The sequence below is a fragment of the Cyclopterus lumpus genome, chromosome 17, assembly GCF_009769545.1.
Source record: "Cyclopterus lumpus isolate fCycLum1 chromosome 17, fCycLum1.pri, whole genome shotgun sequence".
NCBI classification, from domain to species: Eukaryota; Metazoa; Chordata; class Actinopteri; order Perciformes; family Cyclopteridae; genus Cyclopterus; species Cyclopterus lumpus.
Window position 1 is genome coordinate 17,304,316 of NC_046982.1, and position 142,536 is coordinate 17,446,851.

The 142,536-nt window shown below is 42.9% G+C and overlaps 6 protein-coding genes and 1 pseudogene across 16 annotated transcripts; 4 read left to right on the top strand and 3 right to left on the bottom strand.

Annotated features, from left to right (window-relative positions):
• The first annotated feature begins 3,105 nt into the window (after positions 1 to 3,105).
• pold3 (polymerase (DNA-directed), delta 3, accessory subunit) lies at positions 3,106 to 8,032 on the top strand. 3 transcript variants are annotated; one of them, XM_034556504.1, is made up of 12 exons: positions 3,106 to 3,369; positions 3,791 to 3,846; positions 4,481 to 4,580; positions 4,695 to 4,734; positions 4,965 to 5,097; positions 5,403 to 5,658; positions 5,765 to 5,837; positions 5,941 to 6,076; positions 6,326 to 6,429; positions 6,852 to 6,937; positions 7,045 to 7,126; positions 7,587 to 8,032. In XM_034556504.1, exons 1-12 carry the CDS (start codon positions 3,313 to 3,315, stop codon positions 7,790 to 7,792), a joined length of 1,329 nt encoding a protein of 442 aa, XP_034412395.1. In that variant the 5' UTR covers positions 3,106 to 3,312; the 3' UTR covers positions 7,793 to 8,032. The 3 variants fall into 3 exon arrangements, with proteins under 3 accessions (XP_034412395.1, XP_034412396.1, XP_034412397.1); XM_034556505.1 differs by having other exon boundaries at positions 3,230 to 3,369; positions 7,048 to 7,126; XM_034556506.1 differs by lacking the exon at positions 4,695 to 4,734 and having other exon boundaries at positions 3,259 to 3,369.
• A 995-nt stretch (positions 8,033 to 9,027) lies between these two features.
• Positions 9,028 to 13,815, bottom strand: LOC117746376 (sodium- and chloride-dependent betaine transporter-like). Its single transcript, XM_034555457.1, has 12 exons — positions 13,800 to 13,815; positions 12,917 to 13,087; positions 12,681 to 12,815; positions 12,399 to 12,536; positions 12,152 to 12,233; positions 11,345 to 11,409; positions 11,150 to 11,262; positions 10,916 to 11,053; positions 10,732 to 10,834; positions 10,342 to 10,442; positions 10,023 to 10,193; positions 9,028 to 9,135 (listed from the first exon to the last, which is right to left on the bottom strand). The coding sequence occupies exons 1-12, from the start codon at positions 13,813 to 13,815 to the stop codon at positions 9,028 to 9,030; spliced, it is 1,341 nt and encodes a 446-aa protein (XP_034411348.1).
• A 1,406-nt stretch (positions 13,816 to 15,221) lies between these two features.
• LOC117746259 (sodium- and chloride-dependent betaine transporter-like) lies at positions 15,222 to 27,372 on the bottom strand. Its single transcript, XM_034555292.1, has 14 exons — positions 27,279 to 27,372; positions 27,043 to 27,177; positions 26,768 to 26,905; positions 24,667 to 24,754; positions 19,846 to 19,978; positions 19,567 to 19,701; positions 17,843 to 17,946; positions 17,563 to 17,687; positions 17,368 to 17,480; positions 17,134 to 17,271; positions 16,950 to 17,052; positions 16,550 to 16,650; positions 16,231 to 16,401; positions 15,222 to 15,329 (listed from the first exon to the last, which is right to left on the bottom strand). Exons 1-14 carry the CDS (start codon positions 27,355 to 27,357, stop codon positions 15,222 to 15,224), a joined length of 1,671 nt encoding a protein of 556 aa, XP_034411183.1. The 5' UTR covers positions 27,358 to 27,372.
• A 4,557-nt stretch (positions 27,373 to 31,929) lies between these two features.
• Positions 31,930 to 41,062, bottom strand: LOC117746393 (sodium- and chloride-dependent GABA transporter 2-like). The gene is made up of 14 exons (XM_034555482.1): positions 40,969 to 41,062; positions 40,733 to 40,867; positions 40,448 to 40,585; positions 39,965 to 40,052; positions 37,992 to 38,124; positions 37,709 to 37,843; positions 36,075 to 36,178; positions 34,473 to 34,597; positions 34,012 to 34,124; positions 33,779 to 33,916; positions 33,581 to 33,683; positions 33,222 to 33,322; positions 32,903 to 33,073; positions 31,930 to 32,037 (listed from the first exon to the last, which is right to left on the bottom strand). Exons 1-14 carry the CDS (start codon positions 41,045 to 41,047, stop codon positions 31,930 to 31,932), a joined length of 1,671 nt encoding a protein of 556 aa, XP_034411373.1. The 5' UTR covers positions 41,048 to 41,062.
• Positions 41,063 to 43,857: 2,795 nt separating this feature from the next.
• LOC117746086 (kinesin-1 heavy chain) lies at positions 43,858 to 62,464 on the top strand. Its single transcript, XM_034554904.1, has 26 exons — positions 43,858 to 44,235; positions 48,493 to 48,580; positions 48,726 to 48,799; positions 48,910 to 49,014; positions 49,300 to 49,348; positions 49,889 to 49,944; positions 50,036 to 50,123; positions 50,241 to 50,365; positions 50,531 to 50,635; positions 51,820 to 51,965; positions 52,168 to 52,316; positions 52,650 to 52,837; positions 53,213 to 53,281; positions 55,022 to 55,228; positions 55,461 to 55,604; positions 55,814 to 56,002; positions 56,107 to 56,224; positions 56,644 to 56,699; positions 56,818 to 56,927; positions 57,141 to 57,242; positions 57,406 to 57,466; positions 57,802 to 57,873; positions 58,062 to 58,166; positions 58,319 to 58,535; positions 58,686 to 58,860; positions 59,594 to 62,464. The coding sequence occupies exons 1-26, from the start codon at positions 44,110 to 44,112 to the stop codon at positions 59,595 to 59,597; spliced, it is 2,928 nt and encodes a 975-aa protein (XP_034410795.1). The 5' UTR covers positions 43,858 to 44,109; the 3' UTR covers positions 59,598 to 62,464.
• Positions 62,465 to 63,611: 1,147 nt separating this feature from the next.
• Positions 63,612 to 110,153, top strand: LOC117746403 (rho GTPase-activating protein 12-like). Of its 9 annotated transcripts, none has more exons than XM_034555493.1 (20): positions 63,612 to 63,704; positions 69,364 to 70,124; positions 99,029 to 99,298; positions 100,568 to 100,774; positions 101,175 to 101,255; positions 102,056 to 102,184; positions 102,395 to 102,457; positions 102,980 to 103,054; positions 103,762 to 103,823; positions 103,989 to 104,070; positions 104,292 to 104,414; positions 104,836 to 104,937; positions 105,308 to 105,406; positions 105,710 to 105,812; positions 106,145 to 106,264; positions 106,848 to 106,946; positions 107,149 to 107,226; positions 107,340 to 107,474; positions 107,963 to 108,068; positions 108,754 to 110,153. In XM_034555493.1, exons 2-20 carry the CDS (start codon positions 69,438 to 69,440, stop codon positions 108,926 to 108,928), a joined length of 2,796 nt encoding a protein of 931 aa, XP_034411384.1. In that variant the 5' UTR covers positions 63,612 to 63,704; positions 69,364 to 69,437; the 3' UTR covers positions 108,929 to 110,153. The 9 variants fall into 9 exon arrangements, with proteins under 9 accessions (XP_034411384.1, XP_034411390.1, XP_034411383.1 ...); XM_034555492.1 differs by having other exon boundaries at positions 63,614 to 63,854; XM_034555495.1 differs by lacking the exon at positions 104,292 to 104,414 and having other exon boundaries at positions 63,614 to 63,854.
• A 21,804-nt stretch (positions 110,154 to 131,957) lies between these two features.
• LOC117746380 overlaps positions 131,958 to 142,536 on the top strand; it is a 144,657-nt pseudogene continuing 134,078 nt past the window's right edge.

The window sequence follows — 142,536 nt, forward strand, 5'->3', positions numbered from 1 at the left end:
ACACTCTGGTGTGACATCAGTAGAATGTTGGGCTTTTCTTCTTAGAGTAAATCAGATCTCCTGATCGAGTTCCATGAAAACAGGTGAGCTTTTGTTACCAAAAAAAACAGGCAGATTTCTTGTATGCTATGCATCTAAATATTTTTACACCGATTATGAACTGACCCGAGCTGAGACAGAGGTTACAAAGTCAGTTCTGGCTCCTGTTCCAGAAAAGACAAGAAGAAAGACAAAGGAGATCACATCGGGGTGGTTCCTTCTTCTCTGATCCATCTGAGGGTTTTAGTTTGTCTCTTCTTGGTAACGCAATGATACTCCATTCATATTTGTCTCTTCTCTGCTGCACGTCGCTGCCCTTCTGTTGGACATTTCTATTAGAAGTTGGCGGGCCGATCGGCTTCTCAGCAGCTTCTCAGTGAAGTGAAGAATCAGAAGCTTCTCTCTAGATATTATATAAGATCATCTGAGAGCAAAAAGCCCACAACAATGACACACCTGAATGAATCTTCACATAAGCAGTGTGTGCGTATGGACTGTGGAGATAAGTAGCCACAGTGTATATTAATAACATTGAGCCTCTGTGGAGGACTGGCAGCAACAAACTGCTTAACAGGTTTCATCACAGACTTTTACCTTCTATTGTTTGTGCCTTTCGTTTTGTTTGCTTGCATATCTAATTGATATTGTACACTCTTAGAAATGAAGGCGCTAACTAGAATCGTAAATGGTTCTTCGGCTTGTCCTTAATGGAAAACTCTTTTTGGCTCTTGCTAGAACCTTTTTTAAATGGTTCCACCTGCAACCCCTTCACAGGGTTGGACCTTGAACCCCACATAAAGGGTTTTTACTTCAAACCATCTGTGAAAGGTTACACCTATGAGAGGTTCCAATAAACACAAGTTCTACAGAGAACCCTGCTCTGGTGTAATGGTACCAACCAGAACCCTCTCTGAAGGTTCTACCCATAAGCTGTGTACCTTCTTACAGTGCTAACAAGGACTCACCCAGAGGTTTCTATCAATAACCCTTTTATATTCTAAAGATTTAATCAAGAACCCACCCAGGGGGATGTACCTAGAACCCTTTTATATCCAAGAGTTTTATCTAGAACCCTAAAGTGCTGGGTTGATGTGGTGCAGTGCAACCCAAACACAACGATCGTTCACAATCACAGTTGTTGGGGAATGTGTGGACTCGGTTGTGGACGTTCCCTTGCTTTCAATAATCCTTGAAGAATCTTTTGATGAAAAGGGTTCTTGGAACCCTCAATCTTTGAAAAAACATATTTTCCAAAAAGAAAGGGGTTCTACAAAAGCAAATGGTTCTTTAGAACATCAGCCATTCAGGGAGAACCTGTTATTCTGGTGAATCTATTGTATTGTCACTCTGGCCAGGAATGGCATGCAGACCCCCCACATGGAAGGTGTGGGCTTCACCACTGAGCGATCAATGATATGTTGCAATTGAAAGGCCAGTTGTTATTATTCTCGCCTGATATGATTGAGGTTGAAAAGGTTAGTGCGTTTTCCAGGAATTAAACCGTGGTCTCTTGCATGAAAGGTTCTCCTGAAACGCCGCTGCTATTGTTATGACAATAAAAGGTAGCGTTAATGGGGGCCCCTGGAGACCTGCAACCATTATTATTTTCCACTTCTGAGTTGGTACATCGCAATGCCCATAATGAATCCGATTCTGACCTTCACGGCATCATTTGTTTGTCTTTGAGGTGCCAGACATTCTGCGGAAATTTACGTACACCATCAATATTTATGCCTCCGCTCATCATCGTATTCATGTCTCTAAACTCTGAAAAATATTCATCCTAATAAGTGATGTACGAGACGTTTTCGCCAGTCTCATTTCCCCCGATGCAGACAAATAAAGACAAGCAGTGGAGCTGGGAGGAAGTTGCCCTCACGCTGACCGGCGATTTGTTTGAAACACTTACAATTGATGATGAGATCGCCGAAGGTTTCATATATCAATGTTGTCCTTTCTGAATATTCCTGTCAAAGCAGCTCATTGAAATTCAAATCTTTTGAGTGTGTTGTGATGCACTAATAACTGTTATTGTTTCCCTGCAGCATGCAGAGCTGGAGCCACTTTTTCATAACAGCCTTCTGCTGCTGCGGCACCAATTATTCCTATTTCCTGCTCGGTTGTTTCCTCTATTTAAAACCAATTAAAAGCAGTGGTTGTTACACATAAATCATTTCATGATTTTTCATCCAGCATCATCAGGATTTAGTTTTTTTTATTAAGGTAGAGTATAAGGCTAGAACTATTTCCACCTTTAATACTCTATCATGGAGTAGTTAGTTATTGGTGTTGTACCCCAACTGAAAGACGTGGGACATGATTTAGGTATGTTTTGGGGAAACGTTAATTAAGAGAGCCAACAAACTGACAGGGAATTAGGGGAGAGAGGGAAAGACATGATAATTAAAACTGTGAACTCTGTGATTGATGGCCACGCCGAAACTCTTTTGAACTTGAGAGGAAAGATATCGTATAGTTATAAAGCTACATGAAATATATACAGATGTACAAGTCTTTGAATGAGCAGGCCAGTTGTATGAGCTCGACACTTGATTTTGTTCACAGTTTTTTATTGAAAATGTTCATGTTCAATCACTGCTTCTTTCATCTTCTGTTCCAAACCATCGGCTGCCATCTTGTGAATGATAAGCAGCAGATATTTTAAGAAAATATTTGGGGGCAAATGTGACATGTGGAGCGGTGGGTTAAAAAAAATGTAAGGTTGAGAAGACAACTAAAGGGTGTTCGTGGGTGAGAGAGCTGATCTACTACGCCGCTTGCACCTGGGAGGAAACGTTCGGTGTTCGGTATGTGTTTTCATAAAATCAAGAATAGAGCCGTCAGTTAAATAACAAAATAAACCTTTTTTTTCATCCACAGAAAATACAGTTTCTTGCTTTTCTACAATACTAATCTGCAAAGGAGTAAAACATGCAATATTTCTACAAGAAAAAGTAGAAAATCCGCCAAAATGAACTGGAATATTGTCAATTAAAATATAGGGTCTGCAGGTGGGCAATGCATTTTTTAAATGTTGTATTAAACATTACTCAAACAGAAGTAATTAGTGCAATTGCTTTGGCAATAAGAAAGAACTTCTCCATCACCAGTCCATTATCAGCTGGAGCTGGAGCCCGTGTTTGACCTGTAGAGGGCGGCCTGCAGCCTCTCTTCCCACCGGAAGGAAGGCGCACGTGACCGTTTAACAGGAAGTAAATAAACTGCATTCCCGCGCACTTAAATCGGTGCGACAAGACGTCCGCGTTCAACAAAATGGACGAGCTTTATTTGGATAACATCGACGAATATGTCAACGACCAAGATAAGATAGTGAGTGCCCTTTCGCCTTGTGATATGTAACGTTACTCTTCTCGTGACGTCATGCCGGGCGAGGTACCCACGCTAGCATCGCGTGAACCCCGGGGTCCCTTCAATAAACGGCCTGTTTACGGGGCTTCTTCCTTTTCGGCTAATGTATTTATTCGTCACGTTATGGCTTACAACTGTCTAGGATTTGGTTTGGGCGTGTGGTTAATTCGGCGTGTGAATTATATACAAAATATAGTTTATTTAACGTTATTGTTATACCGAGTTTTCGTTCGTGCTAATTGCAGAGTTAACGGCCAACGGTTGTGTTTCTGGAAGAACATGTGTCGGATATATTTTTGTATATAACTAACTTTATATGAAGAGGTGTAGTTTACAAATGTTTTGGAGTTATTGTTACCGATAATGTTTTGTGTCGGAACAGGTGACCTACAAATGGCTGAGTCTCACTCTGGGGGTCCATGTCAACACAGCCAAACAGTGAGTGGTGCTTCCTCCTCTGCAGGCTGGTCACATGCACCGTTTGCAAGTCAAGTTGAATTAAGTCCGATTCTGATAGATAAACATCCAGTTTATTTTTGCTAATATACATTAATATGTTCATTCATTAGCCAAGTCTGTCTAGGGCTTCATGTTTGATTGACAGTGGTGTCCCTAGATGCCCCACATTGAGGACCTTTGTTTAACAAATTGGGTCTTCAGAGTTTCAGGTAAACTATAGGAACAGGGGGATTTCCTGCACCGATGCAAAGGGCCCTAAAAGGAATTTAATCAAATTGAATTGCTGTCCAATATTTTTGAAAAAATATATAGTTTTAAAATTATCCAAATTATAATCAAAATCGAGAGGGAAAAAGAATAAGTGAAGAAGGCTAGGATCAGGTATTCAGTGATACATTAGATACTTTACATTTACCGATAGAGATGCATTATGGTATTTTATTTATATATTTTTTTAGAACAATACCCAGCTCCTACACCTCCATCAATATAAAATATTTTGGAATACAGTATGATGTTGCTTACGATTTACAGATGATTAAAGTCAGAGTTTATACAATGACCTCGTGCTTTGACTGGATGAAACAATCAACGTGTGTGTGTCTCGTCTCAGAATGCTCTTCCATTATTTGGATCACAAGAGGAAGGAAAGTTCAGCTCAGCTCAACGCCACCTATCTGGTGTCGGGGAAGTTCGTGGACAATGGCCAGACGGTGAGGAATGCAATAAATGAACAAGACTTGTTTTGGCAATGATTTGCACATTTGGTTATTACAAAGGCATGATTTTTTTTTTTTGTGTGTTGCTGATGTTGTGCTTGCTTTCAGTGTCACAAGGTGTCGGTTGTCAAAGAGGATAAATTGGAAGGTGTGTAACCATGTTTCCCAAATCAACGGCGATAACTCTGTATTTGTGCAACATTTATGGGCTGTTTTATAACTGTTGCTCTTCGCCTCCAAGCTGCAAACTAACGCTATTTTTGGAAATTGCTTCAGTTTGATTTTGAATTTTGAATTTATTTTTGGAAAATATGTGGGTTATTGAAGGTAATATCTGTTAGCGCAGTTATCTGACCTCAGGTGTTTTGTCTCTTGCAGATTTCAAATCCAAGATGAGCTTGATAGTCAGTGTCCATGTTTACAGCGTCCAGAAGGCGTTACTGAAAGACAGCGGCCCCCTCTACAGCGTCGACTACGATGCCGTGAAAGACAATATGAAGAACTGCAGCAGGTATGTTGTTCAAGGGAATATTAATAAGGGTCTTTAACCCGGTGTGGGAAAGCTTTCTGATTTCAAATCACCGGTGTGATGACATGCGTAGAGCAATGATTTGAATAGACGGTCCCAATAACAACAGTTTAAAAACAAAAACAGGAATAACTGCTTCTTCTATCCAGTTTCTACTACTTCTTTTTTAAGGGTACATGTGAATACAGTGGCCCAGCAGAGTAAAACAAAAAGAGAGAGAAAAATCTGTTGAATTGTAGAACTGTCGATCTTCAGGAAAGTGAGTTATTTGCAGACTGTGTTTGCAGATACAGCGCGATCCGCTGTGCCAGTGCCGTGCCCGTGTGTTCTCCGGAGCTGCAGCAGACGAGAGAAATCCAGCAATCTCCAACACCAGAGCCCGAAAACAAAAAACCTGGCATGAACGGAGAGGCCAATCTGGCTTCAAAACCGTCCACCAAGCCGCAGAGAGGCATCATGGGAATGTTTGCCAATAAGTCCGCTCCGAAGAACCAGGATGGTGGCAAAGACGTTAAGCCAGAGCAGAAGGAGGATGCACCTGTGGTATGGCGTTGTAGTCTTTTGTGTGATTACCGGCTGTTTACAAAGTAATAAACTAAAGTATCACAGTAAATTCTCTAGCTTTTTTGACTATTGTTTGTTATTTTAGGTCGATCTCCACAAAGGAAAACCTGATGTAAAAGCCAATCCTATGACAAACTTCTTTGGGAGTCAAGCAGCAAGTGAGTAGTGTGTGTGTGTGTGGGTGTGTGTGTGTCTCTCAAAATGTACGGTAGAAACTCATTTTAATAATGCGCTGACTCTGTTTAATCACTTTTTCTTTAGAGAAAGTAGTAAAAACAGTGGAGGAAGCAGCTCAGTCGTCGTTCTCAGCGGAGCGGCAACGTCAGACTTCACCGCCCGAAGAAAAACCAGCTGCTGCGGTGGAGCTGCCTAAAGACACCAAGAAAGACTCCAGGAGGTGTGTGTGTGTGTGTGTTTGACTACCACACTTAAGGGGACCATAAAAGGCCTTTTTATTCAATTTATTTTGTGTAGCCCAAAGTTTATTCAAACTAAATTAATGATTTGAACTCAAGCATTGAAACAGATGAGCACACGATTCTTTGTTTCTTCCCGAATGTGATGACTGACCGTAGAAACTGGAAGGACTTGCTTGGTCAAAGTCGGCTCTGAATATATTTAAACAAAAGTCTTCCTCCCGTTGAAGCAAAACCAAGCGACTCGTGGATTCTGACAGCGAAGAGGAGAAAATGGACAAGAAAAAGAGGCGAAGGATTAAGAAGCCTGAACCAGACAGCAGCGATGAAGATGGTGAGCTGTTTGCTTTTAACTCTGTTTTTGTTCTTTTTCTATTTTGAACACTTGAAAGAGAAGAACTTTCTTTAAGCAATGATAATTTTACACTTTATGAAGGACAGTACAACTACCGTTAAACAAAAAAAAAAATAAATAAAAAAATAAAATAAAATATATATATATATATATATATATATATATATATATATATATATATATATTTTTTTTTTTTTAATTTATTTTTAAATAAATGTATTCTTTTGTTTTGTTTACATTAAATGTAGTTTTACTGTCTTTCATAAAGTTATATACTCTTATAAGAAAAGTATTAAGAATTACAACCTAATTTACTTTTATTCTATAGCGAGATTATGACAAAGGGTCAATCTCAAAAAGTCCTTTTTAAGAGTAAGACTAATACTTGTTCACGTCTTCAGTCATTCCAGATTCTCCACAGCGGATGGAAACGAGGGAACCGTCATGGAGTCCGAAGAAGAAGGTCGAGTCTGTATCTCATTCACATGTAAGTGATTAAACCTGGTGATCAGATATTAAAATGTGTTTTAATTGCTTTATTTAACACTGAATAGCTCATTGAAAATTCACGTTTTTATATTTTTATTTCTTCAGCAGGGGAACTCTGAAATGAAGACGAGAAAGAGACGACGAGTCCTGAAATCTCGGACGTTTTTAGATGATGAAGGATGCATCGGTATGAAGAGGAATTTTCAATCATCAGTCTGCTTAATTAATTAATATATACATATAAATGCAATTACATTTCCAAAAAACAACTTTATGCAGTTATTCTATCTTTACAACTCACACCAATGTAACAAAGTGTCGTAATAATGACCTCCGAAAAATTTAAATGTAGGGCTGCAATTCTCAATAAACTTATCAATTAATAATTATCATTTAGTCTGCCAAATGTTTTCTTGAGTAATCTGCTATAAAACAGTCAATTTGAGTTTAAAAATAAATAAATATCTGTTTGTGTCTGCTCTGATTTAGTTTATTTTCCATCTGATCTAGTTCGTACTTGTATATAAATGACAAAATACTTAAAATATAATGGAGTTTAATGCACCACCACATACTGTGGTCACATCGACACACACGAGTCCAGACCATAATCCTCTGGTTCATCTTCTTTTCTTTTTTTTCCACAGTGACCGAGAAAGGCTACGAGAGCGAGTCGTACTCTGAAGCCGAGGACGACGTTCAGGCCGCTAAACGAGCTCCAAGAAATCCCGTCGCTGCAAAACTCTCGTCCAGCACCAAGCCGGACGAGAAGAGGAGTCACAAGAAAACGTCTGCCAACGCAAATAAAGGAACTAAACAAGCGTCCATTATGGGATTTTTCCAAAAGAAATGACGGCGGACAGCGCTGGACCACTTTTCTTTTTATTGGCGCAGAGGAACCACAAGCTGCAGACTTGATGCAACGATCTTTTGGAAAAACCCCAAAGCTGAAACGCATCACATGGACCATTGAGGGCCGCAAAGCCTCAAAAGGACTTTGCCTACATGGACACGTACATATCAGGATGACAACCATTTTACCTTTTCACCATTAACCAGATGTCTTACTCAATAAACATTGATTACTTTGAAACCAAACGTGTTTTCTTTTACATTTACTTTAAAGAAATCTTGTGTGTGTATATATATATATGTATATATATATATATATATATATATATATATATATATATATATTTTTTTTTTAGCGATACATGTGGTGTGAGAACAAATACGTGAAGTATGAGAAGGACATTGATACAAGAGAACGTACATTGTTATATTTGATGCTACTGCTAAGATGTTAAGAATTACGCAATATCTGACCAATGGATCATACCCAAATGATTGATTGAACTGTCGATGTGAATGTGGCATTGCAGGTGACACTAAGTTGTCGCTGCAGATGTCTTCAGTTCAACGGTCGTTCGCTCGTCTCTCCGGTCCAGATCTTCAGCAGGACGACAAAGGACAGACAACCGCTGGAGCACAGGAACAAACACTGAATACAGTGGCCCAGCAGAGTAAAACAAAAAGAGAGAGAAAAATCTAAGTACCACTGCATGGGCTTAAAAGTAGAACGGTTGTGTTGAGTTCTTGCAGAACACCCGTTGATGGGTGTCGAGAATCATTAATCATATAAAAAAAAAAAAAAAGATTAAGCTCTTTGTGAGGCACACGTCTTTGTTGAACTCTGACCTGCCTGTTGTTCTGACAACTGAGTCAGAACAACCTTTCTAATATGTTTACATCGATGTTTATTAGCAGAGTCATATGGGAAGGTAATGAAAGCATGACTTGACTACAAGTGCATGACGAGATCATCATTCATCACACAGAGAAATAAATGAAATGGTTGGAGAGCAAATACGTGATAAATTACTGAAGAAACATTAAATATGAGAATAAAATCCATACAAGAGAAATGACATAGTGATACTTAACTTTAACTGTCAGTTTAAGAATGCTAATGCGAAGAGGTTAGAATTACACTATTTCTGACAAGAAAAGCCAAATTCCCCAAACAACAATTTTTCACTTCAATTGATAAATGCTTAAATGAAGACCAACAATGTCTAGTTATGGTGACTAAGTTGTGGCTGCAGACGTCCTGAGTTCAACAGTCGTCCCCTCGTCTTCTAAGTCTCTCTCCTGCCGGTCCAGATCTTCAGTGGGACGACAAAGGACGAACAAACGCTGGAACACAAGAACGGACCAAATTAGTAAGTAGCACAATCTTTACATGAGACTTTGGGCCATTTTTTACATTCTTTGAACCTGGTGATCGATCAATACGATTCAATATTCTATATTGTTCCCACGGGGAACGTTTTCTTGGACTCAAAAGCTGCACACATGGTATAATTTTGATTGGACTCAAGGCTAATTGTCCTGTGATATAGCTGCCTCCATAGTAGCAATAACAAAGAAACTGACAATACATAAACAGAGACACATTCTGAAGCACATCCAACCACACAACCGCACGTATTGCACAAATTACACAACCAATGAGAAGAACAGTGATTAAAATCCAAGAAAATAAAAATAGGACATCCGGGTGTACGTTGCTAATGAATACAGTCTGATATTCTGGTTGATTTCGACCAGGGGAACGAACACCCTGCAAAATATAATGTTTCTGAACTCCCTCGCAACATAAACATGTCTCATGGACTGGCACACTGTTGTATGCAGTCTCTCTTAAGGTGTAGCTGAACTTTCATTATCTTGAACACGAGAATAATCTGCGACAGCAAACGGTTTTAAGCTGCAACCGCCTACTACTCATTATTCATTATTTCTGTCATGTTCATTGAATGTGTTGTAACGCTGTTCATTTGTACACATGACATCTATTACTTCTGTGGGAGAGGGATCCTCCTCTGTTGCTCTCCTGAAGCTTTCTTTTTTTCCATGTGAAAGGGTTTTTTTCTGTTTTATTTGGGAGTTTTTCCTGATCCGATGTGAGGTCCTGGGACAGGGATGTCGTATGTGTACAGATTTTAAAGCCCTCTGAGGCAAATTTGTGATTCTGGGCTACACAAAATAAACTGAATTGAATTGAATAGATGGGCACTGACCTGTCTGAAGGTTCCTGCTGTCACACACATCTGTCCAGCTGCCCACAGTGGCACCATGAGAACAGAGGACAATGTCATGGCCCATCCCAGTGCATACGCCCAGTCAGGGTAAGTGTACCAGTCATTGATGCTGAGGTGTTTGTAATCAACCAGGTACATGATTAAGGAAATCTGTGAAGATGCAGAGAGTTGTATTGGGATAAAACAGAGCAAAGTATTTAGCCCTAAATAAATGATGGCAATTAATTTAAGCAAGGGAGAGAAGGGACTCAAATATTGTTAGAAATGTCCTTTAACTTTTGTGACATTTCTGACTCACCAGTGACAGCAGAGGAATGATGTATTTCCAGCAGAGTTTGAAGAAAACAGATGGTCTCTGTCCTGTCATGTCCTCAATGATGTTAATTAAACGATCAGCACCTGATACAAACAGACATGTAAGACCGGGTTCATATAAATCATATAATGTTGCATTGCTGTTGCCAAAATAAGACTGGGACCAAATAGGAAGGATAAAGAATCTCTTAATTTGGGTATTGCTACAAGTGTGACCAAAGCTGTCTAATTGTGTCATGCAAACCACTTAAATTAGCAGCATTTTCATTATTATTGCCTTTAGATTAAGAAGAGTAAAACATATATAAAAATGTAACTAATCACTGAAGCATACATATATATGAATAGTCAGATCAGATCATTTTTTGCGTACCAAAGATCCAGGCCAGAGCCAGACACTCGGATAAAGCCATGAAATAGTGACACGCTCTGGTGATGCCATAATAATCAATCAGCTGGAAAAGGTAAATCCCTCCCTGCAGCAGGATGAAACAAGATGAGGAATAGTTTTAAAAACATTTGTTTGAAAGTACCCTCACGGAAATATGTGTATTCACCTCGGTGACCAACAGCAGATGTACGAGGAAAAAAGATGAGCAGACGAAAAGGACGAGCAACTCGTGTCTTCCTGGTTTATGAAACAGCTTCGGAAACAAGTCGCTTATTGTGGTGATAAAACACTCCACTGTCACAAACTGGGGATAAAATATTGAGCGAATGAGTCATTTTTTGTGCCTGCAATAACTTGGTACATTAATTAATCAATAGGAAATACAACACAAACATCTTACATGTGTGTCAACAGATAGTAGAATGAGCATCAGGAAGAAACAGACGTTCCAGAGCTGTGGAAAAGGCATCATAGCTGTGGCCTGAGGGTACGCTATGAAGGCCAAACCTGGACCTGTGAACAGGAATTAACAACAAAGACGATGTTATTGGTCTCTGGATTAATATGCAACTTCCTCACCATGTCAAGTCTTTACCTGACTCGACAGCTAAGTCAGCTGTTACAGACTCTTGAGCAGTGACTGAAATTGAGTCTTTAGGTCTTTATCATAGTAAACGCGTCGGGCATTAATTCATTTCATAATGATTTACATGCATTTGTTTCGATAACTGTTGACAAGGTGTTTAACTGAGTGTCTGCAGGTCTTTAAAATTCGTAAACCTCATTGACTCAAAAAATACTTTGGAAAGTATTATAAATTCATACATTTAATTCACAAAAGTCTCTTGTCGCTTGACAGCTGTAGGCAGTAACATTAGCTATGAAAGAAAAAGAAAAATTGCAGACTGTTAGGAAACAACATACATGTATGAACTAGAAGTTGTATTGTCGTGACAGTTTCAGGCCTGTAGAAAGCACTGTGTCACTCCTAAGAAGCTACAGTATAGTGAGCTCATCAACTTATGATTTTACCAAAGGCTTCAATGCACTTGAATGAAACAATTAATTACATTATTTAGGTTTAGGTTAGAAGAGAGAGGCAAATGTGTCCTGAACTAGGCATCAGATCACAAAACGTGTCGATGTCGAGGGCACGAACAAACCGAAATTTCACGTTTCATTTGTAGGATTTGTTGCACAGAAGACGTGATGCAATTTTTTTTTATTTTACAGACTAAGTAGTACTCATGAAGTATTTCAGTTTTTAAATCGGTGTTCCCTTCCCATTATATGACAGTGTATATCCAAGTTTGTTATAAAATATGATATTTCAAGTGGGTCATTATTATGTAATTATCTTTAATGCATCAAATGAATGTAAATAACGGGAATTTAGACTCACTCCCAAAACTCAGAAGCAGCAGAGGTGGTGTTTTTCTGCAGATTTACTGTCAGATTTGATGAGGAAGAATCCACACAGTTCGCTGTTGTAGAGAAAGCACATGATAATGGTAAGTTACTCTTATACAAACTAACAGAGCATGTTACACTGTGAATCTCCCAAAAATAGCCTTCACCTTGACAAAGATTAAGGGACAATTCCTTTCTGAAGCTGGAACAGTGTTCCAGCTTCAGAAAGGAAGTCTTACCTGTATTCCAGGTGTTCTCACAGCTGGCCCAGGGAAGCTGGGCTCTGAACGAGAACACCAGGTAGAAGAGAGCCCAGACTTGTATTAATATGTAGCTAAAGTCGTACATTCTTGTCACCAATTGTGCACATCCAATTCCTAAAATGAAAACAAAAGCTAGTTGAGTGTTGGACAAAGATATATCTTTTCTGCAGTAAAAGTTCTAGTATTGTGTACAAAGTATGATGTTTTTCGTTTTTCTTCAGCCGACTGCATCTTTTATCTCAGTACAAATGAACTCACCTTGTGCCAGAGGACACAACTTCCTCCAGCAGGTGACGAATCCTTCCTGGGTGTACTGACCAACTGAGCTCTCCAGCAGGAACATAGGTACCCCCAACACCACAGATAGCAGACCATATGGCACCAGAAAGGCCCCTAGGTGCATGTATATGAATAGAGATATATGCATGTACGCCCATAGAAATGACAAGTTAATTCAGTGTAATCAGCTATAAGTTCAGAATCTGTATATTCACCTCCACCATTCTTGTAGCAGAGGTAAGGAAACCGCCACACGTTGCCCAGGCCGACCACATTTCCTGCAACAGCCAGCATATATTCTGTTTTACTGGCCCACTGTCCTCTGTCTGCAGCTCTCTTCTGGATCTCATTTTTTCTTCGTTGTCCGTTCATCTCAAGATCAGGAACTTCATCAAATGTGTGTTTCAGTTGTAATTCACAAGTACTGCAGACCGATCTTTGCTCCTTTTATTATGTCTCCTAAAACCACTTTCAGTGTGGATGGGGCAACTTTAATGAAAATCAACTGTAAGGGCCTGAGGAGAAGGGTGGTGGCTGGAGTCTACATTCCAGTCAGAAGGCTCCACCCACTCGTTCACAAGAACATGGGGATCAGGTGTGAGAAGAGATGCACCTGATGGTGATCTCCTCGTCAGGAGGCAAACAAAGGGCAAGGAGGGAAACAGAGCAGGAGGAATAAACACAAGAGTGACTTCTCCTCTGCCTGAAGAAGGTTAAGCCGGCAAGAAGGCTAGCGGCCCGGCTGAGATAGCTTTTGTAAGAAATTGATAGAGCTCGAGACTGAGCTACGCTTTCAGTTCTTTTTGATTGTTATTTGATTAAAAACCCTTAAACCCTGCAGACCTGACTGCCTGTGATTGCTGCACTGCCCTAACTGCTGTGTCCTCCGTAACGTCCTGTTACACTGGTGGAGGATGCGGGCAGGAGGACCCTAGTGGTGGCGTAGCAGTCAAACCATGGAGGACCTAGTAAGGGAGTTTGTGTGTGTTTCTGCTGAACAGCAGACCCTGCACTAGACAATGATTCAAGAGCAACAACAGCAGAACGCCCTTCTCCATGCAGAGATCCAAAAGTGTCTGGCTGAAGCCCCTCCAGCACCAAGGGAAGGGACCATGCAGCCAAATCCTAGTCGTTTATTCCCAAAATGAAAGAGAGCGACGATGTCGAGGCCTACTTGACAGCCTTTGAGCGTACAACTAAGAGGGAAGGCTGGCCCGACGATGCCTGGGCAGACCTGGTCAGGCACTTCCTACTTGGGCCGGCACAGCAGGCCTACCTCGATCTCCCTGCAGCCCGGTCGAAGGATTATGCGGTCTTGAAGAAGGAAATCCTGGCCAGGTATGGCTACAGTTTAGCAGCAAAAGCCCAGAGGTTCCATGACTGGAGGTTTAAACCAGAGTTGCCAGCACAGGCGCAAATGTATGACCTTGTCCGGGTACCCAAAGCTTGGCTGACATCTGACCCAGAGAAACTAGGGGTCTTGGAGAGGATCATGATGGACAAATGCATCCGGTCTTTACCATATGAGACAAAGAAAATGACCAGTCAGCAGAATCCCGCCAATCTCAATGACCTGGTTAGCCTGGTGGATAGCCAGAGGGTTACAGTCGAACTGTCCTGGGAAGGATGAACCGATGGCCTGAGGGGAAGGGGGGTGGCTGGAGTCTACATTCCAGCCAGAAGGCTCCACCCACTCGTTCACAAGAGCATGGGGATCCGTTGTGAAAAGAGACGCACCTGATCGTGATCTCCTCGTCAGGGAGGCAAACAAAGGGCAAGGAGGGAAATGGAGCATAGGGGACAAAACACGACGGGAGGAGAAGAGTGACTTCTCCTCCGCCTGAAGAAGGTTAAGTCGGCTAACGGCCCAGCTGAGAGTCTGATTTCCCATCAGAAATATTAGCTTTGCACAGATATTTCATGATGAGCTGAAGACTTCAGTGTGCTCTTTGGATGTTTTGAGTTATCACCTTCTTCAACGTGTTGCTAATTCTTCACAAATGAGGAAGACACATGAGGACTTTTTTGTTATTAAAGTATTGTGCATCCTGAGTGATCATTGGTTAGAAACACATGAAATGTATGTTGCTCTAAAGAAACATAACATGAAGAAAAAACGTACACAACTGAGTCAGAACAACCTTTCTAATATGTTTACATCGATGTTTATTAGCAGAGTCATATGGGAAGGTAATGAAAGCATGACTTGACTACAAGTGCATGACGAGATCATCATTCATCACACAGAGAAATAAATGAAATGGTTGGAGAAATAAATGAAATGGTTGGAGAGCAAATACGTGATAAATTACTCAAGAAACATTAAATATGAGAATAAAATCCATACAAGAGAAATGACATAGTGATACTTAACTTTAACTGTCAGTTTAAGAATGCTAATGCGAAGAGGTTAGAATTACACTATTTCTGACAAGAAAAGCCAAATTCCCCAAACAACAATTTTTCACTTCAATTGATAAATGCTTAAATGAAGACCAACAATGTCTAGTTATGGTGACTCTAACTTGTGGCTGCAGACGTCCTGAGTTCAACAGTCGTCCCCTCGTCTTCTAAGTCTCTCTCCTGCCGGTCCAGATCTTCAGTGGGACGACAAAGGACGAACAAACGCTGGAACACAAGAACGGACCAAATTAGTAAGTAGCACAATCTTTACATGAGACTTTGGGCCATTTTTTACATTCTTTGAACCTGGTGATCGATCAATACGATTCAATATTCTATATTGTTCCCACGGGGAACGTTTTCTTGGACTCAAAAGCTGCACACATGGTATAATTTTGATTGGACTCAAGGCTAATTGTCCTGTGATATAGCTGCCTCCATAGTAGCAATAACAAAGAAACTGACAATACATAAACAGAGACACATTCTGAAGCACATCCAACCACACAACCGCACGTATTGCACAAATTACACAACCAATGAGAAGAACAGTGATTCAAATCCAAGAAAATAAAAATAGGACATAAGGGTGTACGTTGCTAATGAATACAGTCTGATATTCTGGTTGATTTCGACCAGGGGAACAAACACCCTGCAAAATACAATGTTTCTGAACTCCCTCGCAACATAAACATGTCTCATGGACTGGCACACTGTTGCATGCAGTCTCTCTTAAGGTGTAGCTGAACTTTCATTATCTTGAACACGAGAATAATCTGCGACAGCAAACGGTTTTAAGCTGCAACCGCCTACTACTCATTATTCATTATTTCTGTCATGTTCATTGAATGTGTTGTAACGCTGTTCATCTGTACACATGACATCTATTACTTCTGTCCATCCGGGGAGAGGGATCCTCCTCTGTTGCTCTCCTGAAGCTTTCTTTTTTTCCATGTGAAAGGGTTTTTTTCTGTTTTATTTGGGAGTTTTTCCTGATCCGATGTGAGGTCCTGGGACAGGGATGTCGTATGTGTACAGATTTTAAAGCCCTCTGAGGCAAATTTGTAATTTGTGATTCTGGGCTACACAAAATAAACTGAATTGAATTGAATAGATGGGCACTGACCTGTCTGAAGGTTCCTGCTGTCACACACATCTGTCCAGCTGCCCACAGTGGCACCATGAGAACAGAGGACAGTGTCATGGCCCATCCCAGTGCATACGCCCAGTCAGGGTAAGTGTACCAGTCATTGATGCTGAGGTGTTTGTAATCAACCAGGTACACGATTAAGGAAATCTGTGAAGATGCAGAGAGTTGTATTGGGATAAAACAGAGCAAAGTATTTAGCCCTAAATAAATGTTGGCAATTAATTTAAGCAAGGGAGGGAAGGGACTCAAATATTGTTAGAAATGTCCTTTAACTTTTGTGACATTTCTGACTCACCAGTGACAGCAGAGGAATGATGTATTTCCAGCAGAGTTTGAAGAAAACAGATGGTCTCTGTCCTGTCATGTCCTCAATGATGTTAATTAAACGATCAGCACCTGATACAAACAGACATGTAAGACCGGGTTCATATAAATCATATAATGTTGCATTGCTGTTGCCAAAATAAGACTGGGACCAAATAGGAAGGATAAAGAATCTCTTAATTTGGGTATTGCTACAAGTGTGACCAAAGCTGTCTAATTGTGTCATGCAAACCACTTAAATTAGCAGCATTTTCATTATTATTGCCTTTAGATTAAGAAGAGTAAAACATATATAATAATTTAACTAATCACTGAAGCATAGATATATATATATATATATAAATAGTCAGATCAGATCATTTTTTGCGTACCAAAGATCCAGGCCAGAGCCAGACACTCGGATAAAGCCAAGAAATAGTGACACGCTCTGGTGATGCCATAATAATCAACCAGCTGGAAAATGTAAATCCCTCCCTGCAGCAGGATGAAACAAGATGAGGAATAGTTTTAAAAACATTTGTTTGAAAGTACCCTCACGGAAATATGTGTATTCACCTCAGTGACCAACAGCAGATGTACGAGGAAAAAAGATGAGCAGACGAAAAGGACGAGCAACTCGTGTCTTCCTGGTTTACGAAACAGCTTCGGAAACAAGTCGCTTATTGTGGTGATAAAACACTCCACTGTCACAAACTGGGGATAAAATATTGAGCGAATGAGTCATTTTTTGTGCCTGCAATAACTTGGTACATTAATTAATCAATAAAAAATACAACACAAACATCTTACATGTGTGTCAACAGATAGTAGAATGAGCATCAGGAAGAAACAGACGGTCCAGAACTGTGGAAAAGGCATCATAGCTGTGGCCTGAGGGTACGCTATGAAGGCCAAACCTGGACCTGTGAACAGGAATTAACAACAAAGACGATGTTATTGGTCTCTGGATTAATATGCAACTTCCTCACCATGTCAAGTCTTTACCTGACTCGACCACGGATTCGACAGGAACACCCTGTTTCTGAGCCATGAAGCCAAGTACAGAGAAGACGACAAATCCAGCAACAAAACTGGTCCCACTGTTGAGTAGACAGAGCCAAAAGCAGTCCCTAGAGGTCACAGGGAGACATGTTGCACATTGTATATGGTAATGTAAAAAAAGAAGAAGAAAAAGATGGTTATTCTGTGTGCTTGCTGGTCAAAAAGTTGATCAAATCCCAAATACTGAAAGGTAAATATTCTAACTTGCGCGTTTTACACTTACTTATAACAGTTGTTGTTGTACTTATTATAGCTGCCCAGGACATTAAGAATCCCAACAGTCAGACTGTAGGAGAAGCAAATTTGAGATCCTGCCTCTAGCCAGACCTGTAATATCACAAGAAAATACTATATTAATATAAGCAGTATTACTTAATACATTAGTATTTTTAACAATGGTCTTGACTTTGTCTTCAAAATGTAATATCAACACTGTTTATGTTGTTTTAACTGAAAGAAATCATTCATAACGTGACTTCTAGAGCCAGTAAAGTGTTCCAGTTTTGTTTTTCCTACTGTCTATTTTTTTCTCTCCAAGGATTTATGCTGCGTTCAAGATAACTTGAAATTTAAGCATTCTGAACCTCCTACGAACAAAAGTAGGACGGAAAGCCACTCAAAGTTGTAGTTCCTGCCTATAAAAACCTTCACATCTCCCTCAACTTCATGAGGAAACAACAATGGAAGTGCATACTGTAAAGACAGCATAAAGTATATTTCTCTGTATTTATTTGGAATAACACATACTATCATTCAGTGGAACGTAGGTGCAGCTGCATCCTGACCGTTTACGTGGCTTTCCATCCGTTTCCATCTGTGAGATGTATCTGAGTCCTCCCTGACTCAATCAGTGACAAATGAGTCAGCGTTGCCTGATCTGGTGCTGTTACACGTGTCAAGCGGTGCACAACATATCATATTATATTACTGGGCTGCATGGGGACTATTACGGTTCATCATTGATGTCCCACTCTTCTGCAGTGGCAGTGCCCTGTGAAGGGAGTGCAACATCACTTTCCCCCTGTTTTAAATATATAAAGGGCTGACATTTTGTTAATTGTGACACAGTTGTTGAATCCATGCCTTATTACGTGTGGCATTTACAGTTTGTGAGCTGGGGAATGTTGCCGACTTGTGGACCTTCTTATCAAGGTGAGACATATAGACTACATCCCCCAGCTTTTTGAGGGAAAAACCTGTACAATATATACTGTAGATCCTATATGAGATCTACGAGTTTAGACTTAGACATCTAAGTTGTGGGCCCTTCTGGTTCTACCAACGCCAGCTGAAGAAATGCTGTTTTAAATTGGGAAACATAACTATCGTCCTGCAGCTGTTTTATACTGCAAGTGTGAAAATAAGGAAACAAGGGTGCATCTTTACAATTGTGCATGCTTGTGGGGATAAACCTCACAACAGCTCATAAAGGGCTAACCCTGTACTCATGGACTCTGAAGTTACAATAGATAACTTATATTTGACACGGTCAAACAACGTTTTTATTTACTTAAGTTGGAAATTTAACTGGAAAATGCTGTTTTTTCTATCACTTATTTGTACTTGAATTGAGTCTTTCAGCATACTTTCACCAAGAGTGGTCTGAGCAGTCACTGAAGATTTCTCTTCAGACATGAGTATCTAGGAAGATCAGATGTTTGATTGGCTTTTTGTTGTTTCCTTGAAAGAAGATGTTGGGCCACTCCCGTGTCCTTGGGGGGAATTGTATCGTCTTTCGTCAGGCCCCTCACCTGAGAACAATCTCACTTGGTTGGAGCTTCTGGGAGCTAAAACTTCTCAGGGTCTTTGAGACACGAGCCTCTCGCACCAGAGTAACAGCACAATGAAGCCTCGCTCGTACATACAGTACAGCTGGATTCAGGCCTTTCTCTAGCCTCATCTAGGATGACTGTCAATACACCAGACATGCTAACAAGGAGAAGATACCTCAAGGTTAGCCAGGCGGTTCAGGTCTGGATACAGGTAGTAGTAGATCCCTTCCCAAGCTCCAGGTAGAGTAGCACCCCTGACGAGCAGTATCAGAAGCATCACATAGGGGAACGTAGCAGTGAAGTACACTACCTAAAAGAAATACACAAAGTATAACACAAAATATTTGTAATGCCTATGTAATGAAAATACGTTGTAGAATACTTACATAAAATGCATGATGATGGTTTTTGTATACTAAAATTATAACGTTTTAATTAAAATGTTTCCTCTGACCTTTCCAGAAGATCTGACACCTTTCCAGATACTGAAGTAGCAGAACACCCAGCAGGCCAGAAGACACAAAGCCAGCTCCCATCTCACACTGCCCAGCTCATCAATGCCTCCAGAGATGCCCAGCGCTCGCCGCCTGAAGAGAGGGGACATTCAAGAGGTACACATTGTAGAGTTGTAATGTTTTTTATCTTTACTTGCACATGTATATAAAATAATGTCTATGTTTTAAATTAATTAATACATAGGAAATATATCCATCCATCCATTATCACCCGCTTATCCGGGGTCGGGTCGCGGTGGCAGCAGGTTCAGCAGGCCGACCCAGGCTTCCCTCTCACCCGCAACACTTTCCAGCTCATTCTGGGGGATCCCGAGGCGTTCCAAGGCCAGCCGGGAGATATAATCCCTCCAGCGTGTCCTCGGTCTTCCCCGGGGCCTCCTACCAGTTGGACGTGCCCGGAAAACCTCTAATGGGAGGCGTCCAGGAGGCATCCTGACTAGATGCCCGAACCACCTCAGCTGACTCCTTTCGACACGAAGGAGCAGCGACTCGACTCCAAGCTCCCCCCTGATGTCCGAGCTCCTTACCCTATCTCTAAGGCTGAGCCCGGCCACCCTACGGAGGAAGCTCATTTCGGCCGCTTGCATCCGAGATCTCGTTCATTCGGTCACGACCCAGAGTTCGTGACCATAGGTGAGGGTTGGAACGTAGACCGACCAGTAAATGGAGAGCTTTGCCTTCCGGCTCAGCTCCCTCTTCCCCAGCCTGTTTTACTGCTGCAGCAGCACCGATTTGCCTGTCGATCTCCCGCTCCACCTTACCCTCACTCGTGAACAAGACCCCGAGATACTTGAACTCCTTCGCTTGGGGTTTGCCCCCACCTGGAGGGAGCAATCCGCCAGTTTCCGGCAGAGCACCATGGCCTCAGATTTGGAGGTGCTAACTCTCATCCCTGCCGCTTCGCACTCGGCTGCAAAACGCCCCAGTGAATGCTGGAGGTCACGGTCCGAGGAGGCAAACAGGACCAGATCATCCGCAAACAGCAGAGAGGCAATCCCGAGACTCCCGAACCGGATCCTCTCCGCCCCCTGGCTGCGCCTAGATATCCTGTCCGTGAAGGTCACGAACAGGACCGGTGATAAAGGGCAGCCCTGGCGGAGGCCAACACCCACCGGGAACGTGTCTGACTTACTACCGAGGAGACAAACACAGCTCCTACTGCAGGCGTACAGTGACCGGATGGCCCGTGCCAACGGGTCCGGCACCCCATACTCCCGCAGCACCCCCCACAAAAACCCCAGAGGGACCCGGTTGAAAGCCTTCTCCAGGTCTACAAAGCACATGTAAACTGGTTGGGCAAACTCCCAGGACCCCTCCAGTAATCTTGCGAGGGTAAAGAGCTGGTCCACTGTTCCACGACCGGGACAGAATCCGCACTGTTCGTCTTGAATCCGAGGTTCGACAAGCGGTCGGAGCCTCCTCTCCAGCACCCTGGCATAAGCTTTTCCCGGGAGGCTGAGCAGTGTGATACCACGATAGTTCGAGCATACTCTCCGGTCCCCCTTCTTGAAGATGGGAACCACCACCCCGGTCTGCCAGTCCATGGGCACTGTTCCCGACCCCCATGCGACACTGAAAAGGCGTGTCAACCAAGACAGACCAACAATGTCCAGCGCTTTCAGCATCTCAGGGCGGATCTCATCCACCCCTGGCGCCTTGCCACCAAGGAGCTTTATGACTACCTTAGCGACCTCTGCCAGGGATATGGGTGAAACCACCCCAAAGTCTTCCGGCGCTGCCCCCTCTCCGGGGGACATGTTGGCCGGGTTTAGGAGTTCCTCAAAGTGCTCTTTCCACCGCCCGACGATGTCCCCAGTCCGGGTCAGCAGTTTCCCTCCCCCTGCTGAGAACAGCCTGGGGTAGACCCTGCTTTCCCTTCCTGAGCCGTCGGATGGTTTGCCAGAACTTCCTTGAGGCCAACCGAAAGTCCTTCTCCATGGCCTCCCCGAACTCCTCCCATGCCCGAGTTTTAGCCTCCGCGACCATCGCCGCTGCAGCCCTTCTGGCCCGCCGGTACCTGTCAGCTGCTTCAGGAGACCCCTGGGCCAGCCAGGCCCGAAAGGCCTCCTTCTTCAGTTTGACGGCTTCCCTCACCCCCGGTGTCCACCACCGGGTTCTCGGGTTGCCGCCACGACAGGCACCGATGACCTTCCGGCCACAGCGCCGAGCAGCAGCGTCCGCATTAGAGGCTTTGAACAAGGTCCACTCGGATTCCATGTCCCCAGCCTCCCTCGGGATTTGTGAGAAGTTCTTCCGGAGGTGGGAGTTGAAGACCTCCCGGATAGGATCCTCTGCCAGACGTTCCCAGTTCACCCTCACTACACGTTTGGGCTTGCCAGGTCTTTCTAGTCGAGTCCCCCGCCATCTGATCCAACTCACCACCAGGTGGTGATCAGTTGACAGCTCTGCTCCTCTCTTCACCCGAGTGTCCAAGACATACGGCCGCAGATCAGATGATACGATTACAAAGTCGATCATTGATCTCCGGCCTAAGGTGTTCTGGTACCAGGTACACTTATGAGCCACCTTATGTTCGAACATGGTGTTCGTTATGGACAAATTGTGGCTAGCACAGAAGTCCAACAACAAAACACCATTCGGGTTCAGATCGGGCAAGCCGTTCCTCCCAATCACGCCCCGCCAGGTTTCTCTGTCATTGCCCACGTGAGCGTTGAAGTCTCGCAGGAGAACTATGGAGTCGGCAGGCGGCGCCCTTTCCAGGACCCCTCCCACCGACTCCAAGAAGGCCGGATACTCCGAAATGCTGTTCGGTGCATAAGCACAAACAACAGTCAGAGCCTTACTCCCCGCAACCCGTAGGCGCAGGGAGGCGACCCTCTCGTTCCCCGGGGAAAACTCCAACACAGCGGCGATCAGCCGGGGGCTCGTGAGTATCCCCACTCCCGCCCGGCGCCTCTCACCCTGGGCAACTCCAGAAAAGGACAAAGTCCAACCCTTCTCCAGGAGCTTGGTTCCAGAGCCCATGCTGTGGGTGGAGGTGAGCCCAACTATATCTAGCTGGTACCGCTCCACCTCCTGCACCAGCTCCGGCTCTTTCCACGCTAGTGAGGTGACGTTCCACGTCCCTAGAGCTAGTCTATGCCGCCAGCGATCGGCCCGCCCAGGTCTCCCGCCTGGCCTGCCGCCCGGTCTACGTAGCACCCGACCCCGATAATTCTCCCTGCGGGTGGTGGGTCCACAGGGTGACTGCTGCTCCATGATGTTTTTTCGGGCTGAGCCCGACCGGGCCCCATGGCCGAAATCCCGGCCACCAGACGCTCGCCGACGAGCTCCCCTCCTGGGTCTGGCTCCGGGAGGGTGCCCCGGTTTCCCTTGTCCGGGCAAGGTAGCTTCAGTCCGTGGGCTGCTTATCAATTTATTACTATTATTAATAAGGGATATTATGAAGAATATTATGAAGAATGTATTAGACTTAGAAGAAAGTCACTGTAACTATATGCTTATGTTTATTATATCTGTAAGATTATCCAGGTATGAATGAAAAGTATTTATTATGGGAGGCGCAGTTAAATGTAGATTTCCCTTGGAGATAAAAAAATTAACAGCTGTTTCCATCCCAAAACCATTTTTATTGTGAAAATGGGAAAATGGAAAACGCTTGGGGAAGTAGCGAAGTTGTTTACCTTATTTAAGACCCGCCACCTTGAGCAGATAGCCAGCAGCATGCTGTGTTGTTGAAGGGCAGGGCATGTTGCCTAAACTAACCAATAAGAGCCCTTAAGCCCAGCGGGTAGGATGGTATTTAACCCAACGCGAAGCAACTTTAGGGGTGGAATTGTTCTTTTCTCGTTTATGGAGTGGACAGAAACTGTTAGCTAAGAGCTAAGAGCCTGTTGCCCTCTAGACACGAGACATGCTCGGCCAAGAACATGTATGCTGATCATCATTTTTATTTTTAAATACTTTTTATTATACATCTCTATATTTTTTACTTTTCTTCAGAGAATCTTAAGAGAATCAAAGATATACAAGCAGCTCAAGATTCTCTGAACTTAACAACATGAAATAACAAGACTGCACAAGCAAGTGGCAACAAGTCATGTTCGGTAGTGTAAGCTTCAGAGTGTAAAGTTGTATATTTTACTGATTCGTTATTCTACCCATTTTGCCAGAAATCCTTGAGTCAGCTGTTACAGACTCTTGAGCAGTGACTGAAATTGAGTCTTTAGGTCTTTATCATAGTAAACGCGTCGGGCATTAATTCATTTCATAATGATTTACATGCATTTGTTTCGATAACTGTTGACAAGATGTTTAACTGAGTGTCTGCAGGTCTTTCAAATTCGTAAACCTCATTGACTCAAAAAATACTTTGGAAAGTATTATAAATTCATGCAGTCGTAAACCTCATTGACTGGTTGACTTGGAAGGTATTATAAATTCATGCATTTAATTTACAAAAGTCTCTTGTCTCTTGACAGCTGTAGGCAGTAACATTAGCTATGAAAGAAAAAGTATATCTAATAGGCGTCAGATCACAAAACGCTTCTACGTGTCGATGTCGAGGGCACGAACAAACAGGAATTTCACGTTTCATTTGTAGGATTTGTTGCACAGAAGACGTGATCAATAGTAGCAGTACTCATAAAGTATTTCAGTTTTTAAATCAATGGTGTGCCCCTCCCCTTATATGACAGTATATATCCAAGTTTGTTATAAAATATATTTCAAGTGGGCCATTATTATGTAATTATCTTTAATGCATCAAATGAATGTAAATAACGGGAATTTAGACTCACTCCCAAAACTCAGTAGCAGCAGGGGTCGCGTTTTTCAGCACGGTCAGATTTACTGTCAGATTTGATGAGGAAGATTCAACACAGTTTGCTGTTGTAGAGAAAGCACATGATAATGGTAAGTTACTCTTATACAAACTCAAGGGCGTAGGTTTGGTCTCAGAATTGTTAGGGACACTGCCAGCTCCCCCCCCCTCCCCTCCCCCCCAATATATAAAAAACGTCATTAAAATATAATAATAATAATAATAATAATAATAATACATTGGTTTTATAAGGCGCCGTTCAAGGCACTCAAGGTCGCCGTACAACATATTTAAAAATCGGACACAATTTAAAAAGCAGCACAGTTAAAAGCAGAACAGTCTGCAGCAGAGCAACCCAGAGGGGAACACGTCAGGCATAGGCCTGCCTGAAAAGGTATATTAACTTGGAACTAATTTAAACATAATTACAGTAATAAAACCTTAGTTTAAATACAAAACAGTATTCTGCCCCAATAAATAATAATAATAATACATAAATGAGTAAGAACAGTTCTGCTAAAATGCCAATATAGTGTAACAGTATATTCTATATCCAACATACATACATATAAATATATAGACAACTTTTACCAGTTGTGTAGTGAAAAAAGACAAAGGAAATTAGAACATTTAAAATAAATCTATCATACTTTTTATTCGACAGTGCCTTGCCTCCTGCTGTGTTTTAGCCATTGCACTTAGTAGTTGGATGTAAACTGGCGTTTTCTCTAATGCATTTGTTGTTACAGCATCATGGTGTGCTTTACTCGCTTGATGGCGATTAAAGCTTTCAATGGCACTTTTTCAATTACTAAAACCGTTTAATCAGAAGGCTGGGACATTCTTTTTTCCAAAAGTGGTCTTTTTGATGGTGTATGCTTTGACACACTCAAAACAAGTACCTTTTTCAATGTAGGGCTATAATGCAGATACTGACTACCACTTTGCTTGGAATCGTAACTTTGTGTGCTGAAGTTGCTGAATTTAAGGTCAGGCTGTATGGTTCACTCCTCATGTCGAGGACTCTACTACACTCACTTCATGACGGTCACTGTCACTCAAACTAACTGTTCCCTGAAGAGCAAAGAGAACTTATCCTAGTCTGCACATGCATGTTTTAACATAATAATAATTCACTTAATAATAATTCACTAAGTCAGCCATGATAATACATCTCAGCACAGAATCAATGTAAGACCTCACGTGAAGCCCTGGTGGTCCAGCTGCTGCTTCCTCAACCTAATTTCTGAGTTTCCTGAATGCATCTCAAAGGGATGCAGGTTTGCACTGTGTTAGCCCGCTACTAGCTAACTAACTTCGGATATCGCTTTTCTTTTTTTTGTGTCATTTTCCTAAATACAAAGCACAACAGAGTCACCGTATCAATGCTGAGACCAAACGAAATACTCATATGAGGCTTTATCATTTCCTGGCGTATTTAGTAGCTTACCGTGACTCCGGCCAGCTCTCTTTCTGCAAGTTACGAGTGTTTCTCACTCTGACAATTAAATGACAGGCTCAAGGGCGCATTGGAAAACGTTTACATTTATTGTTCACTCTGCTGGGCGACAAACATAATATAGATAATAATACGAATGAGTTTGCAAATATATTGTGCACAATTATTTTTTCAAATTAACAAAATATTGGTGGGGACAATTGTGTCTTTCCCAAAACTTTGGTTGTGACTAGTCCCTATGAACCATATGCAAACCTTCGCCCTTGTACAAACTAACAGAGCATGTTACACTGTGAACCTCCCAAAAACAGCCTTCACCTTGACAAAGATTAAGGGACAATTGCCAGAGCATACATTTCTGAATTTAAATCAAATAGCGAAGAAATTACATTAATTGAAAATTGGCGAAACAAATTATTTGTAGTAAAAGTAAATCAATTCTGTGAATAATAATTCTATTTTAGTTTGTACAAACATATATATCTTTGTTCTATATTATTATGTATCTCCCTATTGGAGATAAAGATATAGTAAGAACAGGAAAATATGTGCTCCAAAACACTACAGTCCTCTATTGTGTTGCCTTGACAGTGTTACAGCTTCAGAAAGGAAGTCTTACCTGTATTCCAGGTGTTCTCACAGGTGGCCCAGGGCAGCTGGGCTCTAAACGAGAACACCAGGTAGAAGAGAGCCCAGACTTGCATTAATATGTAGCTAAAGTCGTACATTTTTGTCACCAATTGTGCACATCCAATTCCTAAAATGAAAACAAAAGCTAGTTGAGTGTTAGACAAAGATATATCTTTTCTGCAGTAAAAGTTCTAGTATTGTGTACAAAGTATGATGTTTTTCGTTTTTTTTCAGCATCTTTTATCTCAATACAAATGAACTCACCTTGTGCCAGAGGACACAACTTCCTCCAGCAGGTGACGAATCCTTCCTGGGTGTACTGACCGACTGAGCTCTCCAGCAGGAACATAGGTACCCCCAACACCACAGATAGCAGACCATATGGCACCAGAAAGGCCCCTAGGTGCATGTATATGAATAGAGATATATGCATGTACGCCCATAGAAATGACAAGTTAATTCGGTGTAATCAGCTCTGAGTTCAGAATCTGTATGTTCACCTCCACCATTCCTGTAGCAGAGGTAAGGAAACCGCCACACGTTGCCCAGGCCGACCACATTTCCTGCAACAGCCAGCATATATTCTGTTTTACTGGCCCACTGTCCTCTGTCTGCAGCTCTCTTCTGGTTCTCATTTTTTCTTCGTTGTCCGTTCATCTCAAGATCAGGAACTTCATCCGATGTGTGTTTCAGTTGTAATTCACAAGTACTGCCAACCGATCTTTGCTCCTTCTATTATGTCTCCTAAAACCACTTTCAGTGTGGATGGGGCAACTGTAATGAAAATTAACTGTAAGGGCCTGAGGGGAAGGGTGGTGGCTGGAGTCTACATTCCAGTCAGAAGGCTCCACCCACTCGTTCACAAGACCATGGGGATCAGGTGTGAGAAGAGATGCACCTGATCGTGATCTCCTCGTCAGTGATGCAAACAAAGGGCAAGGAGGGAAACGGAGAAGAGGGATGGCACGCCTTCTCCACCGTGCTGTACCTGGCCTCCCTCTCCGACAGCTTGCGGCTGATGTATAGCACAGGGCGGTCATCCCCCTGTACCTGCTGGGACAAAACGGCCCTCTGTTTGACGCATCAGTCTGCAGGGTAAAGGGAAGAGAGAAGTTAGGTGTATGGAGGAGTGGCTCCCCACATAGAGCTTTTTATACCTTCTCAAACACCAACTGGCACTGCTCCATCCACTGGACCGGATCTGAGGCACCTTTACGGTCGAGGGGCTGGTCAAATCTGCAACATTTGGGATGAACCGCCTGTAATAAACAGCCAGCCCCAAAAACTGCCTCACCTCTTTTTTTTGTTTTGGGGTGCGGGCAGGCTGCGATAGCGGCGGTCTTGTCCACCTGTGTGTGCACCTGCCGCCCAAGTGGTACCCCATATACCGTACCTCCCTCCGTCCAACTACACACTTCCCCAGGTTGGCGGTCAGCTGCGGTGGGAGCATCCTCCACAGGGCGGGCATCGGCCGGGGTGGAGCTGGCAGACGACCGCTGTCCCCCTGACTGCCGGGATGCACCGCCAGGTGGTCCTCCGCTAGGGTGACGGTGGTTTCCAGCGACGTGGGGCGGTGGCAGGGAACCACGCTGACGTTCATTCCTGGATGCCAAGTTTAAAGGGCTAGTTTGGAACGGCCCAGTTGGAGGACCCTCATCTGCTGCCTGCACGCAGTAATGTCATGGAAATCGAGGGGAAACTAGCTCCGGGGCTGGGTAAGCTAACCTATCCTTGTTTCACAATCAAAAATAACCTGTTGTACTATACTAAAGAGACAGAAGGCCACAGGAGAGACTTGTTGGTGGTCCAAAACCGTATGTGTCCACAGTGTTGCACCTAGCCCACAGCCTTGTCCTGGGGTTGAGAAGACAAGGCAGCGGATTGCAAGCCGGTTCCACTGGTCATGAGTGGTAAGAGTAGTAGAAGACTATTCTCGTACCTGCGTTGAATGCCAAAAGTTGAGCCCTAAGCCTCATTTTAAAAGTCCCGTCATACCTCTCCCTATAATTAATAATAATAATGCATTGAATTTGTATAGTGCTTTTCATGATACTCAAAGACAATTCACATAATTATAACATCCTAAAAGCTAAAAATAAATAAATAAGAATAACTAAAATACAGGTAAAATAAATAGGGACTTTCTGAGTCGCTCGGACCCTAGTAAAAAAAATAAACAAACAATCACACATTAAAAGCAGTTCTGAACAGGTGGGTTTTGATTTGCGATTTGAATAAGGAAAGATCAGTGCAGTCTCGGATGAGTTTGGGGAGAGAGTTCCAGAGGGAGGGGCAGATATAGAGAAGGCTCTGTCACCCCACGTCCGGTGCTTGGTCCTATGTGGGATGGACAGGAGATTGGCATCAGAGGAGCGAAGCCAACGGGATGGAGTGTGGTGGTGGAGCAGGTCGGTGAGGTAGGAGGGGGCCTGATTATGGAGGGCTTTGTGAGTGAGGAGAAGGATTTTGTATTGGATCCGTTGTGGGACGTTGATGTGCCGTTTTCCCGCATTGCTATGGACTTAGTGAGGCCCCTGGCGATGTTTGCTAGGGAGCATCAGTATATTCTGGTGATACTGGATTATGCAACAAGGTACCCTGAGGCCATTCCCCTGCAGAACATGACTACAAAAACGATTGCGCGGGAGCTAATCCACTTGTTCAGCAGAATTGGAATCCCCAAGGAGATGCTGACGGACCCCCTTCATGTAATAAAAGACCTCTGCCGGATCTTCAAGTTAAAACAGCGTTGCACCTCTGTCTATCACCCACAAACTGATGGGTTAGTTGAATGTGTTAACAAGACGTTGAAGACTATGTTAGGTGGTTGATGGTCCGTTCATCTCAAGATCAGTAACATGGTCATAACTGGGACCAGCTCTTGCCATATGTCTTGTTCTCAATCAGGGAGGTTCCTCAAGCGTACACTGGCTTCCCCCCCTTTGAGCTGCTATATGGGAGACAGCCCAGAGGGCTCCTCGACGTAGCAAAGGAAGCCTGGGAGGAGCAACCAAGTTCTCACCGGAGCCTGGTGGAACATGTGGAGAAGATGAAGGCTCACATGAAGGACTTGTGGCCAATGTATACAATAGGGGGGGCCCAACCTCGGGAGTTCCAACAAGGAGACAAAGTGCTGGTCCTAATCCCTACCACTAACCACAAGTTATTGGCCTCCTGGCAAGGATCCTACGAGGTGGCAGAGAAGATAGGCCCAATCAACTACAAGGTACGTCAGCCGGGGCGATGCAAAAGCTCCCAAATCTACCATGTTAATCTGCTGAAAAGGTGGTACTGCTGAGATACCCTCCTGTGTTGTGTTTCCCCTGATGTGTTTCCTTCTCCAGACAGTGAAGTTATGGTAGCATATGGCCCTGGCTTATCAAAAGCACAGCTACAGCAAACCAGGGAGCTGGTGCAGCATAATTTGGATGTTTTCTCTGCACAACCTGGGCACACATCCTTGATAGAACATCACATTGACACAGAACCAGGAAAGAAGGTAAATTGCGTCCCTACAGGATACCCAAAGCCAGAAGGGCAGCCATTGAGCAAGAGGTCCAGGAAATGTTGGCTCTAGGGGTGATAGAGGAATCCTACAGTGAGTAGACCAGCCCGGTTGTCCTGGTCCCTAAACCAGACAACACCAACCGGTTCTGTAATGACTTTAGGAAATTAAATGAAATTTCAAAGTTTATCTTATGCCCAGGGTAGATGAGCTGATCGACCGCCTCGGAGAAGCCTGTTTCATCAGCACCCCTATATTGGCAGGTACCCCTGGCAGAGACCTCAGGAGAAAAGACGGCCTTCGCCACTCCATCAGGACTGTATCACTACACTGTACTACCCAGCCACGTTCCAGAGACTGATGGACACAGTCTTGAAGCCGCATCGTGAGAATGCAGCTGAATATCGAGATGATGTGGTAATTCACAGTCACTCCTGGGACAGCCATCTGGTACGGCTGTCAGCAGTCCTGGTAGCTTTCCGCAAGGCTGGCTTGATGGCAAACCCCAAGAAGTGCAAGCTTGGTCTGGAAGAAGCTGAATATCCGGGCTACACAAATGGGAGGGGCAACATGAGGCCACAAGATCGCAAGGTCCAGGCGGTCAAGGGCTGGCCACGTCCGTCCACAAAGGCCCAGGTAAATACCTTTTTAGGTCTGACTTCATACTATAGTCACTTACTCCCAAACTTCTCTGCTATAGCGTCTCCCCTCACAGACTTGACCAAGGCCTCCCAGCCACTCAAAATTAAATGCACAGAAGAATGTGACAGGCCTTTCAGGGCATAAAGGAGGCCCTCAGTTCACAGCCAGTATTGTTGACCCCATACTTTAGCCGGGAGATGATTGTTAAGACGGATGCATCAAAGGTGGGCATAGGGGCAGTACTCTCACAGGAAGTTCAAGGTGAGGAGCATCCCATCATATACATCAGTCGAAAGCTCAACCCAAGGGAACAAGGGTATGCCACAATCGAAAAGGAAGCTCTCGCCATTAAATAGGCACTGGAGCGCCTTCGGTATTACCTCTGGGGACGCCACTTCACTCTGGTGACCGACCATGCCTGGTGTGGATGTCCAATAAAAAAGACACAAATTGCTATCAGTAAGAGCCATTTAAGTGCTGCTAAAGTGCTACTACGGCGCTACCTTTCCTATTCAAGGTATAATCGAAAAATATGTTTTTCGTTTGCGACGGAAGGTGTAGAGACTTTCTGCTGTCCTGATGTCAATGGGGAGCTCATTCCACCATTGAGGAGCCAGGACAGCAAACAGTCGTGACTTTGAGTGTTTAGCTCGCAGTGACGGAGCTACAAGCCGATTGGCAGAAGCCGAGCGAAGTGAACGAGCTGGGGTGTAGGGTTTCGATCATCATTATTTTCTCATTTTCAAGGCACAGATGAATAAATGAAATGGTTTGAGAGCAAATACGTGATAAATTACTCAAGAAACATTAAATATGAGAATGAAATCCATACAAGAGAAATTACACAGTGATACTTAACTTTCACTGACAGTTTCGGAATGCTAAGAGGTTAGAATTACACTATTTCTGACAAAAAGAACAGCAAAATCGCCCAAACAACAATTTGTTCACTTCAATTGATAACATGCTCAAATGATAAACAAAAATGTCTAATTATGGTGACTCTAACTTGTCGCTGCAGACGTCCTGAGTTCAACAGTCGTCCCCTCGTCTTCTAAGTCTCTCTCCTGCTGGTCCAGATCTTCAGCGGGACGACAAAGGACAGACAAACGCTGGAACACAAGGAACAAATTAGTAAGTAGCACAATATTTACATGAGACTTTGGGCCATTTTTTACACTCTGTGAACCTGGTGATCGATCAATACGATTCAATAGTCTTTATTGTACCCAAGGGGAACGTTTTCTTGGACTCAAAAGCTGCACACATGGTATAATTTTGATTGGACTCAAGGCTTATTGTCCTGTGATATAGCTACCTCCATAGTAGCAATAATAACGAAACTGACAATACATAAACAGAGACACATTCTGAAGCACATCACAACCACACAGCGCACATATTGCACATATTACACAACCAATGAGAAGAACAGTGATTAAAATCCAAGAAAATAAAAATAGGACATCCGGGTGTACGTTGCTAATGAATACAGTCTGATATTAAAATATAATGTTCCTGAACTCCCTCGCAACATAAAAATGTCTCATGGACTGGCACACTGTTGCATGCAGTCTCTCTTAAGGTGTAGCTGAACTTTCATTATCTTGAACACGAGAATAATCTGCGACAGCAAACGGTTTTAAGCTGCAACCGCCTACTACTCATTATTCATTATTTCTGTCATGTTTATTGAATGCGTTGTAACTCTGTAACGCTGTTCATCTGTACACATGACATCTATTACTTCTGTCCATCCGGGGAGAGGGATCCTCCTCTGTTGCTCTCCTGAAGCTTTCTTTTTTTCCATGTGAAAGGGTTTTTTTCTGTTTTATTTGGGAGTTTTTCCTGATCCGATGTGAGGTCCTGGGACAGGGATGTCGTATGTGTGCAGATGTTAAAGCTCTCTGAGGCAAATTTGTAATTTGTGATTCTGGGCTACACAAAATAAACTGAATTGAATAGATGGGCACTGACCTGTCTGAAGATTCCTGCTGTCACACACATCTGTCCAGCTGCCCACAGTGGCACCATGAGAACAGAGGACAGTGTCATGGCCCATCCCAGTGCATACGCCCAGTCAGGGTAAGTGTACCAGTCATTGATGCTGAGGTGTTTGTAATCAACCAGGTACACGATTAAGGAAATCTGTGAAGATGCAGAGAGTTGTATTGGGATAAAACAGAGCAAAGTATTTAGCTCCAAAGAAATTCTGACAATTAATTTAAGCAAGGGAGGGAAGGGACTCAAATAATGTTGGAAATGTCCTTTAACTTTTGTGACATTTCTGACTCACCAGTGACAGCAGAGGAATTATGTATTTCCAGCAGAGTTTGAAGAAAACAGATGGTCTCTGTCCTGTCATGTCCTCAATGATGTTAATTAAACGATCAGCACCTGATACAAACAGACATGTAAGACTGGGTTCATATAAATCATATAATGTTGCATTGTTGTTGCCAAAATATGACTGGGACCAAATAGGAAGGATAAAGAATCTCTTAATTTGGTTATTGCTACCAGTGTGACCTAAGCTGTCTAATTGTATCATGCAAACCACTTAAATTAGCAGCATTTACATTAATATTTCCTTTAGATTAAAACATATCTAATATGTCAACTAATGAAGCATAGATCAGATCATTTTTTGCGTACCAAAAATCCAGGCCAAAGTCAGACACTCGGATAAAGCCATGAAATAGTAACACGCTCTGGTGATGCCATAATAATCAATCAGCAGGAAAATATAAACCCCTCCCTGCAGCAGGATGAAACAATATTAGAAATAGTTTAAAAAACATTTGGTTTACAATAGATGTTTGAAAGTACCCTCACGGAAATATGTGTATTCACCTCGGTGACCAACAGCAGATGTACGAGGAAAAAAGATGAGCAGACGAAAAGGACGAGCAACTCGTGTCTTCCTGGTTTACGAAACAGCTTCGGAAACAAGTCGCTTATTGTGGTAGTAAAACCCTCCACTGACACAAACTGGGGATAAAACATTGAGAAAATTAGTTATTTTTAGTGCCTGCAATAACTTGGTAATTAATTAATCAATAGGAAATACAACACAAACATCTTACATGTGTGTCAACAGATAGTAGAATGAGCATCAGGAAGAAACAGACCGTCCAGAACTGTGGAAATGGCATCATAGCTGTGGCCTGAGGGTACGCTATGAAGGCCAAACCTGGACCTGTGAACAGGAAATAACGACAAAGACGATGTGTGATGGCCTGGGCGTGGTTGGGCTCAGCTGCAGGGGGGGAGTGGCTCAGGGAACAGGTGCTGGGAAGAGGCTTAATTAGCCTCAGTTGCAGTGGATCAGGGGTAATGGGTCTTGCCCCTATATCAGGTGTGTTGGAGATGGAGCATAAGACCGTCAGAGCAGAGACCTGAATAAAGGATATTGCCAAACGTTGCACTCAGTGTGCTCATTCCTTGGTGCTGGGGGGGGGAACCCGGGGATGGTAACATGAGTTGTTACATGATGTTATTGGTCTCTGGATTAATATGCAACTTCCTCACCATGTCAAGTCTTTACCTGACTCGACCACGGATTCGACAGGAACACCCTGTTTCTGAGCCATGAAGCCAAGTACAGAGAAGACGACAAATCCAGCAACAAAACTGGTCCCACTGTTGAGTAGACAGAGCCAAAAGCAGTCCCTAGAGGTCACAGGGAGACATGTTGCACATTTTATATGGTAATGTGAAAAAAGAAGAAGAAAAATATGTTTATTCTGTGTGCTTGCTGGTTGTTACAAAAAACGTTTATCAAATCCTCAATTATCTGGTGATGTGGTTTCTGTAGATGGCATTGCCCTGGCATCTAACACCACTGTAAAGAATCTCGGCGTTATCTTTGATCGTGACTTGTCCTTTGACTCCCACGTGAAGGAAATTTTAAGGACTGCATTCATCTACGTAACATTTCAAAAATCAGGCACATCTTGTCTCAAAAAGATGCAGAATAACTGGTTCACTTGTTTGTTACTTCTAGACTAGATTACTGCAATTCCTTATTATCAGGCGACTCTTATAAGTATCTTAAGTCCCTCCAATTAAACCAGAATGCTGCAGTTTGTGTACTCACAAAAACGAAGAAAAGAGATCACATTACTCCTGTATTAGCTTCTCTGCACTGGCTCCCTGTAAAATCAAGAATCACATTTAAAATTCTTCTCCTCACCTACAAAGCCTTGATTGGTGATGCACCATCATATCTTAAGGAGCTTGTAGTACCATATTGCCCCACTAGAGAGCTGCGCTCACTAAATGCGGGGCTAGTCGTGGTTCCTAGAGTCTTACAAAGTAGGATGGGAGCAAGAGCCTTCAGTTATCAAGCTCCTCTTTTATGGAACCAGCTTCCACTTTCAGTCTGGGAGGCAGACACAGTCACCTCATTTAAGAGTAGACTTAAGACTTTCCTCTTTAACAGCGCTTATAGTTAGGGCTGACTCAGGTTTTCCCTGGTCCAGCCCCTAGATATGCTGCTATAGGCTGCCGGGCGACATCTTAGGATACACTGAGCATCTCTCTCCTCTTCTCTCTCTCCTTTTACATCTCTCCATTGCACATTACTAACCCTACTTCCTCCCCGGAGTCTTTGTGACTTCACGTCTCATAGGGTCCATTGGACCTGGCTGTGTCTGAAGCTGGTCCTGGGTCCTGACTCCTTACCCTTGCTTCCTGCATCCAGCCTCTGGCCTCCTTCTCTGTGCCTCCTGCCTCAAAGGCCTGACCTCATTGGTCTGCCTCCCCATCTCTTCTCTTCCTCCTTCTGTTTCATGGATTGTGGAAATCTGGATCGTGGTCCATGCCTACTAATTATTGATACATTTCTGTCAAATTCATTGAATGCGTTGTAACTCTGTAACACTGTTCATTCTGTACACATGACATATATTGCTTCTGTCCATCTGGGGAGAGGGATCCTCCTCTGTTGCTCTCCTGAAGGTTTCTTCCCTTTTTTCCCTGTGAAAGGTTTTTTCCTGATCCGATGTGAGGTCCTGGGACAGGGATGTCGTATGTGTACAGATTGTAAAGCCCTCTGAGGCAAATTTGTGATTTTGGGCTATTAGAAATTAACTGAATTGAATTGAAAGGTAAATATTATAACAAGTGTTTTGCAGCGTATACTTACTTATAACAGTTGTTGTTGTACTTATTATAGCTGCTCAGGACACTAAGAGTCCCGGAAGTCAGACTGTAGGAGAAGCATATTTGATATCCTGCTTCTAGCCAAACCTGTTATATAACAAAAAATACTATATTAATATAAGCAGTATTACTTAATACATTAGTATTTTTAACAATGGTCTTGACTTTGTCTTCACAATGCAATATCAACACTGTTTATGTTTTAATGTTTTAACTGAAGGAATTTTTTTATAACGTGACTTCTAGAGCCAGTAAAGTGTTCCAGTTTTGTTTTTCCTATTTGTTTCTCTCCAAGGATTTATGCTGCATTCAAGATAACTTGAAATGTAAGGATTCTGAACCTCCTACAAACAAAAGTAGGACGGAACGTAGTCGTAGTTCCTGCCTGTAAAATTATTCACATCTCCCTCAACTTCATGAGGAAACACAACAATGGAAGCGCATACTGTGAAGACAGCATAAAGTATATTTCTCTGTATTTAATTGGAATAACACATACTATCATTCAGTGGAACGTAGATGCAGCTGCATCCTGGCCTTCTACGTGGCTTTCCATCCGTTTCCATCTGTAAGATGTATCTGAGTCCTCCCTGACTCAATCAGTGACAAATGAGTCAGCGTTGCCTGATCTGGTGCTGTTACACGTGTCAAGCGGTGCACAACATATATTATATTACTGGGCTGCATGGGGACTATTACGGTTCATCATTGATGTCTCATTCTTCCCCCTGTTTTAAATATATAAAGGGCTGACGTTTTGTTAATTGTGACACAGTTGTTGAATCCATGCCTTTATTACGTGTGGCATTTACAGTTTGTGAGCTGGGGAATGTTGCCGACTTGTGGACCTTCTTATCAAGGTGAGACATATAGACTACATCCCCCAGCTTTTTGAGGGAAAAACCTGTACAATATATACTGTAGATCCTATATGAGATCTACAAGTTTAGACTTAGACATCTAAGTTGGCCCTTCTGGTTCTACCAACGCCAGCTGAAGAAATGCTGTTTTAAATTGGGAAACATAACTATCGTCCTGCAGCTGTTTTTTCCTGCAAGTGTTGAACATAAGGACACACGGGTGATGTCATCACTTTCTACTGGCTGGCCTCTATATCATTACAATTGTGCATGCTTGTGGGGATAAACCTAGCAACAGCTCATAAAGGGCTATCCCTGTACTCATGGACTCTGGAGTAGGTAGGTTTTTTTTATCACTTATTTATTTTACCTGAATTCTGTCTTTCAGCAGACTTTAACCAAGAGTGGTCTGAGCAGTCACTGAAAATGTCTCTTCAGACATGAGTATCTAGGAAGGTCAGATGTTTGATTGATGGCTTTTTGTTGTTTCCTTGAAAGAAGATGTTGGGCCACTCCCGTGTCCTTGGGGGAAATTGTATCGTCTTTCGTCAGGCCCCTCACCTGAGAACAATCTCACTTGGTTGGAGCTTCTGGGAGCTAAAACTTCTCAGGGTCTTTGAGACACGAGCCTCTCGCACCAGAGTAACAGCACAATGAAGCCTCGCTCGTACATACAGTACAGCTGGATTCAGGCCTTTCTCTAGCCTCATCTAGGATGACTGTCAATACACCAGACATGCTAACAAGGAGAAGATACCTCAAGGTTAGAGAGGCGGTTAAGGTCTGGATACAGGTAGTAGTAGATCCCTTCCCAAGCTCCAGGTAGAGTAGCACCCCTGACGAGCAGTATCAGAAGCATCACACAGGGGAATGTGGCAGTGAAGTACACTACCTTAAAGAAATATAAAAATATGGTATAACACAAAATATTTGTAATGCCTATGTAATGAAAATACGTTGTAGAATACTTACATAAAATGCATGATGATGGTTTCTGTATACTAAAGTTATAACGTTTTAATTAAAATGTTTCCTCTAACCTTTCCAGAAGATCTGACACCTTTCCAGATACTGAAGTAGCAGAACACCCAGCAGGCCAGAAGACACAAAGCCAGCTCCCATCTCACACTGCCCAGCTCATCAATGCCTCCAGAGATGCCCAGCGCCCGCTGCCTGAAGAGAGGGGACATTCAAGAGGTACACATTGTAGAGTTGTAATGTTTTTTATCTTTACTTGCACATGTATATAAAATAATGTATATGATTTAAATTAATTAATACATAAAAAAGATAGGATAATTATTAAGGGATATTATGAAGAAAATTATGAAGAATGTATTAGACTTAGAAGAAAGTCACTGTAACTCTATTACATTACATTACATGTCATTTAGCTGACGCTTTTATCCAAAGCGACTTACAATAAGTGCATTAAACCATGAGTCCAAACTCAGAACAACAAGAATCAAGCAAGTACAATTTCTTCAATAACGTTAAACTACAGAGTACTATCCGTAAGTGCCATTTAAGTGCAACTAAAGTGCTAAACAACAAAGTGCTATCGGTAAGGGACATTTAAGTGCTACTAGAGTGCTACTACGGCTCTACCTTCCCTATTCAAGGTATAGTCGAAAAAGATGTGTTTTTAGTTTGCGACGGAAGATGTAGAGACTTTCTGCTGTCCTGATGTCAATGGGAGCTCGTTCCACCAATGAGGAGCCAGCACAGCAAACAGTCGTGATTTTGTTGAGTGTTTAGCTCGAAGTGAAGGAGATACAAGCCGATTGGCAGAAGCCGAGCGAAGCTTATGTTTGTTATATCTGTAAGATTATCCACGTATGAATTAAAAGTATTGATTATGGGAGGCGCAGTTAAATGTAGATTTCCCTTGGAGATAAAGAAAATAAACAGCTGTTTCCATCCCGAAACCATTTTTATTGTGACAATCGGAAGCGGGAAAACGCTTGCGGAAGTAGCGAAGATGTTTACCTTATTTAAGACCCGCCCCCTTGAGCAGATAGCCAGCAGCATGCCGTGTTGTTGAAGGGCAGGGCATGTTGCCTAAACTAACCAATAAGAGCCCTTAAGCCCAGCGGGTAGGATGGTATTTAACCCAACGCGAAGCAACTTTAGGGTTGGAATTGTTCTTTTCTCGTTTATGGAGTGGACGGAAACTGTTAGCTAAGAGCTAAGAGCCTGTTGCCCTCTAGACACGAGAGATGCTCGGCCAAGAACATGTATGCTGATCATCATTTTTATTTTTAAATACTTTTTATTATACATCTCTAGATTTTGGACTTTTCTTCAGAGAATCTTGAGAGAATCAAAGATATACAAGCAGCTCAAGATTCTCTGAACTTAACAACATGAAATAACAAGACTGCACAAGCAAGTGCAACAAGTTATGTTCGGTAGTGTAAGCTTCAGAGTGTAAAGTTGTATATTTTAATGATTCGTTATTCTACCCATTTTGTCATAAATCCCTGAGTCAGCTGTTACAGACTCTTGAGCAGTGACTGAAATTGAGTCTTTATCATAGTAAATGCGTCGGGCCTGAATTTCCCAATGATTGAGATGCATTTGTTTCGACAATTGTTCACAAGGTGTTTAACACTGTCACTCCTAAGAAGCTACAGTATAGTGAGCTCATTAACTTATGATTTTACCAAAGGCTTCAATGCACTTGAATGAAACAATTAATTACATTATTTTTCATTGGTTAGAAGAGAGAGGCACATGTGTCCTGAATTAGGCGTGTCGATGTCGAGGGCACGAAAAAAACGGAATTTCACGTTTCATTTGTAGGATTTGTTGCACAGAAGACGTGATCAATTTTTTTAATTTCACAGACTAAGTAAAAATATTTCAGTTTTTAAATCAATGTTGATCCCTTCCCCTTATATGACAGTGTATATCCAAGTTTGTTATAAAATATGATATTTCAAGTGGGTCATTATTATGTAATTATCTTAAATGCATAAAATGAATGTAAATAACGAGAATTTAGACTCACTCCCAAAACTCAGTAGCAGCAGAGGTGGCGTTTTTTAGCACGGTCAGATTTACTGTCAGATTTGATGAGGAAGATTCAACACAGTTCGCTGTTGTAGAGAAAGCACATGATAATGGTAAGTTACTCTTATACAAACTAACAGAGCATGTTACATTGTGAACCTCCCAAAAACAGTCTTCACCTTGACAAAGATTAAGGGACAATTGCCAGAGCATACATTTCTGAATTTAAATCAAATAGCGAAGAAATTACATTAATTGAAAATCGGCAAAACTAATTATTTGTCGTAAATGTACCAGTTACAAGTAACTAGTACATTCTATTTTAGTTTGTACAACCATATATATCTTTGTTCTATATTGTTATTTATCTCCCTATTGGAGATGGATTTATAGTAAGAACAGGGAAGTGTGTGCTCCTAAAAGCTACAGTCCTCTATTGTGTTGCCTTGACAGTGTTCCAGCTTCAGAAAGGAAGTCTTACCTGTATTCCAGGTGTTCTCACAGGTGGCCCAGGGCAGCTGGGCTCTGAACGAGAACACCAGGTAGAAGAGAGCCCAGACTTGTATTAATATGTAGCTAAAGTTGTACATTTTTGTCACCAATTGTCCATATCCAATTCCTAAAATGAAAAAAAAGAAAGCTAGTTGAGTGTTTGACAAAGATATATCTTTTCTGCAGTAAAAGTTCTAGTATTGTGTACAAAGTATGATGTTTTTCGTTTTTCTTCAGCCGACTGCATCTTTTATCTCAATACAAATGAACTCACCTTGTGCCAGAGGACACAACTTCCTCCAGCAGGTGACGGATCCTTCCTGGGTGTACTGACCGACTGAGCTCTCCAGCAGGAACATAGGTACCCCCAACACCACAGATAGCAGACCATATGGCACCAGAAAGGCCCCTAGGTGCATGTATATAAATAGAGATATATGCATGTACGCCCATAGAAATGACAAGTTAATTCAGTGTAATCAGCTATATGTTCAGAATCTGTATGTTCACCTCCACCATTCTTGTAGCAGAGGTAAGGAAACTTCCACACGTTGCCCAGGCCGACCAAATTTCCTGCAACAACCAGCATATATTCTGTTTTACTGGCCCACTGTTCTCTGTCTGCAGCTCTCTTCTGCTTCCCATTTTTTCTTCTTTGTCTGTTCATCTCAAGATCAGGAACCTTTTCAGTTGTAATTCCCAAATACTGCCGACCGATCTTTGCTCCTTTTATTATGTCTCCTAATTTGACTAAACAATGTTCTCCTTCCACACGACAAAACCACTTTCAGTGTGGATGGGGCAAGTTTAATGGAAATTAACCTTTTCAATCTCCTTTAGCCCTCTTCTGGTTCTCATATTTTCTTCTTTGTCCGTTCATCTCAAGATGTTTCAGTTGTAATATTTACTCCAAACTGATCTTTGCATCTTTTCATACATGTCTTTTCCTAATTTGACTAAAGCCTGCCCACATTTCTTGAAACAAAACCTATTTGACTGTGGCTCAGTAGTGAGCAGGGTCGTCTTTCATAACTATATAATAATTAATGCGTACTTAGTTGGAAAGCATTAATTTAAACATATGTATGGAAGCAGATCTCTGTGTCATGTGTCTTAATTTGACTACATCCTGGTGCCAAGAATAATCAAACACAAAACCTTTAATTCTGTGTTTTGTGTCAATAAAGACGAATGGAGAATTGTCCCTTAGGACAAACGCTATCTTTGTCTTCACAATAATGAATGGCGATGATTATTGACAATATATTGCGAGTTCTCTGTGCCTTACATTTTAAATAAATGAGTAGCAGAACACTCCTGGGGAGATGGAGGGGTTATATGTAGATCAATCAGTTCATTCACCCTTAATTTGACAATACTTTGAACTACAATAGCAGTTGGCAATCATACAAAAGTAAAAATACTTTTCCGACATAAATTGAGGGTTTGCAAATAATTTTTTAAAAAGTATATTGTTGCCTCTGAAACATTATTTATGTTGCTTCAACTAAGCACTTATTTGAGATGTTTTAATATTGTCTCATTAGCACATTTATGATATCCAAACTCTGGAGACGTTTAATTCAGTCAGTGAGAAAGATTGGAATTTAGACGTTAGAGTGGCCATTGCAATTTATTGTCAATTTTGAACAATACCAAAAGCCCAACACCAGAGTTTTTGCAATTGTTGTATTCTTGTTCTGAGTACATGTACTTTTAATTTTAATTTTAAATAATACCTTTAATTTCCAAGTACTTGAGGAACCGAACAGAAAACAGAAATCTTCCCCAATGTAGCATAAAAACATAGAATAATAAACATGGCACTAATTAAGCACGACAGGCAAATATTCATGTAATGCTATTCCCCAAACACGTCGGTGCCCGCAGTCTTACGAATTCACAATGAAAGTAAATCATCCCGCTATAATACTATAATAACCAAGACATGGACAGCTGTTACCTAATAGGCTTAGCTGGATGCTGAGCCCTTTGATACACAGTTAGGGTGGGGTGGAGGGTTTCCTATAAATATGTAACTCTGAGACGGCTTTCTCTTCCTAAAGTACCAGAATGTGTAAAGAAATGTGTGTGTGTGTTTTTTTTTAAAAAAAGTACAAAACCAGCTCATATTACTGAAAACCCTTATGTTTATTCTTCACGTCAAGTCAACGATGAACAGTAGACATTGTGGTCCTTGGGGACTTGTTGCTCCGGGACAACCAGACTACCCTGTCAGCTCACTCAGCAGCACCACACCCTGTCGCTGCAGTAGCAGGCCCGTAGAACTGGTATTTGGATTAGCACTGCAACATGAAAAAGGATATGCCTCACTGTTTCAGGGAGGGGCGAGAAAATGTGTTTGCCGCGGCTTTTGCTCCATTATGGCATCTGTTGAGTGAGGTCAGACATGATGCATTTTTATTTAGGAGGAGGTCTCACAGCTGCAGCTCCCTCTCCCAACGACAGCTGAGTCACAGGCTACAGTAATATCCTCTTTTGGGTTTAACAATAGCGCCAGTGTTCATCATATACTTCATAATATATTTTTGTTTAAAGCAGCGCTCATGAAACATGTCTTCCACCCTGTGTGACATCATCGTCTGTCTGTGTTTTATTGAAACTTTAACGCATTTACAATCAGGGAAACGTTCAAATCTAAGAGGCAGTTGTGTTTTTATGGCTGTATTTTTAAATGGAAAATCTTGTTTCATTTCACTCACATTCTCTGCAAATCAGCGTAAGTAATCCGTAAAACCCAGGGATCGTGAGCAAAAGTACATTTTTGTAGGTTATACTGTACGGCCTTTCTGCAGATCATGTTTCATGCTTTGAGGGACTTCCAAATGGGAGTTATGCAGGTTAAAAAGCATGACTATCTTTTTGTTGTCATTGTACAACACAGGCTTGTGAAACAAAATGCAGTTTGCAGTGTCATTTTGCAACATGAGAAAAACATAAAAAGCTAAATTATATTATAGTGGAGAGTTGTGAACAAGCTCAGGCCCCCAACATTTTACTTATGTGGTATTTTAGTAAATACACTTGTTGATTGTTGAGAACTGCAGTAACAGAAACAGTACTGAAATAACAGCAACGTTTTTTTAAATGAGTTTCCTCTCTCTCTCTCTCTCTCTCTCTCATATGAATATTATAAATTATTATAAATATTATTAAATTATGCAAAAAAAAGATGAATGTTTTATATTATTTGTGTCTCGTGTGAAATAACCATTGTTATTGCTCTATTTGTATATGTTCATATATATTATGAATATAATGTTATTTATTTATGTTGTAAATATATATATATATATATATATATATATATATATATATATATATATATATATATATATATTTATTTTACAACAGCCGGACAGAGTGAGGAGGGGAGCGCCGGGGTGACGTCATCGTGATCCACATCCACAGCAGCAGGAGGGGCGAGGTGGCCGCTGATCCACCGGTATCATGGCTTCCTAAGATTGGAGAGGAAAAAACAAACAAGGATTTGTGTCGCATGCCCGACAGATTACCGCCCTTCCCAGCACCTTAGATCGGGACCGAGGAGCTCGGCCTCCCTCCCAAGGATTCAGGATACACACTTTTTATTTTTCCAATCGGTGAATTTCCATTCGTGAGCCGCGGAAGATGGCCGACCCGGCGGAGTGCACCATCAAAGTGATGTGCCGCTTCAGGCCCCTGAACAGCTCCGAGGTGGTCAGAGGCGACAGATACATCCCCAAGTTCCAAGGGGAAGAGGACGTTATAATCGCGGTGAGTCGTTTCGTGCCGACGGTCTTTAAACTGGCTCAATATGACGGAGCCCGCTGGGGACATCCAGCGGGCCGCCATCTTTGATTGTCTTGTAGCTCGTTAGCTAACCTGACCTGTTACCCTGCTGGCCCTCATCCGCTGAAAGACAACACCAACACATGTCGTTCGCACGAACAACTTCCCACTTATTCGGGCTCCACGTCACGGACGCTCGGCAGCAGCCTTTAAATTGACTTTTCCACGTGCCACTCGATTTGTTTCCTGGCGTAAAAATGTCACTTTTTGTGTACCTCCCCGTTGGCCTGTCACGGCTAGCGAGCTGTCATTCAACAAAGCCACCGACTTATTGGTTAAACATGTCGCCTGCATGCGCTGTGTACATACCGCGCTATTACCTCGACATGAATTGACAAGCAGCCGTGCATCTGTACCGATTGAGCTATTGATTATGTTGCGGTTTGCGTAACGTTAAACCAGCTTTGATTTAAGCTAGCTGGCTAACAAACGAGGAGGCCAGCTGGTAGGTGACAGATTAGCCGGCCTTGGCTAGCTGGGTGGTTTTAATTCTGTTGCCTAATTAAAGCTAACATTAGCTAGCCGACCAGCTGGTATCAATATATATTGAGTATGACATAATATAGAATAAGCCTCCATGACTTCCTTGACAATGATAATGTCATAATGATGTCATTGGGAGTGGAAATGTCAAATTATATGCAGCTTAGTGGTATTCTTTTTTTTTTTTTTCTGCTGTCCTTCAGTGACTGGACACTTTACAGTTAATAAGGCTCAACAAGTTGAACTGTACATAAAACAACTTTTTGTAAAGTCCATAATCTGTTTTCTTTTAAATGAGGACGTTTCAGGGTTGGGATCAAACCAGTTTGTTGTATTTGGTTCAATTAGTGGGACGGATGAAACACTTGATAGGGCTAATGTCCTGGGCACAGTTTCCACTGTGACAAACGAAGGAAGGAAGTGCCCTTTCTAATGCAGTGCCATTTGTTGATCCATTTTACTGAATCAACAAAGAATTTCTCCTGTGCTCAATTTGCAAATGATGTGCATCATAGATGTATGAAGTAGACAATGTTTTTAAATTACACAGTTTACTTAATGCAACCTGTGTTCATGCCATGGCGTGCCTCTACACTTCAGCATGTAAAAGGTCTCATGTCTTTACCTTATGACTCTACTAAATCGGGAGCATAACAACAGCATAAATCCCGGGCTGACATCCCAAGTTTGTACATGCTGAACATGCAAAAGCCAATGCTGTATAGTTTGACACATTAATCGTGGTTAAACATTAGTTCTCTTTTCGGACATTATCTTTTTTTCTCCGTGAACTTTGTGTCTTTATGTGCCCATGCTTTTAAAGAGTTTACTAGGCAATATAAACTGATCTTAAATTGCATTCACAAATTTCGGCTGACTTTGTTATGAATCACGTCCTCTTTGTAGTTAAAATGCTCATTTAAGTGGCGGAGTCATTTTATTGTCATACAAACCATGGAAGACTGTTGGTGCGGTGGTGACTTCTTGAACAGTTTTGCTGACACTATTTTGAGGTCTTTAACTAATAGCGGGTGTACTGCCCGTGCCCCTCAGGCATGATGTGACCCAGCCCAGTTCAGAGTGCCAGCCATAGTGCCAAAATACCAGTGCACATTGTGAAGGATGCAAGTGTTGCAGGCTAGAGCTTTGTAGGCTCTGCTGGTGCATCTACTCTGAGAAGTACAACACAAACGGCGCCCGTAAGCAGCATCGCAGGCCTCCTGGGTAATCCCGCTGTGTTTTCTCTCCTGGTAACCAGCTGTTCTACCAATCAGAGAAGGCAGTTGGGCAATCTCCCCGGGTGGGGAGGGCAATTATTGTGGCGATGTACTTTGCTTTGGAGACCCTCTTATCCAGGGTGACTGACTCACTTGGGTCATATTTGTATCCGTTTCTGAAACAATCAAGGGCGTGGACCCTGTGTTAGGGCTGAAGCCTCAACACCAGCGGTGAAGCTGACCTCATTGCGCCTTCTAAAGACGTCTAACAAAGCAGCCTCACTATTGCAGGCTATTCTAATGCCGCTTAGGTGCTCGCAGGTATGCTAGGAGATATTCCCCATCCCAGAGGTTATGTTCTCCTCGCTGTAGCCTCGCTTAAGTCTTGCCATCCTTTCGCTGGAATGGGAGAAGAGACAAAGTCTCCAAAAGAAGTGGCATGAATGTCGTGAGGAGTTTGGTTTGCCAGTGCAGCAGGTGAATTATTCATGCATCCTTTACATCCGTGTCAGTTTTGCACATAAAAGATACGGTCATGCTCCCATGTTTTGCTATCACATCTCTTGTTTACATACGTTTTTAGTGTAATGGTGGATTTGTGCCAAACCATAACAGGATTAGAGAGATAAGTAAAAGTGCTCATCATGCATTTAAACAAGTACATAACAGATATGCATTGCAACAGCAATTGACACCTGCTCTTTTCCTGCCAGCTGTGTACCAGGAAGCTTGGTTGTTAAAAAGACCAAGTTGATCAAACATGGACTATTTGCTTATTTTTTTTCAAATCCTATTAGAGTTCATGCATCACACAATAAGAACCATGTGGTTGCTTTAGAATAACCTTGGACTGTGTGTCACGGCCTCTCCTGAGTGGCTTAGCCTGGGCAAGCATCATCACAAAGCCATCAGGCAGCAGAGACGTGACAGGGCACTTATTCATACTTTAACAATGCGTTTCACTGTAATTACATTCTCGGCAAGTAATCCCATCTGACAGACGTGTAGGTAACGAGGCCAGTAGCACTAGTAACAATGAGGACTTTCAACTCTGGCTGTGCCATTGTTTGCTGACAGCGTCTGGCAGTCATGATAGTGGCTCAGGGCTCTTGTTCTGGACAGGGTTAATTCCCAGGATGTGGCTAGCTGGGCTGAATTATCAATGTCTTAAAATGCTGCTGCACCGGGCTGTTCTTTGGATGTGACCGTCGGTCAGAGTGGGCGGGGGGGGGGGGGGGGGGGGGGGGGATTATGAGACAGGGTGCAAATTGAGGACATCTCAGCTGTAGTAGTCTGAAAAGTTCTCGAACTCGTAAAGGTGTCTATATAGCTATTAATGCCGGGCAGTAACATGGTTGTGGTTTTACCTTGGGTTATGAATGTGTTTACATGTCCGAAACAAGTAAGCCAGAGTCGGTGGCGTCTCCAATGTGACGCCAGCTGCTTGTCGACATTCTCGGCCTTCTACTGCACTTACAGATGTTTTTAACGCTGAATCTATATCTAATCTTGTAACCTGGGCTATCGCATGAGACGGGGGATGTCTTGTTCTTAGATTCTTATTGCACCACAGTTGGAATCCCATCTGACAGGCTGGGACTTCAACCCTCCAAAGACAGCGTGGCATCTCAGTTGAACCTCAGATTTGCTTGTAGCATCAGTTTTTATTACCCTGCGGTTGCTCCCTTTGAATCCAGCTATTGCTTGTTGTGCTTTGAAGTTTTGACTCGCTCACAGAAAAGCGCAAATGGCATCACTCATGCTCGTTCGATGTAGACTGGCTCTTGAGCCAGTGGTAAAAGCTCAGACTCCAGTTTCGTTCATTGTGAATGCCGTGCCGAGATAATTCGAATGGGACGGGAGAAGTTGTTTTCAGGACTGCTAACTTAAAAAAAAAATGCTGTCAGCAGAGGATGATTTGGTCAGAAAGACCGTTTGGGAGCGTGGTGGTGGCAAGACTGACCATCTAACGCAGCGCCCATTGTTTGCTTCGAGCACGATCACCCCTCGTATTTAGCTTAATTTCTTGTCACCATCAACGTACCTCTCAGTTAAACTGACATGTTTTTAAAGTCTACGTAAAATTAGGGCTGAACTGTGTAACGTGTCAGTAGACCGCATGTATGTCGTCTTTTCTTTTTGTCAAGTTAGAGTTCCATCTTTATTTTTTTCCACCTCAGTAACGGCAGCAATCACTGCTCCATGCAATAATGATTCCAAACAAATAACTGCTTCCATTAAACATGCAGAATGCATAAAGTCCTTTTTTTCCAAAGGATTCTTTCCCTGGAAACACCGACCGGATGCTTGGTGCCGAACGACCATTAAACATTAGTTTTGTTAGTTGATGAATTTGCTGAAAGAAAGTAGCACGCACAGGATCGGTTGACAAAACAGATTATTGATTTGAATGACACGATGATGCTTTTGTTTTGGTCCTGTCGCCGGTATTCACTCACTTTTCTCCTTTTCTGTATTCCAGAGCAAACCGTACATGTACGACAAAGTGTTTCAGTCGAATACGACACAGGAACAAGTGTACAATGCCTGCGCCCAGAAAATCGTAAAAGGTGAGATCTCACTTTTTGATTTTATTTAGTGTGTTTTCACAAAATATACACTTTTTCTTTTAGGCACACGCACAATAAATGAACGTGACAACACCAGTGCGGCCTTTTTTCTTCTTCTTATAAACAAAAACCTTCTGTCTCGTAGATGTTCTGGAGGGATACAATGGGACAATATTTGCGTACGGGCAAACGTCATCTGGCAAAACACACACCATGGAGGTAAGGATGCCTTCTAAGAACTTCTTAAGAACATTTTCTAATCAAAACATTACGTTTTGAATAGAAGTCTTCACATCGTTGCATTTAATTTGTTCGCCCTCTGTCTGCAGGGGAATCTCCATGACACAGATGGAATGGGCATCATCCCCAGGATAGTTCAAGATATCTTCAACTATATCTATTCCATGGATGAAAACTTGGAGTTTCATATCAAAGTGAGTAGTGAGAATGGGCAAGCTGTTGAAACTGTGGGTGCATGCAACAAGTTGCACACTTCTTGTTTTGCAGTTTGCTATTACGAAGCATTTTTGTAGAGACAACAAAAGTGACGTTTGACATTGTCCTGTATTTGTTTGGCTGACTGTTTGTTCAACTCTACTTGTGCGATACAATAATGCTGATACATACCTCTATGTTTTTATGGTGCTGTCTTATCATTGAGAAAGCATCTAATCTCACAGGTGGATTGCCAAATGATGAGGTTCTTTCTCTGTTCACAGGTTTCGTATTTTGAAATTTACTTAGACAAGATCCGGGATCTGTTGGATGGTAAGTGTTGATAGTGCAGTGAACACCATCGCCCTCATGACGGTATTAACAGACGTGACAGAACGAGCTGCTGAAAGCCCGTGAAATGTTGACAGAATAAAAATGTTAGGAACATAACGGAGGGAGATGTTACCTGTGAACAGTGACTTTGTTGTTGTAAACATGACATTGTTTACCCCCTTCAATGGTGTCGAAATGAGCAGCAGAAACTTGTTTGTAACATTCTCTTGTTACCCAGTTCTTATGATGATGATTTTATAAACACAATGACTTGGTGATTGTTATATTTGATTGCAATTAACTTCAGTTAAACGAAAAATAAATTTGTTAAATGGAATAGAAGACTCGTTCTATTTTAATGTGTGAATATATATATATATATATATATATCATTCATTCATTCACACCAAGTCATCCAAATATCATAATTGGGAAACATTTTAGAATTAATGACACAAAATTGGAAGCATACACAGAGGTATAAACCGAATACATACTTTACAAGTCTATTTAAACGTTAAATATTTTCCTCATCTTCAGTGTCGAAGACCAATTTGTCGGTGCACGAAGACAAAAACCGAGTACCGTACGTCAAGGTGAGACTTAACTTCCTGCCACAAGCCAGGATTCTAGTAAAACCTGTTGGTGAAGGCCAATAATCAAGCCCCTTATTCTGCTTCTCTTCAGGGCTGCACGGAGAGATTTGTCTGCAGCCCGGACGAGGTCATGGATACAATCGATGAAGGCAAATCAAACCGACATGTAGCGGTTACAAGTAAGATGCCATCTTGTCGTTTTGTCACAAAGTCAGTGACTGTGTAGTTTTTTTCGCTTCCTTTTTTTTTGGAGGCCGATGCGTTTTAACCACGTGGATCTCGCGTCTCCTTTTCAGACATGAACGAGCACAGCTCCAGGAGTCACAGTATCTTCCTGATAAACGTCAAACAGGAGAACACTCAGACGGAGCATAAGCTCAGTGGCAAACTCTACCTGGTGGATCTGGCCGGCAGTGAAAAGGTACAGAGAACCCACCTGTCGGAGATATCTTCAACATGTGCATTCATTCATGGTGAAGTATTGTGTACATTGGTTGACCCATTCCCCCTGTATTGTCCACTTAGTGTCTCTGACTTGAACATTGAGCTGCACAACACTGTGTTGAGGTTTTTGCCTGGTTTCCAGGTCAGTAAAACGGGGGCAGAGGGAGCTTTGCTGGATGAAGCCAAAAACATCAACAAATCTCTGTCGTCTTTGGGAAACGTCATCTCTGCTCTGGCTGAAGGAACGGTGAGTAACTCCACCTTTTTTAAAGGAGAGGCATTTGTTGTTCTTTGGGTGTTCGTCTTTTAACCTGCACTCTATTCACTGTTCCCAAAGGAACTGAGCATTGTTTTCCAGAGTGTTTCTTTTAATGATTTGCGTTAGGAGTGGCATGTATTAATGTTATGCTATACATGCCAGCAGCATCACTGTGGACGTAATGGTGCCCTCGTGTGTGGTGTACTGGTCCAAGTTCATCGTGTGGGATAATAAAGTTAATCTGAACAATAAAGGATATTTACAAAAAGCTGTGGGTTTTCAGAGCAGAGCTTTCCGTTTTTAGGGGGAACATGTGTTGGTCGACACAGCCCCTAATTGAGGTTTATGTCTGAGCTTTAATCTTTACTTCAGATCATAATAAGATAACATTTGTTTAGTTTTTTTTTTTTCTAGCTTTTTCAGAAAGACAAATATTATATTTGTTATAACCTCGAGTGATGATTCTTTTTTTCTTTTTTTACCCCCAAATGTTTTATTGTATTAGGAATAATTAAAAGCCATTACTGTTAAAGTGACAGCCAGATGGGAAGTGTACTGTTTACCAGCTGCACAGCCTAAAGCAACACCAATGTTTTTATTAGTTATCTGCCTGTGAAAGTGCTTTTTTTTTCAATCATCTACAGGTCCTTTGTGTCGCAGAAATAACTTGAGCAGATAAGAACTTTCCTCGGAGCAATATGTGTTCATAGTGATTTCACACTTTTCACTTTAATCAACAATTGGTTTGTTCTTGGGCCCCTTCACTCTGTAAACAACCTGAGGGGTGGGGGGGGGGGGGGGGCTGAGATATATTAATGTTGGTCTAAAACAAATGAGCTATTGTGCAGAGATGTCTCACTCCTGACGAAGCCTTGCGGTGTCTAAAGAATTATTGCAGACTGCCTCAGCTGTTTGTATCCGGTTAACATTGAACTGCCGTCTAGGTTTGTTAAAGTGATGACAACTGTAACTGAAGACATCACATCCTGTGTGGCTCTGTGTTTGACATCATTTACATTCATTCATCCTAGGGTGTTTACCCCACCCCCCCCATGTCCTGATGCTAAAGCTCACTGTAAATCCACTAAAACTCTTTCCAAGGGTCGACCTCTCTAACCCGTGATGAGTTTGCATTGATTAAATGTTGCTGCGGTTGTTTTGTTGTGCACCAGGCCTACATCCCCTACAGAGACAGCAAGATGACCCGTATCCTGCAGGACTCGCTGGGTGGTAACTGTCGAACCACCATCATCATCTGCTGCTCGCCGTCCTCCTACAACGAGTGCGAAACCAAATCCACCCTCATGTTCGGACAAAGGTTTGTAGGCCAGTATGACGAATACCAGCCCCACTGCTGTATGTCATTTTCAGTTATGGGCAGCCATACATTATTCATAATAAAAATGGTGCCCGCTTGGTACATGTAGATATCTTTTTTCTTTTAAGGACTAATGGTGCATAAAATGTTCTTAAGATTCCTTTTTCAGTTGAATGAAACCTGTTTTTTCTTTATTTTTCAGAGCAAAGACCATCAAGAACACCGTCACGGTGAACGTCGAGCTGACGGCAGAGCAGTGGAAGCAGAAATATGAGCGGGAGAAGGAGAAGAACAAGACCCTGAGGAACACCGTCACCTGGTTGGAGAACGAGCTCAACCGCTGGAGGAACGGTGAGGAATCAGACTGCGTCCTAGTCCATTGTTTCATAAACGGAGTCCTCGCAGTCCTTTGGCGTTTGGATTCTGTGCGTTGCAGTTTTGGTTCCAATGCCAGGGACAGACCTGTAGCGAACATCGGGACCCTTCTTTGTATCGGGGGGCGGGCGTGTGTTAATGCATTAACACCTAGGAGTGCTCATTTTCTCTTTGAGGTTACTTCATATAATATAAAGCGCTTGTTTTGGTCTACGGAGCACCGAGGACAATTTACTCTCATACTTACTCTTACAAATAAAGCTCCTTACCCACACATACTTACCATGTGCGTGTGCGCTCCCACCTCAGGGGAAAGTGTGCCAGCGGATGAGCAGTTTGACAAGGAGAAGGCCAACGCCGAGGTGCAGGCCCTGGACAACATCATCAACGAGAAGCAGGCCTCCACGCCCAACGTGCCGGGGGTTCGCCTCACCGACGTGGAGAAGGACAAGTGTGAGGCCGAGGTGGCCAAGCTTTACAAACAGCTGGACGACAAGGTAAGCGAGAGGAAGAGATGTTTGCGACGGGTGTATGAATGGGGATTTGTAGACATGGATTTTCCTCATAAAATAGGAAAATGTCACTGTAGAAATTAAGAATGACAGGATGACATGCCGAAGAAACAAAAAAGTGATTAACACGAGTGAGTCCTTCAGACATTTCTCTGCCTCTGGTTTTCCGTCTAATTATTCATCCGTCTAATTATTCATTATTATAATAAAAGAAATTTGGTTTATCACGGGTTCAGCAGTCACTGTTTTCACAAATTCAAATATTTCCACGAGGAAAAAGTAAATAAAACAGTGTTCTTCTTATTTTGTTTATCGGTGGTCTGTCATCCTGGACCAACGTCTCTTTTTGTGTCTTCACAGGACGAGGAAATCAACCAGCAGAGCCAGCTGGCTGAGAAGCTGAAGCAACAGATGCTGGACCAGGATGAGGTGAGTCCTGGAGGTCCAACAGGTGCAGAGTGAACTCTCAGGGCCTTATTTAAACATCATGCAGCACAGGTATATTTTGCTCGTTAAGCAGCACATCATCTGGATGCAAAGTAAGGAACGAGGAACCAAGGGGTTGTTTTTAGTCTCTTTTGTTTGTGTTTTGTGCGTAACGTGAATTAAACAAATTAGCGTGTCATCTCCCTTTTCTTTTTTAAAAGCCAGGTGCACCTATACCTGGTTTATTGGCATTTAAATGGCGGTGATTCTTCGAGTTGGAGAATCAAAAACATTTTGAAAGGCTAAACATCAACAAAAAAGTTTTGGAAATTATTACATCTTGAAAGAAAAAAAAAATCTCTATCAACAGAATTGATAGACAGAAGAAACGTTCATTTAGGATTCAAATGTCAAAATTATGATTGAAGCTTTCTACTATTCACTACAGACCTGTAATTGGCTTTATATTTATACGTTCATATAGTGTTTCCTGATAAGGAGGGAAATCCATTTACTATCTCCCATTATTGACGGGGATGGTGCTGAACTGATGTAGCTGCGGCTTATTGTGGAGGAAGTGAAGGGTATTTGGTCCTGGATGGTGAACCCAATCCCGTCTCATAAGGCTGCATATGAGCAAATGCACCAATGGCATATTTAATCTGTGTCGGTGGCATTTGGGTGCAATGCCTGTCCAAGTGAGCTTTTGTCCCAACATTCCTCATCATATTATTATTATTATTACCAACAAGGAGTGCTGAGGGTCACTGCGGGTTGAGCAATACAGCGTTGTACTTAGTTTTACGCTATTGTCATCTGCTGACACTTTATCGGAGGAGGAGGAGGAGGAGGAGGAGGAGGAGGAGGAGGAGGAGGTGTGTGTGTGTGTGTGTGTGTGTGTGTGTGTGTGAAGCAGAGTACGTGCATTGTCAACCTGCTGATGTCAGTTTGCCGATGTGAGCACATCTTACTATTTGATTAGTATCTTTTATAAATAGCAGGAAATATTGTGCCATTGACGATGGAACAGGTTATTGTTGGTCAATGACGTGACCGCTTTGTGCCGCATCAAGATAGCAGCTCACTTCACCTCATTTACATTTGCTACTTGCACAGCGTGGGGGCTGGCAAGTAGCAAATGTAAAGGCGACGCAGCAGAGGAATTGGTGGCGAGCAACTTGAGAAGCCACGCCCTTAATTATGCCGACATTTAAGCTTCAATATAATTTGAATAAGATGAATTGTATAAAAGTTCAAAGTGATACGGGGATTTAAGGTATAGAAACCAGTACTGGGCTGTAGACATTATTGTTTCTGCTGTTTTGACCTGGAGGTCTGTTGGGGTTCATTGCTTTAGGAGTCTGCCTCAAGTGGCCATTTGAGGAACTCTCATCTTTTGGCACTCACATGTTGGCTTTCATTTCTCAGCACTAGAGGTTGCTGCTTGGTGCCCATTGTAAGTTTGGGCTCTAAATCTTTGTAATTTACGAGGTGGAAGGAAACGCACAAAGCGTTGGATTCACAATTTTATTTACGCTCGTCCTCTAATTTACTCACTGGTTTTTTTTAGTAGCAGACTTAATGTGCGTTTTGCACACTAAATACATGATAACATTACAAGACTGTACTGAAGTCCTTGTTTCGCTGATGTTCCGTCGGTCCTTTTCAGAACTACTGCATGAATCTATCAATTTTAAATGTTTACATTTTTAAATACAATCCACTTCTCTGCCCTGCTCGCAGCTTCTAGCCTCCTCCCGCCGCGATCACGAGAATCTTCAGGCGGAGCTGAACCGCCTGCAAGCGGAGAACGAGGCCTCCAAAGACGAGGTGAAGGAGGTGCTGCAGGCTCTGGAGGAGCTCGCCGTCAACTATGACCAGAAGAGCCAGGAGGTGGAGGACAAGACCAAGGAGTTTGAGGCCATCAGTGAGGAGCTCAGCCAGAAATCGGTGAGTCGGAGTCGGATATATCAGAGACATATATTCTCTTGAGTGTGTGTGTGTGTGTGTGAAAACAATAGCAGTGGTAAACTGTGTTCTCTGCCCCCACAGTTGTTTTTATTTATTTATTTCAGTATAGAAGAGCACAGTGTCTCAGAGAATGAAGACTGTCTCTCTCTCTCTCTCTCTCTCTCTCTCTCTCTCTCTCTCTCTCTCTCTCTCTCTCTCTCTCTCTCTGCAGTCCATCCTGTCGTCTCTGGACTCTGAGCTCCAGAAGCTGAAGGAGATGTCCAACCACCAGAAGAAGAGGGTGACCGAGATGATGTCGTCACTGCTCAAAGACCTTGCCGAGATTGGCATCGCCGTGGGCAGCAACGACATCAAGGTACTCGTTTGGCCCTGTGCGTGGTTACTATAGTAACAGTATTGGCTACAGAAGCTACACCGGCTTCTAGGAATTTAGAGGAAGAAGGAAAGATGTTGCAGTGAAACAAAAGGCTTCGAGCTCCGTGACTAACCACGATACATGTCTAGTACAATGTCAGGTCAGATATTCTGATGATCAAATACATTTACCCTCTTCCGCCTTTCCAGCAACACGAGGGCAGCGGCATGATAGATGAGGAGTTCACCGTGGCCCGTCTCTACATCAGTAAGATGAAGTCAGAGGTGAAGACCATGGCGAAGCGCTGCAAGCAGCTGGAGGGAACCCAGTCGGAGAGCAACAAGAAGATGGACGAGAACGAGAAGGAGCTGGCCGCCTGCCAGCTGCGCATCTCCCAGGTACGCAGGAACTAACCACAAGCACAAGACGCACCTGTCTGTGTGTGTGAAGCCTCATTAAGATCACATGCATTAACGCCTGTTTTATTTCCTCTGGTCTCCAGCATGAGGCTAAAATCAGGTCCCTGACTGAGTACCTGCAGAACGTGGAGCAGAAGAAGCGTCAGCTGGAGGAGAGCGTGGACTCTCTGAATGAGGAATTTGTCAAGCTCAGTGCTCAGGGTACGTCACTGTTCAGGGACGGAGCAAGAGCTCAAGCAGCAACGCTCACTTAAAGTCCACTTGAATGCTATCGGAGGCAATTAATCTGAAGAGGAGCTTTCGAATAAAAGTTAAATACCCTCTTTAACCTCAACATACTTATCCAACTGGGAAAACTTGACAGTACAGCAGAGCAAGTGCTAAAAAGTGGGCACAGGATTTAGCATGGCGAGTTTATGAAAGTCTAAATGTGTTGCACTCGGCACATTTTGGTTTATTTTTTTAATCGAATGATTTGACTCTAATAGAAACCAGAATTTCATTAAGAGACAAAACCGATAAGTGAAGTAATGATAGAAATAAAATATCTATCGTTGGGGTTTAGTGGTTACTACCGTCTCTGCATTCCTAACTTATGATAATGAAATTATGTTTTACAGAGAAAGTCCACGCTATGGAGAAAGAGAGTGAGATCCAGACTGCCAATGAAGTCAAGGTGTGTTCCTGAAATCCTAAATTCCTAAATCTAAAAGCCGAAATGTTGGACCTTTTTTTTTAAACTTTTTGTTATTTCTTTCTGTAAATTATTTTTGTTAAATGTGTATTTTGTTCAGGAAGCCGTGGATAAGCAGATCCACTCCCACCGTGAAGCTCATCACAAGCAGATCAGCAGCCTGAGAGACGAGCTGGACAACAAGGAGAAACTCATCACCGAGATGCAGGAGTAAGGCTCCCCTTTCTGTCAACAGGCTTTATTTAATGTCAAAACAAAGAGACCAAATGATATTCAGTATCAGGAAAACAATGTTTCAGAAATGTAGAGCTGCATAACAAATGGTAGAATATGATCAAACTAAAATGATACTCACGGTTTAAGCAGGTGTACAGATTCAGTCAGTGGGTTCACGTGAACATGATGCTCTGTCGTCTCTTCCAGTCTGAACCAGAAGATCATGCTGGAGCAGGAGAGGCTGAGAGTGGAGCACGAGAAGCTCAAATCCACCGACCAGGAGAAGAGCCGCAAGCTGCACGAGCTTACGTACGACACACACACACACACACACACACACACACACACACACACACACACACACACACACACCTGTGCACTGGTCACTGTTTTCACTCCGTTTATCAGCAGCATTGTGCAGTGTGCATTTCGTCAGATGTTTACTGTTTTTTTTTAATTTTTATTTGTTCAGGGTGATGCAGGACAGAAGGGAGCAGGCCAGACAGGACCTGAAGGGTCTGGAGGAGACAGTGGTGAGTTCATTTCAGATCAACTGCTTATTTAAGCACTTGTTGTGAGTCTTTTTCACATCAGATTGAAGGAGTTCCGTCCCTCTGCAAGTTTGATGCAATCGTTGAGCCGTCATACCGAGGCACAAATGAAGATATCAGAGCAATGTCCATTCGTTTTACAATAAATTCAATATAATTACAAGTTTAAGACGAGCATCAATATTGAGGTTTTAGAAATGTACAGTTCCTGTTTCATCTTAATGGGTGTATCTGCTGTGTTCAGTTCTGGGATCTCTGGTTCTTTCAGTCGCTCAATCTCAATCTGCTTTTACTTTTTCTTTTTTTTCCCATTCAAGGCCAAGGAGCTGCAGACGCTGCACAATTTGAGGAAGCTCTTTGTCCAGGACTTGGCTACCAGAGTGAAAAAGGTGAGCCACTGTGATTCTAGATGTTTATTGGCTGGTTGACAAAAATCTCTTCAAATGCAATGAGGGGAATTCTTCTTTTTTTTCTTTTATGAAATGACACAGCAGTTCTGCCACGAACAGCGACAAAGTTAGTTTGACTGATGATGTCACCATAAGTGCCCAATGCTTGTATTTTGTTCATCGTGCAGAGCGCTGAGATGGACTCGGACGACACAGGCGGCAGCGCAGCACAGAAACAGAAAATTTCCTTTCTTGAGAACAATCTTGAGCAGCTCACCAAGGTTCACAAACAGGTGGGATTTTGTTCTTCTTGCTCATCTTCTTTCTATCCCTCTCGTTTGCGCTACCTTCCCATCATTACCTTTTCATTACCTTTTTGCTCAATCGTGCTTCATCCACGGTTGGTGAAAGACGTGGTTTAACGCGACGCACATTTCCCCCGCAGCTGGTACGTGATAACGCAGACCTGCGCTGTGAGCTTCCGAAACTGGAAAAGCGTCTTCGTGCTACAGCTGAGCGGGTCAAGGCCCTGGAGTCTGCTCTGAAGGAGGCCAAGGAGAACGCAGCCCGCGACCGCAAGCGCTACCAGCAGGAAGTGGACCGCATCAAGGAGGCCGTCAGGGCCAAGAACATGGCCAGGAGGGGACACTCGGCCCAGATCGGTAAGAAGGGATGAGAAGGTTTTCTCGTGGCACGTCTCTGAGGAACTTCCTGTTGCGTCACCATTACACAGATAGTTTACATTTTAAGTTGTGCAAAAATCTCCCTGGCATCTCAACCAACCATCAATCTCCTCTTCCTCCACTCCCCAGCCAAGCCTATCCGGCCCGGGCAGCAGCCAGTGGCGTCTCCCACCCACCCCAACATCAACCGCAGTGGAGGAGGCTTTTACCAGAACAGCCAGACGGTGTCCATCAGGGGAGGCAGCGGCAGCGCCGTCGGTGCCGTCGGCGCCAGCAGCAGCAGCAGCAGCAAGCCCGACAAGAAGTAAGAATAAGACACCGCTCCTCCTTCTCAGGAGGCGATGTGATGCGATACGTAAGAGATGCAGGAACTAAAGAAGGAACCGGTTCTGGTGACCGTGATGACTTCATATTCTAGGGTTCTGGATGACGTATTATGAATTCTCTTCATTAAAGTCCCCACTTGGATTCTGGGTGGAGGCCATTGTTAGATTTTTTTATTTCTCTCCACTGTGAACCATCCAGTTCAGGCAAAATGTCATAAAATCAACACGAATGTCACTGAAGATCAGATTAGAGTTTCCATGAGTTCCCTTCTGTTTTAAGTTGCATTTTTATTGTGAGTGAAAGAACAAAAATAAGATATTAACTTTTGTTAAAACATGAAGTTGACCCAAAAAAAGTTACAATTTACACAACAATAAGAAAGAAATCAATACAGAAATTGAGTTGAGAAAAATCCAATAATAAAATACTTAATTTTATACTGAATATATATGTATGTTACCTCAGTAAGTATTGCTTTATTAAGTTTGGAATCCAGTTTTTTTTTTAGTTTTTTTTATGTGTATTTGTTGATATTCAGATATTGCTTGTGACACAGCAGCAGAAGCCGCCTCCTTTTTATTCTTTTCTTTTATTTGCGTTACTAAAATGAGTTTGACACATCTTGATGTAACCTGTCGGCTGCATGATGGATGGTGGCAGGAAGTGCGCGACCTTCACTAACGACCTCCTTTCTCTCCGCATATTTGCAGCTGAGGATCAACGGGATCGAAGGACGACACCACTGAAGAAGCCAATATCACCCCCCCGCCCGCCCGCCCCGACAACACGTCATTCCATAACAGCGAACGGGCTCCTCGTCGCTGCTTTGGAGCCCCGAAGGAGTTTCTGAATTATAAATATATATATATAAATATTCCTGGCCTGTACAGCTCCAGCCCCCCACACCTCCACCCACTCCCTCACTCCCCATTTCTCATCGTGACTTATCTCTTTTTCTCGTACTGGATATAATAAAAATAACGATATTAATTTAAAAAAGAAAAGACAACGCATTTAATTTCCAAAAAGAAAGATAATATTTGTATCCACCAAACGCAGTCGCGACGGGCGAAGCCAGCGAACACCTCAAATGTGTAACTTCGTTTTTGTTTTTGCACGTCGTCGTGCGAGTAGTTCTGCGCCGCGCCGTGCTGAATGTAGCAAGATCCCAAAAAAAAGAAAGAAGATTAACGAGCTAAAAGGAAAAAAAACTAAAAAAAGGAGACCCTGCCACGAGAACTAGCGTGACCCTTTAGGCTAACCCCTGTACATTTCATCTTATTGGTTGTGAACCACACTTTGTTCTCTGAATAGATTTTACATGCCACTTTCTAGGGGAGAAAAACAAAAAAATAACTACGAAAAAACTGTTTGGGTTTTGAATTGAGAAGGTGGCGTCGAGCACTACTGTTCTGTCCACTCTTGTACAGATGTAAAATTAGCACTGTTGCACACGCCTCCCCGTAGAGAGCGAGAGAGAGAGGGAGGGGTGGTAGAGAGAGGGAGCGAGAGAGATGTATGGGAACAGCCGAGGGGATGGACTACAGAGAAGGATGAAAAATTGAACAGTGCACTGTATGTATTTAACGAAATACCCGCGGAGGCCACTTATTTTATCTTTAAGTTAAAATGAAATCTATACTCGTTATTGGTGACTTCATAAGAAGGATGTAAAGAATGTAGGAAGGAAGGAAGGAAGGGGATGATCCGGTAAACACGACACACTTCCAGAAGTGTGCCCTTCTTTTTTCTTTTTTTTTTTAGCATAGCCCGTGCTGCGTAGCTAAATGTGCCGCTATTACTTCTTTTCATGTTGACGGGTGCCGTTTGTATTTCTGCACATTGGGGCACATAGTCTGCAGGCATGGAGACCGAGAAAAGCACACACACGAGGCTTGTCCTGTCCTAGCTGTCACTCACTCATCTCCAAAACTGTGTTTCTTTTTTTGTTGTTGTCGTAACTGTTTGATCCCTCGTATCATGATTTCTTTTCATGGGTGCCTCACCTCGCCTCTGTTTTTTTTTTGGGGGGGGGGGGTCTTACCTCCCTCTCACTCAGTTGTTGTTTCCACTAGATTTAGGACCTGTGACTGTATGTGCCCCTTTTTTTTTTTTGGGTTGTAAGTTTGCAGAAAACAATGTGTTATGCTGCGTTTTTATGTACTGTATCTCTTTCATTGTTCCATAGCTTTGTGTAGATGCTTGAACCGGGGGTGGGGGGTCAGTCGGGTAGGACCCTCGCTGCTGATCAGCCAGTCAGGAGAGCAGGGTGTCAAATTGCACAACGAGGGGTTTTATTTAACTAAATCTAGTCGGGGGGGGGGGGGGGGTTTAGGATTTATTTAGTGTTTTATTGTCTTTGTTGTGTTTTTAATTCCCACCACAGCTTGTTTTTTTTGTTCTCTTTTTTTTTTTTTTTTTTTTTTAACCCTGCGAAGCCCCACGACATCGGCAAAGAGCTCGTTGTGATTGTAACCCCAGCGTGACCGCACTCACATCTTGTGCAAGTGCAATACACTGTAAAAAAAACATACACTGTATATCAATCGACTGGCAGGTGTGATCACCCCTCCCCCTCCCCCTCCTTCTTTGTTGGCGTCTGATCCGCTTACTGGCCCTCGGTGTATTTTCTCAGCGAGGACTTCTGTCTTTGCTGTTTCGGGACTTTTCCTGGACCGCATCCAGGAAAAGTAAGAGCATTAGATCTGCTCCCGTACTCCACGGTGGACTCCCCGAGTGACACTTTACTATCTGTTGGATTCGTAGATGAAGACACAAGCTTTTTAGAACTACACTTTAAAGACACTTTCTCACTTCTACATGTTTGGGTTAGACTCGTGGAAGAAATCTAGTGTGAAAAGTGGGGAGGCGGGGTTAGATTTTGGCTTTTATCTGAAGATATCACACTAATCTTGTAGCAGGAAAGTCTGGTTTAATAGCACTTCTTCACGCTACCTGTATTCAGAAAAACACTCCATGTGGCTGTTTTTGTCTGGAGAGTAATAGAAGCTTCCAACATCCTGTAAATGGAACCGTTTGTTGACGGCTAATAATTTAAGTGGTCATAATTATTTTCTACAAGCTGCAGGGAGGCGTAGCTCCCCCGCATCTATGGCAGGACAGTGTTTGTGTGTCTCGAGATGGTTTATTCCCTCTGTGTAATCTTCAAGATTAGTTAAGACTTTGCAGCATGGACCTCAACATGTTTATCCTTTGACCTTCTACCCAAACTGGACATGAAATGGGGAGAAATAGTTCATACAAAAAAAAAAAGAAACCAGCAAAGAATAGTTGAGGTGCTATCTAAATTGGATCTTGCATTAATTCTAAAATTTGAAAAAAACAAAAGTGTAGCCACTTTTTTTATTACTGTGTAATAGTTGGTCTTTTCTTTTTTTTTTTTTTTTTTTAAGAGGACAGTTTTGAGGATCCATCAGTGGACAAGGTACTGGGTCATTCCTGGAGAACTGTGGCACAAATAGGGCTCTGATAACGACTGAGATGGGAAGTTCATGAGATCACAGTTTTGGATTGATTGCATGATGTAAATGTATGTGTGATTAAATAATTATGAGAAAACACTTGCATCGCCGTTTCTGTTTTTTCCCCCCCACTGCCATTACAACATAAACTCAAGCTTTCGATCTAGAAAACCTGTCTTCAAAATTGTAGTTTTAAATATTATTCCACCAGATTGAGAATTTCTTTTCCCCCACGTTTGCCACATGGTGAACATGCTATTTTCACGGTTTCCACTAGGGCCATTGCTGCTGGATTATGGAGCACTGCAGTGTTTTATTAAATAAATCCATATCAATGTTGTTGCCTGGACAAAATATAAACCAACACTGAAAGAAAAATCGAAAAAATATATACCTACTGTATATTTTTATAAATGTCGGGGGAAACATAAGCATTTCTGAACCAGAATGATGTAGGTTAAAATATACTTGGTGAAATTGGAAAATAATATTAATATATAATTTTGTTTTCTTACCGGTTCCTTACTTCCTGATTTGTAAAAATAATAAGATTAAAAAATATATATATTTTGTTTTTAATATTTAATCTTTTTATTCCAGACTAGACAACCGAGATGTAATATGTTCTGCAGGTTAGGGTGATATACTTTATACTTTATTTTTGGACAGAGCGAGCATAACTGTCTATTATTATAGACAGTTATAGGTATTTCTGCTTGGCTAAATCCGCTAGCCTATAGCGGCATAGCTTCACATTTAGTGTACAGACGTAAGATGATCACAACAAAGTGTGTCACAAATCAAACCTGGGTAATATTTAAGTGATGTGATTTACTGTCCATCGGTTGAGGGAAACCGTAAAGCAATTTAGCAAGTTATTATAAATATTAGTTGTTATAAATAGCAGTTCCATTGTATAACCATTGGGTGGCGCTGATTTCCTGTTTGCGTACCGTAAAACTCGAGGACTCGTCCCATAGAGTACAACATTAGACAGGAGTTCTCACTCTGAACGCTTTTAATGAATGAATGAAAACGCTTACAAAAACACAGCCACTAACTGTTTTTTCGACAGCAGTCGAATATCGAGTTTTAACAGTCGTTAGATCAATTTAAATAATTTCGCTTGCAATATTGGGGTCTTCTCGTGCGTTTGTAAAGGCAAAGTTTACACACAAACGGGCGTATATGTGAGTCAAGAGAGGTATCTCTGTCAAAATAGACGATCTTTGCTACAAAGGTAGTTGCCAAAGTTGCCGCGGGGCCACGGGAGCGAGCGCTGTTGTGGATTAACACCGGCCAGGAAAAGGAGCAGGACAGACGGGCACGAACCCGACAAGTAGGGACGCAGTTTCACACGGTGGTCGTTCGGTCGACGGGAAAGTTAACGGGGATTTTTTTTAATCTCACTCGGGCGCATTTTGGAGTTTGTTTAATTGTCCCCCCCACCCCCTCCTCTCCACGGAGTGTCTCGCGCCGGTAGAAGAAGGTACGTGAAGGTGCGGATGTTTTGGGACACCGAGGAATGTTGAGCAAGTGAGCTAATTAGCTAGTTAGCTAACGTTAGCCCTCTGTAAATCAAGTTAAGACCCCGGAACGTGAATATAACTATCAAGTTTAGACCCCGGAACGTGAATATGAGACTTTCACATTCCCCCTGCAATCGAAGAAAAGTACTTTTATCTCTATTTAAGTTCAGGAAGGAATGGCTCTGCGAATACCAGGAACTGTAAAGTTGAAGTAATCCCCCGTAGGAATACTAGCTAACGTGTATCTTTAAACCTAAATATTACTCACTCACGCCCACCCACGGTTTGTATGTCATTTTATATTTGTTATGTCCCATAAAGCTCGCTGACTTGGACCGAAGTGTTGCCTTCATTATTAACGTTGGCTGTCAGCAGTAACGTGGACCTGTCAGGGTGCAGCACAAGGCAGGTGACAGGTCGTTTTTGTATTTGTTTAATAACAACCCGCGTGGGAAATAACTTGATGTCAGAGCTTTGGAGATTTTTTTGTGGTTTGGAAATTAATGTATAAATCACAGTAGAGCTCATATATCAGGCAAAATATACCACACATTTGCTTGGTTAATGTGAGCATTTGCTGTTTTTGTTTAATTTGAATATATATATATTTTTTTTTTTTAGTTAAAATAAAATAAGCTTTAAGGAAGATGTCACCATATATGAGTGACTTGCAACTCAAAATTATAAAGGCTAGATTATCAAAATGGCAATGCACACATTATTATTATAGTTTGAACGTTATACATAGTTTTTATTCTCCCTCACAGTTGTGAATTAAATGTCTTGATTTATTTATTTTTTTTGTCAAAAAAAATAGTCACCATGTGCTTTGAAAAGCTTCTGGGCAAGCAAAATCTAAAATGTTGTTGGATGCAATTTTAAATTAACCAAGATTATAACAAATCTAAACACTATACTTCCCAGCATAGTTTTTTTCTTCGTTCTTTCACGTTGTTGTGATACGACCTCTTGGTTTATTTACCTGTACGCATGAGTAGTTGAGTTTGCTGTATCACAGGGACCTGATGTCAAGTTGAAGACGGTGTGTGTCACTCTGCCTGCTCTCTTCCCCCACAATGCGTGACCTACCTGGCTCCAAATATGTCCACTTCTTATTTTACTCCTGTTTCTCTCCTGCCTCTCAATATGCCCACATTAAGGGAGCTGCAGCTGGCTGTGCGGTTTGTTGGAGTGTGACAGATCGTGGTTGCCAACAGTTACAGGAGACCTTGGGGAGTTGAGTTTCGAGGAGAGTCGTCCCTAACTGGGACAGCCTGTGCTAGATCCAGGCCGTTTCGGGGCAACGTGGACCTATATTTGGTGTGACTTCGTGTGAAGGTCACAGTGCGGTTCTTGACACTTTGTGACTTCAGATTTCCCTGTTTTAAAGGTTTCGGGTTGACCCACAATCATTATCTGTCTTATGAGCCAAGCTGATGGGTTTTTAAAACATGTGAAATAAAGGTGTTTTCCTTGCTGCTTAAATCATTGAAAAATTAGTTTTTCAAGTCTTAAAGGCAGCATGTTTATCCAGAAAAATGTTAGTAAAATCTTTTTTTAATCATAGCTAGAGTAGTTGACCTTTTGGCTGTTCTGTCTACGACACCTTGTGAACGTTTAACATGAGATTAGCCAGCCTGATTTCCCTTATCTGTAAATAACCCCATAATGGCAGAGAAACTTCCTCTCTTTGATGAGAACAAAACACAACTCCCTCAGAGTAACCACTGGCTGACCAGAAACTCTCAACTCCGCCAACTCGTGTCATGTGAGACCCGATGCGGAGCAGTCACTCCGCTGCCTCACCCGTCCGCATTTCGGTGGGAATATTTCATCCGTCTAACGTTTGTAAAAACTCTTTCCAAGGTAGCGCTCTCTGTTTTGCTGAGGCGGGAGAGAGAACCAGAGGGAGCGTTTCACCTACATGTGCTGACAATGGCAGTTTTTTTTTCCATCACACAACAACAGTTCAAATAGTCCCGCAGACATTTCCTCTTTTCCTCTTTTCAGCCGAGGCCCTGCCATCGCGTCTCGTATAGCTCTGAATGATTTAATTCTTTAATTCTGACCCGACCACCCAACCCCCTCAGCAAATCTCATTACCATCACATCGAATTAAGGTGCTCCCTCTGATTTTTGGTGATTGGACTCTGAGACGATTTGCGCTGCCCAGTAAATGGCCACCGCTGATGCTGGAGCTTAATCTGGGCAGGGATAAGTGAAAGAGACCACAGCCTCCCGGCTTAAAATATTTTTTCAATGTGAGGAAGAGGAGTAACCAGATGGTCTACATCAAATATGTGTGATGTACGGTTTGCGTTGTTGTTTAACATATGAGCTGCAATGTCGAGGAAAATTGGCTTAAAAAAAGTTTAAAACTCTTCAATTTAATTGTTGATTTTTAGAATTTGTACGTTGCATGAGATTAGTTTTTTTGTTTGTTATGTTTTAGTGACTTTGTGACAACCAGGGGAAATGTTGCACAAGGAAGGCAGGAAATTAACTTGTGTCTGTCCGCTGCAGAGACTTACGTCCCAACGTTTTCCAGCTTTTCTAGTGACGAGGTAATACTTGTAGAATAGAACCACTGAAGACGGATACTGTGCTGTTGAGTAGGTGGAGAAGGTCTGGTTTGCTTTTAGTTATTCTACCCAGAACTGGAGAAGGATTGACCAAAATGACTGGGCGAACCAAAGACTTTTTATATGGAGTGCATCACGTGACAGATTGCGTAATAGAGGGTTCGCCAGGGAACGAATAGAATCTCAAATTCAAGTTCAATTTTGATTGATACCTGATTGTTCATATTCACGAGCTAGCGCGTCACAGGTTAATGCCGAAAGCCGCCAGCTCTTGTCATGATATGCCCCGTCGCCCAGCCTAATGCTTCACTAGTCCGCTGTGTGTTGATACTGTGAGCTGTGAATTGGCATCGGAGGCCGGGTTTTGTTTCGTTTGGCTAATGGACATTCTGTCCAGCCAATAGATTTGGCCTGTTGGCCCGAACCGGCGAGTTAATCCACGATGATGTTATCCCTGCGGTGACAATATCGGGGTTAATCCGGGCGCTGTAATCACACCTAATCACAGATGTTTATTAAGCTAATGCACAAGTGGTAAAGGTAAAGAGAAGTGCAGACACATTTAATATTGGATAATAGCGGTCTATCCCACATTTGCTGGCTTTGAAATGATGTGCTCGCTAATCAAGATGAATAAACAGTTCGCTATGAAGCCGTTGGGATTCTGTCTGTCTGACAGCCAAAACCGCAACACGGAGTTGGCAATCAAGGTTATTTGTTGTGTGGTTGGTTTGGTGCCCAGTCTGCTGCTGGCTCTGTGTCTGTGTGGGCGTCGTGAACCGATGAGAGACGGTGTCGTCCTTATTTAACCAATAGAATCATAGTCTTGGTTTTAAGCTCTCATATCCGGCCTCTTCATCAGATGACACCCACTTTCTTTGAATCCTCCGTCTGGATTGTTGCTCAGTTAGGGTGGGGGTGTGGGGGGGGACAAATTAATTTGAACCTCGTTTTTGTTTTGGATGCCTTTTTAGATATTAGAATATTTTTGAGAAGGCCCAATACACCACATGTTTTTATTCTATGACAACAAGGAGTGCTTTGTTTTCTCATTGCTTACTCAAGGCCTGTGCATGTGAAAGTACTATTAAAACAACACTTGAAATTATTACATTCATGTGTACATGTAATAAGGAATTTATAAACACAGTGAAACATACACTTTGGTCTCAATAATTCATGTTTAAAAGACAACTTTTAGTGATCATGTTCCTATAAATGTACCCACCATGTGTGCATTGATTGCTGCTGGGCCTTGTAAGTTGTACGTCGAAGGCATTTGACTAAGTGCGACTTTGGCTCAGTGGTGAGCAGGGTCATCCTTCAATCAGAGGATCGGCGGTTTGATCCCCGGCTCTATCTCCGATGTGTCCTTGGGCAAGACACTTAACCCCATGCTCCCATAGCTGTGCCTACGGTGCATGAATGTGTGTAAATGTTAGTTAGTACTGATGGGCATGTGGCTCCTCCCATCAGTGTATGAATGGGTGTGAATGGGTGAATGATGTCATGTAGTGTTAACGCACTTTGAGTGGTCGGAAGAATAGTTAATTACTCACATTCTCTCCTGGAGTTTTTTATTTATTTATTTAAACGGGAGGGCAGTTGCAGTGATACCTAATTTCCAAGATGAGTTCATACCTTGAAGTTACCGCTAACACTTCAGCAAGAGAGTGCAAAATGTGAGAGAAATAAAGATTCAAGTAAGGCCATAAAAGTGAGTATCGCTGTTACGCAATGTTTATCCATGACGAGCTCGGAATCCATAAATCCTAATGGATTGCATGAGAGTCTGTGGAGCAGAGCCGGATCATTGTCGGACCTAGTCAGAGCGACGCTATGACTTACCCAAGGGTCACTTATTTCTGGTGTCGACTAATAAGCGCTGAACACACCAATCGGACATGCACAGTAAAGATACACATCTTTCTTTTAAACAATGTGGAAGGATCTCTTTCTGTCAAAACAGCCCATGCAAAAGGGCGGTATTTGACGAGATCTCATCGTGTCACAAGGGCATTATTATATTATTATTAAACTCAAGTTTGCCCTTGAAGTTCCACACAGATAAGACGGGCCTTTTTCCAACTCCATTACGTGATTCTTGTTGTCAGTTGAGTTATGAGCATTTTTAAAATAACTTTTAAAATACACTTCTAAGCACAGTGTGTGCGTGCGTGCGTGCCTGCGTGCGTGTACGTACGGACGGTGGTGGAAGACGACCATGTGAGCTCTGAAAAGCCTTCGAAGAGGATTAAAGCTCTTCGGCTTTTATTTCATTCACTCGCTCTAATAAGTTGATTAGGCTTTAAGAGGCTTTAAAACCTGAAAGAATGTTATTTAACTTTTTATATATATTTTTGGGGTACTATATTTATTTTGGTTAAATTCTTTCTGTGAGGCGTCATCACCACTTGAACTAATTTTCAATTGGTGTCTTTGTCCTTAAGTTTCTGTTTCCTTTCCTATATCTATACAGACATAACATGTGTCTAACCTTCTCACCCCAGCCCACAAACACACACAGCGAACCTTTCTGAAAATTCCCATTATTTCACATATTCACTTACTTATATCATAAGCAAAGGACAAAAAAAAAAAAAAAGCATGTATAGTACAAAAAATATATATTAGGTACGGAAGGCAAAGCCTCGCCAGCATACTTGCTTCCAGGATATATTGGACATTCCAGGTACCAAATATTTAAGGAATGGAGTATATGATAAACTATACAAATTGTACCTCCTAGATCAGTTTTTCAGATATTCAATGAGTTACAGGTTGAACCTTAAAGAAATACCTTTTAAGACCGTTTAAAGCATTGATTAAATCACAAATAGAAATGTGTTGGATACTTACTTTGGGTCTTTGTTGTTTCCCCCTCCAGCTCGGCTCAGGAAAACCATGCTCATAAACATCTTCCTCTTGAGGTGAGCTGCCTAGTGGACAGTCGGAGGCATCATGGCGGAGCTGCCTATTGCCCCGGGCGAGGTCTACATCGAGGTGGAGTACGACTACGAATACAAGGCCAAGGACCGCACCATCACCATCCACCAGGGAGAGTGCTACATGCTGGTCAAGAAATCCAATGATGACTGGTGGCAGGTGAGGAAGGAGGAAGGGACTAAGGCGTTCTACGTACCTGCTCAGTATGTCCGCGAGGTGCGCAAAGCCCTCATGCCCCCTCCCAAACCTTCTGCTGCCTCCGGCCACTCACCTCCGCAAAGTGGGGGCGCGCTCTGGGTAAAGCCAACCAGTCTGGACCTGGGACTCCAAGGCCGGTCCACGGAGAATCTTCACAGACACGAGTCCAACTATCGGCGGTCGCCCTCCGCACACACGGCGTCCTCAGGGCATTTCAGCCCCCCCAGTCTGCGCAGGGACAGCAACCATCATCTCCCCCCCGGCAGTCCCATCGACCACGACCGAGCGCTGGCGGATATCCTTGTCCAGGCCGGGGGCCCCCAACCTCCTCAAAAAGGAGGGTCCAGCACCCTCCCACGCACCCGAGCAAGATCCCCGGAGCTGGAGCGAGCCCCGCTGGATGTGGACAGCGCCCACCACTGTGACTCCGCGGGCGAAGAGAGGCGCACCAACGACTCGGAGTCGGGGGACGAACTGAGCAGCAGCTCCACTGAACATCCCCAGGTAACAACACCATTAAAGAATTGTTTGTGCCAGGGCCACACCGAGAAAATCAAATATCTTTTTACCAAATACCACAATATCGATACTGATTTCAGACCACTGTTTTAATTGTTAACAGCTGTTTTCCGCATTCAAGCTGTGAGGACAAATGAAGAGTAATGAACCTGGACTAATTCTGATTATTACGTTCGGCTTGTTCCTGTTTTAGCTACAGCAGATGTTTCTGTATTTGTGTCTTTAAGGATTTGATTTAATTGTGTTGGTAGAAGACATTGAGATTGGTTTTGTGCAGTTGGCTCGACCTCTCCCATGTTTTTCATAAAAACAATATTTTTACGTGTTTAGGTGATCTGACCGCTTGAACCTGAATCGGACAGTTTTGTTAGACGGGGGCTGTTGATCCGTCTCTGCAGGCTTAAAGCTACTGAGGTGCAGCCTCAGTGAGACGGCGCAGCGGATTCCTTGTGAGCCCAGTCAGTGGGGGGTGTTTGTTCCTGAAACCATTAGCTCATTCTGCTGCTGAACAAAAGCCAGAGAGAAAATAGAAACTGGGTCTGTGTGGTGCTGCCACTGGGTGTCGGCCTCATTTTGGCGTGCGTGTGTGTTCAGAAAGGAGGGAATTGTAGCATACGTAGAGTTCAAGTTACACATGTGTATGATGGTGCTTTTTACATCAGGCACGACTATTGCTTTGAAAAGTTATCTGCCTTACTTGATGCTTACATTTTACGGATAGGTAAGTAGCAGCTTTTGCACGGTTTCGACTTGTTTTGCACGTGTCCACCCTCCATGTTTTCAGCAGCATTGCTGCTACGTTTCACTGCCACTTTTTCAAGGTGGCAGTGATTGACAGGTGATGACGGGTGCTGTGTGCCAGGTTGGGTCAAACCATCCTGATACGAGAAAATTAAATTGAATAGCCTACTAAATATAAAATTCAGTTTATGAGCTTACACTTATATTTGATTGAAAATGTATTAAATAAATATTTTTAAAGGATTTTTGAATGGATCGTTATGAACTACGAGCTGAAAGCGCAGCCTTTCTTGCCCAGAACAAGTCGCCTCTTGCAGACAGACCTGTTTAGCGACAGTGTGAATCGCACACGTTGCTTACCTCGCTGACGTGTTTGAACAATTAAACGCATTAAATCTCTCTGTGCGGGGGAGGGCGAACAACATTTTTGAACAGCATGAGAAAAATTGATGATTTAAATTAAATAAAAAAAGATCTCTGTGTGGGCAAGTCATGTTTTTCCAAAAGCAGCTGGACACAACAGGAAAGAACGAAATGGAGAAAACAATCACGACGCATTTGAATAAACCTCTGGAGCCTGTTTAATGACTACTTTCCCGAGAAACAGAGGGATGACGACTGGGTGGGTATGTGACCCGTTTTGGAATCGACATAGAAAGCGTCACGTTGCCAGGCAACGAAGAGAGAGTCAGCTGGTGGAGCTGTCATGTCACCGCACGCTGAAAAATAAATTCACGGGGGTAAGCCTCTCCCAGTTCTGGCGCAGCAGCGTGATCAGCGAGTATCCTTTCCAGTAAATTCCCTGCTACCCTTCAGCACTACCCATCTATGAGTGTGGCTTCTCAGCTCTGGTTCAGCTGAAGACGAAACACAGAAATAGACTGGACATTGAGCATGACCTCATTACTATGACCTCAGAGTGGCCTTGTCAACTAGAACTCCAGACTTTGAGACTCTTGCCAAGAGCAAAAAACATCCCCAGTTCTCCTATTAGAAATTCAGTCAGTGTTACACCTCAGGTTGAAGAGAGTGCTGCTTAATTTTCTCTAAAGCACAATGTTTTTCAGTATAAGGTAATACAAGAAAAGTTAATTTTGTATTTGAATCCTTTTGAATTGCACTTTTTCTTTAATTTATTTTTGAGTTTGTGGAAAAGGTGCTCCTCAAGACACTGACTTGTTTATGTCATGTTTGTGCATGAAAGCACTGTTGAGTCTGTTTAAAAAAAAAAAAAAGGCTGACGTTACTGAATTGTTCTGCATGTTGACCTTGTGTCCTGAAGATGCACTTTTTGGTTTTTAATTAAAATGCAGCTAATTGAGCGTGAAAGGGAATAGTTCCCTCTCTAGCATCGCCACGAGCTGGTCGTCTTGGTTTATAATTAAACTTGTTTTTGTTTTGGCATACATATTCAAACTGCACCATCTTTTCCTAACCCTGAAATGGACTTTTGGTCTCAGTATTAAGTAATAAACATATTCTTCCACAGAGCTATCAAACTGAACATGTAGGCTCACTTGTCATTGACAAAAGAGATTCAGCTTTAACCTCCAGTCAGTTAAGCCAGACACTCCGTGGGTTCGTCGCAGCAGGTTTCGGTCCTCTTGTCAACTTCACTTTCTGAAGTACTGATTTCAGAGCGATGCATCACACGATGACGTAAAGCACTGACTCGGTATGAAGAGCCGTTAAAGGTTATCTAAAAGTGACCCTATACAATTTCAAACAAAGTCCGCGTGTGAAAGCAGCTCAGTCCACCGCAGAGTTCCTTCCTTCCCTCGGCCGCTGTGCGTCATTTAAACGAGGGAAGAAAAGGTCAAAGTGGCCGAGCTCTTTTGTCCCAAAGTAAACACTTTGTGATCTTTCTCTTTCTGTGAGTCATTTGATCGGCGAGTGAAAATATCACAACAAACACGAAGATCTCTCCCTTTGGTCGCAAGTCTCTTTTGTGTTTTCGTCTTTCTCCGTTTCCGTGTTGAAGCACTTTCTATATCATGGAAACGTAAAGTATCAGTGCTAATGTCTTGTGTCATGTTTTATTTTTATTTTTTTAAAGCAAGGGTATGGGTCTTTTGTTTACGTGTAAATGAACGTCTGTTGCGTTCAAGCCAAATGAGTTCACACAAAGCAGATCGAGCCTCCCGCCGCCAGGGAAAGCCAGAAGAATGACGATTGTTCTCAGAATGAAAGGTTTAAGAACTCCACAACACCTTTTGTGCCGTGAGCGGTACAGGAAGTGCCGTCCACCAAGAGTTCGTCACAGCCCAGCTGCTTATTCGGCCTCTCTGATTGTTGTTTGATCGGACATCCACGTAGACCTGCAAAGCTCAAGTGAGTCAGAAGCGGTGATGTGTCTTTACTGTTCTGCAGCGTAATATCGTAAAAAGAATTCGGAAATAAGATAGATTTTATCATCTCTTCTGAACGTAAAAACTGAAGTTTTGCAGCAGTTGTTCCTCATTGCCAGCTCCTCCAGCTGCCTGTGATGAACATCTTGCTTCCAGAGAGTAATGAGTGTGACAGTGTGGAGAGCAGCTCTTTGAAAGGCTCTTATCGGCCACACTGTTCCTGACACGGGGCCCCACTTTGTCACTTTAGTGGCTGGTCGTCTATCAACAGCCGCTGCTCTGTCATCCTCCAGGTGCTTTTCCTCGCAGCTCAGATGCTTTTCAATGAAGTTGCACGTCCTGTTTTGTGGCCAAATGATTCCCATAGTGTCAAAATGCATTCAGCCAAATGTTTCAGATGCTGCTGGTTTGAATTTCGATGATATCTGAGGGTCTGATTAACCAGATGGAGTTATTTTCACTGCATTTATTTTCTCTCAAATTAAAAGCCCGATCACACTCAAATTAAAAAAATGGTGAACTTTCAGATCAGTGTGGATCAGCTTGCTGGGGTGAAGTAATAGTAGAAGTCTAGGCCTAAATCCACGTGAATCTTTTGCATTGACTTGGAACGAGCATGTTCTCAGCGCGTTAGCGTGTTAGCTCGCCAGCTTCAGTAGCTCACCAACTCGCCTTCTGACCACCGCCTTTTGTGGAAGACACGTGGATGCACTTCGACGTGCCACTTTCTGCTGCGATTAGGCCTTTAATCTAAGTTTGGTTTATTTTAACTTTGATGCGACAGCAAGCCTTCCAGAAGAGATAGTTGAAAGTAGCGTTTTATTGTAAAGCAGCTTCACGAAGTGTCGAGTTGGCGTCTTAAATGGAGGCTGGTAGTCGGTTTATATTTGCATTTGGGCATTTCTGCATGGCAAATCGGTATGCAAGGGCAGGGGTTTGGTACATTTCTTTTTTTTAGAGGCGACACGCTGCAACGCAGCTATAAAGTAATACAAGAAGCTGTGGAGGCACGTTTGAAAGGCGACACAGAGCTGTCTCGGCGTTGTTATTGAGCTTCTTCTCAGCCCAACAGCCATCGATCCTTCGTTAGAACATGTTGACGTTATCAACTGAGATATCGCTTGATACCTTTGTGTCTTAAAGCCGTTGGCCGTCGTGGATTGGACGTTGTACCCACCGAAGCACACGCTTCCCTCCAGCCAGTGAATGCGATGGCTGTCAAGGTGTGTTTTAATTTACTGCTTCACTGCACCGCCTCATCCGCTCTGCTTCATCCAGGATCAAAACAACACTGAACGTGCTAAATCCACTGTGCTCTGTATGTAGGAACCTCACATGCACCGTCAGATGTCGAATCCCGGCTGCTGAATCGTGACTTTTTTTTTCTCCCGTCATGTGAAAACATGCCTTAATCTCTAGTGTTGTAGCTGTTAAAGTGGATAAGGAGACATTTCAAATATCTGGAGCCATTTAGAAAAAGACGACAGCTGCAGAAATTGCAAAGTGGGGAATAATACAAGCCTCATATGCTGCCCTGTGTTACAGATTCAATTCTCTTTATGAAACATGTTGTGATTCCTTATTTTTCACGAACACCCAGTTGACTGACTTTAACAGCAGTCGGTTATTGTGAAATGTGACGATATAAGTTTGGCATTGCAAGATTTAATGACAAAACATGTGCTTGCTTCAGGTGTTAAACCAGAATAAATAAAAATTGTTCAGGATTAATAAAAGTGAGCAGGATTAATCCATTGATGCAAGAGCACAAATCATACTGACTCCGCACTGTCTTGCCAACTAACTAATTAAGTCTGCAGAGGAATATCATCAATGTGTATTCAAAAAAGGTTCTTAATTTAAAAAATCCTAATCAAGGTTCAACATGCTTCAAATGGTGCATTCAATGTCTAACCGAAAAAGCATCCACAACAAAAAGTGGAACTCAAATAATTGTAAAACAAAAAGTATTTCTCATACTTACTGCCCACAACGTCTTTTCATTATTGACCTGAGACTGTCATGTTTCAACCTCTGTTTCCAGGGTCCAAGTCTTTAATTTAGAAACTTGTATTAAAGACTTCATAAGTCTGTAATCAACGCTTCACGTCTCACTATGGAAAGTGCAGGCACTTCAGAGTTACCCCCTCTCTCTGAAAATAAATAAAAAAAGCTTCTTATATCACATGTTGCCAGGGAGAATCTGAACTCACTGCAGGGTTATTTTAGATGCTAAATCATCCTTCTCTCTCAGGGGGCCCACATGTTTTCCTGCTGATGACCCCCAGATGGAAACAATAGAAACAATTGGCTCCATTTTGTAAAGAATTGAATTAAGTGGTTATTCATTGCAGTTTTTTTTTAAATAGATGAAGCTTGCACATTAGTCTGTAATCATTTATTTCTCTAAAACTAAAAAGCTTCCCTCGTTGCAATTAAATACCTTGCTCAACGGCACCCTGATGCTAGCAGAACTTAAACAAGCAATCCACCACACACACACACACACACACACACACACACACACACAAACAAACACACATACACGCCGTATGTTTATATCCTGTCTTTCTCATCTTATCTTGCTCCGTCATGTTTCCTAACAGATTGTTTTGTGGATTACAACCAGTGACCTTCTGCCAAAAAGCCACCTCTCTCACATCTGGGTCACTGCTGAGCCGACCAGATGACTGGTGGCTGTCAGCACGACGACATGCTGCCCATTGATAGATTTATTGTTTGATTCGTGATGCATCAGAAAACAGTGAAAAAAAGCTGAAGAGTGACGTCTTCTATCATCATGTTTTGACTGAAGAAAAAAAAAAGTGTCCAAAGAAAGTACAGTGAATTTGGTATTTTAGAGGTAAAAAAAAAAAAACGAAGCCTGAGCCAGTAAATCTTTGGTAGTTTAGTTTGATTTCAATTTTCAGTATATTTCTTGTCTATTGATGGTTTCACCAGCTCTAATATTTGGGCTTGCTGGTGTTTTTTCGGGGGAATCTGAGCCTCCAGATGACTTTTACAGATGTCTCCTTTCAGGAACATCACTGTGAGCAAACAGCAGTTGATTTGGGAGTAAGATGGAAAGTCTCAGTGTTGAATGTGGTTGTGTCAGTTTTGTGTGCTCATTACCACCGTTATGAAAGACGCCTAGAAGGGTTTATAGCACTGTTCTCAACTTGGGACACACACACACACACACACACACACACACACACTCACAGAGACAGCTTCAAGCGGGTTGGCAGCTGACCTGCTCCTTTGCAGTGTTCTTGGTGCTTGTATAACAGAACGGTGGTTCGGCCATGTTTGACAACCTTACTTTACATCTCTGACTCTCTCTCACTTTGTCTCTCTCGCTTTCTTGAAATTCAGTTGAAAAATCATTTATAGATCAAATTAAAGGGTTTATATTTGAATATTTGTTTTGGGTTTTTTATTTATTTATATTTATTTTGTATTTATTTATATATATATATATATATATATATATATATATATATCAAATTCCTGTGTTATTGTAGATTTGGAGAGAATTAATCGATTCTGATCATATTTACGTGGGTACAAGCCCTTATACATGATCTATTGTATACATAAAGATTTAGAAACTTATACATCTAGGGATCAACAGATATTCAATTTTGGTCCCAATATCAATTCTGATACGGAAAACAAATCCCAAACAAGTGCTCTCTTTTTTTTTTAAATGTTTTTTTTTACAAAATCTAAAATCGGCAAGCCTCATTTTGTGGAAGTAATTGCTTTCATCTTTATGAAAGATGTCGTCCAGTGTGTCAGATTGTCACCGAATGACGTCCGTCTTATATACAAGAAGAACCCAGAAGTGACATCTAAAACAACTTTTTTTTTATTAGATTAGGGAGCTCCAGTACAGGAAGGCTCTACTTGTAGATACTTGTGATTTATTTATTTGCCACATCATAATAGATCAAATACCTTCCAGAGGTTCAGGACTGATGATGAGTCCGAAGTATAATAAATATCCTGGGTGGTGATTATAGGGGATCATCCAGTGTAGAGGGTAACTCTGCCGGTATGACTTCTTTGATTATAGAGGAAAAAAGAAGTGGGGGCGGGAGTCACAGTGTCCCTCACTTTATAGAGCTTTTGTTAATCCCCTTGGTAGTTTCAATTGGATATCTGTGTGTGTGTGCATGTAATTTCAGCTGGGGCATCCTGTGTGTTGTGGCATTATGGTGAGGCAGATCATGCAGTGTGTATCGAGCATCACTGAGCCCTCTGTGCACTCTCCCTCTCCCTTTTTCTCTTTATGTAAGAACGTGCAAGTGAATAAGAGTTAGTGTGTGTGTGTGTGTCGGGCCTCAGAGTGACATTATCTGGTTTGCCACAGTGACATGTCCGTCAGTGAGAGAGTTCCCGAATAGGCAGAGGCTGCTGTGTTTTCTCTGCACCGTCCTCGTCAGCACCGCCGGCTCCCAAGACTTAGCCCCCAGGACAGGACAGCATGTACCCAGATGAGAGGGAGACGGTAAGACGGCTTCTTTTATCCCTGCTGTCGGGAACGCTTCAAAAAACATTAAATAATACAGAAACGGGTCAACTTCAGATTCCTGCGACTCTGCTTTTTTTCTTTTCTTTTTTTGCCAAGTCAGCACATCAGAGCGACGCACACTGATTAACGCTCATGATACGGCTTTCAGGGTTTGTCGAAGGCACGCGGATTCACACCAGCCAGCCGGCGTTTCTTGGCATTTGCTTGTGTTCGTCGCACTCTTGAGAGAATTATCTTTTTAAAGCGATAGCGCTGCCTGTTTTTTCAGATTTCAATTGTCATGCTACTGCACTCGGATTGTGATCCCGGTCATGCGAGCAGAGAGTTGCTGAGCCCTAAAGTTATGCACACGCACTGGATTATGTGACTATCTCTTTCAGTGGTGTCACAAATCGTCTTCGTTGCCCTTCGATCCCACGCGAGCGCTCGCACTGATCAATACCGCAGCTGCTCTCCGGCCGGGAGGAACGGGCGAGGAGGTTCGGCTCTTTGAGATGTTTGAAACGGAGGATGGGATGCAACGGGATGGCTAAGAGGATGCGCAAAGCATTTTCCATGCTTCATTACATAAGTGCTGGCTACGTAACGTTTGTTAGGACAGCTGGCCGTTGAGAAGAGCTCGGGGCAGCGGTGATGATGACGATGATGATGATGGTGGGAGGGAGGACGAGGATGAGGCGGGGTGGCAGACAGGACAAAATATTTTGCATTTTATTTGGGATGACTGATATGTCACATATTTTACAGAAATGTGCTTTTAGTGTCTTAAAATATAAATGTACACGCTTCATCGAGCGTAAACTGCTCAATTTAAAGGTAACGGTCCTTTTTTTTGGTACTTTTCTTTTTTTGTAGATTCTGTTCGTCTTGCATAACGTTGTAATCAACTGACGGCAAAAGCAACTTCCTTTATTTATTTTTTGTATCTAACATCGTTCGAACTGGTGTGCAAGAACAAGGAAAGCACACATTGCCTCTCGTAAGATTATATTTTTCTGTAAACATGACCTGGTTTTTATTATGTGAAGAAGATGATGAAGAAGCTCCTTTTTTTTAATATAGTTGTCATCTTCCGCCGTGTTATGAGATCAATCTCCTCCAAGCCGCCATGTGGGTCTGAGCAGCCACTAAATGAAAGAGAGCAGTTGGCAGCATATAATCTCCCGGTCCAATATAAATAAAGGTTCGCTCGGGGCCCCGCCCATGTGTACTCTTCTCCGGCTGGCGATGGCGTGCACTCTCATTTCTCACTTTCAAGTAGAAAAGGAGTGTCTTTGTCTGCACTTTGCCCCCGGTGAAGATCAGCGCCAGAGATTATTAACTTGCCCATGTGGTCGCAAGATGGTCTGACGTTTAGAAAAAAAACATGGAGAATTGCAACATTCTTTAAATCATGTTTTGTTTTTTTTCAACAGTATTTACTTGAGTAACGTGTTTGCATCAAGAACTTGTAGCCTCCTCAGACTGTATTCTTAGGTTTGGTTAAAATGTGAACTGAAAACTAAAGATTGTTGCGTGTTTGAGGTAATTTGCTAAATCGTAGCAACAACAGCAAAGTCTGACCGGAGCCAAAATGAACTGCGCATTGATCTTTAAATGCACTTGTTTTTCTGTCGGTTTCAGTTTTTTGTCTTTTTTCTTCACTACTAACAATATGCAATTTAGATTTGATAAGAGTAGTCTGTAAATTATCCAGTTAATTATTGTCATTTTTAAAGCCCAAAAAGTTCTGGTTCCAACTTTTCAAATGTTAGGATTGGAACACAAAGTGAAACTTTTTTTGTAAACTCAAGATTATGAATAAATATCAGTTCACACCTGTAGCAGTTTGTTATTGGAGTAAGACAAAAAAAGGCCATACCATTGCTAAAATAACAACTCCTAAGTTCCAGCGCCGTTCTCCTCTTCTGTTATATGTTGACATGCTACGTCTGTTCAAAGGTAATATTGTTAGATATACATGTTTCTTTCTGAAAAGCTTGTCCGACCTAGCAACAGTTACTAAGGGAGTTAGGATCCGTTACTGTTGACATGCAAGTACATAAATGCATGTTTGGGTTAACAGGCAGGTTTAACTTTCAGTTGGGAGGATCTACTTTCTCCCCAGAGCTTCCAGTGTGTTTCCTATGGGCGTTACAGGAAAGCAAAGGCAAAGGTCCGAATAAAGAAACCAGTATGTATGTTGTTGTAATATGAACTGGTGGGGGATCAATGACGGGATGATCCCAGCTTAAGCTTTGTTCTACTTCTGCTGTGTGTGACATACTGTGTAGGCTAGTAAAGGTTTCTCTCTGCTTTATTTTTACAAATTGATAAACCTGTAGTTGCATAAAGTGATTTTTATTTATATATATATATATATATATATATATATATATATATATATATATATATATATATATAAACCGTGTCATATTTGATGCTCACTGGGTGGAGCAAGGCATAAACACTGTCATGTTTAGTAATGTGAAAATTGACATGCATCTAGTAAAACATAAGTAAAACGTACATGATGCATGCATATCTCAACGAAAATGTGTAATTCTTTATGTTTTAAGAGGCATATTTTAGACCAAGAAAACAACAGCAAAACAGGTTCTGTACACGGCAATCTGATTTCTACAAGCACACGATTACCCATGTCAACAAAAACAAAGGGGATCGGTTTATTGATGTCAACAACAAAGTGCTCAATCACGTCCACGCAGACTGAAAGCGCCACCTTGAACAAGATGTCTCTGTGTGGTAGCGTCTTGGTGTTTGTGTGCAGGTAATTACCACCCGGCATTTGCAAATAATTTACCCATGTGCATGTGACACATTTTTCAGGGGAAGCTTTCTCACCGGGACGCGGTGCTCGACAGTTTCGCACTAAAAGTGAATTCTTCCATCTATATTCATTAACCCCTGGAGGAATGAGCTCCAGACGTATTTGAGCATTCGGTGACAAGTTCAGGCCGGTGTTAATGGTTTCCTCTCAACTAGGGGTTCTCCTTCTTAGATGTGGGAACTGGCAAGCTGGCATAGAGTGAGCTGAGTCTCAAAAGATCCTCTCCAAACATGTTGAAAACACAATAATCTGCTTCACTGTAAATAACGTTCACATGTGGATGTCTCTATACTAAACCTAAATGAACCTGGTCCATCGTAAACTCACTCTCTACTGGTCGAAACAAATGGAATAGTCCCTTTTTTTAACAATGTTTCTTCGTAGCTCAAGGCTTCCTTATTTGTAGTTCAATCATAAATGATCAGAGACGTGTTAAGGCGAGTGAAAGAAGTCTTCGCCGTGGCTCAGTGTGGCGTAACAGCTGGATGGCTGAACCCTCAGCTGCACAGCGACGAGTTCAAACCCAGCTCCGCAGCTTCTGTGTTCCATCTGTCTTATTGTCGGCAAACAGCTGTGCCGCCACGCCTCGGTGTGTGAAACTCTGTGTCTGAAACGCTGCGATTTTTAACTGTTCTGGCAAAACAAAGAGGACCGAAGATTGCGGCGGCAGTCGGCGGACCTGCAGAGTCACGCAGGGGAAATTAGCTGCACCCTGTCGGCTCCGCTTGGTTTCATGTCGGCTCCTCTCCTGCAGGATAAAAGCTCCTTAACTTCCTGTTCGGACTGTACCTCTGGGATAATTCCATTTCAGATTAGATTAGGAGATTATTCTCTGAGCCTGCTGGTTCCTCTTCGTCCTACTCCAAACACCTGCTGTAATAATATCTCTCCACATGTTGTGCTTTTGTAAGTTATGTGAAACATTTCCAGAGAAAGCGATTCCACTTAGTCTCGTTGAACTGGTTTGACTCGAGCAGGTTTTTGTACCTTGGTCGGGTTTTCTGTCTGAGAAGCCAGAGACATGGTGCACACTTTTGTTCATTAGCATTCAAGACCAGACATACAGGTTCAGGTCCAGTGAATGGCTGATATTATAAATAGAAAAAAGAAAGCTATCTCCCCTCCCTCCCGAAGGACAGTTGGATATGGGTCCACCTGTCAGTCTCACAAAACCTTCTCAGTGTTGGGCCTTCTGTTCACTGTATTCTGGTAATTTGTACTTCTTTAAGTGCAATTGGAATCTGATCCCCCCCAACCCCCCTTTGTTGCTGTGCGTCACACTGTAAGAGAGTAAATGGATCAGCGATGTGTTGAGGCTGAACTCCCAAACCAACTTGGAGAAAAAAAAAAGAAGAAACGGACAACAAGAGATTTACATCTCTTTCATCATGGCCAATGTTTGCCATCCCAAACTAATCCAATTTGAGTCTATAGCTTTGGCCACCATACCTGTAGACATAAAATAACACAAGATAACGAGACCTGGAAGTGCATGGTTTTAATCAAACCCCAGTGAAAACACTGATCATGGACCCACTTCCTGCTTCAACGTTGACCAACCCTACTCACTGTAGTTGTGCGGACATTTTTCTTTCTTTCTTCTATGCAATTAGAGATTATTACAGACATTTCACTGTCATGTTTACCTCCAATTAAGGTATGATTGAGATAATGGCCTGTTGACAATCTTGGTTGGAGCAATGTCGCCACTTTCCCAAGACACAGAAATTAATTTGGTGGTTCCAACATTCTCGTATAAGATTAAGCAACAACGTCGACACGACAACATGAACGTAATGTCACATCGGATGATCACGCAATTGTACTCGTGGCACGTTACAATTAAATTGCACCCCGTGATGAAAAACACTCTTGGATCACAATGAGAGCGAGAAATAATGATTGCTTCTGAGCACGGCTTCTTGAATAGACTAAACATTCAAAGTGAGGAGAACAGGATGCTGAAATTCAGCTTTTTCACGGCGCCTTGTTGTTTCCCTTCAGCCTTGTATCTTGAATCGGGGGAGAGAGAAGAAAAAAAATACGCGCTTATCGTATTGTTTATACAATTTGTCCCGCTGGCCGTTTGTTGTGGGGAACACTAAATCCCTCCCACCTAGACAACAACAATCTACATATTGATTTAAACGGTTCAACCTTTCCCGCGATGAAGTAACCGCTGCTGCATCTGCTCCGCTTCTGGACTCATTCATAGACTTTGGTGGTTTTGCTTTTGGAGTTTCCTTCTCTGATGCCACAGAATTGTCGTCACTGCTGCATAATTGTCGTCCTATCTCTCTGCTTCCCTACGCCTATCAGAACGACCTTATCTGGCTCGTCTCTCCACGTTGCTCCAACCCCGGGAGTGAGAGCCGGCCGATGGGGAAAACGGGCCAGAAGTCGTTTTGAAGGCGTGCTACAACGCTTTTATTTATTTCCACGTTCCCCGTGCTCCTTTTTTCGTTTCATCCTTTAGTGTTAGTCCCAATAGCTGCAACCTGTGTCTTTTTGATACGAAGCCGCCCGCCTGGAAACGGTCGGGACGAGGTGCTCGACCACCACGAAGGGCTTCTTCTCTCACTCGCCCGCCGAGTTGTATCCTGCAAAAATGATCTTAGAGCCACAAGCCCACTACTCCCGTTTCTGAATATAAATTATTGAGACTACCTCATTGTGACAAGATTTTAGAAAACAACCAGCGTGCGACCCCATTTGCATACTTATGCATACTCATTTGGAATACGTTTCTTTTTAAAAATCATATTGCTTCCTGATGACAAACAATACGAAATGTTATCTTTCACTCACCAAACACATTGTGTTTGTCCTTGAGGTTTAACAAGCTTGTTGAATGCTTGTTAAACCTGAATGAGAGCATTTTATATCCAGCATTGTTTAAATCCATGTTTTTTTTTTTTGCCGAGGCATTGCTCAGTTGCTTGGCGCGTTGCAGCATGTATATTATTGCTCTTCTTGTATCGCAGACTGAGACATCACCTCATTGTCGCCACGGGTATGGTAAATATATCAAGGTGGTCATAGTGGGACACAAGGTCACTTATGTGTGGTTTAATAGTGTTTTAGGGTGGAGGATCCCCTTTTTTTTTTAATAGCACACTTTACCGGTGGAGTTGAATTGGTCTTCAATCCTCATCCGACATTATGAAATGTGATCAAACTGAATCTTATAGCAGTGCTTTGCTAGTAAGGAGGAGTCGTGACATGCTCCAGGCAGGAGGAAGGATCATCCTTAGCCACGGGATCTGTCTTCCTGCCTCTGTCTTCCTCATACCTGCCCTTCTTACCCTCCTCCTCCTCCGTAAAAGAGGTGCGCTGCCGAGGCAAGCGGCTGTTAGGAAACTGGGACACGTGGCCTCTTCTCTGGAGCTGGAGGAGGTGAAAAGTACTCGATTACATGTATTTTCTCTCTCCCGCCCTCCCTCCCTCTTCACCACATTCTTTAAGGTGTGCGTAGACGAGTCGATACACGATCCCGAGGTGAACCAAAAGAGCTGTGAAAGATTTAGAGGAAAAGATGCACAAAAAAGGAAGAAAAATGAACGAGGGGGCAAAAACTCAAATAATAAAAAAAGAAACCGCATCAGGTTCTTTTGTTGCATCTTCGCACTGATTGTCTGTCGTCGTATGCTATTTTCTCATAATTACTCCCCTCCAATTACTTTGCACCGCTGTTGACATTGTGTTGAGACTGTAGTGGGAATATTTGGGCACATTGTCAAGCTTAATTACACTCTGAGCTTTTTCTAATTGCTCTGTCATTTTGTCGCCTGCTCAACTTTCCACTTTTGCATCGCAATTACTGGCCTCTTCGCTCGCGGTGTAACAGTTTGTTAAACTGCCGTTCTGGACCAAAAAGGCTCGTCGTCTTCTCCGGCTTTAAATCAGTTGAATAGGTGAAAAGTCTCCGGCTTTAAATCAGTTGAATAGGTAAAAAGTGTCCGGCTTAAAATCAGTTGAATAGGTGAAAAGTCTCCGGCTTTAAATTAGTTGAATAGGTGAAAAGTCACCGTGACCTCACAAAACCCGTTTAGAATTAAGATGCAATTTTAAGACAGGTTTCACACAAATATCTGCCCGGATGAAGTGATGACATTTCAGAAAGATGTGGATGTGAACCGCTGCTTGACTTGGAGGCCTACAACTGTAAATCTAGTTTTAATGGGAATTAGTTCTGCGAAAGCACATTTCTGATTCAAAACCAAGCCTGTGAGGCAGAATGAAGACATGGTTTCTGCTACTGTACCGCGGTTCTCTTTCTTAAGTAACATACTCCCTCGCAGTAATCCCTTAATTATTTTATTTTGGGGGGGGGGGTGTTCCCGCTATGTTTCGTGCTGTGTCATTTCTCAGGCGTGACTCACTCTTTCCCAGTGTCCACTGATGCGTCTGCGCATGACGTTTACTTTCCTTTTGTTTGTGCCACCGTGTGAAGCTTTTGTCGACCCGATCTTGTTTCATGGCGTCGGGGCTTTGGCTCTCTATCGCGCGTTCATTTCTAATAACAGAATAGTATTATTTGTCTTTTGTGTGCGCGATTCATCTCTTTTAAACTTCCTTTCTTTTTGTCCCGAGCCCTGAAATGTTTGTCAGTTGAGCTCCTTTTTGTTCGGGGACTTGGTTGGCGACACCAAGTCCTCGTTCGGTATGTGGGTTGTGTTCGATGAACCTCGGGCCGCCTCTGTAATCAGCCCCACGCGGTCGACCTCGCAGCCACTGTTAATGCACCGAGGAAAAGACGAGTGCTGCAGAGGGAAGAAACTAAAGCTGTGAGACGCATGCTCGGGTGGCGTTCGTGATCATTGTCGAGGTTCTGTGGACCTCCAGGAGTCCTTGACTTCGTAGTCGAGGATGGTGAATTCCTGATTTCAATCTTTCCCGATGAGGAAGGACTATTCTGATTATAGCTCGACATTCATATCTGTAATCTCTTCATGAACAGTAATTGTTTTGTCTGTAAGATGTCCGAAAAGATTAATTCATGGTCATGTGAGACAAATGAAAGCACCAAATGACAATAAAAACGAGTTTGACGTTCACAATTTAACCTAAAGAAAAATTGCTAAAAATTATTTGATTATGAAAAAACGGTAGCAGAATAATTTTCTGTCTTTTCATTTAATTGACTATTTGAAGCTTCACAGGGTTCATTTAAACATCTTGACAAATGAGATTATTATCTGGTTCGATGTTCTTTACATGGAAAACTATTTCTTTCTTTATTTTGCAACGTCACACACATGTTACCATGACTCTGCCCTGCTAAGGCTGTTGGGTAAAAGGCTGAAGGCACGAAGAGCTCAGGTGGGACTGTGGAAGAGTGCTGCGGCTCCAGCCACAGATTTAGGAAACAATCCGCTCATTGTGCTACTTTGCAAAGGGAAGAGGAAGTGAGTGGTGTTTTGGAAAAGCTTCACTTAAAAGCATGGATGTTGAATATGGAGTTTTGATGTTCGTCACTATTTTGTACGTGGAGACTCTCTAGTGTTGCATAATAGCCCAGCATTTGAACATCTTTTATAACTCATAGTTTGTATGAATAACGCGGCCGCTCCCAGAAACGACGTTGAAGGTGGACGACGTTCAACATTTCTCAAGATCTTTTCTCGACTTGAGGCAAAGTGTATGTAAAAGCCTAATTACCTTCCTTTTTGTAATCTTAGTTCGAGTTGGATGTGTGGTGTCACTGTCTGCCGGGTTAATAGCCATGTAGCCTCATTCAGGTCCATGAATGGCCGCCCCAAGCACATTTGAACCGATGGCCGTAAAGGACCCGTGTCTATGTTTTGAAGGAATAATACTCAGTTGTGTTCCTCCCCAACTGGGTTTTGGTCTGAACCCCATTCAGTGCTGTCCAGCTGGGTCAGGCTGCTCCACACTGGAGCTGTGTCCGCGGTAATGAAGAATGGAGGGGAGCTAATGTGTTCAACTCAATACTCAACACAGTGTTTGGTGGTTTCTTAAATTCAGTGGCGAGTTGTTTCCATCTTCTCTCAGTTGCCAGTTAAGAAAAGTTAAAGGAAAGGACGGCTCTAAGTAGATGTGAATATTTTTCACATATATATATATATATATATATATATATATCTGATGAAAATATATATATATATATATATATTTTTTTTGTATTAGTTTGAAGGAAGGTTACAGTCTCCTCTTCACTGCACGCCGATCTGCTGTTTTCATGTCGTTATCTGTAACTAATTAACATGCTACTCATACTTCACAATTTACTGCACTTTGTTGCGTTTAGTTTTGATCAATACACCAATGTTTTCAGCTAAGCCAAGCATAAAAAAACGTTTTCATTTAGCAAAATTCCTGATGTTTAACATGCATACAAACACACTTAATGAGCCGAACGGGCTGAAATTCCACTAGCATTTTATAATTTATAATTTATGTTGTAATCACAAATGAATTAAGTGTGATAACAGTATGTTTAGAAGTGAAACAATGTCCGTAGAAAGTCTTTTTAGCCCCAGCTAAATATAATAGGTCCATAGTGTATGAAATGCTACATGAAACAAGGCCAGTAGACTCCAGGCTGTTTGTTCCCACGCCTGCTCCCCAATGTGCTGCTGGATGGGAAGTGAGACTGCATGTGCCCTGTCTGCCACAGAGGGATTACGACACACACACTCGCATATGAACACACACATATGCACACACACACACACACGCACACACACACACGCATGCATGCACATGCCCACATATGCAGCCATCTGCCTCACCACTTTCAAATCAAGTCAGAGGGCTGGTGGATGGAGTTCAGCCCACGAGGGTTAAAGGTCGTCTGACAGTAAGTTTAAACGCCTCGTGAGCTCCGGTCAGACTGAATGATCTCTGAGCTCCAGAGTTCAGTGCTGGTGCAGCTGGTGAAGGACAGGGATCCAGAAAGGAGTGTCTCTATCTATCTATCTCATTCTCTCTATTTCTACCTCCATCTCTCTGTTTCTCTATCTCTATCTCTTCTCTCTATATATTTATATATCTCTATTTCTATGATCTCCACCTCTGTCATTCTCTCTATTTCTATCTCCTTCTCTCTCATTCTCCATCTCTCATTCTCTTTCCCTCATTCTCTCTATATATATATATAATCTGTTCTTTTCAGAAGATTGAGTTTGTATGTGCTTATCATCAATTTAGACGACCTACTTGTGTATCAGAATATGTTGATATGTGATTTCATCACGGTGTGTCACCATTGAAAGACGATAAATGATCATATTGAATTATGGCTCAGCCCGAGTCTAACGAGGGAAAACTGCAGTATTTCACTTAAAGTAAGTAAGTCAATTTAAGAATTAAAAAAAAGAAAATCATAATATAGTTTTGCAGAACTACTTTTTATTCCTCCTTTCCTATCTTGATAAGGATCTGACAACCCCTCAGAATTGCCTCGTGACTCTTTTGAGGGGGCGTTCAAACCCCCCAGAACTTATTCTCATTATTGCTTCATATTGCTTCATCAATTCATTCGTCAGAACAGGAGATCATTTTACATATTTCACCGGTTCTCTGCTTCCATAGTCACTGCTCTCCTTGCTTTTCTAGGTCAGCTCGCCGACTCAAACTCAAGACACCGGAGAGCAGGTGCAGTGTACATGAGTGGGGCTTGTGATCAGAGGGCCACTGGTTCAAATCCCTAAACCAGCTGGGTGGAAAGTAGAGAAAAACCATTTCTTCTGCAGTGAGGCGTCGAACACCCAGCTGAAGTTTCTCGTGCTGAGCCGCACCATCCCAAGATAAATAGATGATTTAAATAACGCCACAGGACTCTCGTGAAACACTCTATCTCGTATAGATACATGTGTGTGTTGTTACGGGGAGAGCATATTCAGATAACAGCAGGTTTTCAGCAGGATGTTGATACGGTGTTAAAGGCATTAACCGAGTAGCAGGAGTTCATATCTTCTTGCTCCTCAGCTCGGTTGAAGCAACGGGGCTGAGGAGGATTGAGATAACAGGCGTCAGGATGTAAACCTCCCACCAGCAGGGATTTAGATACAGCCTGAAAGCCTGTTGTGATGTCCTCCCCCATATTTCTAAAAGATATAACCAAAACAGCAGCAGATAAACTAATCTCAGCACAGACTTCCCTGTTGTGAGAGAATAAAACCGTATCTTTCTAATTTGGATGATTCTGTTGTTTTAACTTCATTCTCTCATTTTAGGCCTTCGGGACCTTTTTCATTCATCGGTTTCATTTTTTTTGAAGATGCACGTTCTACCTAGCAACAGAGTGTTGGACAGAAAAGTTAAATCCTCCTCGGAGCCCAGATTGGACTGGAAAGCTACACACAGCAGGCCTCTTTCACATCCATCTCATTGCATTATGTGTCCTGAGCAGTGATCGCACCTGTTCCCCTCTTACATAATCACGCACGCACGCACGCACGCACGCACGCACGCACGCACGCACGCACGCACGCACCCACCCACGCACCCACGCACCCACGCACGCACACCAGCTGTCCTCTCCTCGACTCTAGCCGCCCCGCACAAGAATTAGCGTCATTAGCTGCTACCAGTCAGGTAGCTGGAGTTCGAGGATTAATCATCATGGAGGCTGTCAGCTGCCTCGCTGCTCTGTGGTCCTCCCCGAGCTGGTTCTCCCGTGTGGCCTCGGGGGGAAAAAACACACATAGCTGATCGTAAATTCAAGGCTGAGTCAACTCTGAGAATGTTGCACAGACATTTCTTCGACTCTTGTGTGTATCACGATGGAAAAAGCTTCAGGCCTCGGGGAAATATGTCAGCGAGCAACACTGAACCCCTTCCCACTCGCTCGTTTTGAACCTCCGCGGTTTATAAATGTCAGCGAGGCGTTTGAAGACGAAGAGGCTTTTCCGTGAAATTTGATTCTCCGTTTAAAACCAAATAAAAACAAACGGTGACTTTGGGTTCAAACACCGTTTCTCGGCCTGCGGGGAAAAAAACCTGTGTCCCCTGTGGAGAGGGCAGAGCGCCATCCAGACAGCTGCGTCTCCAAACACACACACACACACACACACACACTTTATTGAAAAAAGGAACACATGCGCACATCTGGAAAATGTTAATTTCCTCCTACATTTGGGCAGTGCCAACGCTAATCACTTTTCACCAATGTGTCACTTTAACTCACGCACTTTTGTACATGTAGTCATACAGTCCAGTCAACTGTGTACAGTATTGCTTTGAAATCATGGAGTCATTAAGTGGCATCAGACTAACTGCAGATGCCCCGCATACCCCCCCCCCCATTAATTTGAGTGACACCGTGGTAGAGACGCCTGTCAATCATAAGGTAGCCACGCCCTAGAGCATCCCCTGTTTTATGGTCTGTTTGACTCTAAATGGACCATCATTTACAAAATGAACATCATGCTGTATTGTAGAAGACTTGAAACTAGAGATTGAGACTATAAGCTCATGTTTACAATGTTTACTGAGGGAATAAAATAAAGAGTCGCCCCCTGGTGGTCAGTAGAGAGAATGTAGCTTTTTGGACACTTACGCATTGGCTGAACTCTTGTCAAAGTTGCAATGCAACATCATCTGGCAACTTGCAAAATAAAATAATTAAAACCTTTCAGATCAGTGAGAAACCTTCCACATAATACTATGTAAAAGGGCCAAAACACAACACAGCGGTTTAAAACGTCCAACTTTTCAAGCTTTATTATTCCAACAGGACTTCCTGGATTGTACTCAAATATCTCAAATATCCCCCCCCTCCCCTCCACACATGTCTGTTTTGAGTCCGAACACCCACTAAAACATTCAGAGCTCAGTGGAATCGTGACGTAATGTTAGATGGTCATTTATTGATTGTGCTTATCTTTCTTGTTGCACGTCTAGAATCCGAACATCTCGTGGACGTTTTAAACACAATCGGACGAGGCTGCATCACAAAGCACTCGATAAGTCTCAATGACCCACACGAAAATCTTTAATATGAACTCTATTCATTTACTAAACTAAACCCATAACTCAAAACTTTTAAATTGTATTGTGTTGAAGTTAAAGGTTGTTTGGACAGGAGATTAAAATGATGGTCGTGTAGCGTAGACGGCCTCTTCGAGCGGCGTTCTTCCTTTACCGCATAACTTTCTGAGTGTCTCTCTCTCTCTCTCTCTCTCTCTCTCTCTCTCTCTCTCTCTCTCTCTCTCTCTCTCCCCCCCCCCCCCCCCCTCCGTCTCTTACATTTGACCCATTTGCAGACCGTGTCGAGACACGAGTAAATCAGAGATAGATTCAGAACAAGACCAGGTTTCCTCTGTGGACCCACTCCGTCTCTGACAGACTTCACTCCAGTCAGGCGGGATTATGTAAAAGAGGGCACCGCACATCCCCGTCTCCCTCATCTGTAACTGTGTAAGACCCTCAAAGAACAACTAAACCGTTTCCTTTTCCAAAATATTCTCTAAATAGATCGTCTTGCATATTTCACAAAATATCACAAAGAGACAAAAACTGCACCAAACACCCAGTGTGTTGCACGAACCGGTTATTATTATTTAAGGAGTAACGTGCATCGTAGCTGCTTACTTGTTGAATAAAAATACATTTTAGTTCCCAGGAGGAATTCTGAAAAAGCTTTTTTCATATCTTTGCAGTTGTATTTATCTGATGTAGAACAGTCTATAATTAAATGGAATTTATTTTTCTGAATCAAAATGTAATCGAATGTGAAGATCAGTGTCAATATAACAAAATTGTATTCCCCATTTAAAAAATAAATAAATCTATTATAATTATTGCATGTTCTCAGTAGCAAGCGTGGGGTTTGTTACGTTAACGGTTGACTCTTTAAATTTGAAAAGTTGTTTTATTTCCTGATTTTAAAATGCACTAATTGGTTTAATGTACAATGTGTCAAATTGGTTCGTCTGAACTTCTTCTCTTTTGCTTTTCCCTATGTGCGATTTAATTGACTCCTTTCTCGCACGGTTTTAAAGCGTCTCGCGTTAGAAGGATTGTGTGTGTGTAAAGGAAGCGATGCCGTCCCCGAACCGACGCATGCTGCATCTTAGTTAGTGTCTTTATTTCGCCCTAAATATGGACGCAGCTGCCGGCCAAGTGTCCTGTGGTCCCTGCTTCCTGACTCAATTCGATTCAATTCAATTCAGTTTATTTTGTATAGCCCAATATCACAAATTACAAATTTGCCTCAGAGGGCTTTACAATCTGTACACATACGACATCCCTGTCCCAGGACCTCACATCGGATCAGAAAAAACTCCCCAAAAATAACCTTTGACAGGGAAAAAAGGGAAGAAACCTTCAGGAGAGCAACAGAGGAGGATCCCTCTCCCCGGATGGACAGAAGCAATAGATGTCATGTGTACAGAATGAACAGCATTTACAAAGTTACATAAACACATTACATGAATATGACAATGTATGAATGGAACTCCAATCCATGAAACAGAAAGAGGTAGAGAGGAGGAGGGGTGGCGGGGCGCATCAGCAGGGCCAACGGCTCACCAGGCATCAGACACCTCCAGGTCCAATGGACCCTATGAGACGTGAAGTCACAACGACTCCGGGGAGGAAGTAGGGTTAATAAGGTGCAATGGAGAGAGAGAAGAGGAGATAGGTGCTCAGTGTATCCTAAAACATCCCCCAGCAGCCTATAAGCCTATAGCAGCATATCAAGGGGCTCAACCAGGGCAAACCTGATTCAGCCCTAACTATAAGCACTATCAAACAGGAAAGTCTTAAGTCTACTCTTAAATGAGGTGACTGTGTCTGCCTCCCGGACTGAAAGTGGAAGCTGGTTCCATAAAAGAGGAGCTTGATAACTGAAGGCTCTTGCTCCCATCCTACTTTTTAGGACTCTAGGAACCACAAGTAGCCCCGCATTTAGTGAGCGCAGCTCTCTAGTGGGGCAATATGGTACTACAAGCTCCTTAAGATATGATGGTGCATCACCAATCAAGGCTTTGTAGGTGAGGAGAAGAATTTTAAATGTGATTCTTGATTTTACAGGGAGCCAGTGCAGAGCAGCTAATACAGGAATAATGTGATCTCTTTTCTTAGTTTTTGTGAGTACACGAGCTGCAGCATTCTGGATCAACTGGAGGGACTTAAGAGACTTATTAAAGCAGCCTGATAATAAGGAGTTGCAGTAATCTAGTCTGGAAGTAACAAACGCGTGAACCAGCTTTTCTGCATCTTTTTGAGACAAGATGTGCCTGATTTTTTAAATGTTACGTAGATGAAAAAATGCAGTCCTTGAGATTTGCTTAACGTGGGAGTTAAAGGACAAGTCTCGGTCAAATATAACGCCGAGATTCTTTACAGTGGTGTTGGATGCCAGGGAAATGCCATCTACAGAAACCACATCACCAGATAATTGATCTCTGAGGTGTTCAGGGCCCAGTAAAATAACTTTGTCTGAGTTTAACATCAGGAAGTTGCAGGTCATCCATGTTTTTATGTCTTTAAGAAGTTCTTGAATTTTAGCGAGCTGGTTGGTCTCCTCTGGTTTGATCGATAGATATAATTGAGTATCGTCTGCATAGCAATGAAAGTTTATGCAGTGTTTCCTGATAATATTGCCCAAAGGAAGCATATATAAGGTAAATAAAATTGGTCCGAGCACAGAACCTTGTGGAACTCCGTGATTAACGTTGGTGGTCATTGAGGCTTCATCGTTTACAAATACAAATTGAGATCGATCTGATAAATAGGATTTAAACCAACTTAGTGCGGTACCTGAAATGCCAATCGACTGATCCAGTCTCTGTAATAGGATGTCTCCTAGCTCCATAAAGGGGGCTCGGGGGCTCCAACTCGCCACAGGGCTGTTGGCCGTGTTTTCCCCTGCGTTGCATTGTCTCCTCAACTCGTTTCTTCCATTTGAATATAATTGCTTTGGGTGGTGCCCTTTTTGTGTGTGTGTGTGTGTGTCAACTTGCAGTGTGTTTCTCCGCGGTTTTAGCTTTTTCTGCCCTATTGTTCATTTGTCAGATTTCATGAGGTTACCTCAAACCGCGAGACAGCAGGCGTGTTTTCTTCAGCTCGAGCTTCTCCGGGTTCTCTTGAGGATGCCATGTTTTACCTTTTTGTGCTCCTTGTTCATTCTTTGTATACTTTTCCACCTCTTTCGAACGTATACTCGATGCTCTAATACACTCATGGACCTTGACAATAGAAGATACATTTCTAGAAACGTCACAGATGGCATTCAAACAGCTATAAAGCCATGGAGGCTTTTTCAAAGATTTGATCTGTGAATAAAGTATCTGTGAGGCCTTTTTGTCCGGAAAACCTCCTGCCAATTCTCCTTCCACACAACTCCTCTCTCATGAAACTCCTTTCTTCCTGTTTCAGTCAACTGGTTTCACTGGTCGTTTGTCTCGCATCGAACAATTAAGTCAAGCACCCAGCTCTATTATACCAGTGACCATGTCCATGCCAGACTGGAATGCAATTAGTGATTTGCACAAAGCATGACTATGACTTTTTTAATCCGCTCAGATCGAAGCATCTTGACTTTGAATGCTTATCTGTTATAGCATGAGTCTCAAATGTTGGACTACATTATTAAAAATGTTGGTCAAATATGAATTAAGTTATCTTTTTGGCTTTTGTGCTGTTGGTTTTATATATATTTTTTAAATTCCCACCGTGCTAAAAGCAGCTCTGCAGAGCTGGCAGAATAAAAATGCTTTTCTTTGGCAGGAACATGCAGGTGTATGGATCAAGTTTCTTATCTTCTGGGAATGTGGTCCAGATCCTAAATTAATCTAAAAGAGGACTTTAAGATGTCCCACATGTGAAGGAAAAGGTCATCTGTAGTGGGGGGGATATTAAGAGTGTTATGGAAATGTATGCCAAATGTGTTAAAGCACCGCAGAGGCACGAGTGTGTGTGTGTGTGTGTGTGTGTGTGTGTGTGTGTGTGTGTGTGTGTGTGTGTGTGTGAGTGAGTGACCCCTGCACAGGTTGCCATCAAAGTGTATGTTTTGTGTTAGCGTGGCCCGGCTCCCTGTAGGTATGCAGCCGAGCCGGTTTGTCTGTGTCCAACAGTAAAGGGGAGAGGCCAATCCCTTTTTTTTTTATTTCATAAAACTCCGTTGTCAGCCTGCCACCTAAAGGACATGCCCGGTGAACTCTCTGATGTTTCTGGAGCCGAGAACACAGAAAGGTTTAGATTCAGGTTTTGATCTTTTCGGTGTCAGCTGAAGAATTCTGTTCAGCTTAAACAACGTTGCCATGTTGAGCCAATGTTGTCATATAGTTTTTTTAGAAGTTACCGTGTTCCCCATTGGGTTCAACTACATAAAGCTAATCAGCTTTTAGTCGTAAACATGGCGATACTAAAATATTTTCCAGGGTTAACAAATACTACAAAACATAGCTGCTCTAAAGTAAAGATCTTTCTTTAAGCAAAAGAAGATCTATCTTTTTTTTTTAAAGCTAGGCAAGGCAACGATTACATTTTAACATTTGAGCATACTTATTTTATTTTAAAGTGCTCTGAGAGAAAACTGCACTTCTCTATCTCCCTTGAGCTCTGTTTTCAGACTTTAGACATTGTAGCTTGTGACGGGAGACTTCGGCCAATCACGAGTCATTTCAGAGAGTGGCCGTTCCCATTCGCAGATGCACGTCCCTTTTATAGATGATGGAAGCCCGCTTCAATGGCGCGAAATCCTGCAGAAGAAGTTGCATCGGCAATAACTGTGGGTTCAGTGTCTTGCTCAAGTATGGGGGAGAGGAGGGGCATCAAACCCGGTACGTTGCGGTCACGGTATGACCACTCATCCCCATGAGCTACAGCCAACGCCTTTTATAAAGTGACATTAAGTTGAACCAAATGACCAAAAATCCACTGCAACACGGTTTCCGCTTGTGGTTTCCAGCTTTGCTCCGCTTTCAAAAACGCAACCCAGTTTTTTTTGTTTTGTTTTTTTTTTACTCCCAACTCTGAGTTGGGACAAGAGCTTTGCATGAAATGGACACAGTGTTCTGAACCTCACACCAGACTCGTCTAAATATACACGATGTGATGCCAACGCATCTGCAGCCATTTGCATCTAATATTAGCCTCCATGCCTTCAGTGCCCCGAAAGCCGCTGTCCTCTCCCTGTCTCCCTCTCCTCTCGCTCTGATGTGGTTTTATCTCCGGTTGGATAACACTGGACCAGTTGATTATTATTCCTCTGCGGAGCCGCGGGCATCTCCGATAAGACCGCGTGGGTCTGTCTATCTGTACGCTCTACTCATTACCTGGAGCTCTGGCCTCAAATGGGCCATTCAGGGTGTGCTGAGCTGCAATCAGACATGTTGATTTGCTGCTGCAGTTCAGACTCTAGTGCTTCTCATTGCTGATGGCGGGAGGTGTCGTGGTTGCCGTTGACTTCTGCTTCGATTTGAGGTTGGCGGACTGGTCGGTATTTTAATCGAATCCGTTCACTTTGAGTTCTTCAACAACGTAATCACATTGTCTGCTCTAGAGATGCCTCCCACAATTCCCCAAAGTGATTCAATTTAAGTGAGTTGTTCGACCATCGGTTCAAAACCCAGAGAGCAGCAAATCCTCGCATTTGAGAAGCTGGAACCAGAGGATGTACAGTCTAATACATACATGGCTTGAGCAATAAAGTTTTTAAAAAATAACGAGAAACTGATTATGTCAATTCCCGAAACACCAGAAAACGTAACAATACTCCAGGTGTATCTGCCAGACGTCACTTTCAATCATTTTAACATGCCGGTGAATGGAGCAATTCTAGCAAAATTCAAAATGCTTTGTCATTGGATTTAGACATAAGTGCCTCACCATGGTTGCTGAGCTTAAGCAACCACAGTTTAACAATGAGCAGTGGACGGATTAAAAATGCTGAATGAGTCGGGTGTCTACGAAGAGTAATCTTAAGCTTTATCACTTTAAACATCAGCACACGCAACATCATTGGATTTTTTTTGTGCTTTTTTCACCAAAATGCGTCTCGAAAGTCGTAGTTTCCTCGACTCTTTTTACATTCCAGTTCCAACTTCAGACGCTCGTCTTTTTAAAACAGAGTTTCTCGTCCTTTCATCTCACCAACGCAGAAAGAGGCTTTTACTTCCGAAAGCCCAGATGTGACGCTCCGAGTGTCTCCCGGCACTTCTCCGCGCTTTAGACGACATGATACCTCTGGCACCGCTCGATTTAAAGCACGTTTTCAAAGAGAGCTGCTGCTCCCCTTGATGTCAGAGGGCAACTTCTTAATGTCCCACCGCGGTTCAGTGGCCTCAGAGCTCGGTATTGATTAGCTAGTCAGCCGGGCTTGCACCAGATGTCCAGCACCAGCTGCTCAGGAGGACACCGCTGCTGTAACGGAGTCGAGGAGACACCCGCTGCATTTTTAATGGGCCGACCCGGCGGCGCAGCTTTCAGTTACATAATGAGTGCTGTTGTTCGACGTGGCCCGCATTGCTGCTGTCATTGGAAGACCGAGCTGCCGTTTTAGTGGCTGTTATGCTCAGGCTCTGCTTGGCCTTCATACGGAGAGGTTTTCAGTTCAAAACCAATTGTATAAACATTACCTCAGTCTGACATTCTGGCTCCCTCTTCATATTACTGCAAGTTGGTATAAGACATTTGTTTGACTGCATGAAGAACACCATATTCTCCGGTATATTGAGTTGCACTTAACTGTATCTATACTTTAAATCACTCGTAACCCTTCTCTTTGTGTCAGTCATCTTCATCTTCTCCTCCCCTGAAGGATATTGATTTATCAGGTGACAGAGAGCAGCCTTTACATCAGAGCAGGATTACATATTGATAATGGGTCAGAAAGATAGGCACTTATACCACCAGGTGCTTAATCTAGAACAGTTTTAAATAGGTCAAATATATCCTTGCGTACAGCTGTATACTACACAGCTGGGGGGAAACACATTCTTAACATAATTATAGAAAGTTTATTGAGCCTCCGATCATTTCAGTGAAGGTTAATTTCAGAACAGCTTTGGCAGGAGAATGTGGTTGTTTGTGGTTATCCATGCACAGTTATGTGGTTATTATACAGGAAGACCACAGAGCAGTGTCACCAGTAAACGCTGCACGCTACAAGTAAAACAATCTCAATACATGAAGAGGACGATGTGTTTACTTGTTACTCACCGCCAGAGGTAATATGTTGTATCCATCCTCATAGCTCTACTTTATGTTCAATCTTAGCATCCTCCGGTTCTGCCGCAGGGAATCTAAAAATAAGTCTGAGAAAATGACTCTTCTTCTCACTTAAGTTATTACTTCAGTAATATTGGATACACGAGTTTATCGTCTAAAGCTCTACTTTCAAGACTTCAAGACAGCATGTTAATTCCATGAATTATGGTCTATTTAGAGTCAAATAGGCCATAAAGCAGAGTGTGCTTTAGGGCGGGGCCGCTGCTGTACGTCACTGCATTCACTTGCGTTCATTGGTTGCAAAATAAACCAACATGGTGACGGCCGTAATCCAAGATTTCGTCGAACTCGAGGCTTCGTTAGATGACCAAGTCCACTTCTTTCATACAGTCTATGATCTTTGCATGGAAACTATTAATAAATATCTGTTAAACATTCTTACACCTTTTTGCTTTAACGGCTCAACAGTAGAATTTGCAACGTTTCCTCTTTTGTGCCAAACTTCCTCTCACACGCTGGCTTCTCAAGTCTTTTCAGGTAGAAGAAACTAAGCTGAATTATGTATAAAATGTATAATATATGCACTCTCCACCTTTTTAACTCGACGTGCTGTGATGCCGCATTGAACGCCGCCGCGCGTTCACGGAGTATTCGATACTCTCATGTACTTCCAGCTGTTTGCTCGGCTCCTGAATATTTCATCCCTATTGATCCCCATGCAATAGAGTGTGTGTGTGTGTGTGTGTGTGTGTGTGTGTGTGTGTGTGTGTGTGTGTGTGTGTGTGTGTGTGTGTGTGTGTGTGTGTGTGTGTGTGTGTGTGTGTGTGTGTGTGTGTGTGTGTGTGTGTGTGTGTGTGTGTGTGTGTGTGTGTGTGTGTGTGTGTGTGTGTGTGTGTGTGTGTGGGTGGTTATATGGCATCACCACTTCCTCCTCCCCTTCAACACCGGCTGTCAGTTATAACTTTTTCTTCTTTTTTTTTGTTGACATTTCCTTTATGTCATGTCAATGCCACTCAGCCAACAATGTAGGCCTAAAGCTTAAGTGATTGACTTCTCTTGCAGCTCAGTGGGAACATGGCATTAACAGTGCGGGGGTGATGTGATTGATGGGCGCTTTTAAAGTGTTTTAGATTAAATAGTTTGACTGTGCAGCTGTTGATTTGCACTCTGAAAGCCGTGAATTTTCTTCCATCACTCTCTTGAGGAACTTTTCCCATTTTATATAACTGACTGAGACGCTCACAGATGACTCACACCTCTCTCGCTCCGTTTCTTTTCTCCCCGTCAGACGGTGTCGTCGTCGGGCCACGGCCGCTCCGAGTCGCCCGTCTACACCAACCTCCAGGAACTGAAGATCAGCCAGACCAGCCTGCCCCCTTTCCCCTCCGGCTCCTCCCTCCACGTGATGGGCGACTGGGAGACCTTCAAGGACCAGAACGGCAGGCACTTCTACTACAACCGGTCCACCCAGGAGAGGACCTGGAAGCCCCCGCGAGCCAAGGACGCCAGCACCGGGAGCTCCAGAGGAGAGTTCCAAAGCGCAGGGGAGAGCTCCGAGGTACTAGTCGTGACCGGAGGGTTTCATGACACACACACACACACACACACACACACGTCGTCTATACACATTATCTCTCCGTATGAGGAACTTCAAGCGTCTACACTGAGTCTGAATGAACAAATACATCAACAAGGGTCACTGGTCACAATCACCGGTAACTGTGTGATGCTTATAATCAAACCCAAACAACGGCTCTCTATTAAACACGTGGCCGTCTGGATTGCCTTACATGGGTTGTACTGCGCCAGATTCTAGCCTCAAAACAGAGAGTTTGGGAGAATAGAAGTTCAGGTGATGTGTCGCCCACTAAGTCAAACAAACTGAAGTCGAAAGCGGATAACTTCAAAGGCGATAAGATGTCATATCTGTTGTGTGTGCAATTAGTGCAGCTCAGAGATAAAAGGTAGGAGGACGTAGGAATCTGAGCAATGTGGAGAAAGCAGTGTGTGAATCTCTCGGGATTTCACACGTGAGCACCTGGTGAAGGTGTGACTTACATCTGAGTTGCTGTGACACAGATCTGAGTCAGAAGTTCACAACAAGCTCTGAACAGCTTCTCCGACAAAGTACACGTTAACTTAATTGATTAAGACTTTACTCTCAAGTCAAACTTAATTCTTAATCATTTCCACAGTGAAGTATAAAACTAAACCAGTGATGGACGACGGTCTGACAGAATGAACCGAAGATGTTGTCACTCTAAACTCAATCTGGTTCCCGCAAGCATAGAATTACAGTAACCTCCACACACTCAGTCAGAGACAAATACAAATACAGCAGGCCACTTACCTCCTGACTTATTGACATAATGAAAATGTATTCTTTCAACACTGACCGATTTATTCAAACATTTTTTAAAAAAGCATCTCAGAGAAAAGGAAAGTTCTGTCTTCCTTTGATTGATTTAGATCAGTTTTTTTTATTTTTTCACATGCAGCTTTTTGCGTGTTGGAACCGACTTTTAATTTATTTGATGAATGGAGAATAACGCTCACAAGTAGATGAATCATTTGGGAGTCGTCTCCACTTCATGAAATGGCTGTACCACACCGCCACCTACAGGCAACACGCAGTCACTGTTACTTAATCATTCTGCAGCAGCCGGCTCCAGACTTTTCTCTCAAATCAAGCATGAACATGAGTGGTTTCTGATGGTTCTCCTGGTGCTCTGTTAAAGTGGGTGGTGTGTGGTGTTCCTCCTCTGTAACCCCGTGGTGAAAGGTTCCCCTCTCTTTTTCTTTCCCTCTCTCCTCGCACTGATGCTAGACCACTCCTCTGTCGCTCTCGCCGTCTTTCTTCCCCTTCCTCTCGCTCTCCATCGGTCGCCTCCAGCCTCTGTCGTCGGAGGACACCTGCTTCAGTGCCTACTCCAGCCAATCGGACAGCCAGTATGGCTCGCCACCGCGCGGTTGGTCGGAGGAGACGGACGCCCACGGCCACACGCTGTACGTCAGCGACCATACTAACGAGAAGGTACCGGATTCACAGGAGAGGGGAGGGGGGGGTCTGATCTGCTGTCTCTTACTGTGGTGATTTCTGGGAATGCACGTGGGAGCGGCTTTTGGGTTGATTTCATGGTTAAATTCCTCCTGAAGCGCACGGCTCAAATGTTTCCTCCACGCAGATGAAGCACGAGAATGAATTCAGCTACTTGAGAAAGGATGGAAATATATTAAAGTGTTTCAGCTTTTTCACTCATCGCACACTCAAAAAAAAAAAAAACAGCATTATGATCTGTTTGCAACATTTTAAATGAGGAAGAGCGTCAACAGCGTTTTGTCTGTTGGTCAATAGAGTTGTGATGTTCTTGCACAAATATTTGAGGAATGTCAGGACTCACACTAACGAGTCTTGTGCGTGTGTTCACCTCCAGTGGTTAAAACACGTCGATGAGCAGGGCAGACCGTATTACTACAGTGCAGATGGGTCGAGGTCAGAATGGGAGCTGCCAAAGGTAAGACTCCGTCGCACAGATAGAAGTCATGTGTGCAGTTCGACAGGTATGATAACGTCATGGGACTAAAACTGAATTTAATATCGCTCAGTTATCGACCCGACTGTTTTGTAAAGGGGATGAGAGAGCAAATCCCCAATGATTGTTTGATTTTTTTTATAATTAGGTCCCCATTCAAGTTATTTTTTCTGTCCAACAATCAATCCAAAACCAAAAAAGAGACAACGGGGAATGATTTTTAAACAAGTGAGTTTAAATAAAAGTACAAAAATGTGTAAGACGGATTGTGATTGTTTGGCATTTTGGTTGAAAATCAAGATAATTAGGTTTTTAATTAGGTAAAATAGTTTTAGTTCTATTATTAATAGATAATATTCATCATCTTTTTCTTCGTATTTAACACGTTAATCAACATTTCAGTTTCCGCCTCGATGTAAATGTGCCAGAGTGCCGGAAAATGTTTCGTCTGGAAAGGTTATTACAATTTAGTGGTCTAATATTAATCAATACAATTCAACAGCAAACACTATAGGATAGATCACAATAAAATACATGAATACATGATGTCAAATACATCACAGAAGCAGCAGATATGTAAAAACTAAGAGAGTATGAAGATGAAGAGCTCCGTCGGTGGACTTTTTACCTGTGCGTGATTTGTCACTTCCTGCATCGAGACGTGTAAATAAATATCTGGCATCATTTCAGTCGATGAGTTATATCCACAGACGCCGCTCCATTCGTAAGAGGTAGAATTTAAAAGTTCATCCATACAGAATGACTCCGTTTCCTCCCTCCAGTACAACAACTCCCCCCCACAGCCGCCTGGAGACGCTCTAAAGAGCTACAGTCTGGACAGGAAACAGGTTGAGCCCATCGTCCTCACCAAGTGGAGGCACAGCGCCTACGTCCAGGACGCCAACGACAAGGTCTGACACGCGGAAGACGAGCTCGAACCTTGAAATACGATCGCAACACCAAAAACATGTCTTTATGTCTGACCTGTACAGAATGAGTGTCTTCCAGGTGGAGCTGGTGTGTGTGCGTGCGTGTGTGTGTGTGTGTGTGTTGTGTTCACTGTCGAGACGCTTTGTCACGTGAGTCCAGAGATTCAGTTGTAAGCTGGTTTTGCTTTGCAGCGGCTGTTAAAAACCCGGCGTTTCCGCGCAGGCTCGGCCCGCCAGCACCCGTACAAACACCAAGTCAGTAGCCCGTCGGATCGACCAATCAAGCGGCTCGTGCCCTCACTCCAAGCAGACGAATCGGCTCGCATGACAACGATCGCAACGCAGGAGTGATAATCACACACAACCCCCCCGTCTTCGTGATTTCCCCCCCCCCTCCCTCCCTGTTCATTTCAATCATTCAATCACAAACTTGATGATGAGGGTTTGCCCACAATGATGCACAAATGATTTGCCAAAAGAAATGCTGGAGACAAAGTAGTTTGTAGTGGCAGCGCGGGCGCCGTGATAAAATAGCTGCCTCCTCATCTAATTAATAATCCAGCCGTGACTCCTGGACATCACACAGGTACTCGACACACTTTGCCCACTTGTAATCTCACCGCTAATTGCCGTCGCACTCCTTGAACTGTCTATGTGTTCTTAACCTTGCATCATCTTCTCATTAACCTTCTGCTGTTAGTGACAGTGTGTGTGTCTCTCTGTCTGTGTGTATGTGTGTGTGTTTCTCACCCTCTTCCATCCCTGTCTCCCCATTAGGACGCTCCTCTGAGCCCCAAGCCCTCATCTCCCGACTCTGACTCCTGCCCTCCGTCTCCCAAGCCCCCCGCCTCTGTTAGTACTCCCCCACCAGGCTCCGTCCTGCAGGGGTTAAACTTGGTACCTGGTTGTAGGAAGTGCTTGTTTCAGGGTTTCTACACGGGCATAGAAGATTTGCAAATAAATGGAGAAGAGGATTTTTGTCCCAGGTTACAATTTACCTTTTGTCATCTCACATATTCTGTGTCGATATAACGATGTGTATCTTTACACAGCAGAAAATAACAGTCACAGTAGGAGAATCCATTCGAACTTGAGCCTGTGTAGAATCCGTGCTAACAAGCAGAACCGATGGGCGACGTTGCCCCGGGGAATTGCTCGTATCGTACTTTGATAAGTTGCTGGTGGGTGCGTTGATCGTCTGTGTTTCCCCAAAGATTGACCCGTGTGGTCGAAATCTGAAAACAAAAGATCTGCTCGCGGCTTATTTTTTTATAATTTGATTTAATCTGACGTTTCTCTGCACGTTCTGGTGTTCAGTCACTTCTTTCTCTCTCTGGAAATAATAGTTTTCTGCGATTGTTTTCCGGTGGTGGGGTGTTTTTTTAATTTTGTGGTGGTGGTTGCGTTTCTACGATGGAGTGACACATTCCTATTGTTTACGGCTGTTTACTGTTGACAGCACTCTTCTCTCCTGTCACCCTGCTGTGGTTCTGAGTTGATTGATGTGTATGTTACCCTTTTCTTCAGAGCGTGTGCTAATGTTCTGTTTTACCCTCCAGCCGTCTGAAAAGTGTGGCCTTCTGAATGTGACAAAGATCACCGAGCACGGCAAGAAAGTACGGTGAGTAGCGCGGACTCGATCTCCAGCGGCGTTGGCATCATGCAGAGTTAGACGTTGACCTAGAGTAACCCCACGGAGCAGATTTATGATTGGATTCCTTTTTTTTTGTCTGCATTTCGTGTCCCATTCAGGGTTTTTAAAGTGTTTATGAACCATCTGTTGCAGGAAGAACTGGACGTCTTCCTGGACCGTGCTTCAAGGATCCACGCTGCTATTTGCCAAAGGCCAAGGAGGCGGGACCAGCTGGGTGAGTGACAGTCACTCCTATGATGAGATGTACAGTTGTGCCTTTTTCATGCCCCCTTTTGATTTGATGGTAAAGAGCCTAAACATGTTTATTAAGGTTTGTCAGGTTACTAGATGGGTGTCGGGGTTGAATTAAATCTCCTAGATGTTACCTTTTCCTTCTCTCTCCATACCCCCCCCCCCCCTTCCTTGCCTTCATCCCCCATCATCCCTTCCATGCAGCCATTCAACCTCAGTGGGTCCTTCCCTGAATTTGTCCTCTCACTGTTGAGTAACTGGAGGCCGTCCACTAAGAAACGCCCCGCCGTCTCCTATGGCTGCTCCAGGCTCGACAGAGCCTCCTCTGTATGTGCTTCCTCCTTCCTACCGTGTGCTTCTCTCTCTCTCTCCTCTGCCTCCTCTGAATGACACCTCCCTCCTGTCTGTCACGACCCCAACCCCCCTCTGTTTTATTCACTGGCATTGGGGATACGTAAATAGATTTATTTATTTCAAGTTATAGACCATCAGGCAGGATGTCCATGAACCGTCCATGAACCGCTCGGTTTAATCTGAGAGTTGTTTTCTTGGAGAAGTTGTTCATGGAGGTTTTGGTTGCTGTTTCATGCTCTCTTGTTACATGGGAAGGATTCATTTCAGTGTTTCATTGCAGTTAATGCTCAGCTAAGGCTCAAATTTGAGTTTTAATCTTAATCTCTGCGCGTTCTTCATGATCAAAGTAGCATATTTTCTGCGTGGCTGAGTGGTCTCCTCTCTCTTCGTCCAGTTTGGAGGCGGTCAGTCCAAACCAGAGTTCACTGTGGATCTGAGGGGCAGCTCGGTGGAATGGGCTTCCAAGGACAAATCCAGCAAGAAGCATGTTCTAGAGGTACGGGGAGAGCGCCGCCATTTATTTATGGTTTTAAATCTGTTTTTTCTTCTGTCATTTAAAGGAAGCATCAACATGTTTAAAATACAAACTAAAATCCCTTCAGGTGTATTTTATATTACCCCCTTGGTTCACCTGTGAACTCCTTTCACAGATTTAATTACTGAAACACTAAATATAAAAGATGCTTCTTCTTAATAAAGATTTATTTTTACATGATGAACTAACAGATCTATAGAGATCACACGAGGAAAGCAAACAATAGAAACGGTTTCAAAATAAACTAAATCAGGGCTTAGCTGATGATTGGGATCAATTATTGATTATTGGTTGTGGCTCTCTCTCCTCCCCCTCCCCCCCCTGGTTGCAGGTGAAGACTCGACAGGGCACGGAGCTGCTGATCCAGTCAGACAACGACGGCTTGGTCAACGACTGGTACCGGACGCTGCTGGACACCATCAGCACCCATGTGAGGACCCGCGTCCTTCACCCAGTCCCAAAACGTCTGCATCTGTATATATATATGAAATGACATTTGTCATCAGTCATTGCACGTCAAGCTACTGAACTCTCAATCGCACTATGAGAGGAGAGGAGGGACAATTTTATTGTAACTTAGCCAAAATTATTATCTGAGGCAGCTGCCAAAACGCTCAAAACGCCCAAACCGAGTGGACTTTGTCACAGAGTCCAAAGATCCAGCAGTAAGAGGTTTTTACAACCTGTATCCTCCCTTGCTCTCTCTCTCTCTCTCTCTCTCTCTCTCTCTCAGGCCTGGGAGTCTGACGAGGCGATAGAGGAGGACCTGCCGGAGTCGCCTGGTGCGGAGAAACACGACAAGGAGAAAGAACACAGAGACTCAAAGAAAAGCCGAGGTCTGTGTGGTGTTTCATGGTGCTCAGCAGATGTATTTTAACAGTAAAGTACTACGTAAAAATGTTTAGTAAAACTGATAATACATCATCAAAGGTCAAAGATGAAAGAGTTTGATTAACTGGGGAAAAGGCGAATGTGAGGACAGAGTGAATGAAAACGAAAGCATAGACCGCGCCCTCGTGTCATGTGCCCCGTGAACTCCTTCTCGACGTATAAAAACGGCCGCGTATCCGCGTCCTTCCCTTTTCAAAACGTTGTGCGGTCGCCATGGCGATCAGTGCGTTGAGACAAGTGGTGGACATTACCGTCCTGTCCTATCTGTCCTCTGTAGCCATGAAGACCTCCACCAGCATGGACGCCTCCGACAACAAGAAGACCAGACACAAGCTGAAGAAGTTCCTGACCCGCCGTCCGACCCTGCAGGCCGTCCGGGACAAGGGATACATCAAAGGTACCGGGGCGGGTTCCACGCAGAACCACTAACCTTTTCCTACCGTTTTGCTGGGATAATCTGGAATTCAGAAAGGTGTGACGGGCAGTTTGATTTATTATATGTGGATGTCAATATTCATTTAAAAAATCAATATTCATTTAAAAAATCCAAAAAAAAATCAAATAGAAAGCGGTATTTTAGGTCGATGCCGTACGTTTGCTGGCTTTTAACCCGAAAGCTCAACTGTAGCAGAAACAAAATGCTAAATATTTATATTTGCCCCTTTTCGGTCCTCTGTATTCTGGATGTATCAATAGTGTCTTGACATTTATCGTTCACTAAACATACCAAAATCATATTAGTAAATGTTTTAACATGAATCCATTTGTTCTCACCTTTATATTATATCCTATTTTGATTTAATTCATACTTCAACGAGTTGGTTTGCTCACAGGCATCAGAAAAAAAAGTTTATCTTTTAATAATAATTAACCAGTAAAAGGTTTATGAGGTTATTATCTTATCTCTTTTTAAAGCACAAACTGCATCAAAACAAGAACTTCATTGGACTGTCTTCTTTCTTTCTTTTCTCCGTCTTCAGATCAGGTGTTCGGCTGCAGTCTGTCCAGTTTGTGCCACAGGGAGAGCGACACGGTGCCGATCTTTGTCAAGATGTGCATCGACCACGTGGAGAACACCGGTGGGTTTCGGACGAGCGTCGTGATTCTGGGTTGTTGCCGTGTAACCTGCAGTAAAAGAAGGGCGGGGCTTACCGCCTCGTGATAACACACACGGGTGGTGTCACGTAGATTGTGAACACTTATTTCTCTTCTGGTGCTCAAAGGAACAATCAACAGATATTACTGAACTGATAGATGTTTTCCTCCCATGATGCCTTGCAGCTCTGTGTGTCGATGGGCTGTACAGAGTTAGCGGGAACCTGGCGATCATACAAAAACTTCGCTTCGTTGTCAACCACGGTAAGTTACTCGACGTGTATGAAAAGGTTTGAATTAGTCTGACTCGAATATATAGACGATACGTTTATTAACTGTGTGTGTGTGTGTGTGTGTGTGTGTATGTGTGTGTCCAGATGAGACGGTGAACTTGGCGGACGAGAAATGGGAGGACATCCACGTGACCACCGGCGCTTTAAAGATGTACTTCAGGGAGCTGCCGGAGCCTCTCTTCACCTACGCCCTCTTCCATGACTTTGTCAGCGGCATCAGTACGTGTCACGTGCAGCTGACACACACACCACACACACACACACATTTGTTCACGCATGAACTCACACTCTGACGTTAGTGCACTAGTCATGTTGTCGGCTTCTTGACTTCACTGCTGCGAAACCACAAATCAGCTTTTTAACAGTTCTTCTTGTTCTTCTTTTTTTTCAAGGAGTTCCTTATGGAGAGAATTTTGTTTCAGATTGCCGGTTTACTTGGAGACTTTAAGCTGAATGCATTATTCAATAGTTAAATCTTTTATTTTAATTTTATTCCTATTTGATTTAGGAATTAGAATTAAAAATACTTTGCTTGGAAACCTTGTGGAGCCCTGAAGACGCCAAACCCCACTTCCTGAGTGATTTATTACCGCTTACGTAGCATCATAAACACGTCCAACATTGCCTCAGCGAAACAATAGAAGAAGAAGTCTTTGGTGAATCCCGGTCGCTCCATCTGACGTTGATGAATGTTTTCGGTTCTGCAGAGATTCCAGACTACAAGCAGCGAGTTCAGTCCATCAAGGATCTGATCCGACAGCTGCCCAAACCCAACCACGACACCATGCAGGCTCTCTTCAAACACCTCAGGAGGTAAGAACCGCTCTGGGGTTTGTGTTATTTATTTCTCTTTCCCCTCATTTTAATACTAACATAACAACAAAGAGGCTCAATTCTCACCGTAAACATGAAAACAAGGTTTAGGGCTGATGCAAGATTGTTTTAATTGTTCAATAATCTGTTATTTTGTTTGTTTACATTTTTTTATTAGTTGAATTTACAAACATCTGAGTGGAGAAAATCCACAAATGATCATATCTAAAGCAGAAACAAGAGGATGTTTGTTACTTTTATTCTATTCATCGATTCATTGGCTCATCGTTTGATATTTAGAGATTCAAACTGAGCAGACTTCATGCATTTTAGTAATGATTAACCAGGGAACTACATTACAGCGTTTCAGGGGCCAAACAATTATTATTATTATTATTATTCTGGACATTAATACAAAAATATTTAAAAAAATAGATTATGATGTATAGGATGAAACTGTATTGATCCTTTTCAAATTAGCTCCAACTTTAACAGCTGTAGCATTTAAGTGATGAAAACAGTAACGCACCAGTAATTAAAATCCAATAATAGAAAATTCTATATAATAATAATAATAATAATAATAATAATAGGTAAAATGTTGAATTAAGGACTGTCGCGTTTCTATCTTCTTCTTTTTTTGTGTTCGACCCTTTGTGCCTTAACTTTGCCCTCGCTCCTCCAGGGTGATCGAACACGGCGAGGAAAACCGCATGACCACCCAGAGCGTGGCCATCGTGTTCGGCCCCACGCTGCTGCGGCCGGAAACGGAGACCTGGAACATCGCGGTCCACATGGTGTACCAGAACCAGATAGTGGAGCTAATACTGCTGGAGTACGAGAACATTTTCGGCAGGTAGAAAGAGACGCCAGGGGATGAGCCTCTTTTTTCTTTTCCTTTTTTCTCTCTCTCTCTGGTCCGGTTTGGCTCGACTTGGCTCGGTCCAGCACGCGTGTCCCCGGTGCAGCACCTCTTCATCTCAAACCTCTCTGCGGTTGCGGACCTCTCCAAATCATACAAACTCCGGACCAAAACCACGGCCAATACGCCACGGAAAAACCCAAAACAAAGCTGTAACTAAACTAGCGACCAAAAAAAAAAAGTTTAAGACTCTTTGCACTTTTCAGTGTCTCGTTTTTTTTCTCTCCTGCAGCTACATTTGTGCCACTTTACTGCAAAAGGTGACGACCTCCTGTCGCGACACTGGATTCCTAGAAGTAGTACACGGCACGCGGGGCATAAACACGCCTCTACTGCTGCACTGAGACCAAAGCAGAAGGACTCTGACTCCAGAGGAGGCTTCACTGGACGTATGGGCGCTTGTTAATGAACCACAAGAGGAAACTAAGCTGCTGCTTGGCTTTTAGACGTTTAGACACTAAGAGAAGAAACGGAACAAGGATAAGAAGGGATGATATGGAGGTTTTAGGATTAATATGAACATTTTCCGCCATTGCTGGACTTCTCTCTCTTTCACAATGTATTTTATTTAAAGTATTTGGTTTCCTTCTGCGCTCTGAATTTCCCCGTCCTTCCTTTTTTTTTTTTTTTTCAATCCTGACACACTGGACCGGGGTCCTCTGAACACGAGAGGTTATCGCTCTGTAATATATATATCTACGCGCCACCTTTTCTCCATTTGGCTTTTCAGAACAAATTATCGTCTAGCAGTAAAAAAACATTTAAAAATGGTACTCGGCAGTGTCTTTCCTCGACTCTGGCATATTAAACGTTAACGGCCTTTGAACACGACCCCGTTGATAAAGCTGTACAGTGTTTTACGTGTGTGCATGTGGATGAGGGTGGGCTAGATGGATGAATGGACTCAATGACAGTATATTGTACAAATAGTAAATATAAGTATGTATGCCTGGAGCGCTGAGAATATGACACAAGGGAGAAATCACTACTTTGTGATCGTTGTGCGACCAACAGATGTCAGGGATGACGTGGTGGACCGGGGAGGTGGAGGTTTACCTGCGTGTCAGGTAGACGGAAGTTGTTGAATGTAAACCTTGAGAGTAACTGTTGGCTTTAACAAAACTGGAATAAAGAGCTCTAATAAGAGATATTTCCAAAGGAAAGATACATTCTGTGTTTTATTTATTTTGATATTTGTTCGTACATTTAGTTGCGCTACAGTAGTTTAGTTATTTCTGTGTGAAATAACCCATTAACACTGCCGGAATTAGAGGTTTGATCACATTACTGCATCTGATTCTGGTATTAAACGCATTAAAGCCACTCATACAAAATAGAAAAGGTTCACCAAGTCCAAACATACACATTAAATCAAACGTTTGAGACAATATGTTTAGTCAAGAACTCACATTTTCACCTTTTGATGTAGTCTCAAAATTAAATAAATGAGTTTTAGTACCTCATAATTGACACACTACAATATAATCTTCACCTGTAAGTCAAAGTCTTTACATCTGATATTTGACTATTTTGACATTGTATACCATACCTACTAATATAATGTTGATGTTCTAGGAGTCCTAATATTCTATAAATGTTCCCACCTTGTCGCATGCACAACGGGGTCCTGTAGTCACTTTACTAGACTGCGCAGCGTTAATTAGAGTTATTAAACACACCTGTGGTTGTCTTAATAATGAGCTACACCTGTGGAGGGTTTGCTTCCTCTGAGCCAGAGAATAAAAAGAGTTTTGTCTATAAAGGGAATTCAGCTCATCGAATATTGTCCACATTTGTATATATACATACGTATCTCTTCCCTCAACCTGCATAACTTAAGAATAGTCATTTCTTGTAAACTAATGCTCAGTCTTTGGGCGTCTTCATTAAGAAGTTATTGAGTTTAGACATTGGTCATGAAACCAGAATATTTATGTCTGAAAAACTGAATAAACGACACTAAATGTATTTTTTCCAGAGACATCTTTCAAACCTACAGGTGGTGAAGTGTTTTAATACATTTAATGTTTCAACATGTAATTGAAAAATTAAGTTGCTATAGTTTAGAGCAACATCACCCACAAATAGATTTCTGCATTTTCCAATTTCAAACTTGTGGAAACCCATTTATTGTTGGTCATACTGTAATGTCAATTGGTGGTTTGAAACTTTGTTTAGTTTCGAGTCTTATTGCATTTTGTTTACTATGCACATTTATTGTTTGCGTCCTTATATATCCAGCATTAAAGGTGAAGTAATGATGTCGCACAAAAGATGTGAAGAGTCTTAACAGTTTAGCTTATACGGTTAAATTATTGTTTTGTAAATTTGTTTACTCGAATGAATAATAATAACATTCAGAACGTATTGTGTTTTTAAATGTCTAAATAATAACTAAAGTACACGATTCTATGAAACTAAGTAAGAGAAGATATGCACGGCACTCGGATACAAATCACAGAGAGCAAACCGTTACAGTTTGTAAAGCTATATTTCTTTATTTATAGGTTTTTCTTTTTGGGAGACATTCCAAGATGCTGGTTTTCTGGCCTGTGATTTAACATCCCATCACGCCCACAGAAAAATACATATCTGCCCTTCAAGAAATGCACATCGGCTCCATTAGTTATTCCAGTGTTGGCTTTCTAGCAGGCTTTAATATTTCCTCAACAGAAGATAAGTTTTATAATGCAAACCCTCCAAACTAAATCAATCATCTGCATGCTGACTTCTTTCAACTGTATGCACAATCGGGGGGGGGGGGTCATGTGAAATGACATGTCTATATCTGACAGTTGCATGCAGCTCAGATCCTGTGATGCTCCTGACATGCCATGATGCGCTGCCTCCTGCGGATGTCAAGTTAAAAAACCCAGAAAGCGTGTCATGTCAGTAACCCGGCTTCAGATTCAGATCAACATTTGATGAGACGCTTTCCTCAAAAAATATATATTTTTCGTGTCGGATGCAGCTTTATCGGCAGCAGGACGTATCATCAATAGTCTCTTTGTTTTGTCAGTCTCTCAGCATGCCATCCACACAAAAAAGAAAGGAGTTTTAATGATCATAACAGTGATTGTTGTTGTTGGCACACACACTCACGCACACACACACACACACACCCTCCCCCCCTCCTGTTCTCAGTTACATGTATTAGATGTCTTCAAACCGTACGTCCTAATCAGTGTGAGAAAATCCTGAAAAACAACCCGAGAAACACAGTTGCCTTCTCTTGTTTGTTGGTGTTTGAAATTAGGAAATCAGACAAACTCAATCCCCCCTCAATCCCCCCACTACATGTGTGGGTACAAAATAACATAACTGGGAGAGTTATAATTGATCATTGAGGTATAAAAATGACCTAATTGACAACATATTTAATTGGAGTCCAACTAGTCCAAATGTATCAGGTCACAGTTTAAAGGGTCAGCCCTTAAAAATCCAGTCATTCGATCATAGTTTTAGTTCAATCTGTCCACATTTTTGTGATACTTTGAGACCAAGTCGGTGGCCGTTAAGGGGATTTGATTGCGGACTGACATCTTTGGACTCTCTTGAGCTCTCAGCCTGCAGTCTGTAGCTTCCTCCTGTCGTGGTGAGCAAAGTGCTGTCGCTGTCCAAGGTGCTGATCCGGGGACCCTGATGGTCAAGAGACACCGACCACGAGCATGCATGAGAGGTGAAACGTGCTTCAGAGAAGATATCGGCTACATTCTTTCACAGAGACCCCTTGACTGAAGATGGCAGCACACACACACACACACACATATATATATAAACTATGAAGTTAACTGCTGTTATGTCATGGGTCTGCATGGTCTCGCAACATTGCAGCCTCAATTATCCAGAAAAGCTTCTTTTTTTTTTTGCTGAGCTTGCATGATCCTTTTTTTTTTAGGGCCGCCCTACTTTAAATTGCTCCAGTTCCACCTGATAGATGAGGTGAGGACAACCGCCACTGCCCCACTGATAGTCACATGGCCGAATACACATACGCCATTAAACTCTCTAATGACTTTAACCTGAAGAAAGTCACATTCAAAGTAAACTTAACCCAGTTAAGTAATGTTTATTAATCATTTAAAAGAAAAAATATATATTTTCTACACATTAATGAAATTAATTAATTAGCTGTAAAATATTACGACCAGATTAGTTTATTTTAATCAATAAAAAAATATATAAATGCCCATCACCAAGCTAATGATATTACATTTACTTTAATCAGAGAAAAACAGCAACTCTGCAGCTTTATAATATTGTTCATGTTTATAGTCTGTAAGATTTGCGTTCAAAGCTCCGGGTCCCGTAGCCGCAGGAAATTCAGGATTCAATGAGTTAAAGTTGAACAATATTTAATGGCAAAGATAATACTCATGTAGCGTTCACGATCGTGGGGCCAGAAAGGAGGAACTCTCCACAGACGGACTGCAGCTCCCAGGGAGCCACAGACCGGGGCTGTCTCGAGTCTCCAGACCAGTAGAACCATGTCCCCAGACCAGTAGAACCATGTCTCCAGACCAGTAGAACCATGTCTCCAGACCAGTAGAACCATGTTCTCCAGAACAAATGCTTGGTCGTTAGTCTGGTCATGCAAATGAATTCACACCTAAAGGTGAGTTCCATTGGTCAGTTCAAAGGATGCCGCAGTTCTGTTCGCTAAGCCAATTGATAAGCTGGCGAGGTCAAAGCTCACACTTCCGGTCAAGGACAGGAAGTTCCCCTTCAGAATAAAACCCACTATCCTGCCTTCAGAATAAAAGCAACACATTAGGTTTCAATCGGCATCTATTTTAACTATTGTCTAAACATCATACAGTTAATCATTACATTTGTCATTAAAACAGAATAATAAAACAGTGATCCTCTCTTATGTTTCATAATACATTCCTCCAGAATATTCCTCATAATATCCCAAATTAATTATCATATCTTTCTTTATGTATTAATTTAAAACATAAACTTCTCTTATCTACATGTGCAAATATATATAAAATCCACTACTACCCAACAAGTCTTAAATGGAAAAATAAAAGTTGTGGATTCAGACTTCAGGCACCGACTTTAAGTCATATTTTTTTCTTCATTTTTTGAGTATTTGAACACTGACCTTGCGGCCCGGCTGCATGGGGTGATAAACACAGTTTGAGCCGCCGTCCACTCCACCGGGACAAAAGGAACTGGAGAATAACTCAAAAAATGCAATTTGATTTAATCTTCAACACAATCTCAAAATCCTTTCTGAAGTTATGTGGGCTTTTATTCTTCTTAAATCTATGACACTAATTAACGGCGCTTATCGTAAATATATTTTTCATGCGCTTGCATCGATTAATGAGGTCTTTTATCTCCTGAGCTCCCTTTCCATCTACACATGTAAATCCAGACGAAACCTCCTTTGGGTCTCTCACTGCCGGTTCTGCATGGCAATTACGTTCTCCTCGGAACTAGTTGACAGACGGAGAAAGTTTTACAAATATCAGGCGTTAACAGTTATTTAATAACCGTTTTATAGAGCTCTCCCTTTTTAATGGCAGTCTATGGGGGAAATGCTTTCAGGCCGCCAGGCTGGCTCTCAGTACATGCATGCTTTGGAGTTCTGGGCTCATTTCTGTCCAACCAACACCCTCTTATTCATGTAATTTTTCCCCCCTCCCGGGTACATTATGTCTTCATATGTCGACAGAATATTTTTTTTTATTATCCAATTTTGTATAACCCTGCTTTGCTAAATTGATAATATTGCTGTACTACCTGAGGTCTGAGGACGTGTTTACTGGAGTTCAGTGACCTTCTGATCAAGGAGCTGAAGCCAAACTGGTTTCGCTTTTGTCTGGTTTTGTCTGGTTTCGGCTTTGAGCTTCAATGGTTCCTGCAGGCTGTGAGGGAGATCTCTATTAAGATTGGCCTGAATGACGAGTGCTCCGGGTAGCTGGTGTCAGGCCGCCACTACGGGGAGAACATCCAACTAACCAGCAGGATAACATCAGCGTGGGAGCTGCTCGGTCTCTCAGAACGTCGCTGAACTTCTTTTCTTAATCACGGACAGGACAGTAGAGTCGCTTCTTATCTGTCCGAATGAGCTGCGAACTCGCGCTGTCAGAAAATATATATTCCCCCCCCCATGCCCCCTTTACTGCTCTCCTCTTGCTTGACAGAACCCCAAAGTGTTGATGTGTGAGGAGATGTGGTCTCAGGTGTCAAATGCAAATCACCAGGGTGTATTTTCCAATCGGGAAATGTCATGCGAGCGCTTTAGAGTTGTGAGAGCGTGGATGCAAGATGGCCGATAATCCACAAAATTTGGGAGATGTAAAATCCCCAAAGTGTCCTGCACGCCAGCATCACGGAGCGAGAAAATGGAAGAGAGCAAAGGTAGTTACAGCCGAGCTTTCCATAAGCCTGGAGGTTAAACTGTTTTTCACACTGCACATTTACTTTTTTTTTGGTGGAGTGGCACGACTCTCTCTCTCTCTCTCTCTCTCACACACACACACACACACACACACACAATACTTGCTGTTTGTGTATCGGTGCAAAATACCACGTGTGTGTGTGTGTGTGTGTGTGTGTGTGTGTGTGTGTGTGTGTGCGTGCGTGTGTGTGTGTGTGTCCTGCCCCGATTAGAAAGCGGAGAGAGTCTTCGGTGTTTGTCGAATTAGCAAAAATAATTGACGACAAAACACAGTGAGAGTTGCATTCGTCGCGCAGACGGGAGACATCCTCATTAGACGGGCTGCTTTGAATATTAATATCTGTTTACACGCCGTGTGGGCTGAATCGCAAAAAGAACCATAATTCCCCTTTTAACAATAATTCTCTCCATGTTGACAGACACATTTAAATGTGGCGATGGCATCGTGGCTTTAGAGTACGCCAGAGTGACCTTGTGACAAGCCTCGAACCCCCCCCCCCCATCGTCCTTTAGAAAGCTAACCTCACTCCCCACCGTGGATGGCGGACCCGCTCCACCATCAGTCACGTGCTGATGTATCTGAAGCCACCGTAAGCCTCACTGAGCAGATGGCTCGACTCATTTGGCTCTAACGAACTCCAGAGGAGAGATCTTCTCCTCGGGGTAACGTGACACCTCCTTCACAAGTTGATTGATGGTCTGAAGCCGTCGATTTGGACCAGATATACTGTACATATATACGTGTGAGCGTCCTCCTTTCACCACAGTATAATTGAGTGGCCTATAAGGCCTACTGTTGGTTATTTTGCATTTAAACAGTTTAAATGCCTCGTTTGAATCCCCCCCACACACACACACACACCACCACCCCCCGCATCACAAAGGTGACGGTTTTCTCTCGACGCTTTTGTTTCATGGCTGACAGCAAAATGGCAAAAGTCATTTCATATATCCAGAAAGGCCAATCTGCTAATCCACCGCGCCGCTGTGACATTTCTCTTGCTGGAGATTGATCGATAAGTGCCCCCCCCCCCCCCCAACACACACACACACACACACACACACACACACACACACACACTCACACACATTGTTGACATTGATCCAATCGGAAGCTTTAGAGACTCAAGGTAGATGTCAATATAACCCCCAAAAAGTTGACATCAGAAATCCCACGAAAGAATAGACATCACACAATAAATCTTCAAACAAGTTTAAATGTTCACTTAACTAATTGTTTAGCATAAATCACGTTCCAGCGAGCCGCCAGCTGTCGTCCATCGTGGTTTACAGTCGCTTCCTCGGAGAAACCCAACAGAGGACACGATCTGAGAACCGTCTCATCTCCTCAGCGCTCTGATTTATCGAAGCGACGCTTCTGTGACACAGAAGACGAGAATATTTGATGAGCATCCAGTTGAAATTATAAACAGCGACCGATTGAGCTGCTGTGTTGTCTTCAGGCTGAATTCAGAGTCATATCTATACGGCGTGTGTGTGTGTGTGCGTGCGTGTGTGTGTGTGTGTGTGTGTGTGTGTGTGGGATCTGCTGCACACGGTCCAGTCAAATGTAGTAAGTGCAGAACACAACACCAGGAGGAAAACGTGGGCCTCAAAGCATGAACAGTTTTTTATTTATTTATTTAAGGACACAGGAAGCAGCTCGAGCTCCATCTGAAATGATTAAATAACTCCTGCTGCGCTCGGATGGACGTGTGAGCTTCCGGCTCCGTGGAACAAAAGCAGGAGGAACGACGCCGCGTTGGTGATTCCACATGCTCCGATGCTCGGTTATACGTTTGACCACCGTGTCGGCTTCCAGCTTCGCCTTCTCGCCTGATTACTCCCAACAAGTTTTCAGTTTGACAAACATCACACGCTTTGATGTCTGTGGTCATTTGCATAATAGCTGCCCTCACTGGCACGATGAGCCTCTTGAGGAAGAAATACACTTTTTTTTATTTTTGGTCCTCCTTCCAGGATCTCAGATGTTGACAGAAGACTTATTTATACAAGTCTTATTTGTTACCAGGCTGAAACCTGTTGCCCGTGGCGACGGAGGAGGCGTATTGGCAGGAGGTGGAGATGTTTGTGTTTGGGTCTCCATGTTTCCATCACTAATCGCTGTTGAACTGAAACCTGCCAGAGCAACACAACAGTCCTGGAAATCACAGCAGCGTGAATTAAGGTGTAAGTGTGTGTGTGTGTGTGTGTGTGTGTGTGTGTGTGTGTGTGTGTGTGTGGGGGGGGGGGGGGGGCTGTAATGCAAGTTAACAAGTTTAACAGCGGAGCTGAGAATAAAGCCGGGACGCTGCAGGATGGAAGAGAGAAGAATGAAAAGAGAAGAAGAGACGCTGAGAGAGAGAAACTGCCAGTCGTTCTGAGTTATGTAAATTTCCAGAAGCTGTTTCCAGTAATCGTTTCCATTGTAGATTGTGGTGTAATTGTGCTGCTGTTTGCTGCTGATAAACCTCTGGAAGAGTCCGGTCTCCACTGGATTCTATCAGGAGGCCGTCAGACAGAAAGTTTTGGCTCAACCGGGCAGCCGCGAGTTTTATTTGTTATCTATTTTTTTGGAAGCGGCAGTTTTTCTCCTCTTTGTCTTTCTGCACCAACGAGATGACGCAGCACTTTGAAGAGAGGACAGGAGCAGCAGACGGAGACCGATATCAACACCTCCGTGTCATCACATGAACACGCAGCTCTTATCTGCAGCTGCTCACGGACTCTGAGTTCAGACGGTCCCAGTGGGAATGAAACCAGCGACCGTGGAGGAGACGCTCCACTCGTCGAGCTTCACCGGACTTCTGAGTCTGTTTCTCTGCCGTCTGCGGCTCCATCCAGCACTTTCCTCACAGTTTGCTCTCCGGTGTCTCTGAAGGTCTTGATGGAGATTGAATTCACTTTAAAAAAAAGAGCTGTCATTATGATTTAGTCAGTTTGATACATGGTTGTAATCCGTTTTTAGTGTCACTAACAAAATCACCAGCTGCAAAACCCATCATTTACAATATGGTGCACGGAAGGACCCCGAAAACCCCCACAAAACCCTCAATAATCACCGGTTGGTTTGTGGACTACAGTTTTGGCCGTCTTTTTGCAACCAAAACATGCACGTTAGTATATGTCAATAATACCGACTGGCATTGAGCTGAATGGGAGATGGAGCCAATAAATTAATGACGCCACATCTTTTTAGGTCACTCCGTGTCGCAGTAAAGCAACGACACACACGACACAGAACACACAGTCGGCCTCCTCCCTCGGCTCCGTACGCATTCATTCGATGTTAATCCTCTGCGCTTTAATCACGAGTTTATTGGAAAAGCCCGGCTCACTAAATAGTCTCCTTTCTGTTTGCCGAGGCGTAGTGCGGAGGACTCTAAGCCACTCAGACCGAGGATTATAAGGACTCCTCGGGACGGTCGGGGGAGTCAGACGCAGAGGCTGCTGCACACAAACAATGTCTTCAACGTTGAAGCGTGAATACTTTTGAATGCTTTTCACTCGCAGTGAAATCAAAGACTTGTGGTGACGTGTAGACTTTGTAGAGCTCTCGCTGACCTGCGGCTACAACGTGAGGACGCGAGCAGGATGCTGCAGGTGAAGCAGCGGCACACGAACAAAGTGGAGATACAAACATAAGGGGGAAGCATTATTACTCCTAGCAGCTGCACACACACACACACGCACACGCACACGCACACGCACACACACACACACACACACACACACACACACCTGCACACACCCTCGCTACTTATTAACTTGATAACTGTTATTAGGGGGAATCATCGTTCACCCTAAACTGGTATAATAATAAGAGGAAAAAGCTCTCCGCGGGTGTCTGTCTCTCTGTGGACTCTTTATCTGCTGCAGCTGAACGCTGATGGAAAAACAACAACAACAACAACAACAACAACAACATAAATCCTCACGAGCGTCCTGCCGGCTTTGTTTCAAGTCCAAGGTCATTTCTACACGGCGACAAGAGCAGGAGGCGTTTTCCGTCCGACGGGGGTTGGACTTGTTCGTGAGGTCTTTGATTGACAGACGCTTAACGTTGATGGAGCTCTCGGCGGCTTTCACAAGGAGGACGTTATCATAACGAAAAAAGATCGCTTTAATCAATATTCAATGCGTTTTGGGAAACTTTACTGGCAGTTTACTGTTGCTGGATAGCACATTATTTTATTAATACATTATGTGTGTGTGTTATGGAATCGGATGCAATTTTATAACACAGGTAATAAATCTTTGTGAATCCCAGATATCTGGCACACCTGGTAACTGGACTCTAAGCGCTGCTAATGAGAGATGACCCTTTTAATGTCAATTGGGTCAAGCCCAAAAATCCAGTCGTAGGTTTGGTGAACAAACACGTGTCGATAATCATCGTCGCTCCAGAAATACGTTAAAGTTGACAGAATGTTTTTGGACCCCCGTTGAAAAGATTTGTGCATTTTTTGTTTATGTCTCAACACAAACTATATTGCTACATCTAATGACAATAGGGTTCATTTGTGGGTTCCAGTCATTTCAACCAGTTTCCTCGAAGAAGCTTACAATTCAGCCATGAATTCAAAAGAAGGATTCCTGGAAGCGTTATACCATCATTTTATGAACATTCTCCGAGTGTCTCCTGGATTGTATTTTGTAACTGAGACACACGGAGAAACAGACCCAGCTGAGCCTTCATGCCGTGTGGATTCCTGGCTGCGTTTACACCTCGGTGCAAAAACATTTTAATGATGAGCCTCCGGCAGGTGGAGAGGTAATGTTGACTGTGTTAAAAAACCCCAAAAAAGAGAGGTTTCTGAGTGCAAAACATCAGAGACAGAAGCTCTTAGGGATATTTTGTTTTTCCTCACAGCAGATACAGTAATTGCTTTATTCTGGGCAATCCTCCCATCTTTTTAGTCTATTTTTTTTTTTTTTTTTAAGTTTTGCTTCTATGGAAATAGAGGAGGAAGGAGGAGGAGGAAGAAGAAGAAGAGGAGGAGGAAGAGGAAGAAGAAGAAGAGGAGGAGTAAGGGGAGGAGGAGGAAGAGGAAGAAGATGAGGAGGTGGAGGAGGAAGAAGAGGAGGCGGGACCTCTTCCTCCTCTCTGTCTGTGGCCGCTGGTCATTTTTGCTGTGGTGGAGATTGTTTTGCTGCATTGTGTGTTTTACTTGACTCACATCAACTCAGACTGTAACACTCAAAACATGACCTCTAGTTATCTGTCCATCCATGTGTGTGTGTGTGTGCATTTAAACTTTCTCTGATTGACTTTTAAGAAAGTGACTACTTACTTCTTTACTGATAAAGAAGAAGAAAAGCCAATTCTCCATCAATCGCCGTGAGGCCCTCAGGAACAGCAACACACACACACACACACACACACACACACACACACAGCTGGCGGTGGGGTTTGTTTCCTACTGGGAATCCCTGTTCCACCAAATGTATTCATGTATTGGAGAGAGATGTCGGATGAAAGCATTCACTGAAACAGTGTTTTGTTAAAAAGAACTCAAATCAGTTCTTTACTCTCTGTCGGCGGCATTTCCGTACTCAATGTACCCCCCGAGGAGATTTAAAACAAAGTGAGAGGACGATAAGGAGCGAATGGGATAATTAGGGGAATGAAAGAGAAGACAAAAGGGCAGATGCTGAGGAGGAGGAGAGCGCTGCAGGAGGTGAGCAGAGAAGAAGAGACTTGTTAACTCCGGCCCTCTCATTATAAAGGTCATTATGGTTCCTCTCCTCTGGCGGCTGATTAACACCATCATTTAGATCAAAAGGCCCCTTCACTCGAGACCTCTGAATTATAGTTTTTTAGAAAATAAGGTAATCAGAGAGAGAGAGGCGGAGCCATAAAGCAAGTTTCTGCTCCTGAATAAGAAATACTTTCATCTTCAAATGAATCTGCACATCTGACTGTTTGAAAAAAAGTGGGAGGTGTTCAATCGATTGAAGCTTTTGTCAAACCTGAAACTTGAAAACTGAACAATGTTCGATTAGAACGACGGCTCTAAACGCCGCTTCATTCAGAGAGAACTAACAGACGTGATGTTTTTTCTCATGTGTTTTAATCTCTTTGAATCCCTCTGAACTTCAGTCCCACCATTAGAGATGGAGCGTTCCCATTCAAAATCCACGTGGCAGGATGGTCAGAGCGGCGGCCATTTTTATGTGTAGCGTTGCCATTGCGAGTGCAACCCTTTTTGTCGCGGGTTAACGTTCCATATAAATGAATCCGACTCGTGGGAAAGTTGCGGACTCTCAGTTTAGCAGTAACGTCTGAAACGACTTTCATTTTTCACCAACGAGTGCGGCGTTCAAACGTGGCCGAGATAGCGAGACAACCGAGGCTGCTAAATTCCCCACCGCGGCAAGAGAAAGACGAGCTACTCGGCTAACGAGCCGCCGGTCCGCTCTTTACTGCCCCGCTAAAGTGTGTGGTCGCCATGACGACCAACGGCAATCGCACATCTTCATTCCGTAGCAGTTAAATGACCGTAAGCCTTTCTGTCTTAATTTGAAGACTTAAAAGCTTAAATCTTAGCATTGCCAAGCACTGACCGAACTTCATTCGTAACTCAAGAATTAATAAAAAGTGTTTTTAATTGTCGTCTTGCGTACAAATCTGCATCTTTATTTGGTTATTTGGTTATTTTGGCATCCTTTTTTATCCGTTTAATGCAATTAAATAAGTTTATTTTAGGCTCATACATACCGCTGGAGTAAAACAGGCGACATGTGGCTTTGCTACATATAGTGGTTATGGTGATGATGATGATGATGATGATGTTATAAAGCGTCGTATCTTGGACTTCCGCGACATGTACAAGGAAGCAATGGTGGTTATTTTGGACCTCTTAGACCCGAAAAGAACCTCAGAACGCCCTCGGAAACGTTTCTCTGACTAAAGTTTAAACTGGAACAAACTTTAAACTGGATCTGTTCCACTGAAAATCACAAGGCTGTACTTTTTTTCTTCTTTGAAGTTTGTCTCGCAGATTGTTTCCATTAACGATGGCGACTCCGTCCGGGTAGAAGCGCACAGAGCTGCTGCTCCGTAATGAAATGGCGACAGTGGAGACGAGAGCTCTCCTCTTCCACATTGATAATGTCACCGGCCAGTGTGCTGCCGGCGTTCTGCTGCGGCGATCTGAGACGGAGATCAACGCAGAGAGAGAGAGGGAGAGAGAGAGAGGGAGGGAGGAGAGAGGAGAGAGAGGAGAGAGGGAGGAGAGAGAGGAGAGAGGGGGGAGAGAGAGGAAGGTGGAGGGAAACCAGTCTCATCGTGTTAACACTCCTCATCAGAGATTCTCATCCTTTCCCCCGTGCTCCGCTTAACGCCTCAATAGTTACAAAATAATTAATTAAGCCTGCATCAAATCTACTCCCACAGAGCCTGTTTGTGTGTGTCTGTGTTTGTGTGTGTGGCTGGGTTTTTACCCTTCTTGTGAGGACATAAATCAGTTGACGCAGTTGGTGGGGACTCACCTTCCTTATTGGGACAAAATGCAAGTCCCCATAATGTAAATGTTGGCATTTTAGGGTGAAGGCTTGGTTCAAGGTTAGGTCAAGGTGAGGGTTAGGTTTAGGATGGTAGAGGTTATGGTGTGAGGTAGGGTAAGTGTCCAGGAAATGTATTGTCCCCAGTCATTGTGTGTGTGTGTGTGTGTGTGTGTGTGTGTGTGTGTGTGTACCCTCCTGCTTTCAAAATGCAAATATGAATTGGAGAAGTCATCATGTTTCCTGCCGTGTTAACTTCTCAACGGGGGAAATGTCGTTTAAAAAAAAAAAGTAATTGATTAAAGCGACCGACGGAGAATGAAGGTTATGCTCTAGTTGTGCTCAACTGTTTGTTGATGATAGTAGTTTGTATATCTTCATAAATAGATTGAATGCCGGTTGTCTTCAAGAGTAGAAGTCTGTTTGTGCTCCTAAACCTTTACTGTTTAATGTTCAGGAGAAAACAGCTGGCAGTGGCTGCGAAAAAAAATACATACAATGTGGCACAAATGTCTTTAAATGTTTTCATTCTTGTTTTTGTTATTGTAAACTTAAACTGCTGATCTCTGATACAGGGGAGAAACCAGGAGGCCATAATAAGAGAGCATTGTTGCATCATCAACATATCACACAGTTAACGGGAAGATCGGAGCCCAGTATCATCTAAAGGGAAATTAAGGCTCCTTGCATGTAGAGTGTAAAAATAAATGAAGTCTTTAGATGCCTATAAATAGGCAACGGCACATTAAGAGCAGCTCTAATCTTCCAGCACATACCGGGCTCAGAGCTCCTCCTCCTACATGGTTCTCACTCTCATATCCTTCTCACTCCTCCAGCACTGCGTTGTTAGGATCGCACATCGAAAGCAGCCGACAATCTTGACTTTTTCAAGCGAATTGCTCCAGTTTTGTTTATTCTGGACGAGAGACGCAAAGCATCAGCCCGCCTTGTCCACGTTAAAGTAAAAATAATGAGACTTTCAGGTTGCTAGTATTCCACAGATGTAGAAAAAGGATACCGCTCTGTTTCATCAGCTGCGCCCCGAAGGTGCTCGCCAAGCTCACAATCATCACCATCATCCGCGGTTTGAAACACGAGCGCTACAAAGAAAGCTGCATGGTGAAATCTGCTTTTGTTTGTCACAGAAGTAAGAATAAGAGTCATGAAAAGTGAATATACTGCTCCCCACCCTCTCTTCAATTAATCACTTGATTTGGCAGAGAGAGAGAGAGAGAGAGAGAGAGAGAGAGAGAGAGAGAGAGAGAGAGAGAGAGAGAGAGAGAGAGAGAGAGAGAGAGAGAGAGAGAGAGAGAGAGAGAGAGAGAGAGAGAGAGAGAGAGAGAGAGAGAGAGAGAGAGAGCCCAGTTAGTGTGACAGTGTTAGCTAAAGCATCATTACAGTTCAGCACAGACCTGTAAGCCTGTGAGCCACAAAATGAGGGGTGCAGAGGGTGTGTGTGTGTGTGTGTGTGTGTGTGTGTGTGGTAATCTACCAGGAAGCGATGATGAGAGAGGAAATCTTCCCATTCACAGACTCTTTTGGAAAAGAATCTCAAGCCGTTTTCCTTTCCCAATCTTTTTCAGTGAATTAACCAAATGGCTGATTTTTGTTCCTAAAATGCAAATCAAAGCTTTGATTGGCTGAGCATCTTAAATTGAAATAGAGCCTCCTCAGTCCGTCTCTGAAGACAGTTACTGAATGCAAAACTTCCCCCCAAAACACCCCTATCCAATTGGAAGGGAGGAAGTAATTTACGAGCAGGAACAGATTAGGAGGTTTACAAAGAATGAGCAGATGAACCAGCAGCAGCTGGAAACGCACACGGAGGGATTTAGTCACAATGTGGTGTCTTTCCTCCCAGTATGGACGAGATGACCTTCCATTCTAGCGGGGCCCAGTTACAATAAACCAGTGGTTCTCAAACTGTGGGGCGCAGTGGTACTACAGGTGGGGCGCAGGGGGAAATGCAGAAAGACCTTTATTGAGAACTTCACAAAAGTACAAAGTACATGGACATAAAACTAAGTCTTTATTAAATACACTGCGAAATGCATGTTCTTTCGTGTAAATGTTTATTTATGCCGTTAACAGGTTACTTAACGGCCACGATTCTTGTTTTTTTTCTTGTCTGATGATACGATCTGCTTTACTTATTTGACACAAAAAGTGATTTCAATCCAAATGATTTTTGTAAAAAAAAGAAAGTTGTATAATTAATCTAATCACAGAAGTCCATGAGATTCAGTTAAAATCAACAAAAAGCTTGTAACTTGACCTATTGAGCAACATAAAACATTGTTCAGCTCATTGTCGTGCTATTCGAGTGCAGTCTGGCGTGCGGACATGGTCAAGTTCCTTCAAACCGACACAATGGTCGCCTTGCTCATGGGCTCAGTGGCAGCTCATCAGAGGATTAACTGACTGAGATTTGACCTTGATGAACGTGAGAGAGAGAGAGAGAGTCGGGATACATGTTTTTGTGGGATGTTCCCCGAGGAGCTCCAGTCACCATCCGGACACACAACTCCAGTGTTGTTTCTGTCATCCACACCTGGAAAACAGCCTTTCTTCCGCCCCTTCTCGCTCTTTTATTCTGCCCGTCCTGGAAGGCGTGACATGAAAAGTTGGCCGACCATTCTGAATATGCCTCTCTTCGCTTTGTTCCCTTCTCCCCGTCCGCCTCCTCTTATTACCTCGCTCCCTGTCCTCGATCACTTTTACTTTGTCCGTCTCTGTTGCCGGCTCTGCGTTGAAATCCATTACAGCACCTGTCAGCCGAATGTCTCTGTAGTCTCTTTGAGGGTTGGCTATATCACAATTTGCCCCTCTCTAAGCCCCTCCCCCCTCAGCTACCGTTGCGAGGCCTGTCAAAGCGTTCAACAATATTCAGTGAGAGAAAATAGCAGATTTATTTCATTTGCTCCAATGACACAAAACGCATTTATATGTAACCCACGATTCTCCTAATCGGTGGAAATATGTGATAAAAGCAGTAACGACAGGTACGGCTCTATCAACACGTCTTTTCAGCCCTCTGTGCCAAAACAGCCGGAGCAATTAACACGCTTTCTTTCAGTTGCCTCAAAAGCAATTACATTTCTGAAAAAGAAAGGATTGGATTTAGTTCACAAGGAAGTCTTTGTGTGTTTTGGATAAGCATATTTTAGGAAGGTCGAGGTCGAAAGAGGACGTTTGAAAAGCTGGATTTCTACTTTGTTTCATCAAAGGTCAGTAAACAGGATTTGATGACAAACTGCCTGGACCTGACCTCGTATGTCGGGGAACAGGATTCCCATGAGATTAAGCATTAAAAACAGACACACAAATCATTACACTCTTATTAGCTCCATCGCTAAAAGCTGTACACATCAATTGCAGTCTGGGCTCTGTGCCATACAGCCCCGGTACACCTGCAACACACTGGCTCATATTTAGGATTTACAGCAGGAATTCACCTGTGAAAGGAAGCGAATTACCAGCCAGAAGATGTGAGGAGGCAAAGGGGCCAGAAACAAGATGATTGTTGTGCGTTAGCGAGGCTCAGAGAGGCGTTGATAATTATTTGGTTCGGCGTGATCCCAGTATTTTTTTTTTTTTTTTTTATCTTCCTCATTCTTATTCTAGACGAGACGCTCAGACTGTGTCAAATGGCTGATAATTACACAGAGCTGAGAGAGTCTTACTTTTACTGCCGATGTGGTGTGACTGGTCTCAGTCCAGCTCTGCTGATGGGAACAATGGTTCGACACCAACGGCCCACAATCCTTTGCTCTGTTTCATCACAGCTGGTTTCAGATGAAGCGCTGAGCGAATCATCGCTGTGACTCTACGAAAGTCGTCGGATTTCATTCTGAATCTCTTTCTTATTTTCGATCAAATTGATGAAGCTCCATTTGACTGTTCACAGCGACCATCCAGTCAAAGATGCATAACCATATGAAACCATAACTAGGTAAGACAGGTCCCTCAAGCTGGGGATTCCTCGACATGCTGGTCATTAGCACACGTGGATAAATAGCTTAGTTCTTAACCGAGGATCACTTCAAGTCCAAGGGAAAGCAGGTCATCGTCTGCATATAGCAACATAATCTGTGGGGTTTTAACGTATGCATCGTCGGTAGCTTATATTGGTTATTCTTGCCTATTGTCAGTAGATAGTCCAGCATTGCTGACTGAGTCACAAACTATTTATGGTATTAGCGGTTGTTGTGTGTGGGACTATTTCTTGGGTGGCTGAGAAGTAGTCCGTCAATTAACTCATTATTACTCGTTGTTTTTTGTGTGGAATAAACAAACAAGATGCACCAGCTGAACTACCCCGGTAGCATTAAAAGTACTGGTGGACATATTGTTGTTTCCATTGGACAGAGCCAGGCTAGCTGTCCCCCCCCTGCTTTCAGTCTTTATGCTAAGCTACGCTAATCTGATGCCGGCTTCTGCTTCGTACTCTAATGCACAGATATGAGAATGTTATCAATCTTCTCTTCTGACTCTTGGCAAAGAAAGCTAATAAACTAATTCGGCAAAGTGATGAACTATTTAATCTCGTTAATCCTCATTCCCGAAGCATGTTTTCTTGTGAAAGTGAAACACTTTAGTGATGATAAAGCATGAATTTAACCTCTGTGTTGCTCATCAGAACCGACGTCACAAAATTAAAAGCCTTTTTCTTCTTCTGTTTTTTTGTTTGTTTTCTGATTTGCAGCTCAAATGATCTAAATGTTATGGTTATAAATTAAGATCTTTTCAAACTTAAAAGTGTGTTACTTCTCTTATTTCCACCCAACCCATCTCTTATATCCAAGAGGCCAGAATTTATTTTAAAAATCACCTCAATGAGTTTCTAATTACTGTACACAGACGTCATTTAATCATGATTAAGATTCTGAACTGCTCAATGTCAACACAACACTGTCAGTTCTCATTTCGATATGTATTCATCACATAAAGAAACTTCTGATGTGATTTGAATTCCTTGTGCGTCGGGTCAGGGCATTCATTATTTCTGCCGTGACGAAACGGGAACATCGAGCGTCTAATAAGTCTCGTCAGACCATAAATTAGTGTAACTATGAATAATTTACCTGCTGAATCACGGCTGCTGTTTCACACCTTTTGAGGAGAATTACAATGAGTTGGCAGGTTTCACCTTTAGAGACAAAGAAAGAAGGGAAGATTTAAAAGAAGTTACAAACTTTCATTGTCTTGTCAAACCTCTCCTCTCCTCTCCTCCTCTCCTCTCTCCTCCTCTCCTCTCCTCCTCTCCTCTCTCCTCTCCTCTCCTCTCCTCAGATCCCCCCCATATTACCACATGTGTTGCCTTCCTGGCCCTAAAGGAGAAATAATCCATTAACCCTTTGAACCTGCAGCCGCTGGAGCCCAAACAGCTCCACTCTGATTCAGTGGAGTCGTTAGCGTCTCCATTAATTCTCCCGACTCAGCAGGTCGTCTCCGGGACAACAATTCAAACCGGCCCGTGGACTAAACGAGAAGGAGCTCATTACGGCGGAGCGAATCGGTTCCTCCTAATACTCAGCTCGGAGAGAAAGTCACAACTCAAACAAAGCCGTGCAGGTCAAACATTACGAGACTGAACCAACAGATGATGTGACATTTTGATGCCGAGCGCTTGGACCGTCCTGAGCTCTGAGAAATGTTTCAGGTCACGCATAAAAATGCTGAATTGTCGTATGATTGCTTGACCTTTCGTAGCAAAGTGCTGATGGGAAATCAGCTGCTTAACTTCCTCTGAGTCGGCCTGAGTATTAGTGTCAGTGTAGAGCAGTGTATCGAGCCGGACTTAAAGGGACAGGAGGTGTTTTTTTTTATCTCGAATGAAGGTTTCAATAAATCCCGTTGCTGTGACAGAATAAATCAAAATAAACTTGTGCTTTTATTTTCCCCGACTATGAAAAGACAAAAATATCTCCTAGGAAAAACGTGTATGAATCGTCCAACTTTTTCTGATGTTGCGATTTGGGATTTAAAGTTCCACCACTCAACACGCTCCCTTAATTAAAAGGCCATGCAGGTCGCTCACCTGGTTGTGCAAGCGCCATTGTAGCCGAGTCCTGACGGATGTTATTTTAGTGTCCAAACCGTAACCTGTACGCTACTCACCCGGCAGCAAACAACGGTGGTAGAATACCTTGTCGGGGAAGAAAGTGGAGCATCCAGTTGAACCAGGTGGTGGAGACCAAACCGGAAGCTAAAAGGGGAAAAAGAAAATATTGGACTAACATTGATCAGGTGACCAAAAAATACAATCATGCAACTGTTTGCCATGACCCGCATTTTTTTTCTGACGTGGATCATGATGAGGACGCCAGTGCTAAATTGAACTATCAAGTCAATAAAGCTAATTATGCAATTGTTGCACGTATGCATCATCTTTTTTTTGTTTTTGTTTTCTGCTGTATGAAACCGCTGATGCTCAGAGTATTTTTTTGTTGCAATAGAAGCAGGCTGCTGCATGTGAAACGGCCTCACCTGTTGGGGAATTGAGTTCAAGGCTGTCACAAGGTTTGTTTCGTGGGTGAATGCACATCTTACCTCTCGGTCTGTCTCTCTCGGTCTCTCTCTCGGGGGCAGTAATCGATGTTTACATAGGAGGAGAAATAGTTTGCTCAGATTGGGAACGCTGCTGTCAGCAGGAGATTGGGGGAGCGGTAACAAGTGTCGGCTGTGACAGGAAGGAGACCCGCCGAGAGTAATGACAGACGCTGAAAGGAAGAAAGAGGGAGAACAATGCCGATGAGAGACAGACAGGTGGGGAGAGACAGACAGGAAGAGGACAGCATAGAGGAAAAGAGGCAGAGGAGGAAATGTCATATATGTGAAGGAGAGACTTAATCTAAATGGAGAGCGTAGCCTGAGGCAGCGCTAAATGCATTAAGAGTCAGTGAAGAGCAGGAAATTATTAATTACCAAGAAGTGCGAAGCAGGTTATTAGAAATGAATGATTATCCAAATATGTATGTGGGCCATTTCCCCCTTTTTTTATAGGTTTGGAGACTGAAACCAGAACAGCAGCGCTGCAGTATTTTATAAAATGACTCCAACAAACCTGCAATGACAAAATCCTCATCACATTTTACTTTTAAAGGGGAACTCCTCAGATTTCAAAGGAGGAGCTTTGATGGCTTCTGTGCCTCTTGGAGAGCTTTGTCGAGTCTGAGGAAACGACTCAAGGGTCTACCGACTCTGAACAGAAAGCCCCGCGGTGCATTAGTTGCATAATTATGGGGTGTGGAGGATCCATTCGTCTTGAATTGGACGCCTACCAGGGGATGCAACGCACAGCGGTTGCGTTGCAGAGTTTTGCATCAGCGGCCGTGTTCCCATCTGCATGTTTTCATGCACATTTTGAACCAGCATTTCTAAAAAAAAATACTTTACGGAAACGGTTGCGCAAAATCTTTTTTTACGTTTTTTTTTTTGTTGCCCTTGTCAAATAAGAGTTGATGCGCTAAATGGATTATTATTTAGTGACACCTGTCTCACAAACCAGATTGGATTCGAACTGTCAATGTGGAATAATGTCAAATATTACACCTTTAATAAATACAGTACTGGCTTTTCCCTGCATCTTAATTTCTCCTCGTACACACTTCAGCATCCCGTATGCCGTTTTCTGCTTCCTGAATCATTTAAATATGCAGACTGGAAAACATCAATCAATACCTCGACAACAAGAAGATTCCCAAACGCTTTTCACCGCTTTATTGGTCAAAATGGACGATGTAAATTCTGCCGTCTTTTGGCATTCTTTTGCTCACGTCACATCATGAACAGTCGTAACAGCAGTCATCACTGATCTGTGGTCAGTTCTCTGACATCTGAGAGAGTTGACTTCTCGGTCTCATCCATCAGTGTCCACTCTGGGCTAATAGCAGTTTGAGTCCGCTGACTCTCTCTTTCACCATTTCACACTTTTTGAGGGGGTTTCTCTCTGTTTTGAGGCAGCGTTTTGTTCCAGATGAGAGCAGCTGTCAGTCACAGCTGACGGGTCGGAGATGCTCAGAGGTCGTTAGGACTCTGAAGCCTCCTGTCGCGAAGCTCGGGGTCTAATATCACGCTTCGCAACACGCCTCAGGATCCCCCAGCTGGACACAAGGCCTGAAAAACCAGCCATTCAAACAGTCAGTTGGTTTTACAAACAGGTATTTAGAGCACTTTAGAGTCCGAAAGCAACAGCATAAACAGAATTGTGATACGGTATAAAAAATTATACAATTATATAAAGAAACGCACCTCATTCCTTAAGCAGTGTGGGGGGGGGGGAAGCAAACTGGGACGTGTTTAAGTTTTGGAAGTTCTTCCTCTTGGAGCTTTCCGGTGCTCTATGTGGTTTCCTAAATTCAGACCTGTCAGACTTGTCAGTGTGATTCCAGACGGTGAGAAGAGTCTCAGCAGGGGGAGTCGGTGCTTCTCCTGCCTTGATGTGATAACTCAATCACTGCCTCCCTCTGGCTTCTTTCCTTTGGCCTGTCCTCCTCTCTTTCTGCTCCAAGCGCTTCTGACATTTTGGTGGTTTGTTTTTTTCTTTCTCCCCGCTGTTCTTTGCTCTATGCAACCAATCCATTTCTGCAGTTTCTCACTAACGAGAGAACAATCAGTACTGCCGGTCCAGAAAGTACAAAATGACTGAAAGTAAGCATATGGATCGTATTGTAAAAAGTGCACTATAACTTAATGAACCCCTCAAAATCGTACAAGCAAACTTGTCATCGCTCCCCTTCTTCCTTGCTTCTGACCATAGGAACCGACCAGGGCAACTTCTCATCAGCATATGTTTTTACTTTATTCTGGCTGCAACATTTAAAATATGACTTTTCCTACTTTGGCTCGATGTTTACTCTATCTCCTTTTTTAATTCCGTCACCTCACCATTTCACACTTTTCGAGGCGGTTTCTCTCTTTTTCGGCAGCATTTTGTTCCAGATGAGTCACAGCTGACGGGTCAGAGATCCTCAGAGGTCGTTAGGACTCTGAAGCCTCCCGTCGTGAAGCTCGGGCTCTAATATCACGCTTCACAACACGCCTCATGGTTCCCCCAGCTGGATACAAACCTCCCGACAGACAGTTGGTTGTACTAACAGGTATTTAGAGCAAGCTGTGAAGTCACTTTAGAGCCAGAAAGTCGAACACAAATGTAAATGGTTTATTCATTTGTAAATAAAAGAAGAAGGCCGCCGAAGCACAAGGAACCAACTGTGTTTTCTTTTGTAACCATTTAGGGGAAAAATGTAAACAACCCAAAACTCTAACTTAAAAAATCTCTGGAACAATTTAGAAACAGATCGGTGGGCAGAATCGGACTGGAAACATAATTTAGACTGGGAATACAACGTCGGCAATCCCCAACCCAATCCGTGATGACAGCCAGAGATTGTACCATCAGGGTAAAACAGGTGGTGGCTGACGGTTAAGAGTGACTGTTGTTTACGCTTTGATTTACCATTTACATTTTGCATTTTCAAGGCCAGGCTCGGCACTCCTACCAGGCCATGGAGAATTCGCCTGGTGCTCCCGATGGCCGGCGCAGGCCTGTCGGTAAGGCCGGGTACCGGTAATCCACCGAAATCACCCCACTGAAGGATATTTCAGTCCTCTACAAGCGCTGGGCTTTATCCTGGGGTTCAATCTTCCTGTACGCATTCTTGAAGTACATCGCACCTCTTCACCAATCACACCGAGGGTAACCGCACACAGAAATAATTGCAGCAGTATCTTCCCCCCCCCCCTGCTTTTATTAATGCCATTTCTCTTCTCCCTCCGTCAGATCTAACAGCAGGTAAACTCTCCCGTTACCCGTCTCGCTGGCTTCGCTTAAATTACTGCAGCGTCTTGTTCTCCGGCTGAAAATATCTGCAGGCAGATGATGCCACTTCGCTGACTCCGTCTCCCTATTTATGTCTCTCTGAACGTGCCACAGTAAACGAGATTGGTTGTTCAATCTTTTATTCACTTGACAAGACGGAGGTAATCCGCAGAAGCAACTTGATATTTTCACAGCTTGTTTCTCAGACCCAGAGAGGTCAATTATAGCTGGCAGATAAAAACAATCGTCGTAGTAAAAGTAAATATATGTGTGCTCGCTGCAGTTAAACCTCAACTCGGGATCCTATTTCCTCGGCGCGTTGAGAGACAACACCACACTTCAACCAAAAGGTATTAACCAACACTCTGCCACCGCGTCTCTCTACCCGATCTGAGATAAGCCGGAATTGTTTATCCTCAGTACATCTGATAAAGCTCACAGAGCCTCAATGTCTCTTATCTTGAAAGAGACGTTTCCACAAACACAGCTTCATAGGTTTATATAATTCTCACTGTTTTCATGTATATTGTTGCTCCCGTCTGACATTGTGTGAATAAATCCCATCATGGGTAAAGATCTGAAGCACCACTTTTACAAAGAAAGAAAGAGCATTTCCATTTCTGAGGCTGTTCAATTTAAATCAGATGCACTTCAAAAAAAGCATTTATTTTTAAACAAAATATAATTTTGCCTGCTATGGATTCGACACGGTGCTCCATAAGTCTTCTTTTCTGCTTATTCAAGATGGTTTTGGTGACAACAGAGATGTACTGTGTACTTTTTACGCATTGCTGTACTTTTCTTTGTTTTATTATGCATTTATCATTCTCTTAGCCAAATTGCCCCTGAGGTTATATTAGAACTACTCTTCTTCAGGCGAAGAGCCTCCCTGAGTACAGGCAAGTTTCATTTGTGTCCTCCTGTGTTTTCTTCTAGCGGGGTTCAGGTTAACCTAAAGCCCTGGATCGGAGTGTGTTGCTGGTGGTTTCCAGGCTCATTCTCCAGAGTCTCTGCTGCAGGCTGCTCTTGCAGACATCCAGGTGGTTTGATAAAACAGTTTTATGTCCCTCTGCTCCCTCATTATCCAGCTGCTCTGCTCTCCCCTCACGATGTCTGTTTCTCCTCTTTAATTCAAGTATTTTGGAATAGCTGGTGTCAACTGATGACATTTTGGAAAGAAATGAAACTGCATTAAAATGAATTCCTCCTGGATAATTTGATCTTCCCCCAACTCTGCTGGCTGACCAGCCGTCCGTCCCCCCAGTCTATCTGGCTTCTGTCTCTCCGCCTGTCTGTACACCATGTTAGCCAGCCAATCTTCCAACGGCCATTTGGACAAATTGTTCTCCTCTTTGTCTTCTCGATTTGTCCTCACTGGGGAGGATGAACTGCACATTGGCAGCGGTGACACGATTGAGCAAACCAACCTCCATTACCACAAAAACAGTCCCAGGTAAATCCATATTAAACTCTTGTGCATAAGTAATTAATCAACTACATTAATTGTTGGACTGTAAAACACCTGTAAAGGTTAGAAATATAAGATTGGGAGCATTTCCATTGGCTCTCAAGGAGATGGCTGAGCCGACGGCTCGTAGCTAACAGTGCAATACCAGCAATAACACTGCAATCAACGGTAAGTGATGCTAGAGCTAAGAGTGCTAACAATGGCAAAGCTAATAACAGAGCTAAAAGTGCAAACAATGGGGAAACTAGTGACAGAGCTAATAGTGCTAACTATGGGGAAACTAGTGACAGAGCTAACAGTGCTAACTATGTGGAAACTAATGACAGAGCTAAAAGTGCTAACAATAGGGAAAATAGTGACAGCGCTAACAGTGCTAACTATGGGGAAACTAGTGACAGAGCTAACAGTGCTAACTATGGGGAAACTAGAGACAGAGCTAACAGTGCTAACTATTGGGAAATTAGTGACAGAGCTAACAGTGCTAACTATGGGGAAACTGTTGACAGCGCTAACAGTGCTAACTATGTGGAAACTAGTGACAGAGCTAACAGTGCTAACTATGGGTAAACTAGTGACAGAGCTAACAGTGCTAACTATGTGGAAACTAGTGACAGAGCTAACAGTGCTAACTATGGGGAAACTAGTGACAGAGCTAACAGTGCTAACTATGGGTAAACTAGTGACAGAGCTAACAGTGCTAACTATGGGGAAACTGTTGACAGAGCTAACAATGCTAACTATGTGGAAACTAGTGACAGAGCTAACAGTGCTAACTATGGGTAAACTAGTGACAGAGCTAACAGTGCTAACTATGTGGAAACTAAAGACAGAGCTAATAGTGCTAACTATTGGGAAACTAGTGACAGAGCTAACAGTGCTAACTATCTTATAGACTGTCAGTGGTAAAGATGGACTGGTAACGAGAGTGACCGTCTGTGACCGCTGTAGGAGCGCAGTGCGGAGTGGTGGCCATGAGCTAGCCAGCGGTGAGTGCTCACATGCACTAAAAGCATGCGTGGTCGGCCCCGGCCTTGTAAATAAAGCAGAGGGAGAGTGATTTCATTCTCTACTTCCACTCTATCTTCACATGGTAAATATCAAATTTAGCACATTTTTTAATGAAGGAAGGGAATTGAAATTCTGTTTTCAGGTTTAATGAAACCCCTTTTTTTCCTCTTTTACTTTTAATGAGGCCATTAATGCACCAAAAGCTCTGCTGGATCCATTTACACTCTGGTTATCTACTGCGCTCTGATCGACAAGCTGATTAATTTCCTCTCGGTGCTCTTTAGAAATTAAAATGTGATACTCATTTCAGTATCACGCTTCCTGGACTTCCATATTCCATATTTAGACCGACAGAGAGCCTGAGCATATAAAGTAGTAAATAGTGTATTTCAGCCAAGGTGAAATCCATATGATACTGCTCAGAGACTGCTCCACGCAGGGGATCAATGGATGAGCATGGGGGGTATTGTCTTACTGTAGTAGGCCTACAAGGGTGGTGTGTGAGTTCATAACAGTGAATGCATTAGTGACTGTAAATACAAGCTTGGTTAGGATTGGCAACATCAAACACAATATATTTTATACAGAAAACTAACAATCCAATTTTCATTCTTGCATTCAGAAAATAGACAAAATGACATTGATACAGAGGAAAACAGAATATGCTGGTTATTATTTTTAATGCAATGAAACTTATTTTTTTCTTTTCAGATATTATGTTATTTTTATGTCCGTTGTGGACTTTTGAGAGAATAGAGTCAGTAGAGCAGAGCTGCTGCCTGTTGGTGTGTAAAGTGTATTTGATTCCTCAGGATTATGAAACACCTTCGGGCTGTTTTTAATTGAATGGGACGTGTTAAAATCATAGGATACGACAGGATGAGCCGCTAAAGGTGAGGGAAGGTCACATTATTAGATTTGGCCAAATTCACCTCCATCCATCGATCTGTGCCCGTGCAGAAGCAGCTCAGTGCCTTTGCTCAAAAGCTCAATCGACAATATGACTTTTTTATTTTTATTTAATTTGTCTACGGATTAAACATATACGATATCAGGCCCCTTTTTATGTGGTGGCTTATATCCCCATTTTCTCCTTTGATGTGACTTCATGACGTGAGATGCAGGACAAAAACTGAAATAGTGTTTTGTATTGATGCAATCATAAATGGTGTTAATCATGTTTGTTGGCTGCAGACGTGTCTTTCCATGTGTTATTTCAGCCATGCTTCTCTGCAATTAGCTCAGCTGCGTCAGAGCAGTGAGACAATGTGTCTGGCCGGGGTTGGATCATAGTTATTATTGTCAATTTAAACCTGATTGTGGGTTCATGTCAGCTGGCATATGCTGGAGTCTTGCGTGTGGTGGTCCAAGTGGTTCAGTAGGTAGAGAGGGTCATCCTTTAACCACAAGGTTCGATCCCCGGCTCCTACAAGCATCAGTGTCTTGGAGCGAGACTCTGAACCTCAAGTTGCCCCAATGCACCTTCTTAAAATGCCTTAAATGTACCTGAATATACAGCATATCACCATTGTAATAAGGTTTAAGTTCATCAACGGACAAAATATCCTTTAGGAAATATGCAAAATGAATGAATGAATTATTTAATAGCCAAATATTGGCAATCAGATAATACATCAACATTTTTGGGATGATCAACGATTTTAACACAAAAGTAATCTCTAGAATTTGCACCCTTTTGACATTAAAAAGATGTTATGTCCGCTCACAGAGCCCCGTTTTAAATTATGACCCATTATGTAATGTAATTACTCTTTTATCGTTGTGTCGATACAAAAAAAGCTGAACCTTTTCTATAAAAGTGTTGAATGAAATTCTATATTTTACATTTATATGTTCCCCGTCAGACGAGACAAGACGAGTACAAATTGATCTTAAACCACAGACACACAGGGGAAATTATTCTTACAAAACCGACCTCCAATTACACAGGTTTTGTTTTCCAAGGAGCCAGCGGAGACCGTCGAAAACCTGAACGCCAAACAAAACCCTCTGCAAGATCAGATGAGGAGCAGCTCACCTGTAGTCCGCCCAGCAGAGCCAGGAAGTGCCTCGCTGAGGAATCCTGCCGCGGTCTTAATCATCTGACTGGCGGCCTGCAGGCATTTCACACCATCTGTCATGTGTGGATTTAACAACGCAGAACCGGCCGCGCTTGAGGTTCTAACAACTCCCTTTTTTTCCCAGGCACAAAAATCTGGTTTTCAGGAGATTTTTGTTTCCGTCTTCTTTTCTTTCCGTCATTAATTCTTAGAGCAGTTCATTAAACCCAGACAGCAGAGGTAATTGCACGAGTCATTAAAAGCGCGTGGGTGATTTTTTTTTGAGTAGTTTTTTCGTCAATCCCTGATTGTTATTACATATTCTTAGATTTAATCTCTTCGGATGGACGCATTAATCATCGATCGTCAATAGGATTGATCTCAGAACGACGTGAAGATAATTCGAGTGCCATTCATTTGTTTTTGTTTTCATTTGTTTTTAACATATAATTGGAAGCTTTTTTTGGTCCCAAAAGTTGGTTCAAAAGTTGGTTCAAAAGTTAACACACCTGTGACCCAGTTTGAGGACTGACTGCATATGTAAACTCTCTGGGGTCCAACCCCCAATTTATCATTTCTTTTTTTTTTAATCCAATGCACTGAAACTGGCACATGTGGAATAGTTCCTCATCACTAAAGGGGACATATCGTGCTCATTCTCAGGTGCATACTTTTATTTAAGGTATCTAATATGTTAACGTACTTAAATGTAAAAAAATCTTCTCATACTGTCTGAATAAACCTGTATTCAGTCTGAAACGCTACGTTTTAGGTGCCTGTCTCTTTAACAACCCCTATTGGAAAAAAAAGCCTGAATCTGCACCTTTTGCAAAGGCAGCTCTCGAGGCGCAGGTGGAGATGCTCAGGTGGGGGACAGGTGTATTCATTTATTAAAGAAGGGACAGGGCACATTAATTAACACATAATGTGAGTACAGTCTGAGCACAAATGCACAGCCGAAAGCACACAGAGGCACACTTAGCTAGTAACTGGACCATCAAACATCGGGAGGTCTTTGTTTTACTGTGGAATGTATGTGCAGCCTGATAGGAAAACCCAGCATTTTTTAATTTTATATTCTAATGAGCCCATCTATCCATCGATCAATGGGTCTTTAATTAACAGCCGATAGAAGGGCGACCCTCTCCTTACCCCCCATCAGTGCCCCTCAGTGCCCCCCAATACAACGCATCAGTGTCTACAGTCCACAGAAGAGTTGACTTCTCTTTTCCTTCTTTTCCTGGCCTCCAGCAGCTTGATCTCAGCTCCGCTCTCAAAGAAACTCCTGAGTGTCTTTTCTGTTTTCGGCCAACTGGCCGGCCGGTCTGGCGGGGGGTCGGGCGGGCGGTCAGGCAGCCGGGCCTCCGACAGCCGGCGGCCGCTGCTGTAAATATAAAGCAGAGTCGGAGATATCGATCTCCAGCCCGCTCCGTCTGGGTCTCAACAAAAGGCAGCGGCTCAGGAACAACCCGTCTCATGTCAGATACACTTTCAGCCTGCGATGCCTCAGTTTACTCCATTACCGGCTAATAACTGTTCTACTGACGGCTCGCTGTGTGTGTGTGTGTGTGTGTGCATGGACAGATCCTTGTACTACTTCCAGATAATTTAGACTGAAGGTCCGTATTCAGACAACGTTCTACGAGAAAGAGTTGCTGCCGCTGATGAAATTCAAAGGAAATTCCTAGAATAATGCCGTTTGTATGAGAAATTCCGCTTTAAATTGCGACGGGATCCCGTCAAAGATAAGTGTATTCACAAAGCGCCTCATGCCGTCAGAGAGCCGCTCAGGTGTGAATCCTGGGAGGAGAGAGGAGGAGTCTGAGGAGGCTCGACGGCTCGCTAACCGCCTGCAGAACATTTGTATACGCAGACAGTGGAGGTCAAAAGTGTAACGCGGCCATTAAGATATAGCAGTTTATCGAGATTGCTTCCGTGCATCGGGGGTCAAAGTTCACCAAAATTAATTGATTGTGGTGATTCCATCGGGGGAATAAAAATAGATTTAGCCATAAAAGATTTTTGTTTTTTTAAATCTTCGTGCGAGCTGACCTTAACAGCAGGCTAACGTGTGAATACTTTATTGTGAGATGTTAGCACAGTAAAAGCACCACAACCTCCCTCTCACACACATATTCAGTTTGCACATAAATATTCAAGCTTTCCCCAATTATGTGTGAGAAAGTGATCACGAATTTGCCGCGTGAATGTAATAATTCAACACTGCAAAACTAAATGGAGACTAAAGAGATTAAAGATGCATCACCCGTATCACAGTTTCAGTTTAATTCACACTCAAACCTGCCTCTCTCTCTCTCTCTCTCTCACTCTCACTCTCTCTTTCAAAATATAATGACACGCTTTGACCGACTAACTCGGCGGTTTGATGCCTTTGGGAGGCAACGGCCGAGTGAGTGCTCAGCCAAACAAAAGCTTGTTGTTTTTATGGAAGTATTTGGACGACAAGAAGACCCGAGAGAGCGTGAAATAACAAAAAAACATCCCGAGTGCAAACTGGAAGTGAGAGCAGTGTGTCACCTGGAAGTGCAGAGTCATCCTTTTAGTCCATTTCCTCTACTTGCACCCAGTTTTTCATGGGAAATAACCGCAACACATCCGACATAAACACCATCATGTCATGTTGATGTAGGAAAAGTGAGCGGATGTGTTGGTAGGAAAGGAAGCTTGGGCCCTTGTGGCTTTCTTTCTTGAATGTTAAAAATGCTGTGAAAGCATTAAAAAAATAATACTTTTGACTTAGTATATTAGTACTTATAATAACACCATTACAGTTCTAACTATGACACATTTTGATCAGATGTTTGTATTTTTTTCATACAGAGCAGACTTTTTAGGGATGTTAATAATGAAGAATTGTGACCAATCAGTTAAACGTAGAAAATAAAAAAATGAAAAAGCTGGTATCGCATTAAACTGGCGGAGACCCTGAAGAGTATCACGAGCTGACAACCTCGCGGCTACCTTGCGTCCTACTGGGGAACGTGGCACCGCGCCTCCACGCATTTCGGACAGATACAGGTGTGTAGATGGGCGGGGCAGTCAGGTAATGGGGAGGGAGGAGAAGCGGACAGAACCTCCTGTAATTGGTCCAAAAGGTCAAACGAACAAAAAGGCTTCCACACTAGAAAAATCACAAAATCCTGGCCTTTTATTTATTTTCAGCCGTTTGCTGTTTTTCACACAGCAGAAAAAAAATAACAACACAATTCCAGGGTGACTGTCCTCTTGTTGCAGAATACTACAAATACAACCAACTGAGATGGTGTTTCATTATTCGGCTTGTTGGAAGGGCATCACACATTGTTCCCTTTCTTTGTTTAAGATGTTGGGAATGTTCATTTCACATTGAACTTTCCTGCTGTGTGTGTGTGTGTGTGTGTTTGACCTTCGGGATTTATTGTTATTACGTTTTTAAACCTCCCCTGCGACCTGAAAGCCTGCTGTTTGTGCTGTGTTTTTTTACATATCTCAGGTTTACAGAGTTTTAAAGTCTCTCACCCGTCAGATTTGAACATTAAACAGCCAGCTGGTTTCTCTGTGTAGGCCCCCGAGGTGTGTGACGCTCATGTTTTGTGCGTGTGTGTGTGTGTGTGTGTGTGATCCCTTGGCTTCAGTGTTGTCTAATTCCCTCGCTGTGTCTACAGGTCTTTTCTCACCTGTTTTATTCCCCTGCTGTCTGGTTTTCATGATCAGATCCCCCTGCTGACTCTCTCTCTCTCTCTCTGCACGTCTTCCCCTCTCCCTTTTTCTTCTTTTTGACCATGCAATGAACACGACCAAAAAGCTTCTCCCTCATAAATGTGTCGAGTTCATATTCAATGCTGGACCTCGTCTGCTGAACATGATGCCATAACCTCGTCCCCAGGCGGTTCTGTGTTACACAACTTGGAGGCTGGAGCTCCTGCTGTGTATTTATTCCCGGTTGCTTTGATCCACCTGTTGGGATTACAACCACACGCTTGACTTCTAAGGCCAGGAGACAATTTTCCATTCAGAACTTTACACTTGAATCTTATAGAAGAAGAAAAAGAAGGCTAAATGAAACGTGAGAGTCGGGTGCCATGAAGTCCTTATAGAATCTGGTGGTTCAACTATAACAGATATTTCAAAAGGACTCACTAGACCGCATGCCAACCCATCCTCTGATCCACCAGGGACTGGCATGTATTCTCTACAGACTCTAACAGATAGCTCTATTCTGAACTCTTTGGAGCCTAGACACCGTTTTCTTTGCCACAAACAACCAGACTGCTGAGCAGTAATCAAGGTGGGATCAAACCAGTGCCATGTGTCACAAGCTCTTAAGAGGCAGAGGGGTATAGGCTGATTGTGCATGTAGCAGGTTTTCTTTTTTTTTTTCAATAGTTCCCAAAGTTGTCTGCCAGAGAAAAACATGTATATGGAAGAGGAATATCTCCTACTGCATGATTTCACTCTCCTCATTTCCTAAACAATATTTTCAGTATTTTACTCCCTGTGATTGCTGCCCCATCGAGCGTGACAGCAAGCAAATCTGATCTTGAACTTGTTAGCTCAGAATGAGATGTTTACATCTACATCTTCACGGAGTCCGCCATGTTTCTACAGCAGCCCAGAAGGGACAAACCAGAGAAGGTCTTTTGCGTATTTTTACGTCACGTATGCCTCTAAATCCCATACACTAGGACACAAAACATAAGACAAGACATCAAGTACTTAGGGGAGGAAAAATGTGCATTACATTACACATACTGCATATTGAATAAATAGCTATTGATCCCACTGATTACTGTTGTAGATCAGGCTCCCAAACTCTAGAATGACTTACCTGCTGACATCTTAAAACATTCTGCTTTTTGAAATAAAAGTTTTTATTTCTCTGACTTTTATTTCATTGCTAATTTTTTTATCGTTAGCATTATTGTTATTATTTATTGCTGTGAAGCACTTTCTTACATTGTTTGGACAGGTGCCATACAAATAAGGTGTGTTTATTATAATTATAATTATTTGTCGGTCATGCAAAACTAATGGACAATCATCCGCGTAGAGCAATGCATAAATTAGACACTGTGCAATTCCTATTTGATGACCAATACATAAATTGTATGGAAGCATAAAGGCCAGGAGGTATTTTGAGAAAATTATTTTCTTTTTTTCTGGTTCACTAATTAGTCTTTGCTTTAGTAAAAAGTTGGTAAAACAATTAAATACGGCATTAAATTACTTTTACAGGATAACATTGTATTGCATTTGAGTGCCAGAT

Excerpts from the sequence above, each read along its gene's own strand:
- LOC117746403 (XM_034555493.1), top strand. The coding sequence starts at position 69,438 with ATGGCGGAGCTGCCTATTGCCCCGGGCGAGGTCTACATCGAGGTGGAG. Across the intron at positions 102,458-102,979 it reads AGCACCCGTACAAACACCAA|GACGCTCCTCTGAGCCCCAA; the intron begins GTCAGTAGCCCG and ends TCTCCCCATTAG. Across the intron at positions 105,813-106,144 it reads AGACTCAAAGAAAAGCCGAG|CCATGAAGACCTCCACCAGC; the intron begins GTCTGTGTGGTG and ends TGTCCTCTGTAG.
- pold3 (XM_034556504.1), top strand. The coding sequence starts at position 3,313 with ATGGACGAGCTTTATTTGGATAACATCGACGAATATGTCAACGACCAA. Across the intron at positions 6,077-6,325 it reads ACCAAGAAAGACTCCAGGAG|CAAAACCAAGCGACTCGTGG; the intron begins GTGTGTGTGTGT and ends CTCCCGTTGAAG. Across the intron at positions 6,430-6,851 it reads AGACAGCAGCGATGAAGATG|TCATTCCAGATTCTCCACAG; the intron begins GTGAGCTGTTTG and ends TCACGTCTTCAG.
- LOC117746086 (XM_034554904.1), top strand. The coding sequence starts at position 44,110 with ATGGCCGACCCGGCGGAGTGCACCATCAAAGTGATGTGCCGCTTCAGG. Across the intron at positions 51,966-52,167 it reads ACCCTCATGTTCGGACAAAG|AGCAAAGACCATCAAGAACA; the intron begins GTTTGTAGGCCA and ends TTTATTTTTCAG. Across the intron at positions 58,167-58,318 it reads TCACCAAGGTTCACAAACAG|CTGGTACGTGATAACGCAGA; the intron begins GTGGGATTTTGT and ends TTTCCCCCGCAG.
- LOC117746376 (XM_034555457.1), bottom strand. Across the intron at positions 11,410-12,151 it reads GCTGCTTCTGAGTTTTGGGA|ACCTAAAGACTCAATTTCAG; the intron begins GTGAGTCTAAAT and ends ACTATGATAAAG. Across the intron at positions 10,443-10,731 it reads GGCTCTGGCCTGGATCTTTG|GTGCTGATCGTTTAATTAAC; the intron begins GTACGCAAAAAA and ends TGTTTGTATCAG.
- LOC117746393 (XM_034555482.1), bottom strand. The coding sequence starts at position 41,047 with ATGCTGGTTGTTGCAGGAAATTTGGTCGGCCTGGGCAACGTGTGGAAG. Across the intron at positions 37,844-37,991 it reads GTGTCAGATCTTCTGGAAAG|GTAGTGTACTTCACTGCCAC; the intron begins GTTAGAGGAAAC and ends TATTTCTTTAAG. Across the intron at positions 33,684-33,778 it reads ATCTGCTGTTGGTCACCGAG|GGAGGGGTTTATATTTTCCT; the intron begins GTGAATACACAT and ends ATCCTGCTGCAG.
- LOC117746259 (XM_034555292.1), bottom strand. The coding sequence starts at position 27,357 with ATGCTGGCTGTTGCAGGAAATGTGGTCGGCCTGGGCAACGTGTGGCGG. Across the intron at positions 17,481-17,562 it reads CGAATCCGTGGTCGAGTCAG|GTCCAGGTTTGGCCTTCATA; the intron begins GTAAAGACTTGA and ends TCCTGTTCACAG. Across the intron at positions 16,402-16,549 it reads TCATTCCTCTGCTGTCACTG|ATTTCCTTAATCGTGTACCT; the intron begins GTGAGTCAGAAA and ends GCATCTTCACAG.